The 128,781-nt window shown below is 38.8% G+C and overlaps 1 protein-coding gene across 2 annotated transcripts; it reads right to left on the minus strand.

Moving 5' to 3' along the window:
* Positions 1 to 6,790: 6,790 nt before the first annotated feature.
* On the minus strand, positions 6,791 to 96,820 carry C5 (complement C5). 2 transcript variants are annotated; one of them, XM_036107768.2, is made up of 41 exons: positions 96,684 to 96,794; positions 92,986 to 93,178; positions 90,146 to 90,308; positions 86,908 to 86,978; positions 83,967 to 84,058; positions 81,719 to 81,801; positions 79,060 to 79,150; positions 76,751 to 76,865; positions 74,770 to 74,896; positions 72,430 to 72,545; positions 70,667 to 70,852; positions 69,191 to 69,394; positions 67,099 to 67,308; positions 66,824 to 66,973; positions 65,635 to 65,764; positions 57,330 to 57,392; positions 56,064 to 56,261; positions 54,361 to 54,451; positions 52,843 to 52,916; positions 51,984 to 52,123; positions 48,591 to 48,818; positions 47,042 to 47,102; positions 41,375 to 41,464; positions 39,956 to 40,168; positions 39,409 to 39,484; positions 35,993 to 36,152; positions 34,156 to 34,251; positions 32,646 to 32,817; positions 30,191 to 30,396; positions 28,723 to 28,875; positions 26,155 to 26,217; positions 24,974 to 25,055; positions 22,269 to 22,326; positions 17,706 to 17,808; positions 16,997 to 17,071; positions 16,781 to 16,886; positions 15,779 to 15,862; positions 14,796 to 14,885; positions 12,244 to 12,327; positions 7,829 to 7,967; positions 6,791 to 7,210 (listed from the first exon to the last, which is right to left on the minus strand). In XM_036107768.2, exons 1-41 carry the CDS (start codon positions 96,746 to 96,748, stop codon positions 7,072 to 7,074), a joined length of 5,040 nt encoding a protein of 1,679 aa, XP_035963661.1. In that variant the 5' UTR covers positions 96,749 to 96,794; the 3' UTR covers positions 6,791 to 7,071. The 2 variants fall into 2 exon arrangements, with proteins under 2 accessions (XP_035963661.1, XP_077917826.1); XM_078061700.1 differs by lacking the exons at positions 6,791 to 7,210; positions 7,829 to 7,967; positions 12,244 to 12,327; ... (16 more) ...; positions 47,042 to 47,102; positions 48,591 to 48,818 and adding an exon at positions 50,461 to 51,016 and having other exon boundaries at positions 96,684 to 96,820.
* Between the last annotated feature and the right edge of the window lie 31,961 nt (positions 96,821 to 128,781).

Raw genomic sequence — 128,781 nt, forward strand, 5'->3', positions numbered from 1 at the left:
CTTTTTAAGATAGTGGACCCCTTGCCAGGCTTTTAAAAGCGTATCGGGCAGTCTCTGCCTGTGGTATCTTAGCACAAAAATGCTTTCGGTTATTAATGCTATTTTCCATATTTGTCCAAAATTCTACAGCTTAAAAGTTCTTTCACGTGTTTGATCTTATTTCATCCTGCAACAACCCTGTAAATTGAGCTGGGAGAATCTCACCTCATTTCCAAAACAGAGAACTGAGGCACAGAGAGCTCCGAGAGGTAGAAATCCCACAGCCAGGGGCGCCTGGGTGGCTCAGTCTTTAAAGCGTCTGCCTTCGGCTCAGGTCACGATCCCAGGGTCCTGGGATGGAGCCCCACATCGGGCTCCCTGCTCAGCGGGAAGCCTGCTTCTCCCTCTCCCTCCCCCTGCTTGGGTTCCCTCTTTTGCTGTCTCTCTGTCAAATAAATAAATAAAATCTTTTAAAAAAAAAAAAAAGAAAGAAATCCCACAGCCAGCTGGCTGCCGTTGGCCCCCACAGACTGTGCCCCCTGGGCTGGCACTTGGGTACTATTTCTAATCCTTGCCACCCTCCAAGGCTGATAATGCTACTCTGTCTTCATAGAGGGGCAAACTGAGAGACTTGCTGAGGTTCAAGAACATTCCCAAGGTCACAAGCAATGGCAGTTCTTACTTCTTCACCATATCACTTCCCCGTAGTAACAAGTCCTGTCTCTGTCTCTTACACACACACACACACACACACACACACAGCAGCCAAACCAAAGGGTTATTTTTCATTTCCACACTCAGCATTTAATTAATGAGCAGGCCACACGCTGGCCTTTTGCCTTTAGCAGTGAAGGAGATGGCAGGAGGAGGGTTGGATGCTGACTAACCCTGCCCCAAGGCCCCGGCAGACCCAGGAACCCTCCTTTCTACTTTCTCCTCCTACTCTGGGCATATCTCCTTTCTCCTTCTCTGTTCTCAGAGAATTCGAGTTCAGTCCTGGCTCTAATTTCTGAAAGATTCTCTGTTTGGAAAAAAATTTATGAAGCTAAGTAATTCTTTCCTCAGTCCTGATTTCTCTTGCCTTAGTCAGCTTCAGCCACCACCCCCTTTCCATCTACCCTCCAAAACACCAACACAAAACACATAAAACACACACACACACACCCAACCACCCAAGCTTCAGCCAAACAGAAAACCCTCTTTCTAGGATAGTTCTGACTTCTTCTATCTCATCTGTTGAAAATGTTAGCCTTGGACCCCACCTGGGGCTCTGGTCTCTGCTTGCCTGTTAGGTCTCACTGGTAGGAGGAGACGCCAGGTGCTAATATGAGGTTCTGGCCCTGATTCCCCTGTGGGAGACCTGATGAGCCCCTGCTCCTTCCTGGCCTGTTTCCTCATCAATGAAATGGGGAGAGGTTGATTGGATGATCTCTAGGAAATCAGATCAAGACTGAGCCGAGCCACCTTGATGCCCCTCCAGGAGACCTTTAAACTTCCATATGTTATGATTCTACATAGGAGGTTCACAAGGGAGGAAACATCAACTCTATTGGCAAATTCAAGTCCTTTGAGGGGACGTAGGGAGACCTGTCCACTGAGAGTTCTTCAAATTGTGTTGTATCCATGTGGAAAATGACCTCAGGTAACATTTTGCAGAGTTGATCTCTGGGGCTGCCTCCCTTCATTTTTGTACACCCTGTGTTCCCACTGCCCCCGTGCCCTGTACCCAGAGCTCTCGTCGGCCACACTCTGCCCCACCTGTGCCCTGAGATAATACTGCCCCTCCGGTATGTGAGAAGGCCATCCAGCTCAGAGGCTAGGAGCCTGGGCCCCTGGGTCTAGAAGATGCCCTACCACTTATGAAGGTGTGTGACCTAGGGCAAGTTAATCTCCCAGATCCTCAGCTGTTTTCTTCCTAAAAGTAAGAATGATGACAATCATCACGGGGTTGTGAAATGTCGATAGATGCTCCACGTAATGCAATCTGCATGATGCCAGGCAAGAAATGTGTTAAATTCATCATCCATCTTGTGCCAGGGTTGTATTATTAACCACCCCAAGTTACATTTGCCGTGCCAGGCACTGTGCCCATCACTTTATATGCATGGTCTGTATTATCTCACTTAAGTCTCACAGAAATCCTCTAAAGTGGGAATTATTAGTACTCCCCATTTTTCAAATGTGAAAATGGAGGCTTTAGGAAGTAAAGCGGACGTTTTTGTTTCTCTCTCTTTTTTTTTTTTTTTTCGTTTTTGTTTCTCTTAATGACCTCTCAGAGCTGAAGGCACATTGGACGTTATCGGGGCAAACCTCCCACACTGAATGTCTCCCGTACCACTCCTGGAAGGGGCTAGTGATCGGGCACTTGGTCCCTCCCAGAGAGCCTCCTCTGTCTTGGAACAGCTCTGGCTGTAAGAAAATGCTTCTTTGGAGGGAGCCAAAAACGATTTCTTTGTAACCTCCTCTCATTTACGCGGTGGAAAGAACGCCGGGCTAAGAGTCAGATGCCTCAGGCTTGTGTCCCAAACCTCCCACTTAACAGGGTTCTGACCACCAGCTAGCTGCTCCTCTGGGTCAGTTTTCCCAGGTGAAAATGAAGGAATTGGATGAGAGGAGCTCTAGGTCCTTCTTGGTTTGGACATTTCAGGATCATATAATTCGTGACTGTGTGTGTAATGCACACATATCTGATTATAATGATGGAAACAGTGAAGGAGCAGACCCTGTGTTCCAAGGAACAGATCTGCCTCTGCCAACATGTCTGTCAGGGTGGGGACCCTGCCAGCTGAGAAGAATCCAGAAGGTTCTGAGAAATGGAGTTCTCATCTTGTCTTAAAACAAACCCCTCCCTCCCTCCTTCCCTTCCCTCTCCTCTTCTCCTCTACTTTCTCTCCTCCATTCCTTTCTTCCTCCTCAATTCCTTTCTGATTCAGAACCATAAAGGAATATTTCAACCTCCCAATCAAAGTGAAAGATCATGTCATGTCCCTGGCGACACGTTTCTTACATCGCACTGAGTATGCAGAATCAGTTTGTTTTCAGGAGTAGGGAGACCTATGGAAACATGATGCAGAGCTGCCTTGTGTCTGTGGGAGTCTCTCCGATCTGGCTGCTGGAGTCCCAGCTCCTGAGGCGGTCCTCAGGCCCATGCGCTGGACTTTCACAGGGGCTTCTGAAATTGGATGCAAATCTGTGCGTCGTTTGTGTTTGTGCATTTTCTAGGAAAAAAGGGCCTGTGAGAGAGAAGACAGGGGGTGCTAGACTGGGAGCTGGGCTTGGTGACCCTAGGAGTTGACCTTGTTGGTATTCAGAGTCAGGCTGTGCTGACATCACAGAACACAAAGACATCACATCAGACAAAATGGATCAAGATGAGGAGGGAAAAAAAGAGACTTTTCCATAATCATCTTTGAGTAGAAAATAAGACAAGAACATTATCCAAACCACAAAAATGACCAAACATCCCCCCTTTGCTGGCCAATGTGAGTGACTGCTACTTCTTTTCCTTCTAGTTAGATAAGAATTCAGATACTCAATCATAGGATTACTTCTGCTTCCTGACAGCGTCCAATCCAGAGCAAAGCCCTGCTTCCTTAAACCCTCCCTAAAATAAACAATCCATCACAAGCCCAAATCCTGTAAGAAATCCTAACATCCTTTTCTGAGAAGCTCCATGGTTCCCATGGTGTGCATTCTCTTTCACTGCAGAGGCTTTTCGAAAAGCTCTGCTTTGTTCACTTGCCCCATCTCTCGCCTGATATACTGCAATAACCTCCTACTGTCACCCCTCTGCTCAAAACCTTGCTGTGGCTCCCCTTTCCCTCTGTACAGCTACTGCCCTTCCATGACCTGCGTGATCTGGTCCCTGTGCCCTCGCTGGCCTCCTCTCCACCACCCTCCCAAGTGGCTCACTCTACATCTGTTACACCAGCCTCCTGCCTCTTCTTGTAAGACACTGGGCACGCTCCTGCTTCAGGTGCGGGAACTTGGAGCTCCCTCTGCCTGGAACACTCGTCCCATAGGTGGTCACCATGGCTCCCTCTTTCGCCACCTCCAAGTCTCTGCTCAGGTCTCACTTGGAAGCCTACTCTGACCAGATCCTTCTATTTAAAACTGCAACCACACCCTCGACCACTCCCCAGCTCCCTTACTCTGCTCTCCTCTTCTTTTCCCCATAGCTCTATCCCCTTCAAACAGTCAGGGTCAGACGCCTAACTACTGTCTTTATTGTTCATGTTGTGTCTCCCCAGCTGGAATCTAAGTCCCACAAGGGTGGGGATCTAGGTACCAAGTGCCTAGAATTGGGCTTGGCCTACAATTACTAATCAAGACATATTTGTTGGATGTTGCTGAATAAACTAGCATCACGGAGGCTGGAAAGTAAGACTGAACATGACTTTGGCTCAGCATCCCTCACTGAGAAATATGGAGTGAGGCTGCCTGCCTTAAGCTTGGCTCATTGTCAATTTCACGTATTTTCTTAAGACAGAGTTTCCTAAACGTCAATCTTGTACATGCCAACCTCCTGATTTTTGTCCTAAGAACAACCTATGCTTTTGTTTACTTAAAACTTTTCCTTAAATAGACTTACTTTTTGACAAATACATTTATTTTCAAAGAAAATTGTATATCACAGCTTTGAGGTACTAGTTGTATTTTTTCTAATACATGTTAAAATAAACATATAGCTGAATCACTATATCATATACCTGAAACTAATATAACACTGTATGTTAACTAACTGGAATTAAAATAAGAACTTAAAAAAATTAAACATATGGCTATTAAATGAATAGTGTTCATTTGTAGCACTTAAATCTTATTACCCCAGTGGAAACCTGCCTCTGCTTTTCCCTTCAACCGCAAAGATCCTTCTGCCGCCCTCTACCTACGCAAATCCTATGTGCCCTTCTTCAGGCCTCAGGAAACCCCCCCAGCTCTCGCACTCACTCACTTCGCTGAGCTCCCCCCATACTCACAGAAAAAAAATACATGTCATGCTTACACACCATGTGGTTCTGTTTTGTTTCACAACATAAGATTATAAAATATCTTCTTAGAGCTATAGAAAGGCATTTGAGTATTCAACTCCCTTTTTTTTCAGGCCACCAAAGAGATGAAGAGGCTTGCCCCAAGTCCCTGTGGGGGCAAAGTCAAGACTAGAACTTGGACCTTCTGATGCCCCATCCTCAGTGGGAATCCGCAAGCAATGAGTCCCTTTAATGTGTTCAGCATTGTGCCCAGCACAGGAGATAGTGGTGGGAACAGAACAGATCCAGACTTGACCACACAGAGCTTCCAGTGGTGCTAGGAAGCTATACACTAAATAAACGATTATACGTGCTTAGATAAGTAGTTGCAAGTGCCTTGGAAGAGAAGTGCAGGGTTCAGTAGGGACCCCATCCTATTTGGAGGATTGTGAAAGCCTCACTAAAGTAGTATGTTTAAATGCATAAGAGTCAGCTGAAGAGGAGCTGGTGGATTTCTAAATGGTACCAGGCTAACTCAGAAAGGTTTGATTTGATGTTTGAAACCTGCAGTGCTTCAGGGTTAATTAGACCACTGTGGCCCAATCTACTTGCCACGGGGTCACGGAGAGGGCCACCCAGCAGCTCAGAGGCTCTGGTGCCTCTGAGCACTGCATTCAGCAAGAAGGTGACAGGAGATGCTTCAGGTCTACTCTGGGAGCCGGGGGGTGGTGGGCCTCACTCCTTGCTGGCAGAGTTTGGGCATATTGGACACATGGGTTGTTTTTGCCAAGGGAGTGCCTACAACGTGAGCTTTGACATTAACAAAAATAAATTCTTAGCTTCTGGAAGTGGAAAATCTTAGTATTACTTACGAGGCACACTGTAAACCTTATGTCGTTTCACCTAAGTGGTAAAATGCAGATTTTTCAAGAAGGGAATGCATTTCAGTCACTGTCACTATTATATCCAGAGTTTATCTTTATGTTTCCTTGTGAGATTTCAGTGGAGCTGGTTAAACTCTACCTAAGAAACTCCAGCCGCATCCTACATTGGTCTTAGAAAATTAAACCTGACAAGCAATGTGATGGTGTAATGATGTGGAAGAGGGACATGTGTGGACTGAGAGCAAGTGGGCTTTGGTCTCCAACTCCGCCTTTTACTAGGCTGGAAAAATGACTTAACTCTTCTGAGCTTCAATGTCCTCAACCATAAAGTGGGGTTAATAAAAATCCCTGCACCTCGTGAGGTTCTTGAGACAGTAAATGGGAATCTAGGTGAAAATTCTTTCATGAGATCTAAAGTGCTTACAAAATGTCACTTAAAAATGAACGTCCTATTACAAATCCTCTTCTAAAGTTCAAACAGGCTCAGAGACCAGAGCAAAGGTCTCCTGATTCCCACTCGGTTTCTCTTCCCCAGGTTGCTGCACTGCGGCTTCCCTTCCCAGGCTAGAAAGTCTTGGCAAGAGCAAGTCTCTGGGGGAAATGACTAGGTGCAGCGAGGGAGGGGCAGGGAGGAGTGGGATCCCCACGAGGGTGAGGAGAGGGCTCTGGGAGGGGAGGGGCCAGGGCAGACGCTCCTACCTCCTCAGTTTGCAGAAGGCTCTGCCATTAGGCCTTGTCAGGTCTCTGTTGCTGCCTCTGTCCACCTTTCAATTCGCCCGTCTGTGTGGTTGAAGAGGCCCTAGCATAAAATAACAGGCTTTTTTGCTTTTTCGAAAAATTTGAAAGCAAAGTCAGGTTTTAATGATCAGTATTCTGTTCCTTGGTATTTTCTTTCAAGCAAAGGCCATGTTATTGTAAGATACTACATTTCAATGGAGCTATTCTTTCGTCCCCAGCAAACATTCCTGAGTGGCAGGTTTTAGGAGACGTTCCAATTTTTATTGCTTCTGGTGTCCGATAACCTTGGAATGAGTATCTGTCTCCATGCCCCCAAGGCCATGTTATTTCAGAAAGTTACAGCTCTTAAAATTGTTCTTTAATAAAAGCAAGTGCCACTAATTCTAAGTAAAGTGAGCTTTCCAAATAAGACCAACTGAGAATGTTTAAAAAAAAAAAAGAAAAGGAAGACACTTCAACAACAGGAGTCCACAGTGAAAACTGTGCATAGTTGAACTACTTCAGGGGTTTTCACAGCCATTTAAAAAGATGTCATCAGCAAACTCATTCAAATTTGCCAAGAATGCTGAGCATGATGGGCACGTTGTATCTGTAGGCCAATATTCAATCCAGGTCGAGGAATCTAAAGGATAGATGTACCTGCCAAGAAAAAAGGATGATGAAACTGTTGTGGTGATGGCCACAGATAGAGAAGAGCTGAATTCCACGGAGCTCAGGCTGCTCAGCCTGCTTAATCCCCGTGAGGCCACACTGTCAGCCAGGCTCTGCCTCACTGGCCTCCCCCTGGGAAGGACTACAAACCCCCAAATCTCAGGAAACTGCTTGGGGCTCCCATGATTAAAGGCAGGAACAGTATCTCTTTCAAGATCTATTTTTTAAAAAGAGACAATAAGATGCATATTTAAACATTTCTCTCTTTACAAACAGAACAGTCCAAGAACTTATTGAGGGGGGCAGATGTGGTATAGAGGGGGATGGATGAGCGCCTTCAGAAGCATCCTCAGACCCAGGTCCTCAGTTGGTTTATCCATCAGTGAGTGCTCAGCCGCCCTCATGGTTTTAAGTGGTTCTTCGTTTTAAATTCATATTGTTTCATTGCTTCTTGGCCTTATGGCTAAGATCAAGTGTAAATTCACATTATTGCATTTATGCTCCTAATGGTTTGTTGGTTAACAGCAGGACACATAAGAAACATGTAATTAAGGATAAATGACACCTAGTTTTGAAGGAAAGATCAGAGACTCCAAAATGACTTACTTGAAACTGAAATTGTATTTTATCTGGAGGGCTTCTTTACCCATAATTAAATACTGTCTTCCTTTTTCCAGGTCAGCGTTAGCACACGTGGCCTTTTTAATGAAGGTGATTTCAGAGTCTTTCTCGACAACAGCTTCGCCTGAGAGGCACACAAGTAAGATTATCACATTCATGTTACGATATTACAAGTATAAACTCTTAACAATTCCAGTTCCTCATGGCTAGTTATTAATGAGTATAAACTTATATTGAGTGGCTATTGGAGAGTGACAATGTCCATATGGTTAAGACTGCCATTTGTTGGCTGTGTGGCCCTGGACAAATGAGGTTCAGACCCATCATCTGGAAAGTTGGGAATGACAATAAAACCCATTTGTAGAACTGTTGTGAATATATGAGAAGTGCTTACAACACAGCAAGCACTATATAAGTGCTTCTTATCCTTACTCCTGTAGAACCAGGAATTAAAAGAACTTCTCTAAATTTGAACATTAATCCCAAATGTTATACAGCAAAATAAAAAAGTATTCGGTAGCTGGCAATGGATGACTTTGTAGAGAAGTGCAGGATATGTGAAAGACTCGGGAGGATTTGAAAGAGGATAACTTTAGGATTCCCAAAGAACTCAGGAGTCGTCAAGAAGCTGGCTCCGTTACCTAGAATGCATTCTTCCTCTGTTGTCCTGTTGCATTTCTACCCATCTTGAAACACATCTTCAATTCTCGAGGTATCCAGTAAACACTCCTGGATGTTCTTTGTCATAAATATCTCTGTCTCCCCCTTACTCCCATTATACTTGAATTTCTATCACAATGTTTCATTCCATATATCTGTCTTCAGCTAGGCTGGAAACTTCTTGAGGCAGGGACTGGGTCTGACTCATTGCTATAGATTTGGGACTGATGATCAGTTATTTAACTCTGACAGAGTCATCCTAATTGTTAAATCCTGAAAAACTTCTGAACGTATACTTAATAGTAACTGCATATATGGTAAACTTTAATTAGTAATATTTAACAAGGGTGCACACATCAGTTTGAGCTGATTTTCTTATACTCTCCCGATGACCATTAAGACATGACTGCCCCGGGCAGCAATATCTAAGAGCATCCCCAGCACTGTTTACCAATTCAGCCCCTGTCACGGTAAACAGTGTGGCTGCTGGAGCCTTATCATTATTTTTAAAAGCCTTTTGTTATAGAAAATCTCAAGCATATTCAGAAGAGGGACTAGTTAATTAACCTCAGCTTCCACAATCACTGATCTTTTTTCCATTTATATCTTCACTCCAAGCACCCTATGTTTTAGGGGAAACACCAATTATCATTATCCTTAAACTGCGTGGTTGTCCTCTGTTCTAAATAGTTTAGTTTTTAGTTTGGCTTATTGTTTGTGTGCAGCAATTCTTGGGGTAAGTGGTAAATGTGTGATGTTCTGATATTTATATAAATTCCAAATTTGTATATATTAAAAAATGGACACCCAGAATGAAGAGATAATAAAATATGCAAACATTTCTTAACATTTCCTTTTAAATATCATAAATATGAATCTTCTGAATGGACAGGAGAACAAAGAAGAGATGATATTGATGAAGAACTACAGCTTGGGAATCATCTGATACTGCACAACATTCAGAGCAGCCTGGGATGTCTTCTGATACTATGCAAGAATTGGTACAATATAAGACAAATAATTTGTATTTCTGGAATGAAAAGCACTTGATTATTTCAGTAAAAATAGGAATGGTTTATTCTTTCTTCCTTACAATGTGAAAGATGGATGCAAATGGTGCTCAAAAGTTAGACTGTGAAAAGATCAGAGTGCTAAACACCTATTTTGGTCAGAATAACAATCATGATTCAGATAAAGAAAATTTGTGATCATCAATGAGAAAAAAATAGAATAACATCACAAATCAATTTCATACAGTAAAACATTTGAAATAATAAAAACCAGAAAAACATTTTTATCAGAGTATCCATCAAGCAAATAAAGATTTAGAAAGTATTATTAGAATCTAACTCTAGTCTATGGCTAAAAATGATGAAGAATTTTCATACTTGAAACACCTGATAGAATTTCAAAAGAGAAGAAAATCAGTATAAACATAAAGTTGCAATTTAGATTTACGGTCCTACTTATTGCAAAATTTAAACCTACTGAAATGAGAACACAACTTTTTGGAAAATATAAATAAGGTGATAACATTTCAATCATTGAGAAAATCAACTTAAAAAAAGATCTTTAAAATAACGTAAAATAAAAAATTGGGGACTTTGAAGACCACTTAATGGGTTTTGTTGATTTCAAGGTACTGGAAGGAACAACTGAACAACATATCAAACTGTTTGTGAGAGAAAGGAGTCAATGAGGAATATTTATGCGAACACCTTATTGGTACAAATAGATTGCCAGGGAAGAGTCAGGCTTCAGCAAGAATTCTGAAGTTCCCAGCTGTTCAATTTGGTGTTGACTGAATTACCTGTCAAGCAGGTGTCAAGTGTCTCTGGGCACTACAAAGATAGGAGCCAAGCAAAATCTCACTTTAAATATTGTCTTCATAAATTCAGTGTTTACTACTGCATATCTAGGCAGAAGTAAGTAATAATAGGAAAAGCTTTAAAAATTGCAATAATGAAAAAAAATTATGATAATGAAAACAGGAAAAATATTGGGATTTTGACAGGCAGCTGGTAGTGCGAGGATCACAAAGGCAGTTTGGAAATCATATCAAGCCTGCTTGGTTCACTTTGATAGATGCTGTGGTATAAGAGCAAATATTTAGAAAGTGGATAGATTTTAGATATGCTTTTTGGTGATTTGCTCATGATAGTCTAGCAATTATGTCAATACTATCTTCAGATGTTCAAGAAAATATATTTCAACTTTAATAAGTTCACAGATTAGGGAATGAATAATGAAATTGTATAAAAATAAAGGAAACTATGAAAGCGGAGCAAGAGCTTTTGACAAAATCAAGAATGATTACAAATTTGATATAAAACAAAATAAAATCAATTTAAGGGAAAAGATAATTATATGAAAATGTTTTTGTTTTAATGGCAAAAGTAAAAAATTTGATGAACTTTCAAGTTTTTAAAAAAAATTCTGAATCCTAAAACTTTGTCTATGGTGTTTGTAAAACTCTCAAGGGGAATAAAAGTTAAGAAAATTAGGAAAACTAAATATTCAATAAATTTTCAAATTTCAAAAAATTCAATAAATTGTTGTCATGATTCAGCTGATAATAGAGATACACTGAATACATAAAAATGTCAGACAGTGTCCAAAGGACTAGAAACATTTTGAATGTAATTACTACCAATTTAGCAGAAGCTGATAGAGACTTCAGGACCATGAACGATACTGTTGCTATTAGGAGAAATTACTTATTGAGATTATAGGTTGTGTAAAGACTATAAATTCAATAAAGATGTAATCGGAAAAGTTTGATGTGGTTCCTTATTGTCAAATCCAAGCTCAGACAGGGGCAATCCTGTAGTGAGTCAAGCAAAATAAGACTGACAATTTCTAAAAATAAAAAACTTATTTGGAATTATTATAATGATCTAATGAATCTTTTGTGTGACAATTTACATAATTTGACAAGCAGTTTTATAATATTTACAGCTTAGTTTAATTAGAGAATACAAGGGAACATATTTTAAAATGTTTTATATGTTATTTTACATGTGAATTCATTTTATTATGTTGGTTAGTTAATAAAAGTCTCATTTATCCTCACATGGCATCCAACCTACAGCTTTGTACTTCATGGACGCTCTTAACTGGTTTCCCTGTTTCTACTCCTGATCCCCCCCACAAAAGAAACCAGAATGATCTTTTAAAACCATAAATCAGATCATGTTGTTTGCGTACCTCAAACCTTTTATTACCTTCCCTTTGGAATTTGGAATAAAATCCAAATTTCTTGCCATGCCTTATAAATCCCTGTATGACCCAGCTCCTGCCTACCTCTCGGCTTCATCTCATACTAGGTTCTTCAGCTCCCTGGTGGTGCCAGGTTACTTGCCATCTCAGGGCCTTTGCATATTCAGTTCCCTCTCTACTCCACCCCTTTAAGAATGGCTAACTCCTGATACCACCCCCAAAACACGCCATCTGTTATCACAGTGAAGGAGTTTCCCACATTAATTACGTGTCTCAAATATAGTACTTGTTATGATTTGTAATTGTTTAATTTGTTTGTTCATTTCCTTTCTTCTTTTTTTAAAATGTATCTCCTCAAACAGAATATAGACGTTATGAAGGCAAGAACTCTGGCTGTGTTATTCAAGTTGTATTCTCTGTGACTAACATAATGCCTACTCCACCAACATAATGTCTCATTAATGGCACATAGTAAGTACTAAATATTTGTTGAGTGAAAGAATGAATGAATGAATCCTCACCAGCTTTGTAGATATCCAGGAGGGTTGCAGTGTACTTAATAAAGACATTTTCTTCAGTGATAGATGTGATATGAACCTTATAAGCTGGTAGAAGAAACAACATAAGAATTCATGTTTAATATCGCTAATGCCATGTCCAGCAGAAGTCAGAGTTTGTCAAACAAATGAGAAATGAAGCATACCAAGCTCTTACGGGCACGCTGAGGTAAATCTCATTTCTTCCAAAAAGCCTTCCTAAACACTCTCAATCTGACTCTACTGATCATGACTAATGATTCATTCTAGGAATCATTAGTCCTAGCCACTGTTATAGAACAGGCTGATCAGGATAACAGCAGCATTAAATTAAAAGACAGAAGCACACTAAACAAACAAAATATGCCTTTGTTAGACGTAAAGTTCAGATTCTGATCCTTTAAATTAGTGGGGTCATGCCCATCAGGAACGTGGAAGAGCCCCTTCCTTTTCCACTTGCCCACAGAGGGGCCTCTATCTATCATGCAGGCCTGCCCTGTGGGCCTCCTGTTCCCTTGCCTTCATTCCTTGGACACCTCCAATGGCTCTGATCTTTGGATTTTGATAGGATTTGGTCTTCTGACGCATCTTTGCTGGGATTGGCAGCTATCTGACACGAGACATTCTCTATCCTGTTTTCTCTTCATTCAGGCATCGATTTTTAATCCATGGTATTTGATCTCAGTTTTGGGATGAGCAGCTTGAAGGGACCTATCCCTTCTATGTAACCTAAGAAAAGATTCTCTTATTTTTGTTTTTGATGGGGTTGAAGTGAATGACCTAAAAGGTTTGTCCATTTTTGAGATTCCAGCTAGCTAGATGAATGAATAAACTCACTGTGCCAGAACCAAAGGTCAAGTGAATTAGTAGCCTAAAACAGATTTTATCATGTCCTGAATAGGGGCGCCTGGGTGGCCCAGTTAGTTAAGTGTCTGCCTTTGGCTCAGGGCACGATCTCAGGGTCCTGAGATTGAGCCCCACATCAGGCTTCCTGCTCAGCAGAGGAGTCGGCTTCTCCCTCTCCCTCTGCCTCTCCCACAACCGCCCCCTACCCTCACCCATGCTCTCTCTTCTGCTCACTCTCTCTCTCAAATGAATAAGTAAAATCTTAAAAAAAAAAAATCAAGATGAATTCTATGGAAAGACTATAAACCACACCCAATTTATTCTGATGGCTATATTTCCAGTAAGTGAGATCGGTGTAATATAATGGAAATAATATTGGAGACCAGGATGCATCCTAGTTTTACTACTTAATTCCTGCATGACTTTGAACAAATTATTTAATCTCCCTGAGCCTCAGTTTCTTCACTGGCAAAATACAGATAATCTTCTGTTACCTCAAAGAGGTCTTATGAGACCCCAATGAGAAACCATATATAAAAGCAGTCAGTAAACAGAAAGTGCTGAATTAACTGTACTTACCTTTCATTTATACATAATACCCTACTTTCACATACACACACACAAAAGGTTCGAGATCATGTACAATATACTCTCTTTCTCTCTCTCTCTCTTAAAAAAAAAAAGAAGCCAGAAATAAACATTAGAAACCAATTATGATATGGTTTCACTCTTATGTAGAATATAAGAAACAGGGCAGAGGACTGCAGGGGAAGGGAGGGAAAACAGAATGGGAAGTCATCAGAGAGGGAGAAAAACTGTGGGAGACTCTTAACTATAGGAAACAAACTGAGGGTTGCTGGAGGAAAGGTGGGTGGGAGGGATGGGGTAATTGGGTGATGGACATTAAGGAGGGCACCTGATGTGATGAGCACTGGGTGTTATATACAAAACTGATAAATTATTGAACACTACATCTGAAACTAATGATGTACTATAAGTTGGCTAATTGAATTTAAATTAAAAAAAGAAAGACAAAAAAAGGTTAATATCCAAAATATATAAGGAACTTACACACACACACACACACACACACACACACACACACAAGAAAAAAAGAAAACAAAGGAGCTAATTCTCTGAATTTAAGACAAGACTACAACTGTACTTGGGCATCTGATACAGCTCTGAACCCTGGACAACCAGAAGGAGATGCTCCTTTTGAAGTGGAAGATTGCAATCCTGCATATATTTAAAATGAGTTAGTATTGATATTTTTACCTTGTCTTTGAAGGGAGTTTGAAAAATTCTAAGCCCCCAAAACCACCTTTGTCTCTGCCTCTGCTCAACTGACTGGAAGAATAGTGAAATCTTACACCTTCTTGGTTTCTCATAAGTTCTCTTTGAATATATTTTAGTTCAGTATGTTTAATTCGATGGGCTCTGTTGGAGCAAAGTGTCTCAGCTGGGTGTGTACATCACTCCTGTCGTTTTAAATGAAAGTCACATTTCTTTGCTGAAGGATAAATAATTTTGCCTGTGAATGTTAAAAATCGATGGCATTTTCCTTCAAGGGAACACATGGCATGTAGTATCCAAATAGTCACTATGAAAAGTTGTTGATCTCTCTAACAGATCATGTTTTCATAAAATTTTATGTTTAATGGAACTCTATATAGAAACTTTGAACTTACCATAGGCAATGTCTGGTTTACATGCTGTTTCTTTTCTAGTACCTGCAGAGATTGTCAGATCCAGTTCTGTCTGCATTTGTCCGCAGTCAGCTGGATTTTGTGAAAAATGGCAAAAGTTAGGTTAACATAAAGAGGCAGACACTCCCTTTGGCAGTAAACACAGTTTTCATAAGCCCTGACAATCCAGTATAATCTTACAAATACCATTTTCTCCTCTTCCATAAAGTGAAACATTATATAAAGCAAAAACAAAACAAAATAAACAAAAACAAAATCTTGGACATGAAGTTTAGAATGGGTTGTCACTCCACATTCAGTTCTTTAGAAATGTATGTGCTTTCATTAAAGAAGGGAGGAAAATTTCCCATTTTGAGTATAATTAAAAGTCCCTTGAAGGAACCGAAATGATAACTGGACTGATTTATAGCTATAAAATGGTACAATAAGTACCTAAGAAATGTATAGATATTAAGGTTTTTCAAAAACAAAATAAACCTCAAACCAACCCAGACCCTCATGGAGTCAGTTGTTAATGATTGTTGAGTTCTGGGTCTTTTCCTTGACCAAGAACCCTGCCTTGGATTTACAGAAGACTGAAGGGAACTGGGCAATAAACAGAGATGTCACTAAGTGTTAAGGAAAAGGAAAAAGAATGGGGCTAGTGGCTCAGTCCTGAGCCTCTGTTCTCTTAAGCTGTGGTCCTATTACATTAAAAAGACCAGGTGAAAAGTAAGAATTTCACATCCTGTTATCCCTCTGATATCCAACAATCATCTAGCTGGGGTTTCTCCGTCTTTGTACAGTAGAACCTATCAGGGTTGTCGAGAAGTAGCTTTGCAGTATTCAAGGAATCAGCTTTCAGTCAGCTGAGATGTCTACTTCTGAGGAACGAGTTTGTCAAACAGCTTCTGCCAGATTAGCCCTGGATTACGAGTGGCTGCTTTAAACAAGCATGCAGCCTGAACATGTTACATGAAGTTTACCTTCTACGCATTTGCATGTTACTCCTTCACAGACTTTCTGAAGTTTGGCATCGGATGGGCTATAAAACATGGTGCATCGTTTATCTGTGGCAATGAAAGCATAGTTAGGAGAGGTGGCTTGCTTAACACACAATACATTTATGGATCAGTGAGTCTCTCCCATGGGGCCTTGGAGATGACTTCTTCCAAAATTTCTTTTTGTTACTTAGATGCAGGGAGGTTAAACTGTGAATTGTCTCTCCCAGCATGGGTCCCTCTACCCTCCTTCAAAATGATTTCCCCTTCTGTGCTTGGAATTTTACTGTTCAGTATTTCTTTTTTTTTTTTTTTTTTTTTTTTAAATTTTTTTTTATTGTTATGTTAATCCCCATACATTACATTCTGTTCAGTATTTCTTAGAATTAAAATATTTGATGCTTCCATGAATGAGAGGAAATAAATTATGTTACATGAGAGTCTACTGAAAGAGCTGTAATTGTTCAGGCTGGAGAAGAACAGGGGAAGGGGGTGCCAAATATGTTCCATGTGATTTTGGAAGATAAAACTAGAATGAATGGCTGTAGAGTTTGGTTCATTTTAAGAATTTTTTTAAAAAAGTAGAACTGCCTAAAGTGGAGTTGTCTGTCTTGTGAACCAAAGAGCTCTCCAATCACTTAGTATTCCCAGAAAAAGCTGAGTGATCAAATGTGGGGTCATTGATTCAACATTTATCTATACAGTATTGAACATTGTGTTAGATACTAGGGGACAAGGATGAAAACATTCTGTCTGGGTTTGGTGAGAAAGATATGCAAACAAATAACTACAATGCAATGTGACAACTGCTACAATGGAGCTCTCTGCAAAATGTGATGAGAATAGAGATAAGAAGTTGATTCTGGGAGGATTAAAGAAACTATGGGGGGGGGGGTATGTGAGCTTCTCCAAAAAGGAGAGATGCAATGAATACTGTAATGAAGGCAAAGTAGTCCTCTGAAGAAATTTTAGAGTAGGGTTGATTACCTGGTCTGTGGTATTCATACACCATGAAAGTGGCAGGACTCAGAAACCCAACTTGAAAAAGTTCAAATATCCGGAATCGAACACAAAGGAACTCATCGGAAGGAATCTGACAAATGCAAGGTTTGAGGAAATTGTGGGAGAGAAGAGACTCAGCATTTCAGCCTGTAAATTTTGAACAGTGATTAGAAATGGGGACTGGTGGAAGGTGGAACTTACCGAATTCAGTTGCAGAATAATATGTCCATCTTTGATTTGGTAATCAGTTAGTAGCTGATCTACCCCTTCCACAAGCTAAGAGAGGAAAGAGAAAGCTTGGATTTAATTTCATGATCTTTTTTTTTTTTAAGTTGATCTTTTTGTTTAAATGTATTCACCCGATATTGGGATGTTAGACATGGGGATGTAATCCACTATTCAAAAAAGTTGAAGAGCCAGCTCCTCCTCTTGAAAAAGTCTGAACATGTAATCATATGCATTCACATTTTGTTCAGACCATGCGAGTCTATGCCGCCACTTTACTTTGAAAAATTAAAACTTAGGTAGGGGCGCCTGGGTGGCTCAGATGGTTGAGCGTCTGCCTTCGGCTCAGGTCGTGGTCCTGGGGTCCTGGGATCGAGCCCCACATTGGGTTCCTGGCTCGGCGGGGAGCCTGCTTCTCCCTCTCTGTCTGCCTCTCCCCCTGCTCATGCTCTCTCTTTCTGTCTGTATCTCTGTGTCTCAAACGAATAAATAAAATCTGTAAAAGAAAATATGTCTGGAGACATTTAAAAAAAAAAAAACTTAGGTAGATTGTTGGTTTGGAAAGAATATTCTAGGTGATTCTGTGAAGGTGATATATTAAAATGAAAGGAAATAGCTTTATCCGTAAAAGAATGCAGTAAAGAAAACCAAGCATCCATAACAATATGTAAAAGAGAACATTTACAACTCTTAAATCTTCTGGGTTTGCACTGATTCCGGTGGGCAAAGAGATATCCATCACTGCATGGGAAGACCCAGATGATGATTCTTCTTTGCTGGGCTTGTAGCTAAAATAAATGAGAGATAGGAAATTGGAATAAATAAGTAGACAAGATTCTTTAAGAAAAAGCCTTATTTCTTAGTAGGCTTTAATTTCTAATTTGGGTCTCCACTTACTTGCCTCTCTATAATACATGCATTGCAATTTCTAAATGTTAGTGTTGCAAGAGATCTTTGAGTCATCGATTCTAACTCTTCGCTCACTTGACCAACACTTTATTGAGAGAGCAAGCATGAGTGGGAGGGGCAGAGGGAGAGGCAGTGAGAGAACCCCAAGCAGACTCTGCGCTGAGTGTGGAGCCCAACGAGGGGCTCTATCTTACGACCCTAAGGTCATGATCCTGAGATCACGACCCGAGCGGAAACTAAGAGTCAGATGCTTAACCGACTGCGCCACCCAGGCGCCCCTTGACCGATACTTTAAATGGACATGTAGAGGTCACTCAGTCCAAGCTCTTAATTAACTAGTCGAGGAAACTGAGGATGAGAGTAAGGTACTCATTCAAGGTCACATGACTAGTTCACCCCAAAGCTACATAAGTCTCTTGATTCTCATTCTAGTTCTTTTTCTGATGGAGCATACTCGAAAAAGAAAATGTGTTCTATATTTGAAAGAGACTCAATAAGCATGTTCAGGAAAAGGCTTGAAGGAAATACCCTAAAATGTTAGCAGCTACTCTCTCTGGGTGGTGAAGTTATAAGTGATTATCTCTTTTCTTTTCCATGCTTTTTCTATATTTTCTATATTTTCCACAATACTTTATTTTTTAAAAAATGTTTTAAGGACCATCCTCCGTCTAGGAATTGTGTTTGGGATGAAGCTAAGGAAAAAGGCAAAGGGGGTAAGGTGGGAGATTTGGTGTTTTTTTGTTTTTGTTTTTGTTTTTTTCTGTTAAGAGAGAGAGAGAGAGAGAGAGAGAAACCCACTGAACTGGGGAATCAGGAAACTTGGGTTTTACCCCAGTTCTGCTGAGAGATTTTTACAAATCGTTTTCCCTTTCTGGAGCTCATTTTCGTATTTGTAAAATAAACAGTGAGGGAGTATAAACTTGTGTTTCAAGTTTACCTTTATAATTCCAAGGCCTCGTTTTGAGTGGCAGAGGTTGGTGCTACCATTAAGCAGAATTAGAAGATTTAAAGGGGGCAAGTTGGCAGGCCAGGGACTGAAGACCAGGGACGGGGGCAGAGTGAGGGTGGCTCTGCAAAGTTTGAGTTTCAGTTCCAGCTTCAGCTCAAGATGCTTGAGAGGTAGCTGGACATTTGAGAGTGGAGCCTGGAAGATCAGTCGGAATTAAAGGAAGAAACTGGAGAGACGGCTTCATAGGGGGAAGATAAATTGATCTCACCTGAAGGAATGAGTATTAGTGAAATGGAAGGTTTTATGTGAGTTAGTGAGGTGGCAAGGGATCTCTTTTCCCCAATCACACCTTATGAGGGCAGACCCTATTAGATGTTTTGGATGTAATATTTACTGTAACAATTAAAGATATTATGAAATCTCTGGTTTACAAAAATTTAACCCCATTCTTCACCAAATTAACAGTTAACAACAGACTATAAGACAACATGGAACTGTAAAATGACATCTGGACATCTCCCTAAATGGATGGGTGAGTATCACCAGAAGCAGAGAACTCTTGCTCACAGATGCAAATACTCTGTCAACAGAATGGAAAAGGGCCTCCTGAGTGGAGAATGCCTATGAAAAGTTGCTGGAGCCTGATGACTGGTTGTCATGGTGACTGTTCCAACCGTGGAACAGAAACCTTCCTTTCAAGAAGCCCTTTGCCTGCTGCCAAAGACAGCAATCTCCCCCAAAGGCATTTTGTTCAGAGAGAAGGAGAGAAATGAAATCCTTTTTTCTTTTCTTATGGATACAACAGGGAGGTTGTAAAAAGCTAAATACAGGAAAGAGACCCCCTGAATACAGAAACTGTATGCTGGCATTTTTTTAATCAGGAGAGAGAATATTTGAAGGCAAAGATTTTTTCACCTGAATAAGTACTACACAGTTACTTTTGGACTTTATCCAACATAACTTCAGCTTCACAGAGCCAAACCATATTCCACCTGGCTTTTTTTGACATTCTGTTCCCCATTTGTAAAAGCCCCCCCAAAATAGAAAATTCAATATTACATCTCCATTTGCTTTCTTTTGAATATTGACAATCTGGAATGAGGCCTCCTGTCAATGAATTTAAATGAATGAGTTTTTGATAAGAACCTTTTTATGTATAGCAGAGTTGTGGGACATAAGAACTGGAAGACACTTGGATATCAGATAGTTTCGTATCCCTGCATTACAGAAGAGGCCCAGAGAAGCAAGCTGATTTGCCACAGATCACTTGAGTACTTCATGGCAGAGGTTACCCCACAGGTGTCCCACTGCCCCATCAGAGCCCTCCTTTGTGCCCACGGTAGGGTCCCATGCAGCGATTCTGGCTCTGCCCTCAACAAGTCTGCTCACACTTCTCTGTGACCAGTGTTAGAAATTTAAACACAACTGTGATCACGCCTCCTCCCCCAGAAGAGAGGTACCCAAGAGCAGAAATGGCAGTTAGGAGGATGGGAAAGGGGAACTTTAGCAGGAAGACATGAGGGAACAAGGAAGGGTGTTTGAGAGGGAACAGAGGGCAGAGACTGACCAAGGACCAAAGGAGGTATTTTGAGCAGGCTGCCCAGTGCGGGAATCCTGAAAAGAGAGAGACTGGACAAGGATGGGAAATGGCTGGGAAGGAGACGGTGAGAAGCAGCATGCTGTTCCTCGAGGTCACTGGTCTCGGTTTATACTGACTGAAGGAGGTAGTTTAGATCCTGGACTGAGTATCAGGGTCTGGGGCTTGAGGCCCTGGCTCTGCCACCAAGTCTGTGAGAACTCAGCAGGTCACCTCACCTATTTGTGTGTCAGCTTCTGGGATCACTATATCATCCCCCAAATCCTTTTCCGCTCGAATCTATTATACAACTCTATGGAATTTCTAAGTGTTTTGACATCATGTGTGATAATAAGTAAAGTCAGCAGAATACCCACCACAGGAATCAGTTGTTGAGAATATGAAGAGTGAAGGAAACAGCACAATAGGAGGTGCTGAGGGCTGATGAAGGGAAGAGGTGAGGAGCCTGTGCTCTGACCACGGCTCCACCGCTCTGGGTGATCACTAAGGGATGTGTACATAATTTCAAAAACCTATGCTTTTTCTTAAAAAAAGATTTTATTTATTTATTTATTTGAGAGAGAGAGGGAGAGCAGGAGCAGAGGAGGGGGAGTGGGTAGAAGGGGAGGGCAGGGGGAGGAGAGGGGAGTGGGGAGAGGGGCAGAGGGAGAAGCAGACTCCTCACTGAGCAGGGAGCCTGATGCGGGGCTTGATCCCAGGACCCTGGGATCCTGACCTGAGCCGAAGGCAGATGCTTAACTGACTGAGCCACCCAGGCGCCCCCCAAAAACCTACACTTTTATAAGCATTTTAGGATGGTGGCTGTGGTAAGCAGAATAATGGCCCCCAAAGATGTCCATGTCCTAATCCCCTGTACCTTGAATAAGGGACTTGCAGATGTGATTAAATTAAGGATCTTGCAATAAAGAGATTATTCTGGATTATCTAGGTGGGCTCAATATAGTCATTAGGGTCTTTATAAGGGAAAGAAGCAGGAAAGCCAGAGGAGATGTGATGATAGAAACAGGGGTCAGAGTCAGAGAGAGATGGGAAGATGCTGTGCTGTGTGCTCTGCAGATGGAGGAAGGGGCCACAAGCCAAGGAATGCCTGCAGCCTATAGCATCTGGAAAAGGCAAGGAAGTGGGTTCTCCCCTAGAGCCTCTAGGAGGAAAGCAGCCCGTTGATTTTAGGACTTCTGGCCTCCAGAATTGTAAGAGAATCAATTTGGGTTTTTTCACCATTAAGTTTCTGATAAATTGTTACCTAGCAGCAATAGGAAATTGCCACAGTGGCCAATTTAGGCCTCTGGAGTTACTCTGCAGAGGGTTCAGCACCAGTGGTTCTCAAGGCTGGCTACCATCAGAATAACCTCTAGGGGTGAGGCCAGAGTTTTGGGTAGTTCTAAAAGTGCTCCAGCTGACTTCCATGTGCAGCCTGAGTTGAGAACTACTGGCTGATAAGGGCTAGGGATTTTGCTGGGTGAATGTGATTTTTCTAAGTAGGAGAGTAGGAGCTGCTTATAAGAAAATCTTTTTCTTTTTCTTTTCCTAATACTTCTCTCTCCCCTCTACCTTTCTGGAAGATAGAAAAAAAAAATAGTGTTTGAATTAGAAGAAGGTCAAAAGTGGGAGGGAAAACTATGAGCAAAAACAAAGTGGTTCTATAGAGTAGCTATCTAAGAACACCCATTATGTCCTGCATTTTAAAAAATGCACAATTTTGCATCTTCCAGCCATCTTAAAATTCAAAAAGATGTAAAGAGATAGACCTCAGACCTTGAAGTCTGCACTCCCCTTTGTGGAAACAGGCTCACCTGGCACAAGCTATGATGCGCTTGTAATCCGAGTCGCCATAGCCTCTGTAGATGGATGCTAGCACACACGACAAACAAGCAAACAGAAATGACAGTAAAGCATTTTTAGCTGTTTTGCACCTGTTAGAACAGAATAATTAATGAAAAGGTCTCTGAACACACTTAAAAATAATTTATGATTTGGAAGTTGACACTTCTAGTGATTTTAATGGAAATTCACGGCTACTGACAATACCAATAATTATAACAGTTCTCTGCTCTTAAAGAACTTATAATTTTTTTATTATGTTGTGTTAATCACCATACATTACATCATTAGTTTTTGATGTAGTGTTCCATGATTCATTGTTTGCGTATAACACCCAGTGCTCCAAGCAGAATGTACCCTCTTTAATACCCACCACCAGGCTAACCCATCCCCCCATCCCTCTCCCCTCTAGAACCCTCAGTTTGTTTCTCAGAGTCCATCGTCTCTCATGGTTCATCTCCCCTTCTGATTTCCCCCCCCTTCATTCTTCCCCTCCTGCTATCTTCTTCTTCTTCTTTTTTTTTTTTTAACATATAATGTATTATTTGTTTCAGAGGTACAGATCTGTGATTTGACAGTCTTGTGCAATTCACAGCGCTCACCATAGCACATACCCTCCCCAATGTCTATCACCCAGCCACCCCATCCCTCCCACCACCCACCACTCCAGCAACCCTCAGTTTGTTTCCTGAGATTAAGAATTCCTCATATCAGTGAGGTCATATGATACATGTCTTTCTCTGATTGACTTATTTCACTCAGCATAATACCCTCTAGTTCCATCCACGTCGTTGCAAATGGCAAGATTTCATTCCTTTTGATGGCTGCATAATATTCCATTGTATATATATACCACCTCTTCTTTATCCATTCATCTGTCAATGGACATCTTGGCTCTTTCCACAGTTTGGCTATTGTGGACATTGCTGCTATAAACATCGGGGTGCATGTACCCTTTCGGATCCCTACTTTTGTATCTTTGGGGTAAATACCCAGTAGTGCAATTGCTGGGTCGTATGGTAGCTCTATTTTCAACTTTTTGAGGAACCTCCATACTGTTTTCCAGAGTGGCCGCACCAGCTTGCATTCCCACCAACAGTGTAGGAGGGTTCCCCTTTCTCCGCATCCCCGCCAACATCTGTTGTTTCCTGACTCATTAATTTTAGCCATTCTGACTGGTATGAGGTGGTATCTCATTGTGGTTTTGATTTGGATTTCCCTGCTGCCGAGCGATGTGGAGCGCTTTTTCATGTGTCTGTTGGCCATTTGGATGTCTTGTTTGGAAAAATGTCTGTTCATGTCTTCTGCCCATTTCTTGATTGGATCCTTTGTTCTTTGGGTGTTGAGTTTAAGAAGTTCTTTATAGATTTTGGATACTAGCCCTTTATCTGATATGTCATTTGCAAATATCTTCTCCCATTCTGTCGGTTGTCTTTTGGTTTTGTTGACTGTTTCTTTTGCTGTGCAAAAGCTTTTTATCTTGATGAAGTCCCAATAGTTCATTTTTGCCCTTGCTTCCCTTGCCTTTGGCAATGTTTCTAGGAAGAAGTTGCTGTGGCTGAGGTCGAAGAGGTTGCTGTCTGTGTTCTCCTTTAGGATTTTGATGGACTCCTGTCTCACATTGAGGTCTTTCAACCACTTTGAGTCTATATTTGTGTGTGGTGTAAGGAAATGGTCCAGTTTCATTCTTCTGCATGTGGCTGTCCAATTTTCCCAACACCATTTGTTGAAGAGACTGTCTTTTTTCCATTGGACATTCTTTCCTGCTTTGTCGAAGATTAGTTGACCATAGAGTTGAGGGTCCATTTCTGGGCTCTCTACTCTGTTCCATTGATCTATGTGTCTGTTTTTGTGCCAGTACCATACTGTCTTGATGATGACAGCTTTGTAATAGAGCTTGAAGTCCGGGATTGTGATGCCGCCAGCTTTGCTTTTCTTTTTCAACATTCCTCTGGCTATTCGGGGTCTTTTCTGGTTCCATACAAATTTTAGGATTATTTGTTCCATTTCTTTGAAAAAAGTGGATGGTATTTTGATGGGGGTTGCATTGAATGTGTAGATTGCTCTAGGTAGCATTGACATCGTCACAGTATTTGTTCTTCCAATCCATGAGCATGGAACGTTTTTCCATTTCTTTGTGTCTTCCTCAATTTCTTTCCTGAGTATTTTATAGTTTTCTGAGTACAGATTCTTTGCCTCTTTGGTTAGATTTATTCCTAGGTATCTTATGGTTTTGGGTACAGTTGTAAATGGGATCGACTCCTTGATTTCTCTTTCTTCTGTCTTGTTATTGGTGTATAGGAATGTCACTGATTTCTGTGCATTGATTTTATATCCTGCCACTTTACTGAATTCCTGTATGAGCTTATAATTTAAGGAAGGAGTTATTTAAGGTAACATGTTTGGGGAAGGTTGCAGGGAGAAAGAGCTGATGCCTGGATTCACTGGTAGCTAGAAAGTTGCCTGTAGGGATAGGTCTTTGAGCCACACATGGAAGCTCCCAGGGCAGAAGAGAGCATATGCCCTGACCCCAGGGCCATGGTTAGAGGAGGACTACAGTATGCAACGGGACTTGCTTTTGAAGTGGAGGGGAGAACCAACCCACCAGAACAGGGAGGTGAAGTCCCCAGGTAAAAAAAGAAGGTACAAAATTACAGTGTAAATCATGCTGTTTTACCTTCTACGTCTTGGGTTTCAATTTTCAAATGAAAGCTGCAAATTTCCTCAGAGGTGCTGGTTTTTTGAACCACAGTTGTTACCTACATTGAGATGAGTGAACAAAAATATTCTGTTTAAAACAGGACAGTGGGAAAGGCATTATGGCAGTACTGTTGCTGCAAATGGGATGCTTGAAGTATCATTTCCATAATCCAGTGCAAATTGGGTGAAATGAAGACTCATTTCACAATAGCTGGACTTTCAGCAAACCCCACAATTTGAAACATAGCTGAGAAGCCCAAGTAGGGGAAAAAAATGACATCTAGCCAGGCAGAATCTTGCCAAATCCCATGCAGTTAAATCTGAGCACCTCACTGTAGGAAAGTTCCTAAGCCTCTCACCCTTGAACCTGTACACTCTAATTTTATGCATAACACTACAAGGCTAGGATATATGGTTTTCTCCTAGCTCCCACACCACCGTGGTAAACAACAAACTATAGGTGTGCATGGAAGGGCAGGGGTGCTACCAGAGGTAGGTATATTGAGAGCAACTAGAAGTGACAGATAAGTGGACAATCCATCTCCCCACCAACCCAACCATGCAATATTATGAAGTCTTTGAAGGAATAAATGTGCTAAAGATAAGAGCATAATTAAAATCATCAGTAGAATGTTAAATTATGTTTAGAATATATAATTTGTCTTATGTTAGCCATTTGGCAGTCGCAAGTTTTTCTAAGCTGTCTACGTATGTGCATGCAGTCTATGGCTAAAATAAAAGAAATTTAAGCCCATATGTTTATACATCAATCTGCAATGATGCTGGATAAACGAGGTGTGACTATGTTATGAACCACAGAAAACATGGATATATAAGTGTGTGTATCCACACACATGCATCATATGTATATATACATATAGAACCATAAAATTATGTATCTATAAGTATAATTATATGTCTAATTTCCACAAATACAAAGACTATATGCATACAAGGATTAACATAACCATTTGCAAAAAGCAATTGTGAGGACAGCTACCAAGATAGCTAAAAAGAATTAAATAAATGAATCCTACTTTAGTCATGGTTACCCAAGCCCAGTTTTCTGTAACTTTGTGGCAAAGTCCCTAACTTTCTTTTATGTTCCTTAGTACAAGCAGACACATCATTGAAATTGGCTTTCAGTGAAATACTTACATGCACTGTGGCCAAGCCATTGCTGTATCCAGTACTGACCACGAGGTCATCGTTGAGAGGCACCTGGAAAGGGGATAAGAAACCATGCTTTCTTTTCTTATTCAATAGGGAGGGAGGACAGAACAATGAAAAGGGTGGGCAGATACCTGCCAGCTTCCTCTCTCAGAGCTTTCGTGAGATTAAATGTGTAAGACAGTGAAAATCCTGTGCACACAGACACGAAAAGTGCTGGAAATTCCACTTTCCTTTCTACATGTAAATAAGATGTCTGAGATCTCCTGAGTAAGCCAGAGAAACCAACATATCAGAAGTCATTTTTGGTTACATCTTCATTTATACATGGTTATGATAAAACTGGATCTTCATCTCCTTTTGCCAACTGAGTAAATTGCTTTCAGTGCCTCATGATGGCTTGTCTCCTCCACATCCCACTGGTCTCTGTTTACCAAAACCCTTGGCACCCCACCCAAACCCCTAGCACCTCACTTAAGCCTGCCAAATCCTTAGGTGCTGATGGTCTTTTCCCCATCCTTCTAAGAGGAGAGTGAAGGTATGAACTGGGTTAAGGAATTCTCCTCTCCAGAAGAACTCTATTATACAAATGTCCCCTGATTTGTGGAAAGCATGGGAGAGATCATTTTGTGCAAGAGGCCGGAAGAGTTGGTTCTTTGCTCTCTCCAAGTCTGCAGCCTGCCCTTCCCTTACTTAGCACACTAGAGCAAAAGGCGTTTGGTGTGCATGAAAAGTCATCAGCCCTTCCTCTAAATTTTAGTAAATGTACGTAAAAAGGCCAACTTTCTTGTTCTCCCTGATGGAATATAGCAGCATTGATTGAAAAGCCAGTGCATCAAGATGCTGCATGAGGAATGGGTTCTGTGAACACAAGTGACCTGTAAGTTTGGGAAATGAACACTGTTGCCATGTCCCCATGCCCCTCCAGTGCCCATTCTTCCCCAGAATCACCACACTTAGTCACATACGTATTAAAAGATGGGCTATCCTCTATGAAAGAACTTGTTTAACTTCATTTAAACTACAGTTTCCCACACTTACTTGACCACCAAACCTTTTCTATGTAACACATTTCAGGAAACGCTGACATAGAGAATTCCAAACTCGATACTACTAGCCTGGGTTTTATACAAAGACAGTATCATGGGCTGAGGTTTAAGTTATTTAGAAATGGCAAGGGGCCCCTTACAGCGCTACCCCTGCAGAGAAGAAGTAACTCCAGCTATCTCCAGTGGGCCTACCGTGCTGTTCAGGTCAGGAGCTCCTCATGAGAGCTTAGACCATGGGCGCAGAATGTGAATCTCTAGTGAAGTCTACAGGCTCCCCGAGAAAGGAGACACATTACCAACCCAGGGGCCACAAGTACACGTGCCTGCAGAAGCCTAAGCACAACGTACGGACCAAGTGCTCACATGCGTGTCACGTGACTGTGGGAATTGGGACAGACTGAAGAATGCTTGCTGCTGCCAGATCCTATGGTTTTTCAAAGGAGTCTGGAAACAGATTTCTATTTGAAGTCCGTGGATTTTTAAGTGTTGGAATATGTCTATATCTCTATCTATATATCCATACCTGTTTTTTTTTTTTTTTTTTTACTATGGGCCAATAGTTTGTGATTTTTTGCATTACGTTTTATTTCTCACGCCTATTTACTTTTCCCAAACATGAATTTGTAGAGGATGCAAGACAGTTAAAAACTATTTCCAGTTATTTGTATATTTAAATATGACCTAAAAGCATCTAAAAATGTGGTAATTAGAAAAATGTGTCTTAGCAGCTGTTTACTGGCAGCTACTCTAATTGACACAGAAACTAGTTTTTCTAACGTTTCTTTTCTGTTTCTTTTCTTTGGGAAATTTTCATAGGCCATCAAGGTTTTCATTAAAAAAAAAAAAAAAATCCAGGGGAGACTGGGTGGCTCAGTTGGCTAAGCGTCCGACTTTTGATCTCAGCTCAGGTTTTGATCTCAGGGTCATGAGTTCAAACCCCACATTGGGCTCCACACTGGGCATGGACCCCACTTAAAAAAAAAAAAATCCAGCAGGGTACACGGGGTAAGCTGTTCAGGACCTAAAAGCCAATTCCAGCTAGGCCACAGTTTGTATGTATGACAGGACCAGGCGGAACCATTGGTGGATGCCCAAATGTGTTTTCTCTCACTCTACCACTGCACTTTTGTGCATACTGTTCTCTCTCTCTGGAATGTTCTTCCCTTTTCTTCACCTGGCTAGGTCATTCTGATTCTTCCAGATTCAACCTGCACACCTGGATGCATTTGACAAATTCCTACCTCTCTCCTTGGGTCAGGAGGCCCTGCTCTGTCCTTTCATGTCCCTGTCAAGGCTCTTATTTTTCACTGTCTGTTAAAACAACTGTCTCCCCGAACACACAGTTTCTTCATATACTTTGCTTTTGAATCCCCAGTGTCCAGGACATAGCAGGTACTCTTAGTGTATTTTTTAGTAGTAAATAGATACATTTGTAAAATAAGAGTGAAACACATGATTTCAAAGGTCCCATCCAGTTATAAAATATTATCAAAAGTCCTTCATTTACCTCTATTGGCCTCCCAAGGAAATTCTTCTCTGTCATCTTATAATGGTAGAAGTCACCTTTATGCTTATAAGAAACATTGATATCCATGTTCAAGTGGAGTTGTTTAATCATGAGTGAATATTCTGTCAGGCCCTCGATGGCATTAATTGTATCCTATCAACAATCAGCAAGGCACAAAAATAGGTTTAGCTCATTTATATATTCCCTGTGTTTACAAATACCCTTTTTATGAGAGGATGGGGATGCAGGCTGAAACTCCAGCTGAGTGAGGGAAATTGGTGAAGGGCCCCCAGGTGGAGATGAGAGGAAGGTCTCTTCCTCCCCAGCAAGGATGCTGATGTTGGCAGGAAGAGGAAGGAAGTGTGGCCTCAGGGCCAGGTGCTCCACGCATCCCGAGTGCGTGACCGCAGGCAGGTCACTCTACAGAATGCCTCCAACTCCTCGCATGACTCTCTCCTTTTTATCCTAAGTCTCACTTCAAATAACTCCACAGTGAGGCCATCAATAAGCTCTCCCTCCCCATAATTCTGTTTTAATTTTCTCCTTCTGCCCACTGTAATGTAAGATTTCTGGAGGCAAGTCTTTCTTGGCATCCATTACATTTTGTAGGTACACATGGTAGCTGTTGAACAAGTATTTGTTGAAGGAATAAATTGATGAACTTTATTTTTCTAGGAATAAATGGATGAACTTTATTTTTCTAGGTCTCATCTTCCTCATCTATAAAATTGGGAAGTATGACTAGCTCAGAGATGTCAAATATGTGGCTACCCCGTCTGCCTGTGTCCATGGTGTGCTCATCAATGGGACACTCTTCCTTGCTAAGCCTACACCCGTCTCCAAGATGAAACCCATTTGCCTCCCCAGATTAGATAATCTCTGAAGTAATCTTGAAGGACCCCTCTAACTCTAAATTTTGTCATCATCCAAACATCCAAGGAACAGAGAAGATGCCAATATTTGAGCTAAACTTTGAATGCAGATGTATATTCTTCAACTAAAATAGTTCTAACATAGAATGAGTTTACATTGGTAGCTAGATAAACTATAACAATCAGTATTTCTCTCACTTTTTATTTATTTTGGGGGGAGGGAATATCAGTACTTTTGTCCACATGGTTATTACGTAGGATGTCATGGAATTGCTGATAGCCTTGCTAGCCCTTCATGATCATTAAGAATCATAAAGGAAGTATTGGATTTAGAGTTAGGAGATGTGAGTTTTGATTTTGGCTCTGCCACTAACTCCATGAATGAACCTCCCGGGACTGACTTCCTTCTTTAAGAAGGCTATCAATGCAGATAACCTCTAAGGGTCCTTTGATTCTAGTCATTGATTCATATCTATGGTATGCTCATTTGGTGGACAAAAGCATGGAGGTCAGAAGGAGTGTGGACCGTGTAGTGGCGGGGGGCGGCGGGGAGAGGACAAATTTCATGAGGATAAAACAAGACAAAGAAATGTTACCTGGGTTGAATAAAAGCCACCTCCATACCTCTGCTCTTCAGATAGCCATTTGATGACTGGGTTAACATAATTTACGTCTTTCAAGCTCAGACTGGTGAGCAAAGCATAGGCAGTGGTTTCTACCATATGTGCTGTACCAGAATTAGGTGCAGATCTGTCTTGCTGTTGAAGATTGTCTTTCCAAAAACGATAAATGACTGGGTCACCTGAACATCAACAAATCACATTCATTAATATAATTAAAAATGTGAATCTGACATAATTCTAGCAGGTTTCTAGAAGTTTCTTCTGGTAGTGGCCTTTTGAGGTCTAGAAGTTTCTTACTCATTTGTAAGAAGAACTTCCTCAAGGGGACCAATACAAAATAAGATCCCTTAATACAGTGCTGTTTGTCTTGACTTGAAAGGGTCATCTCGGAGAGTCCATGTGTACTTGGGAAGAGCATATAGCAGAGTGAGAAGTGCAGTAAACTGGTAACTAGTACACCCAGGTTCTGCTCTCTACTCCACTAGGAACTGACCATGTCAATCATAAATTCTTTCAGTCCTGTGGGCCTAATTTTCTAAAACCTAAAGTGTATGTAGTACTTTTTTCCTTGCAGTGAAACTCAGATGAGATACTAAATGTAACTTTTAATCCACCAGAAAGCACCATACACATTATTATCAACACTATGAGATAAATTGGAGAACTTTTCTCCCTAACAGAAAAAAAAATCTATGTCCTAGAAATTATGAGATCATGCCCAAAGCCTTAGTTCAGTCTTTTATGATCTCTTCTCAATGTAAAGCACTAAAGATAATTTCATATATGCAATACTTTTCATAAACTAGGTTCTAAATTATATTTGTTATTGCTCTAGTAATTTAAACTTGTCACTTTACATCCTTTTTTAAATAGAGTATCTTTAAAAAAACAGTAAGGTGTATTTGGAAATCATTTTGGAAGATAAGTCAAGATTTTAATGTATCTGTTTACAATTCATAATTATGTTATTTGCATGACTTTGGACAATGTTTCCCCTCCCTCTCAGAAACTCAGATTTGCTATATTTAGAATGAAAAATTTGGTTTTTGAAGATACTTGCAGCTCAAACATTATCTGAATCATTAAGACCTCTTCTTAAATTCTATGATTTTATGATCCCTATCTTCTAAGACCCAAGACACTTCTTTTGCGTTATTTTAAAAGCACTGTACAAGTGGTTTTGAGGTTGTCATTTTTATTTTATTTTTTTTAAGATTCAGTCATTTTTAAATGATGACAGAAATCAAATCTTGTGGATAGTGGTACACCTCATGTTACATTTATTAAGCTTTTAGAAAACCTCAGCCAGGAGAGGGCTCGGAAGTGTCCAACCATGCCCGTGCTGGTTTAGGAACACATGGTAATTAACATAACATAAAAAAAAAAAAAAGGAACACTGGCCAGTGATCACTGCTATCCTCTTTCTATTTCTTTACTTCTGACCCATAGGAAGTGGTATCTTTATTTTTCAAAATGAAATACCCATATAGCCAACCCAATACAGGATAAGCCAGAGGGTAAAGTGCAATAAACTGGCAATGAGTACACCTCTCTCTGCTAAAAATCCTCCAATACCTTCCCTTTTCACTTGAAGTGGAAGTTAAAGGTTTAGGCTTCCCCTGGCCCCCACAGCACCTGGATGTGAATGAGACACAGGCACCTCTTGGTCTGGGCGGAGGCAGACCCAATCCAGGTGCCTGGCTGGGGGAAATCACAGGCTGGATTTCAGCCTCAGTTCACTGGCCGGGGTGGGAGCTGTGCACATTGGACAACTGTATACAGGAGTCTTGCGGAGCTCCTGTGATGACCTCCAAGGCTGTATATGACCCTCCCTCCCTCCTCACCCTCTCCTTCCCTGGCCTCCCCATCATCTCACTCCTCTCCAGCCACACTGGCCTCCTTGCCATTCTTGGAGCTCCAGGCACCCTCCTGCCTCAGGCACATGCACACACTGCTTCTCCACCAGGAACATCCTTCAGATAGCCACAGCTTGCTTCCTCACCTTCTTCAGGTCTTGATTCAAGTACTAGCTTCTCAGGGAGGCTTATATTACAACCTCCTCCTTCTCCCTGTCTCCCTCCCCTGCTTCATTTTTCTTCGTATCAGTCATCGCCAACCTAGTCACTATATGCAATATTTTACTTACCATGTTTGTCTCTCCATAACTGGAATGTAAGTTCTACGAGGACCTGGATTTTTTTTTTTCTTTTGGTGTGTTGCTTTATCTCTAGAACCCATAGCAGTGTCTGGTATGTAGGAGGTACTCAGTGAATAACAGCACTTATTATATTGTATTATGATGATTTGTTCCTTTAGGGCAGGGATTGTGTCTTACTCAACTTTGCATGCCCTAACCTCCTTCCCAGAATTAGCAGACTTTATATGCTTAGTAAACACTTGCCGAATAAATGTACGAAACAAGTCATACCTTTAACCAAAGCCTTTTTCTTCAGGGCTGAGACAATTGAATGAAACTGTGGGTGACTTTTATCTCCCAGGGAAAGAGCATAAGCAGAAATGGCCAGTGTAAAGGTGCTCTGGGCTGAGAGGGCATTTTCAAGCAGAAAGGTGTCAGCTTTAGCGAGAGCCATGCTGATTTTCTGGAAACAAGAGCAAAAGATATCTAGGTTTGTCAAGCCTCAACCTATCAACCGATGAGAACTACCCCCGGGTGGCACCATCCTGGGGCAGCCAAGATGAAGCGTAGAGAGAAATGACCTAATGGAAGTGGATGGGGTCTCCCTGAAGCAAATCCCTCTGGGAGAAGGAGCAGAGTACAATCTCAGAAGGGAAAATGTGCTTGTCCAACCTGGGTCAAGCTTTTTGCCCCTCAGTTCTCATCTGTTGAGGTTTTCCCCTTTAGTTTCTGTTTCCCATATGAGATGTAGTCTCTGGGAAGAAGAAGCATAGACACAGCTTTCATCACGTCCCCCCCTCGGCATAGCTGGGACAGACTCACATTTTCAAAATGAATTTTACTAAATAAAACCGTAAATAGCAGGAAAAGAACCAAGCTGCCAGAGTGCTTTTTGATCCTAAGAATTCCTGGGAAAATTGTCTCGGTTACTTTGTCCGGAGACAACTGAAGTACTTATTTTGGATGAGTGCATGAAGACAACGTCTGGTGCCCTGTTGCAGTCACCTCATCCAGCTCCTTCTCTCCCGGCTCCACTGTCTCTTGCTCACGTACCACTAGGTGTCGTCTGGTCCTCTAGGGTCCTGGGAACTTGTCCCTTGTTGATTATTTTGTCTTGTTAAGTATAAATAACAATTCTCTTGAAACAAACTAAAAACAGTATTTTGTTTTGTGGTTGAAGTCCTGCAAACCCCCGTGGGTTTTTCCATGTCTCTTCTGTAGGCTGGTTTGAAGGACATGTCTAATTGACTTCTGATTTGTAGGCAGGCGTGTTTGACCTCAATGCGGGGAAGTGTCTCTTCCCAGATCAGGGGAGCATCCCTGCTACCCCTTGGAGTCTACCACGTTGACTCACTCAGGTGAATCTTCTCCTTACTCCCCTCAGCTTCCAAGCAAGTGAAACGGCACAGCCCAAAGAAGCAAACATGCTATCGTGTTCTTAGTAGTTCCATGATATAAAATGCCTCCACTGTAGGCTAACAGTCACATACACATCGTAACATCACCAGAGACACTGGAAGGAAGCTAGGGACGCCACGTCATTTTCTCCTCAGTCACAACTTACTGGTTCTGTCAGCTCCATAGTTTAGTAGCCTGTGACACTGGACAATTAAACCTGCCTTACCCACGGGTCTCAGTTTTTGCAACTGTCAACAAGTAGGTTGGACCAGAGCAAATCTAATATCTATCATAATTCCGAAATCTTTTGATTTGGGAGCTACATTTATTTTCAAGGCGGCCCCTCCCACTAAATGGTACAGAAACAGATGAGCGGTGTTAGAGGAAGGAAACTCTTACTTACCACTGTAGGGCATATATCAAAAGCCTTTCTAATTCCAATCACTGTAAAGGCTGTAAGATATAAGACATTCTCTTGGGCTTCAATAGGCAAGGTACCCTAAAAATAAGCAATGTTTTAAAGTGAGGGTGAAACGGTGTCCTTAAAGTGAAATGACCTGTTTCTTATCTCCTACTCTCCCTTCATGCATTCCAGTTGGACTGCTTGCCATTTCTCAGTAAGATCTGGGTCTTCCTCACTTGCATACCTTCCATGCCTTTCTCTCCCTCACCTCCCCACCCTGAAGTTCCACTTCATACCCCTTCACCACAGATTCTCGCCCTCCTTCAAGACCCTGTTAAAATACCACCTCCTCTCTGAAGCACTATTCAGACTCTGTTCTCCCGTATTATTTCTTCTTAGGGCAGTCACATTCCAATGCAATGCTTATATGATCTTCCTAAGTGTCCTCTATTTACCTCTCCAGCTTTATTTCATGCCACTCACCCCCTAGCTCTCTTGGCCCCAGTTATTTGCATGAACCACTCTCTCTCTCCACTTCAAAAGGCCAGGCACGCTCTTTGCCGTCACTTGGAACACTCTTCCTGCCTTCCTCTTACCTAACTCCCAGAATCCTGGACAACTCATTTTTTTCAACTCCCCCATACTAGGTTAGATCCCCCACTTTTGATGAAATTATATTTCCCTTTTCTTAACATGTATCACACATTTGAAGTTACTTACTGACATCTGACTTCTCTGCTAGATCATAAGCTCTATGGCCTCAGTGACCACACTTGTTTTGTTCACTCTTGTGTCTCTACCATGTAGCACTTAGTACACATTCAGTAAGTATTTCTTGTATACGTAAATGAACACATACAATTATATGTAGATTAGAGTTGGTAGTATGTATAGCCCACTTTCCCTACCAGTGTGTGAGCTTTGTGGTAGTCCATCCTTCTCACACTTCCTCCCTGATTGTGCTCAAAATAGACCCTTGCATGTATTAGGTGCTCAGTGAATGGTTGTTGAATAAATACAGACAGATGGATGGATGGATGGATATGTGGGCATCTTAAGAAAAAAAAATGTTGTAGTATTTTATTCTTCAAATAGCACCTGGATAATGTCAGTTGCCCTCTGTTTCTTGTGGGAGCCCTAATCTGCTATTGGTGCAGCAGAGGACCATATGAGTTCCCTGTTACCCAGGGAGCCATTTATGCCTGGTATCATGCCAGAAAGGGATTGGATTAGGGCAGGCAAAAAACCAAAACAAACAAACAAAGAAACAAAAAACACTGTTGCATTTTAAAGAAACATTCTAAGGAGTAGAAGGGAGTAGGAGATACTGTAATGGTATCTTGGAGAGATACTATAATCCCTTTGTAATTCAAGTTTATAAATAGATTCTAATCTCAAGCAACACTTTGTTGTACAGTTTAATAAAACTGACCCCAATCTCTTTTACTGACAGGATATAAATAGGGTCCCATCTTTCATGACAACACCTTGCAGCCTTGACCTGTAAGAAAGCTCTGAATTTCAGGTATGGCATCTATACCAAGGGTATGTGGACAGATGATACATTTTACCTGTTCTGAGATCTCTAGCACTTACAGCCTGTGGCCCACCGGTGCCTGTTACACAAGAGATGTCAAAGGCATCACTCGTCTGACCTATACTGAATTGTGTGAAGAGCAGTGCAAGAAGAACTTTCATATTCTTTGCCTGTATACAACAGGACTTTCTTAAAGGGATACATATATTTTCTTTTCTTCAAACTTCTAAAATAGGATGAGAACAAAACTCAGACTTGTAAATAAAACTGTTGCTAATCTATATATTTGGTTTTCCTTACCTGTAATTTTATTGGTTGATAATGGGAGTTTTCCTTGAAAGATCCATTTTCTAGTTGACTATTCTCCACCAGCCACAATAAAGCATTACAAATTGAATTTTGGTTCTGATTTATGTATTTATTTACTTGTCCAAGTACTCTTAAAACAAAAGCTGTTAACCTTTAAGACAAAATCAAATAATTAATATTTAGATGTTCAATCCCTTTGGCTTTCAATTTATGTGTGTTTTAGTTAATATGATATTTATTCTTTAAAAGAAAATAATATTTTAAATCACACAATTCAAAGTATGTTGTCACCATTTTACAAAGGGAGAGAAGATTTTAGGAAGATCTCCAAAAACGTTTAGTCAACAAATGTGAACAACACATATTTTGTGATTGCAGGATTGCTAACAAGCACACAAACTAAAAACTGATGCCTGATGATTAAAAACAAAATTACTCTAAAGTTAAAGACAATAGTGGTGAAGCAAATAGTTTTGAGTCGGGGCACAGATATATGAACACGAGACCTGGAAGAGTAAAATCTTAAAATTCTAGATTGTAAAATGTGCACAAGCTGTCTAATCTAAAGTCTTGTCTGAGGCCTGAATTTCCTTCCCCGACATTCACCAGAGTGTTTACCTCACTTCCTCTTGGGCCAGGCCACTGATGCAGAACTCACTACCTCACAAGGAAGCTTCAACTATCATGATTATGGAGGCTTTCTTGTTTTTGTTTTTTGCTTTTTGAAGCAATTTCAGTCTCTACTAATATCTCTCAAAGAATATCCAAGAGTATCTAATTCATAACCCCACAATGCCTCTTATCCCCCCCACCCCCACACTCCTCTGGTCCCATTCCCGCACTCTCTGAGTACCCAGAGCTACCCACTCTTCAGCCCCTCATTTCTGAGAGTAAGACCACTTGACTCTCCCTCTCACTTAAAATATTTTATTTTCATTTTTCTTTCTAAAATGAACGATATGTTGGGGCACCTGGGTGGCTCAGTCATTAAGTGTCTGCCTTCGGCTCAGGTCATGATCCCAGGGTCCTGGGATTGAGACCCGCATCAGGCTCCCAGCTCAGTGGAGAGCCTGCTTCTCCCTTTCTTTCTGCCCCTCCCCCCGCTTGTGCTTGCTCGCGTGCTCTTTCTCAAATAAATAAATAAAATCTTTAAAAATAAAATAAATGATATATTATTTTTTGTACTTTTTCTTTGTACCTTCCTTGTATTTCTCAAAAAAAATATTTCGAAAGTATTCAGGTACTGGCCATTTTCTTCTGTGTATGTTTCTCTCAAGGAACTTGTGGAGTTGGGTTCCAGGACAGTATCCAAATATTTCTGTATTTCTGGCTGAACACCATCCACTCAGTCTTGCCCAGAATTCTCGAGAGGCCCTAGGTGTTTACTGAGAGGCTACTGCATCTTCTTGGGGAGAGGGGGCATTTCGTCCTCTAAGCATTTAGTCCCCAGCCGTTGCCGCGCTGGTTTCTAACCCCTACCCCTCGCATCCTGGTTGGTATCCTCCGGTAGGCATGCTCCAGGGCTCTACATGTCTTTTATTTATTTTTTTTTAATTTTTTTATTGTTATGTTAATCCCCATACATTACATCATTAGTTTTAGATATAGTGTTCCATGATTCATTGTTTGTGCATAACACCCAGTGCTCCATGCAGAACGTGCCCTCCTCAATACCCATCACCAGGCTAACCCATCCTCCCACCACCCTCCCCTCTAGAACCCTCAGTTTGTTTTTCAGAGTCCATCGTCTCTCATGGTTCTTCTCCCCCTCCGATTTCCCCCCCTTCATTCTTCCCCTCCTGCTACATTCTTCTTCTTCTTTTTTTCTTTCTTAACATATATTGCATTATTTGTTTCAGAGGTACAGATCTGAGATTCAACAGTCTTGCACAATTCACAGCGCTTACCAGAGCACATACCCTCCCCAACTACAGGTCTTTTAAAATGTGCCGCCCACACATGGTTAGACCCACTTCTAAGGTACAATCTCTGGACTTGATAAGTGATTGGATATAGAGCCAAAAGGAAAGGGATGATTCAAACTTGTACAGAGTATTGCTGCCTACAGACTAAGAAAACCCAAACAAAACAAAACAAAAGACTGAATTTGTTTGAAGGGCCTTTGGCTCCCAGATCCCTAGAAATGTGGATTTGGAGCTTAGGAAAGAAGTTAGGCCTTGAGACATCAATTAGGGAATCATCTGTGTAGAAATTATGGAAATCATGGGCAAAGATGAGATTGCACAAGGAGAGACTACAGAAAATAAGAGGGTCAAAGATGAAATCCTGGGGACTCTCAATAGTTACAGGGCATAATCTAAAAGTCAATTATTCCAGAATGTAAAATCCTTAAAAGTGTTTCATATAGTAAAATTTATAAAGCACTTGGAACACTATGTTTTCATTGAGTATTTTGTCAGTGCATGATAGTATTTTTTTTGAAAACAGATTGCCATGTGGACTTTCAGTTAATTCAGACAGTCTTGCCCTCAAAGCATCAAAAATAAGGAAGTTATTATGCTTCACTGAGTAAGTACTGACTGAGCACCTGCCGTGTGTCAGGTACGTACCAGACACTAGGAGTACTTGGGAGTGCCCACGGGGAGCTCACATTCTAGCGGCAAGACAGATAATAAGTGAGACAAGTAAGAATGTTAATGATAAATTTTAAGGAGAAAGGGAAAGTTGGGGAGCAGGATATGAAATGTTGGGATGGGAACGGGATGCAATTTTAGATAGAATGATTAGTAGAGGCCTCATTTAGAAGGTGACTTTTGGTAAAGACCTGAGGGAGGTAAGGGAACTAGCCACTGATACCTGAAGAGCATTTTGGACAGAGGGAACATGAGTGCAAAGGCCCTCAACTGGAAGCATGCCTGGTATGTTCAAGGAACATTGAAGAGGTCAGTAGGGCTTGAGTGGAAGGAAAGAGAATAGTAGGGGATGCAGTTGAGGTGAGATGAAGCCAGACCATGAAGGGCCTTGTAGTTCACAATAAGTTTGGTTTTTACCCTGGGTAAGATGGGAAGCTCCCAAATGGTTCTGAGTGACGTGACCTAACTTATGTTTTAACAGGGTCACTTCAGCTGCTATGTTCAGTATAGACAAAGAGGGGGAAGGGCTGAAGATGAAAGAGCAGAGGAGGCTAGTACAATAATCCAGATAAGACATGGGAGTGGATTGGGCCAGGGTGGCATGGTGGGGTTGGTAAGAAGTAGTCAAGTTTAGGACACATTTTGAAGGTACAGCCAGAAGTATTTGCTAGGTCTGATGTGACTTGTAAGAGAAAGAGGGCAATGAAGGATAACTAGACTTTTATCCTGAGCAACTGGATGAATGGAATTTCCATTAAGATTCCTTAATTAATCAACTATTTTATGAAAATGCAAATCAAACCTTCTACTTACCAGGTGCTAGCACTTCCACCCTTCCACATGCTGTAAGAATAGTCAACATTTCTGTAGGACATGATGCTCACCAACCCTAAGAGGCACCAGAAAAAGAACACAGTGCTTCACTGACCTTCATTTCTACACAAAGAGTGCTTTATTAGCTCCTGGGAATGGTAAACTTCCTTTGGTGTTGGGCAGCAAGCATGTGCTCTGTGGCCAACGTTACACTTCTCAAAAGAAGTATATGAATCATGAATCACTTGAGTTGGGAATTATCAAGTAGAACATTCTGAGCTCATTCAAGAGGTAAGGAAGTGCTCTGTAGGGGTTGGAATGCAGGTGTCTTGTCTCTCATCCAGGCATTTTGGTAAGTTAAGCCAAAATGCTACAGAAAATAGTATTTATTTAGTTGTGTCTATCTCACAATTTTCTTTTTGCAGAAATGCTTTTACAATTACGCTTTTGTATAATTTATAAGAACTTAAATATTAGTTTAACTGCACCATTAGTTTAAAAATCACAACACTTTTAGGTACAATATGTAAAATAGATTTTCTTTTACCTTCTTTTAGTTTTTTCTTCAGGTTCTGTTTTTCAGTTAATGAATTAGTAGGAAAAATGTCCCAATTATTTCCTGCTTCCAGGTAGTGAAAAACATAGAATACTGGGACAATGCTCATCAGTTCTGCCTCTGCATTCCCCTTGGGGAGGTGGGTAAGAATATCAATGCCTTTCTGACTCAGAACTGCAGACATGACCTCACCTATAAGCAGTCCTGTAACAAACAAACAAAAAAATCAGGTAGACACAATCAATTTCTATCAACTTCTGAGTAATAGTATATTTTAAATAGAGAGAAGAGCAACTGTCCCTGTTCTTTCCTCTTTTTTTTTTCGAGAGAGAAAGCGAGAGCGAGCATAGGGGCAGTGAGGAGAAGGGGCAGAGGGAGAGTAAGAAAGAGAATCTTAACAGGTTCCACACCCAGTGCAGAGCCTGACTCAGGGCTCGATCTCACGACCCCGAGATCATGACCTGAGCCGAAATCAAGAGTTGGACACTTAACCAACTGAGCCACCCAGGCACCCCCTTGTTCTTTTCTTGTTATCTAGGCAGTTGAATTACTTCTTAGCTGGGGAGAGACAAAAAAGATCTAGTTAGGAATATGGATTTAAAAGAAACACCAAGAACAGGCTTAAAAATGCCACTGGAATATTGTGGTAAGATGGTATAATGTAGCAGGCAGATTAATGCATAGAGGACATGGCAAATTCGTTGTCGTTTAATCTGACAGCTTTAGACATCATAAACCCTATTAATCAATCGCTCCCACAAAGCAAAGCAAAAAGCCTGGGCTGTGAGTGTTCTGGGAGTGCTGTGAGGGCTCTGTCTAAAACTCACCATGCGATATTGGGCAAACCAATTTTCACATACCCAACACCAGGATTGCACATGATTAAAAAAGTTTCTCCCAGTACTAACATTCTGTGAGTCCAGGGCTTTAACTGAGACAAAATGTAGTCAGGACATTCTATTGTTTTGATGATTTATTACTGAATTATAAAGGCTGGAGACCAGAGGAAACCCACAAAGCTGCCACTTCTGCAAATGTACCAGAGGGGAGAGAACCCCTCTGGGACTGATATTTCAGCAGAGCAGTGCAACTCTGGTGGGTAATAAAGCCTCTGGAGCAAGAGTGGTCACTAAGATCATGGAAAGTTTTAGAGAAGTCTTTGCGTCAATGATAGCCCCCATCCTTCATCAAGGGAGAATGAATCTCCATTTAAATCAGGCCAACGGAAGAAAACAGTGAGAAAAGCGGTTGGGGATTTGAAGGTGGAAGAAGGAGCAGGGTTCTCCCAGAGGTGGATTTGTATATGCTACTGAGTAGAGAAGAGGAAAAACAGAATAATCATGAGGATATTTGATTGCTGTTTGAAGCATAAAGTGAAATGAAAAATAAAAATGGCATTTGTCACCTTACCTTTTACACTCACAATCCTTTTGACTTTTGTTTTGGGGACCAAATCTAATGGTACCCTGTATGGGAACTCCTTTCGTCTACTAATGACACCTAAAATTTAAAAAAATTATTAGATTTACACAGAATTCTTTTTTTAAATTTAAATTCTATTAATTAACATATATTGTATTATTAGTTTCAGAGGTAGAGGTCAGTGATTCATCAGTCTTATATAAAACCCAGTGCTCATTATATCCCGCGCCCTCCTTAATGTCCATTACCCTGTTACCCCATCACCCCACTCCTTCCCCTCCAGCAACACTCAGTTTGTTTCCTATGATTAAGAGTCTCTTATGGTTTGTCTCCCTCTCTGATTTCATCTTTTTTATTTTTCTATCCCTTTCCCTATGCTCCTCTGTTTTGTTTCTTAAATTCCACATATGAGTGAGATCTTATAATTATCTTTCTCTGATTGACTTATTTCGCTTAGCATAATACCCTCTAGTTCCATCCACGCTGCAAATGGCAAGATTTCATTTTCTTGATGGCTGAGTGATATTCCATTGTATATATATATATATATATATATATACCACATCTTCTTTATCCACTCATCTGTCAATGGACATCTGGGCTCTTTCCATAGTTTGGCTATTGTGGACATGGCTACTATAAACATTGGGGTGCAGGTACCCCTTCGGATCACTACATTTGTATCTTTGGAGTAAATCCCTAGTAGTGCAATTGCTGGGTCATAGAGTAGCTCTATTTTCAACTTCTTGAGGAGCCTCCATACTGTTTTCCAGAGTGGCTGCACCAGCTTGCATTCCCACCAACAGTGTAAGAGGGTTCCCCTTTCTCTGCATCCTCGCCACCATCTGTCGTTTCCTGTCTTGTTAATTTTAGCCATTCTGACCAGTGTGAGGTAGTATCTTACAGATTTACACAGAATTCTTGAAGGAACACCAGTTGCAGGTTATTTATAATATACTAGCTTCCAAAGAATTGTTTTAAAATAAAAGGCCCTTTATAATAACTATATTAAAATTTAAAAAGGAAGTTAAAAATAATTAAGGATTTTTATCAAACCCTAGGCTTATATAATCTCTTTAGAGCATTAAATTTAACTGTAAGCTTCCTGGTCATTACAAGATAGGAAATAAATAGGTTATATAAATTTTATCTACCAGAAAAAGGGAGCATGTCGTTTTGTCCAAAGAGAGAAAATTATTCTCGGAACTGAAAGCTAAAAATAACTAACGTAATTCCTTAGTCAAGGATATGTGAAGATTAGCTCCACTGCGAAGCATGCCCTGAAATTCTTTCCACTTTCTCTCAGTCTAACTTAGACCTGTTTTCTCTATGTGCAATAACAGAATTTTAGTGTACTTGTATCAGAGCATTTTTCTACTTTAATCATTGGTTTATTTCATAAAAATGTTATTTATCATTCTATTGATAGAACACTAAGCACTCTGCTAAGCTTTTAAATGCATTGTTATACTGGATCTTACAACAACTCTGTTTGCTAGGTCTATTGTTATTATTTTTATTCTGTAGATGAGAAAACTGAGGTTTAGAGAGCAAGCTGCTCCCGGTCACAGAGCGGGCGCAGATGAAGCTTGGATCTGAGCTCCGAAGTTTTACTGCAGACCCACAGCAGTCACCACACAGAGACCCCACCGCCCATTGTCCTGCCAGGAAAGCTCTGAGGGCAGGAACCATTTCTTATTGGAAGCTGTAGTCCCAGCATTTAGCATGGTCCTTGGCATAGGGCAGATGCTGAAAGAAAATAGTGACGTTTTGCCATTTAATGGGCAAGCCACATGGCTTTGCAGAAAAGACAGAATGTTCCTCAGGTGACTTCTTTCTTCATTAACTTTTAATAAATGCTGAGGATATAATATTAAAATAAAATTCAGTGAAGACATATAAGAGGTTTGTGGTGTGGGTGAAAGCATGGAGTTCAGAAGGAGCTCACTCTGTATGTGACACTGGGTATGACACTTCACCTTTCTATGCCTTGATGTGCTCGTCAGATCAATAGAGGTAATAATATTTTCCTCAAAGGATTTTTATAAGGGTGAAAATAATATAGACAAAGAGCCTGGAAACAGTTCATGCTCAGTACATTGTACTTAATAATAGTCAGTTGTCTGAAATTATCTAAATTTGATCCTCCACTAGTTTTTCCATTGATACCTGCCCTTCACTATTTCAATTCTTATTAGCAACTCTGCTACCAGATTGAAAAGGTACAGAAGAGAAAACTAAAACTAAGAGAAGTCAATATTACTCCTTGTCAGAAATCATGACAAAAGATACATCAAGGAACGCTTGGGTGGCTCAGTCAGTTAAGCATCTGCCTTCGGCTCAGGTCATGATCCCAGGGTCCTGGGATCGAGTCCCTCATCAGACTCCCTGCTCAGCGGGGAGCCTGCTTCTCCTGCTGCCTGCCGCTCCCCGTTTGTGCTCACTCTCTCTCTGACAAATAAATAAATAAAATCTTAAAAAAATAAAAAATAAAAAGACTCATCAAGACATCACATATAGAGGTAGACACCAGAGAGATTAAATCATTTAGAAGTCAAATCTGTAAAACCAATAGGATAAAATATACAATATCTCTGTAAACTAAGAGCAGGGAAAGACTTCTTAAAGATTACCCCCAAAATATATAATAGCTATAAAGTAAAGTTATAATGAATTTGACTATATCAGAATAAAGGACTCCTGTTCAAAACCCACTAGGGTTCATTATCGCTCAAAAAAAGTACACCAGAGGGGCGCCTCAGTGGCTCAGTCAGTTAAGTGTCTGACTCTTGATTTCTGCTCAGGTCATGATCTCAGGGTCATGAGATTGAGCCCTGCTGCCGCCGGACTCTGTGCTCAGCAGGGAGTCTGCTGGACATTCTCTCCCTCTCCCGCTGCCCCTTTTTCCTCTCATTCGTGTGCGCTCTCTCATTCTCAAATAAATAAATATGTTTTTAAGTGAGTACACCAGAGACAAAAATCAATAAGAAATAGACAAGAAAACCCAAACGGAAAAATAGAACAAAGTGCAAAAGATAGGAATAGGCAATTCACAGATGAGAAGCCCAAATGGCCAATAAGCATATGGAGAATTTTTTTTAAGGTTTTATTTATTTATTTGACAGAGAGAGAGATAGCACGAGCAGGAACACAAGCAGGGGGAGTGGGAGAGGGAGAAGCAGGCCTCCCGTCAAGCGGAAAGCTCATATGGAGAAATGTTTAAAATCATTTGTAATCAGAAGGATCCAAATTAAAACAATGAGATGGCATCCTATGCCTCTCATAAATGGCACATTTTAGAGAGGCCAGTAATAATACCAAGTGTTGGTGAGGATGTCGAGAGATGACAACCCTCACACAGTGCTGGTGGATGTGTAACTAGCACAGCCATTCTGAAGACCAGTGTGATGGCGGTAAATAATATTCAATCTACGTATGCCCTTTGCCACCGCGGTCCCACTCCCGGATATACAGTCCAGATACATGCTGCACAGGTTTGTAAAGGGAGACGTATAAGGATGTTCACTGCAGCATTGCTCACGGTGGTGGGGAATCTATCACTAGAGGATGGATAAGTAAAATTGTGGTGGAATATACTCTGAAACACTATGTGAGAAGCAGTGAGTGTATCTTTAAAACAGAATGTTGAGTTTAAAAACTGAAGAAAGAGAAGAGTATGTAGAGTAGGATCTGAGTGGGTGCATTTGAAGGAAGGGAAACAGGAGCAGGGTTCAGGAATGAAGGGAGGGAAGAAAACACGAGGGGCCTGCCCAGACCATTCGGTGTGCCAGGAAGTGGGTGGGGGGGGGTGAGGAGCTGAACTCCCTGCAGCCCAGAGAAGAAAAGATTTGGAGATAAAGGGTTTGTGGGGGAGAGAAAGCAGGAACCAAGGATGAGGGCTCTTTGGATTGAGTTTCCACATTTAGTCCTCATTTTAAGCTGATTCCACACAATTTTAATTCCTATTATTTTACAATTTGCTCTGATACCTCCTTCTCCCTCACTGCTATTTTTTTTCAAATTTCCAGTGAGGTTATTGTCCATTTACTTTTCCAAATATATTTTGGCCTTTAAAAAAAAAAAAAAAAGGAATTCTAGGGGTGCCTGGGTGGCTCAGTCGTTAAGCGTCCACCTTTGGCTCAGGTCATGATCCCCGGGGTCCTGGGATCAAGCCCCGCATCGGGCTCCCTGCTCAGCGGGAAGCCTGCTTCTCCCTCTCCTGCTCCCCCTGCTTGTGTTCCCTCTCTTACTGTCTCTCTCTGTCAGATAAATAAAATCTTTTTTTAAAAAAAATGGAATTCTATAAAGTATTGTATTGGTATAGCAATTCCGACATATAAATATTGGAAGTATTTAATAAACTCTCCAAACTCACTGGACAGAATTAATTGTCATCTTTACCCTATTTAGCCCTCTAGAAAGTAACAAAGCTGCCTAAATCTAAGTTGTCTAAAACGATAAGGGGAAAAGTCACAAGGCAAGATTGGAAAGAGGCATAGATTTTAATATTACTATTTTTTTTACCAAGATTTTTGATTGAGAGACTTATTCCCAGACAAAAGATCATTCCCATCTTGTGGCCCTGATGTCTACCGCTGGGATGTACAAGACAGGGCCACTTTGGAAATCAGTTTGAAGTAATGTCAGTATAGGGGGCACAAGGGTAAATGGGAAGAAAAAAAGGACACAGTGGCTCTGAGGCTTGATGTAACTGTATGAGGCCCCAAACCTCAGAATTTGTAATATCTCTACCCACAGATCCTTCACAACAGACAGGCTGGAAGAAGATCTGTGTGAAGATAAAATTTTTAAAAAAGGGAGCATCTGGATATATGCATCTAGGATGGATTTTTCTTTCTGTTACTCTGTTGAAGTCATCCTTAGCTTAGGATACTCAGCTGATTTAAAGGTAAAGGTCTGAATTCTTTGCTTGCCCAGAGGAAATGGCTCTTTGAGTATAATGGTCTTGATTTATAAGTAAACTTTTTTCCTCATTGCTATATCACTGAAAACAAAGAAAAATTATTCAATGCAATAATAAGGTAAATTTTAACCATTTAATAAGAACTATGGCAGGCTATCTTTTTTTTTGTTGAAAAGAATTGTTAGTTGAACACATTCTAAATTTCGCATATATATATATGTATGGGCCTTGATTAAATGCTTGGATATTCGCAAAATTCTAACTGTGAGAAGATTCAGAATATCTTTATTGAAGGATAAAAGCAGGGAAGCAGGAACAATGAGGAATGGGTTAGTTAAGTGACTAATCAGCATTATTGTGTTTTCAAATACTGCGTGTTAAAGAAGTATGGAAATGACTTTTTCTTAGGTGTTCTTTGGGATTGATGGTTCTATAAGAAAATATTATAAATTATTATTGTGATGGATAGAAAATGACTACTATTGAAGAGAAGTCATGCAATTATTACTATTTCAATGCTTTGCACTTAAAATTAATGGAATTCTTTTTCTTTGTTCTAAACCCATCCAGGTTACAATACAACACATGCTATTAAGAACGTCAATGAACTAAGAAGTGGATATTTCTTATTCCAGACAATTGACATTTTGACAAACAGTGTTTCAGGTTACCTAGACACTCTAATTTCTAGAGCAAAAGAAGACGTACAAATACAAAATCATTTTGCCTACCATAAATACCCCTTGGGTCCAGAGTAACACCAGCATAACTTTCCTTTTTGACACCTTCTGGCTAAAAAGGGAGAAAACATTGTCAAGAATATAATTAAATTTAACTCCCTCAGTGGAGCCTTAATTTGTTCACTGGATTTCAGCTGCCTATTCAAATGATGCAAGAATATAATTAAATTTATGTGACCTGAATTCTTGGATCAACTTGAAGACTTTCTAATTGAAAAATTCTTTTTTTTAAAGGCAAAATATGTGTAAATATTTATATCCATACATGCAAGAATAAGATTCTCTGGCTACTTGCATAATAACCAGAGCAAATACTTAAATAGAAGTTATTATAAGCCAGGTAATTGATCTAAGTGCTTTGTATGTATTAGCTCGTTTAGCCTAAAAAAATACTCTATGAAGTAGAAACTATTATTACTCCCATTTGATAGATGAGGAAAAGAACACATAGAGAAATTAAGAAACTTATCCAATGTCACACTGCTAGGAAGTGGTGGAGCCAGGATTCAAACCCAGACAGCCTGTCTCCAGAGTCTGTGCATGGAACCACCATGCAAGGATGCATAGGACATGCCTTACACAAAATAAGTCAGTACATGTCTACTGAAGTGATTTCATGGCTGAAAACAGAGGTCAGAGAATGAAGACCTAAGAAGGCCCAGTTCTGTCATTAATTAGCCATGTGCCTCTTGGCAAGAATCTTAACCTTAGTAAGATAACAAGAAAACACTCAATGGCCTATGTGGGTAAATAGTACTTAATAAATGATAGTTTTCTTCCTTTTTTAGTCTGTTTACTCATTTGTAAATGGGACATTTTTTAGACTATAAATTCTAAACTGTAAATGCATGGGCTGTATCTTATCTATTGTTGGAAATCCAGTACCTGCCTAATGTCTGGCACATCGATTTCAAGACACACCTTTTGAATGTGTTAGGGGGAAAAACTTGGAAGGCTATATATATACCAAATTGTCACAGTTGGATATCTTTGGGTGTGGGAGTTATCAGTGATTTTAATTTTCTTCTCTGTGGTTTTCCATTATTCCATATACAATATACATATACAATAAACAAGTACCATTGTTTTATTTAAATTTTTAAAACATAATGTCAGACTTAAAGAAAAGTTATAAGAATAGTACAAAAAAAAAAAAAAGAATGGTACAAAAAAAAATCTGAGATAACCTCTACCCAGTTTCCTTCAAATGTTAGCATTTTGTTACATTTACATTTATATTATTTTTCTCTGTGTTCTTTTTCTGATCTACTTAATGATAAGCTGCTGACAACTTGTTTTTCAGAATGAAAAAAGTGTTTGTTATTGTTCTTTCTCTTTCTTTCCTTTTTAAAATTTTAATTCCATTATAATCAATACACAGTGTTATATTAGTTTCAGGTGTACCATACAGTGACTTGACACTTCCATACACTACTCAGACACTTCCATACACTACTTACCATGCTAAGTATACTCTTCACCTTCACCTATGAAAAAGGTGTTTTTAAAAAGAATCAGAAAAAAAGCGTATTTTTCTTACCACCACTCGTAATGTTTTTACTAAGATTTCTTTTCCAACTGAAGTCTCCAGTGAAAAGTTGATGTTGTGGAGGCCAATTTCCAGGGGAAGCACAGTGAAGGTCACCAGATGACTGGAGGAACCTTCTACTCTCTGGGACAGACATTTGGAGGGACTGCTGCCCTGGTGGTCAATGGCTGGGCTTCCTGATGTACAGATTGCCTCCACAGCAGACATTTTAACACAGAACTGAAATATTACCAGTGAACAGTTATATTAAAACACTTTATGGTAAGGAAAGTATGCCCTGACCTTGTTCGTCTGGATACAAACTCTCCCTGAGATTTTTACAGTGATAAAGAATTCCTTAGATTATAAGGCAGAGGATAAAGCTCATTTCAGATTTTCGAACATACACACACAAGTTGCTGTAGAGTTTAGCAACGTGAAGGGATGTCTGGCAAGTTCAGCCCCGGCTCTGAAATGTCTTACCTTCCTTAGATTATAACCTTCTAAATCAGGTGGGAAGCTGCTCAGGTTCTTTGTTCACGTTGTCATGATACCATTTGTTGCATGGTCTCTTTACATGCTTGTACCTTAGGCAGTGGAAACCCCAGGCTGAGGCACTTTACGTGTCTTACTCCCCTTTGTATCTTTTAGCTCAGCCTTTGGTGTTCAACACATGATGATTTTAGGAAAGACTGAGAACGCCATCTCTTGGCATTCAAGGCCCTGCCCAATATGTCCCCACCCTATTTTTCTAATCTTGTCGCTTATTAATTCCCCACTTGGACCCATTTTACAACCAAACATGGGCTCCAGAAAGATCTAGGTTCTAATCTTGGCTCTGCCCCCTACTGTAGGACAATATCAGGTCACATGACTTCTTTAACTGTTCATTTCCTCATCTTTGTAATGGGGATAATAATAATAGTACCTACCTACTTCTGGTTGAAACAGTGAATATTTTTCATCTTCACTCCAAACTCTAGTGAACTGATAGAATTAAGAACTATATCCCAAAGCATAAAATTGTAAGATACAGAATAAATCAAGCAGGTAAACAAGAAAGAATGCCAACATTCAACAACTAATCTGAAGAATTTCTCAAAAATGGAATGTTCTTTTTCCCTCTTAATTATCTTTCTGGGAAAAACAACAACCTGCATGGGTGGGGCAGGAGTTAAAGAAGCCTACTGGGTTGCCCAAGGCCAATGATTCATTCCCCCAGGATAGCAGGGGTAGGATGGGGAAGGAGAAGAGTGGTTTGACAGAATTCCACATAAATTCATTATAAAAATTCTTAGTAAGTTGGGAATAGAAAAGAATGTTTAAAACTGAATATCTTCAGTTTTCAGACATAGAATATCAATTTAAAAAGCCTACAGCAGGAGTTCTGCTTTTAGTGACGGCCGAGTAGATCCTGTTGGACAACCATTCTGCAAACACAACTATAAACTCTCGACTACACACACACATACACACACACACACACACACACACACACACACACACAACCTAAAGGCACTAGAGAGTGGAAGAGAAGGCAGCAGCTGGAAGGAAAGAATGATACTGGGTGAGATTCCTGTTGATTACAGCTTTCACCTGAGGGAAGGCCCCAGTAGTGCCTTGATGAGTGGCTAAACCCCTGGCAGAACCTGTCATCTTATTGGCTTGAAGAACCAGGGGACAGAATACGAAACAGCCACCAGAGCTGAAATGTGAAGGTGTTCCAAGTTCAGTGTATAAACTTTGCTTAAACCTGGCCAACCCTTGAACAACACACAGCACAGATTCCACGCATCCAGACCAAGGCTAATAGAACAGAACTGAGATTTCAGAGTTTTGGGATTGAACTCAGCCAACTGCCTGCTAAAACACACAAACCAAAATGGAAGATCTTCAGAGGAACTTGATCGACCCCAGAGTCACTGTAACATTTCATTAATAAGGTCCAAGGTCCAATCCAAAATTACTAGATAAGAAGAAATAAGAAAATGTGACCTATACTTGAGGAAAGAATTAATAGGGACTAACCCTGAGATACCACAGATGTTCTTGTTTCTTATTTTGATACAATGAAAATGCACTGATAATTTAAAAATTAAACAAAATATGGCAGTGCAGTGAGACGCATGTCACGTAAAAGCCTGTGGAGTTACAACTGTGTCATTGCAACCGGCAGCACTCTGAGCAATGAAAGCATCACTTTAGTGGTTTGTGTAACAACTCCTCAACTTTGCCACGGATGATACCTACACAGGTAAGTGTGGCAGTACACTTTATTTGTGGACACTGGAATTTGAATTTCATATAATTTTCATGCACCATGAAAATTTCTTCTTTCCTTCAATCTTTAAAAAAAAAATGTAAAAACCATTCTTAGAGTAGAGGCCACAAGACGCAGCAGGTCAGTTTGGGCCCATGGGCAATAGCTGGCCACTGACCTAATGAATAAAGCAAAAGGACAAAGAGATGTAAAAGATTCAGCATTGTAGGCAGGTCGGTTTCCCTTACATTAATTTATAACTTGAGGACAGTATGTATCAAAATGCTTACATAATTTTAACTAAATCCACAAGCAATTACTTGACACTGAGAGTCTTATAGAATTCAAAAACATTTCAATTTCAATATATCTACATATTTTTGTTGAATCAAAGTATGAGGGTGTTCAATAGAAAACATTCAAGCATAAAATATATAACATTAGGAGAGTGAAATGGGAATATGTGTTCACAGAGAAAAAGGAATTGATATCTAATCTGTTGTTAATAACAGTTTATTTGGGTATTTTTAAATGGAATGTCATGGTGTTTAGATTCTGCTGTATACATTTAAAGTTTGTTATAACCATTTCATTGAAAAAATATTAATATTTAAATATTCCCAAAGTTATAGTTATGATGAAAAATTCTAGATGCTAATTAAAAATGTGCCAATGGGGTACATAGTTTCCCCCCCAAAATTTAGAAAGTATGTAAGCAAAATTTTTGGAAACCACTGAAATACTCATCTCTAAGAATGAAATTAGAGCTTTTCAAAAAATATAGTTAGATTTTTGGACCACATTGAGTTCCCATATAAAGTTTTGTGACTATTATTTTCAAGTGAAATCCGTCACCCTATTGTATAATTCTCTTTAGTCATGTGCTGACAAAAAGAAGGCAAGTTGTCAAGCCATGGTTGGAGTTTTGATGCTTAACTAACTGAGCCACCCAGGTGCCCCTTGTATTCTTCTTTAAATTGGAGTTATAAGAAAATTTGTCCTAAGTCTTCCTCCTTTTTCATCCCTTCATTGAGTTGAATTTTTGTTTTTTGTGTATGTGATAATTCCATTAATAGAATTCTTATAAAATCAGAGAATTCTTCCTTTTTTCCATTTATTTGAACATATAATAAATACCTACTTACCCGTATATCAAATGTCCTATAGTTGTAAACAGTTCCTTTCAATTGGATCTGTTCCCCTCGTACAACAGAATATGGTATATTCATTTCCAGGAAGACATCTTTGAACACCTGTGCCTTGAGAGTATCAGCAACACATATACCTTCAGTCCAAAGTGAAAGCAAAGTAGAGGCATATTAGGGAATTCTACAATGCCTTATTAGTACTACTGTGTCTCAGATTTGCTTTGCTTCAAGGAAAAAGGAATATTATATCATGTTCTTCTCTGCACCGTCATGTCCTTGAATTTTCTACTCATTGATCTGTATTTCCATAATAATTGGTATTAATAGAAAGCTTCATTTGTCTAACAGAGATTTAATTCTACCTAAGGCATGAGAATGTTTATCACCTTAAGTACCAAATCTCTTTTTAGATATTCATTATTGACTCTATTTAATGGGTATAAAATTTTGATTGTGGAAACCAAGATTTTAAATAAAAATTAGCAAACAAACAAAACCAACTCTGATGTTACTAATAAAGTATCTGTACTAAATCGCCACAAAAGGGCATTCGCCCAGGAGAGAAGTCATACATTTGTTTCTAACTCTACTCAAGCTCCCAGTCACTGAGAAAAATAAAGGAAAATGGGGACTTGACATCAGCATTGATAAAATGATGGCTAATAGAAGAGCAGAAGAACAAATTAATATGGTCAAAGATATGGGCATATCCAAGTCTTTTTGTAATACATTAAGAAGGATATTTAACAAATGACACCACTTAAGTGCTGGGTGAACTATATAGATTATGACAAAAAAACTACATTTTGCTAATCAAATCACTCCTGAAATGAGTATATAACTTAAGTTTGCTTACCACTATCTGAAATGCCAACACCTTGAATTTCCCAGGTAGTTAGAGAATCAGGTAGCACAAATTGCAATTGGCTTCTGAAAGTTAAAATGTTAATATTCAAATACAGTGATTAGCCCAACTTGCCAGCATTCACTAACAGAATTTTTGCTTCATACTACTTTAGAAGAAAGAAAAAAATCACAACAAAACAAAAATACATCAGGTATTAAGGAAAAATCAAGCAAGAAAAATATATTCATTAACTCTCCTACGTGTTGCATGTTTTTAAATATTTCACTTGTATGAAGAGAATTCAAATTCAGAGAGATGCCTTTGAAACACCACAAATTCAAAACATACAAAAAGATATTTATTGTGCGGTATGTTCTAAAATAGGGCAGCAAAGTCATGCATCTTAACATTGCTCATAACAAAGTCAACATAACTAAAAATTTCTGATTAAGATTAAGCTTATCTATCTATTTATTTCCTTCAACAAACAGCTACTGTCCACCACCTTTGTGTCAGGCACAGCACTAACACTGAGTACACAGCACTTACAAGATATAGTGCTGTTCTCAAGTAGTTCATAGTCTAGTAGAAGCAGTTAAAGAAATAAATTGCAATTCACTATAATAGCTGTACCAATAAAGCATTTAAAAAAGTTCAGAGGCAGTGTGCATTGATTCAACACATTTATTTGAGTGCCTCTACAAGCTGGACTCTATGCCAGGTCCTGAATATAAAGCAGTAATCTGAATTTAGTCTTTGTCCTGGAAGTATCATTTTAATGTGGAAGACAGGCAGGTAAACAGGCCATTATAAAGGTGTATGTTACATGCGACAGGGCTAGTTGGGAGGGCTGATTAATCCAGTCACTGGTAGGGTTGGGGAGAGCGGTGGGAAGGCTAACCAGAGGAAGTGCTAGCCAAGGGGCAATGCCAGCTGAAACGGACAACACTGTGGAGGAAGGACTAGAGGGGACAAGAGTGGAGACGAGGAGACCCATTTTAAGACTGATGGTGGGCTTGGGCCTCAGGGCTTACACTGCGCCTCGAAGTCAATGTTTTGAGTCCCCAGGGAAGGGTGATGCTCAGGGACTCAGCACTGTTCATCACTGTTTTCAGTGCCTGGGACAGAGTAGGCATTCCATAAAAATGTGTTGAATAACAAGAAAAGAACCTTTCTTCTTATTAATCAATATTTATTTTACAGTATAGCTATTTCAGGATGAAAATGGCTGCTTACTATAGCATATAGCACACATTTGTGTTCAGTATAGACTTACTGAGGTAGGATGAAATTAAATGCAATAGCACCCTTCCTCACCAAGAGTTAGTTAATCTTACCCTAGAACTAGTTACTAGAGCAAGCACACATTAAAAAAAAAAGTGAAGCAAATAAAACAAAATTTGATCAAATGGTAATACCGTCTTAACTCTTAAATAAACTATTGGGAAATGGGTAGTTTCCAGATTTTTGGCTATAATATTTGCATTTTCCCACATTTTTCAGAGGAATGTTGAGTAAGTATAATACCTTCTGGAGACATGATGAACTTCCCATAACCAGCTTTCTGGAAAATAGCTCCTTATTTCTGGCTTGGTTACTGGTAACAGGGTCTTTATATCTGCGGGCGGGGGGCAGGGGAGTATGTGTGATTATGAAAACACAACACAGATTATACTTAGAGCCAAATTTTAAAGCATGGACATTAATCTATAACTTGAGTAGTTTCTAAAAGGTCAATGAAACATTTTGTTTAGTGATTTCAAAATAGAACTTTCAAGGCCTTGGTACTGACAAAGCAAATAAAGCATAAAATATCTTTAATGACTTGTTTCTTAAATTGCTAAATGCTTAGTGTTCCTGAGATTATAAAAGATTCTGATCAATCTATAAAGTTATTTGCATTCTTATGATTACAGTAATTGCATTTATGTTATAAAATAAGGGAGGTTTACCTAAAGGAAATTTATTTATAATTCCCTTAATAAAAATGGACAGAATTTCTGCTTCTGTCCAAGAGGCACTGATAGGGGTTACTCTTCTGTCTTAAACACACACACACACACACACACACACACACACACTAAAAACAAACAAAAATTAAAAAAAAAACAAACTTAAAAAACAGTTGCATTATATAAAACAACAGTTTTCAGACATTACAGCATAAGTGACCCAGGGCTATGATTCCTGAGAGAACGGAGACAGGTTAGGTGAACCCTGGAATCGTCCAGGTTTACTGTCTGGAGGCAGTTTGCAGGCTGCAGGGCAGGGAGAGAAACCCGTGCAGACCCCTGCAGAGTTGCAACGCCTATGGGAGTTTTGGGAGGCCAGGCTTTCTAGAACGAGGGGCAGAGTAGAGTACCAGAGAGGAGGGAGGGAGTAGCAGAGACTCAGTTCCATGTAGTGGAAGCCAAATCAGATGAAAAATAGGACAATGAAAAATATACGTACTAGAATGTTTGTGAAAGTGCTTCTTGTAATAAGCAAAAAACTGAAAACAACCTAAATATATATAATAACACAGTTTGGATAAATGGCCACAAAAATTTATGTTTACAGAAATATATCCACTTAGATGGACGATATTTAAAGACATGCTGTTAAGACAAACGATCAGATTCTGAAACAGGAGCCGTCATTCTGCTTTTGTTCATTTTGTTTTGACTATACATAAATGAATGAAAGTCCTAAAAATTCTGAAAACCTATTAATGAGAGGTCTATAAATTCTGAAAACATATTTTATGGTTGCAACGGAAATAAGATTTCATCTTCTATGTAAGTACACTTAACCTTGTGCTAAGTTTAGAAATCTTTGGCTATATTTGATCAGTATAGGCATAAACAAAATTTTTAATGATTGTAATATCACAGAACCATAGAATTCTAGAACTCAAAGGCATACTGGAGATCATGTAGCCCAAGCTTCTTGCTTGAAAAATGAGGAGACTGAGGCTCAGAGAGGATATATAGTCATTCAAGTTTATAGAATGAGCTGGCTTTAAACTTGCCCTGGGGTCTTGACTACGGGCTCCTGTGCTCTGCTCTATACTATATGTACCTCTTTTGATTGCCAAAATGATAACTGATTTCCTTCTGATGGGCATTTACAAGTCATCTTTTCTAATTTCAACTGTAAATAAAGCATGAAAACTGCCCTTTCTTAGCAGCGCAGAATTACACAAGATTCCCCAAACGGGGCAGAATTCTGATAGAAAATGTCAAACTTACTCAGCCTTCCCAACTGGATGGGTTTAAGACCCTCTTTAGAACGGAGCTGGCTGGCGATGTTACAACAGTCCTTGAAAATCTTGACGCATCTGGGTCCTACCTTAATCCGGGCAGCGCGCTGCTCACAGGTCTCATCGTAGTTAAGAAAGGCTCCATCATAGCAACATTTCTTCAATATGGCATGTTTGTATTTAGCCACTGAAATGGTAATGATGCAAGTGTCCCTGATTATGCAGAGTCATGACACCTCTGCCTCAGGAGGGACCTCAAGGGGTACCTGGTTTCTACTGCCCCACAACAGCCACTGCTAGGTGAATGACCAGCCGCTCTAGGCATGGGGAGAATGTGGCCTCACCAGGTAGATCATTCTCATTCACACTAAATGGTTAAAGGGCTTCTCGCGACTAAGCTAAATACTAACTTCTGAAATGGGCACCTTGGGTTCAGCACCCTTTGAGTAAAATAAGTTAACTGAGAAGCCTTCAAATATTTGAAGATAGGTATCACCACTATACAAGTGTTTCCTTCTTGAAGCTACAGATCCTGTTTTTAAAAACTTTTCTTATGTGACGTGGTTTGTAGACCATCACTAGTGGCATCATCCTTCATGAGAAGTGCTCAAATTACTCAGTGTCTTCCTTTTTCATATCATTAGAACTTAGAACAAAGGTTAAAATTAAAATAACTCATATATGGATGGGGGAAGGAATTATTATTACTTGAAGCGTGATTATTAGTTGAACTCAGGTGACTGACTTCCATTTCAATGTTCTTCCTATTTTAACATTGTCAATGATCATATTTCTATTTAAATAATTGTTTAAAAATAATTTCTATTAGATTGATTTCCTAAAGAACAATCCAAAATACTATTCGCTGTTAAATATATAAAATAGAAGAAATAGGTTTCCAGGTACATTTCAAAGTTAATCAAATCACAGATTTTGTAAGCATAAAATGGAAGAATATAATTTTAGTTGCCAAATGAAGTCTGTAGAGAGGAAGTATTTGTAACAAATAAAAGTTAATCTTTTAGATTTTAGAGATAGAAATAATACTTATTTTCTTCAGATTGAGGTTATAGCAAATGAAGTATTGGATTTATTTGGATTAATCTTTCTGAAAGAGGTGAGCTAGACATCTGTACATATCTTTCTTTTCATCCATTCTATTTGGATTAGGGGAAATTAGACAATGATTAGTTCTCTCCAGCTTTTGAATAATAGGATCATAACCTTTTCACAACCACATGAAATTTTAGAGTACCTTCCTCTTCTATTTTCTTTTGCAGCATTCGTTTTGGCCTGAGAATTTCTTTACAAGGCTCATCTGTTAAAAAACAAAACAAAGAAGGGAAAAAGGAGATAAAATATCAAGAAGGAAAATTCCATGAAATTATTCAAGTATTTAAAACATTTACAAGTCATTCATTTTATTCAACAAATCCTGAGATCCTGTTTTCAATTAGGCATGGTGCACCACACATCTTAATATGACTTGTTTTGGCTTAGAGGAGCTCACGATCTAGTGTCATCTATACAGTTTGACTTGTTTGATTTGAGTTCGGTTCTAAATCCTACAATGCTTTTGATCCACTGTACAGAGAAATATCTAAGCATGTAAAGTAAGCAAAGTTTGGGGGAGGAGCAAGATGGCGGAGGAGTAGGAGACCTAAATTTCGTCTGGTCCCAGGAATTCAGCTAGATAGGGATCAAACCATTCTGAACACCTACAAACTCAACAGGAGATTGAAGAAAAGAATAGCAGCAACTCTCTGAACAGAAAAGCGACCACTTTCTGGAAGGTAGGACGTGTGAAGAAGTGAATCTGAGGGGATATTTGGGAAGATAGATGGCGGGGGGAGGGAGCCTCTGTTAGCCGCTACTGGCAAGTGATAGGGCAGCAGAGCACAAAATCGGAACTTTTAGAAGTCGGCTCTGCTGAGAGACATCACTCCAGTGGCTAAGTGGGGGGTGGAACCCTCCCTGGGACAGTGTGGTCTCAGGACCCTCGGGGTCACAGAAAGACCGGGGGTGCCTGAGTGTGGCAGAGCTCCCAGGTATCGGAGTGGGTAGCTGGCTGAAAAGACAGAGCCAAGGAGCAGGCTCTCAGCTCGGGGTTGCCATAAACCGTGATCCACAGCAGTCGGGCCACTGCTCTTCCAGCAGGGACCCAACAAGAGGCAGATCCGGGGAGACTCCCCTTCCTCCCCCAGGAGGAGCAGCACAGGAGTGCACCGCAGGGATCTGCTGGGTTTGGAGACTCCACACTGAGTCGGGTGCCAGAGATAGAAACGCTTGGTCACAGGCCAGGTGAGCACGGAGTGCGGCCGGAGACTTGGGAGACGGGAGTGATTGACTGCTTTTCTCTGGGGGAGTACTGAGGAGTGGGGCCCCAAGTTTTCGGCTCCTGCGGGGCGGAGATTGGGAGGCCGCCATTTTCACTCTCGTCCTCCAAAGCCGTACAAAAGCTTGCAGGAAACAAAAGCTCCCAGACCAAAACCAAGCAGATTACTTAGCCTGGCCCCTGGAAGGGCAGGGAATTCTGCCTTAGGCAAAGACATTTGAGACCCATGGCAACAGGCCCCTCCCCCAGAAGATCAGCAAGAACAGCCCGCCAAGACCAAGTTTACTGATCAATGAGAACGGCAGAACTCCAGCGCTAGGGGCATACAGCACATAGAATCCATGGCTTTTTTGCCATGATTCTTTAGTCTTTCAAAGTTAATTTTTTAAATTTTCTTTGTTTTCTTTTTCTTTTTTGAATTGTTCTTTTTCCCTTTTTCAACCAACATCTTATCAATCCCTTTTTTAAAAATCTTTTTTATTTTTCATTTTTAGAGTCATATTCTATTCCTTCATAGTAGTTAACCTTATTTTTGGTATATATATATAAGTTGTTCTCTCTTTAAAATTTTGGGATACAGTTTCTCCTAACAGACCAAAATATACCCTAAATCTCTAGTGTATGGCTTTTCTAGTCTCCTGCCTGATCACATTCTCTATCGCCCCCTTTTTAATTCCTCTTCTTTCTTTTTTCAACCAACTTCTTTTCTTATTAATACCTTTTTAAAATTCTTTTATAATTTTCATCTTTATAGTCATATTCCATCCCTTCATCATATTTACCCTTTTTCATTAAAACTTGGGGAGGCACTTTCTTCTAACAGACCAAAACACGCCCAAAATCTAGTGTGTGGCACTGATCTATGCACCAGCCTGATCATATTTAATCATATTCTTTTTTTTTTAATCTTTTATCTTTTTCTTTTTTTTCTTTTTTCTTTCTTTCCCTTTCTTTTCGCCCGGTTTCAGGTCTCTTCCGATTTGTTTAGTGTATATTTTTCTGGGGTCGTTGTTACCCTGTTAGCATTTTGTTCTCTCATTCATCTATTGTCCTCTAGACAAAATGACAAGATGGAAAAAAATCACCTCAAAAAAAAGAACAAGAGGCAGTACTGACTGCCAGGGACCTAATCAATACAGACATTAGTAAGATGTCGGAACTAGAGTTCAGAATGACAATTTTAAAGATACTAGCTGGGCTTGAAAAAAGCATGGAAGATATTAGAGAAATCCTTTCTGGAGAAATAAAAGAACTAAAATCTAACCAAATCAAAATCAAAAATGCTATTAATGAGGTGCAATCAAAAATGGAGGCTCTAACTGCTAGGATAAATGAGGCAGAAGAGAGAATCACTGATATAGAAGACCAAATGATGGAAAATAAAGAAGCTGAGAAAAAGAGAGATAAACAACTACTGGATCATGAGGGCAGAATTCGAGAGATAAGTGATACCATAAGATGAAACAATATTAGAATAATTGGGATCCCAGGAGAAGAAGAGAGAGAGAGAGGGGCAGAAGGTATACTGGAGCAAATTATAGCAGAGAACTTCCCTAATTTGGGGAAGGAAACAGGCACCAAAATCCAGGAGGCAGGGGCGCCTGGGTGGCTCAGTCGTTAAGTGTCTGCTTTCGGCTCAGGTCAGGATCCCAGGGTCCTGGGATGGAGCCCCACATCGGGCTCCCTGCTCTGCAGGAAGCCTGCTTCTCCCTCTCCCACTCCCCCTGCTTGTGTTCCCTCTCTCGCTGTGTCTCTCTCTGTCAAATAAATAAATAAAATCTTAAAAAAAAAAAAATCCAGGAGGCACAGAGAACCCCCCTCAAAATCATAAAAATAGGTCACACCCCGACATCTAATAGTAAAACTTACGAGTCTCAGAGACAAAGAGAAAATCCTGAAAGCAGCTCAGGACAAGAGATCTGTAACCTACAATGGTAGAAACATTAGACTGGCAACAGACCTATCCACAGAGACCTGGCAGGCCAGAAAGGACTGGCATGATATATTCAGAGCAATAAATGAGAAAAATATGCAGCCAAGAATACTATATCCAGCTAGGCTGTCACTGAAAATAGAAGGAGAGATAAAAAGCTTCCAGGACAAACAAAAACTAAAGGAATTTGCAAACACGAAACCAGCCCTACAAGAAAGATTGAAAGGGGTCCTCTAAGCAAAGAGAGAGCCTAAAAGTAACATAGACCAGAAAGGAACACAGACAATATACAGTAACAGTCACCTTACAGGCAATACAATGGCACTAAATTCCTATCTTTCAATAGTTACCCTGAATGTAAATGGGCTAAATGCCCCAATCAAAAGACACAGAGTATGAGATTGGATAAAAAAAACAAGACCCATCAATATGCTGTCTGCAAGTGACTTATTTTAGACCCAAAGACACCTCCAGATTGAACATGAGGGGGTGGAAAACCATTTACCATGCTAATGGACACCAAAAGAAAGCTGGGGTGGCAATCCTTATATCAGACAAATTAGATTTTAAACCAAAGACTATAATAAGAGATGAGGAAGGACACTATATCCTACTTAAAGGGTCTATCCAACAAGAAGATCTAACAACTGTAAATATCTATGCCCCTAACATGGGAGCAGCCAATTATATAAGGCAATTAATAACAAAAGCAAAGAAACACATCGACAACAATACAATAATAGTAGGGGACTTTAACAACCCCCTCACTGAAATGGAAAGATCATCTAAGCAAAAGATCAATGAGGAAATAAAGACTTTAAATGACACACTGGACCAGATGGACTTCACAGATAGATTCAGAACATTCCATCCCAAAGCAACAGAATACACATTCTTCTCTAGTGCCCATGGAACATTCTCCAGAATAGATCACATCCTAGGTCACAAATCAGGTCTCAACTGGTACCAAAAGATTGGGATCATTCCCTACATATTTTCAGACCACAATGCTTTGAAACGAGAACTCAGTCACAAGAGGAAAGTCGGAAAGAACTCAAATACATGGAGGCTAAAGAGCATCCTACTAAAGAATGAATGGGTCAACCAGGAAATTAAAGAAGAATTTAAAAAATTCATGGAAACAAATGAAAATGAAAACACAACTGTTCAAAATCTTTGGGATGCAGCAAAGGCAGTCCTAAGAGGAAAGTATATAGCAATACAAGCCTTTCTCAAGAAACAAGAAAGGTCTCAAATACAAAACCTAACCCTACACCTAAAGGAGCTGGAGAAAGAACAGCAAATAAAGCCTAAACCCAGCAGGAGAAGAGAAATAATAAAGATCAGAGCAGAAATCAATGAAACAGAAACCAAAAGAACAGTAGAACAGATCAACGAAACTAGGAGCTGGTTCTTTGAAAGAATTAACAAGATTGATAAACCCCTGGCCAGACTTATCAAAAAGAAAAGAGAAAGGACCCAAATAAATAAAATCATGAATGAAAGAGGAGAGATCACAACCAACACCAAAGAAATACAAACAATCATAAGAACATATTATAAGCAACTATATGTCAACAAATTAGACAATCTGGAAGAAATGGATGCATTCCTAGAGATGTATCAACTACCAAAACTGAACCAGGAAAAAATAGAAAACCTGAACAGACCTATAACCACTAAGGAAATTGAAGCAGTCATCAAAAATCTCCCAAAACACAAAAGCCCAGGGCCAGATGGCTTCCCAGGGGAATTCTACCAAACATTTAAAGAATTAATACCTATCCTTCCGAAACTGTTCCAAAAAATAGAAATGGAAGGAAAACTTCCAAACTCATTTTATGAGGCCAGCATTACCTTGATCCCCAAACCAGACAAAGACCCCACCAAAAAGGACAATTACAGACCAATATCCTTGATGAACATAGATGCAAAAATTCTCACCAAAATACTAGCCAATAGGATCCAACAGTACATTAAAAGGATTATTCACCACGACCAAGTGGGATTTATCCCTGGGCTACAAGTTTGGTTCAACATCTGCAAATCAATCAATGTGATACAATACATTAATAAAAGAAAGAACAAGAACCATATGATCCTCTCAATAGATGCAGAAAAAGCATTTAACAAAGTACAGCATCCTTTCTTGATCAAAACTCTTCAGAGTATAGGGATAGAGGGTACATACCTCAATATCATAAAAGCCATCTATGAAAAACCCACAGCGAATATCATTCTCAATGGGGAAAAACTCTCAGTTTTTCCCCCAAGTCAGGAACATGGCAGGGATGTCCACTATCACCACTCCTATTCAACATAGTATTAGAAGTCCTAGCCACAGCAATCAGACAACAAAAAGTAATAAAAGGCATCCAAAACAGTAAAGAAGAAGTCAAACTCTCACTGTTTGCAGATGATATGATACTTTGTGTGGAAAACCCAAAAGACTCCACCCCAAAACTGCTAGAACTCATACAGGAATTCAGTCAAGTGGCAGGATATAAAATCAAAGCACAGAAATCAGTGGCATTCCTATATACCAACAACAAGACAGAAGAAAGAGAAATTAAGGAGTCGATCCCATTTACAATTGCACCCAAAACCATAAGATACCCAGGGATAAATCTAACCAAAGAGGCAAAGGATCTGTACTCAGAAAACTATAAAATACTCAGGAAAGAAATTGAGGAAGACACAAAGAAATGGAAAAACGTTCCATGCTCATGGATTGGAAGAACAAATACTGTGACGATGTCAATGCTACCTAGAGCAATCTACACATTCAATGCAACCCCCATCAAAATACCATCCACTTTTTTCAAAGAAATGGAACAAATAATCCTAAAATTTGTATGGAACCAGAAAAGACCCCGCATAGCCAGAGGAATGTTGAAAAAGAAAAGCAAAGCTGGCGGCATCACAATCCCGGACTTCAAGCTCTATTACGAAGCTGTTATCATCAAGACAGTATGGTACTGGCACAAAAACAGACACACAGATCAATGGAACCGAATAGAGAGCCCAGAAATGGACCCTCAACTCTATGGTCAACTAATCTTCGACAAAGCAGGAAAGAATGTCCAATGGAAAAAAGACAGTCTCTTCAACAAATGGTGTTGGGAAAATTGGACAGCCACATGCAGAAGAATGAAACTGGACCATTTCCTTATACCACACACAAATATAGACTCAAAGTGGTTGAAAGACCTCAATGTGAGACAGGAGTCCATCAAAATCCTAAAGGAGAACATAGGCAGCAACCTCTTCGACCTCAGCCACAGCAACTTCTTCCTAGAAACATCGCCAAAGGCAAGGGAAGCAAGGGCAAAAATGAACTATTGGGACTTCATCAAGATAAAAGCTTTTGCACAGAAAAAGAAACAGTCAACAAAACCAAAAGACAACTGACAGAATGGGAGAAGATATTTGCAAATGACATATCAGATAAAGGGCTAGTATCCAAAATCTATAAAGAACTTATCAAACTCAACACCCAAAAACAAAGGATCCAATCAAGAAATGGGCAGAAGACATGAACAGACATTTTTCCAAAGAAGACATCCAAATGGCCAACAGACACATGAAAAAGTGCTCCACATCGCTCGGCATCAGGGAAATCCAAATCAAAACCTCAATGAGATACCACCTCACACCAGTCAGAATGGCTAAAATTAACAAGTCAGGAAACGACAGATGTTGGCGGGGATGCGGAGAAAGGGGAACCCTCCTACACTGTTGGTGGGAATGCAAGCTGGTGCAGCCACTCTGGAAAACAGTATGGGGGTTCCTCAGAAAGTTGAAAATAGAGCTACCCTACAACCCAGCAATTGCACTACTGGGTATTTACCCCAAAGATACAAATGTAGGGATCCAAAGGGGTACGTGCACCCCGATGTTTATAGCAGCAATGTCCACAATAGCCAAACTGTGGAAAGAGCCAAGATGTCCATCGACAGATGAATAGATAAAGAAGATGTGGTACTTATATACAATGGAATATTATGCAGCCATCAAAAAGAATGAAATCTTGCCATTTACATCAACGTGGATGGAACTGGAGGGTATTATGCTGAGCGAAATAAGTCAATCAGAGAAAGACATGTATCATATGATCTCACTGATACGAGGAATTCTTAATCTCAGGAAACAAACTGAGGGTTGCTGGAGTGGTGGGGGTGGGAGGGATGGGGTGGCTGGGTGATGGTCACTGGGGAGAGTATGTGCTATGAGGAGTGCTGTGAATTGTATAGGACTGTTGAATCACAGACCTGTACCTCTGAAATAAATCATACATTATATGTTAAAAAAGGAGGAAGATAGTAGGAAGGGAAAAATGAATGGGGGGAAATCAGAGGGGGAGACGAACCATGAGAGACTACGGACTCTGAGAAACAAACTGAAAGTTCTAGAGGGGAGGGGGTTGGGAGGATGGGTTAGCCTGGTGATGGGTATTAAAGAGGGCACGTTCTGCATGGAGCACTGGGTTTTAGATGCTGACAATGAATCATGGAACACTACATCAAAAACTAATGATGTAATATATGGTGATTAACATAATAAAATAAAAAAGAAAGTAAGCAAAGATTTTGTTGGGTATGCTACTTTTATTATTTGTTCTTTTTGCTATATTATTATGAATAATAGGTCAAATATAATTATGAACAATTTTAAAGCCACAGAAAGAATGTAATTAAGATGTGGTCCTTGTCCTTAAAGAGCTCGCAGTGCAGTGGCTGAGACAAGATACATAACTAAATGCAAGAACGTGCCGTGATGCACTGCTGCTGTGTTGCTTATAAACAGCTAGTTCCTACAGTATCCTCCCTATGAAAGGAGGAGGTTAGGGTTCTATATGGGGAAGAGGCCTGATAGAGGAGGTGATTCTTTCACCAGCTTCTTCAGGCTAATATAAGGGAAAGCAGTCCTGATGGGGAAAGGCCTAAAGGTGTACAATAGTACAGTGCCACCCAAATGGCCACCAAGCACAGTGCCACTACCCTTGGTTCCGTACAGCGTAAACATAAGGTAAGGTAGAGCAAGACAAAAGATAGTTGGAGAGAGATGGGGAGAAGATCATGGAGGACTCTGAGGACTACACTAAAAACTGTACTTTATCTTGATGGCCAGTAAAACATTTTGTACTGGGGAGTTATGTAGCCATGTCTCTCTAAGATCAGTGTAGAGAATACTTTGGAAGAGAATTACGAAAAGGATGTCCAAGAGGAAAATGATCAATGTAAATTTCAGTAATCAATTTGAAGAATAAGCAAAAAATGCTTAACATTTTACCATTTTCTTGGGTGTCATCTGCATTTGCATTGGTGAGGAAGGTGAGTCCAGCCAAATGGAATACATCTGCATTGTCGCGGCCACCACCTGCCCCACAGCCCAGGTCGCTCGTCTCTAAGACTTGAAACACCTGTCCAAAGGTAATTAGCTAATTAAATAATTCTTGGGAGTTAACTAAAGGCAACATGTTGAGTCTATTTAGATGTATAAATCATTCCTCTGAAGAACTAAAGGTACAAGTTGTCACATGGTTATAACAAATGAGATCACTCATTTGTCAAAGGGTCAAAAACCAAATTTCCCAACTTCATTTTTTTAGTTTGACCTTTTATATTTACAAACACATACGTATTGAAAATTAAAACAAGAACTAAGCTTTAAGTTTGGTGAGAAGATTCTCAGGAACCAACCCATGCTGTTTTGTACATAGAACGCACGCTGTGATCAATATAACATATAAATAATAAATAAATAAACACACGAATTAGTGAATTACCAGACAAATTAATTTTTAAGTTGCTAAAGAAAAAAAAAGGAGCACAACCTCTTGTGTTTTGGGTAAGAAGACTCTAGGTTCTAAGTGGGTGAGAATTTGTTTGGGGAAGCTTATTCCAGTTTTAATTTTGATCCCCAATTTTTTTTTCTTTTCTGAATGTTTTTAACTGTATAGTTTTTTTTTTCTTTCTTGTTCAAAGAAATTCAAGCCTAGATAATATTAGCAGGGCGTAGGGGTGATAAATGGGAATTTAGGGGAATTGAATAATTTTCACATTCTTTTGTGCCACAGATTTTAAAGAGAGTGAAAAAAGAAAACAAAACCAAAAACCTTCCAGAGGCTGCCTTCCAGGCTTCTATTGCGCTGCTACTATAAAGCCCCCAACTCTTCAATATCAAACCCCCCCCACAATTGATGGCAATTTTGCCCCATGAGTATAATTGCCATGGTGGTCATATGTTTTTAAAGTGCTTAATTCTACACTTGGAAAAACAAAAAAGGATAAATCTATGCTTTAGGGACTAACGTGGGGTTGCCTTGCCTTCCTAAGAACCATTGTTTTGAGTATATTACAGAAAACCAGGCCTGGTCATCCCCTAATTCTTCCCCACAACCTATCCTAGGGCCATACTTCGTGAAGCATTGCACAGAGTCACCCCATGCAGCAGCAACCAAGGCCATGCACTACTTAACTCTTTCCACAGGCTTCTTGGCTCTCCTTTGGACTCCATATATAGCACTGTCCACTGCTGATAGACCCACCCAGGAACTTGACTCAGTTGCCATATCAAGAGCTACATGTTGGCCTGGAGAATATGCAACTGCTCTTGGAGACAGATGGACCTAAAAGATATTTGAAAGAGAAAAGAAAAGGTCATTTGTGTGAGACAAACCTTCACAAGTAGTGACATTTACAGTCTCCTTTACTCAGAAGAAAATTTGGTTGTGACTCATAATTTGTGGCTCACCTGGAGTTGGTTGCCACACTTTTCTTCGATACTCAACCAGACTGAGTCAGACACCAACTCTGCTGTCTGCTCTCCTGTGACGATGTAATAGACCAGGAGACGGGCTGAAGGAACCATGTTTTGTGTCACTGGAATGTTTATGCTTTGGTAAGATGAATCTGGAAGTTTCTCCCTTGTGCCAAAGTGAACAATTTTGCCCTTGGATAAAATCTAAAAAATAAACAGCAGTAGTAGCCATTAAAAACAAAATCTTTTGTAGTGAAAAGAAGGGCCATATACACCCCAATGTTTATAGTGGCAATGTCCGCAATAGCCAAACTGTGGAAAGAGCCGAGATGCCCTTCAACAGACGAATGGATAAAGAAGATGTGGTCCATATATACAATGGAATATTACTCAGCCAGCAGAAAGGATGAATACCCAACTTTTGCATCAACATGGATGGGACTGGAGGAGATTATGCTAAGTGAAATAAGTCAAGCAGAGAAAGTCAATTATCATATGGTTTCACTTATTTGTGGAACATAAGGAATAGCATGGAGGACATTAGGAGAAGGAAGGGAAAAATGAAAGGGGGAAATCGGAGGGGGAGATGAACCAGGAGAGACTATGGACTCCGAGAAAGAAACTGAGGGTTTAGAGGGGAGGGGGGTGGAGGGATGGGTTAGCCTGGTGATGGGTATTAAGGAGGGCACGTACTGCATGGAGCACTGGGTGTTATATGAAAACAATGAATCGTGGATCACTACATCAAAAACTAATGATATACTGTATGGTGACTAACATAACATAAAAAAAATAAAAATAAAAATAAAATGCAAAAAAAAAATAACCAACAAACTCTTTGCTTCAGGATGGAGCTTAGAGCTGGAGTAGAAATTATATGAAAGATAAAGAAAGTTAACAAGCATGGGCCCACTTTATGTCAGAAACTTTTATGTTCACTTAATTCCTTTCTTTCTCACAAGAACCAGGATAGGAATATTACCACCATTGTGCAGATAGATAAAGGGACTGGGGCTCAGGAATTAACTAAATGTCATACTGATTTTAGCTCAAAATCACATAACTAGGAAATCAGAGAGCTAAGATTTCACCCCAAATCTGCTTAAGTCATCACACTGTCACTAAAATCTCTTTCATTTTATTGATTAAAAAAAAAATAGATGAGTAAGTGGAGTGCATCTTATTTGGGAATTAAGTTTTAAAGCCAGAGATTAGGTTCTAAACTGGAGGCACATGGTTAAAAAAGAAAAAAAAAAAAAGCTTACAAATCATATGAAGCCAAAATGTCTTCAAAGATCCCTTAAATTGTCCTTGGAGAGCAGGACTGCATACGTGGTTTTGGTACACAGTCCCTACACAGGTCCCATAATTCTTCATCAGTCACTATGATCTGTGTTCCTCATTTCTTTTTTAATTTCTTTCTCAAAAATGTTGAAAAAGCCATCACCACCTGTTTGGCCTGGCCATCGGAATAACACGTCCCATTTCTTTGAAAATTGTCAGGGTTTTTCCCACCTTCTGTCCTAAGGTTCTACCCACAGGCTTGATTGGCCACCTTTGTTTAACGTAAGTGACATAATAGGAATGCTGCTAAACTATAGAATTGGAGTAGGTATCGTATGACTCAACTCTTAAGAGCAGGATTTGGGGCCCCCTTTTATGCCAATGAAATGCACATATTTGAAATAGGTCTAGGCATGTATCTTTGGCCATGAACTAGGGTAGAGGTAATGTGAGAACTTAATCAGGCTCTCTCTCTGGAATAATCAGGCACTCTTTGGTGAAAGGCGTATCAGACAAGGAGTCAGAGGTTCCCGTTCAAATAGAAATCTTCCTCTTCCAAGCTAAGTGACCACGGCAAACCTCTTAACCTCCCTGTTCCTCAGTTTCATCATCTAGGAAATGGTCATGAAAATCATGGCCCATCTCAAAGGTTTTTGAAAAACTGATTACCAAATTCGATTATGTTCTTGAAAGTGCTTTGTAAAAACAAATGTAAGGGATCATTCTCATGTTCCTCTGTTAATAAAGAGAGATGTCCAGGTAGGGGAATAGACAGATGTAAATTTACCATTACTGTACTTACCAAGTAATTATAGTGAGTTATTTTCTCAATATATGGACTTCTGGGGGTAACAATAATATTCAGATATTCTCCCACAAGCAAAGGTTTATAGTTTTCAATCCAGTCAATATAAAGGTAACTTTGGCTGAGAGATGAATATGCTATTGCTTGGTAATCTTTGCTGGCCTGATTTTCTTCTGGAAGATCTGGGTCATCAGTCCTGACCTGAAAAGAAAAATTTCAAAAGAGACATGTGGACTGTGATGAAATATTTTCTGTGAAAAAATATGTTTTAAATTTCTTTCTTTGCTTTATAAATTTCTAAATTTCACAACACCAAATGCTAAAGGAAAAAAAGACTCCATTACTCCAATGTTTGTACAGCTGTGGTATCAAGTAACAAAGACTATGGGCAATAATTGGAATAATATGGAATTATGAGCTATGGTGGGAAAGTCTGGTGAAGTGAAGAGGGAAAGATGCTCCTGGAACAAATATTAGTACTCTTCCTGAAATGTCATGGCAATCTGGGGACTCTTCTTCCTATGGGTTGGCAGGGTAAGAGAAGGGTATCAGTGGGAAGGTCTTGAGGACTGGGGACAAGAGTTGTAAACGAACATCACACAGACTCTCTGGTCCAGTTTCAGTGTGAAGTGATGGCACAAGAGATGCACCTATAAATACGGAATGGGGCAGAGATGATATCATGGCAGCAATATCCACTTTTGACAGCAAAGGGGCTATTAGCTCATGCTCTGGAGTGAGATAGGCATTGGTTTGCATCCCAGGGCTGCCGTTTATTAACTCTGGATAAGTTATTTAATCACAAGAGAGGTTAGAAGCCCCCCTTTCCTCAGCTGCAAAATGGCAAAGAGAATATTCTCTAACTCATGGAGCTGACTAACTGGGTATTAAATGTGTTCTACATAAAGCTCTTAGCATTTCGTAAGTGCTCAGTAGATGACAGTGAATGCGTACATGCTGCAGTCATTGATGTGCATTATTAATTTATTCATTTTTTATTTGGGATTGGGAACTTAAGCATTATTTGCTAGGAGAGAAGCCTATTAACTGAGCTCGAAGGTGAAGTGGTTTATGCAGCTAGGAAAAAGGGAAGCTTCCATGTTTGACCTTTTTGCGTCCCTGAAAAAAGATAAAAGGTGGGAGTGAAGGAGAGAATATTTCTACCACTGACTTTCACTACTGAAAGAAGCTATTCTGAAGCTTCTAGATTCTAATATAGTCTTACTAATATAAAAGAAAATAATTAATTCCCAAATAAAAAATGATAGACTTATCTTCCTCAAGGACCATTCAATGGATTAGCATATTGCCTCTGGTTCTTATGGGGGGGTTTTCCCCCTTTGGATGTGAAATTGTGGATCTGTTCTCTGGACTCATGTTTAAAATCTGCCGCATCTGTTCTGCACACTAGCCAAAACACACAGTCAAAAGCACACACTGTCCTAGAAAATTCAACAGGAGAATTCAGCTCACGTTAAACTCCAGCACCGTTGCTCCAGATGGAAGATTAATCACAAATGAAGCTACTCCATCACTGGAACGTGTTACACTTTTCTTTGACTCCAAGTCAGACATCTCTTGGTTTACATCAACCGTGTGTGCACTCAGGGTCACCGGGACCCCTCCTACCAATTGATCCAGCGAATCCTTAACCTGCACCTGTTTGTCAGAATAGTCCAAAGTAGCTCGTCACTACTTTTTAAAAGCAGAACAATTCTGAAATAATTTTTCTTCCTCCCCACAAAAATATAAATTATTCATGTTTACTTCAGTAAAGAGAAGCATGTTCTTAGATTATAGGAAGGTTTGGTTCTATTTAGTTAAGTCATTTTCGAATGCATTCCCTGTACATCAAGCAGACTCAGGACATAAATATCATTCTACTAAGTCCATTAAGTAGATGTGATAAGGTCTTCTGCTACCTAACTTCTGTGATTCTTCAGTGCATTTAGAACTGGATAAAGGAGAAAACGAGGCAATCACTTCTGGGAGTAATTCTCTTAGACATGACAAATAATACATTCATATTTTTTTCTCTTAACCTTTACCTCTCACTGCCATGCATGTGGCCATACATAATTTCCACAAAGATATGCTTTATGTTATTTTATTTTTATATGTGATAGAAAATATACAAAAGATTTTAAAATAATATAGATATATTCAATATAATAGTATTATATTTATGGTATTTTTTATATATTATTATATATTATCTATAATATACCATAAATTATCATACATATCCTATAATAACATATATTATAATATACTTATATGTATGAAAGAAGCTACAAGCATGTCCAAAGGTTACTTTAGCTTGGCAAATCTTTTTCTCTTAAAAGCCAGTGATCACTTAAGCCACTCTCTTAAGACAGTGAGTATTAAGTACATTTTAACTATACCAAATTTGATTTTTAAAAGCAACTCATTTTAAGAATAAAAAAATAAAACCCTATGTTCTAGCTTTCTAAGTTAAAGACAGGGAACAAAAATTTCCATCTTAAAAATATAATATGTATTACATATAATGAAATATATAACACTAAATAAAATAGAATTAGAAAGTCAAATGAACGTATTAACACTGTATTATCAGCATTTTAAAAAGGAAAAGTGGAAGGAGGAGAGAAAATATTAAAAGGGAAGGAAGAAGAAAAAAAAAAACCCAAAAAACAGAGAACAGAGAGAATAGAGAGGCAAGGACCAAAAGAGCCAAAATGGAAAGAATGGAGAATGGTACAGAGAGAGAACATGAGACAGAGTTACGGCAAGGACCACAGGGGCAGACTGAAAAGCACAGAAATGCAAACAGAGATGACACAGGAAGTAAAAAATAGTGAGAGAATGGGGTTTTACTTTCAAGGAATGATATTCCTATTTTAAGGATTTTGGAGAACATGCCACCAAAGAATTTTAAATGTTAGCATTTTTTTAAACTACAGGCTTACGGTGTTTTATTTACATATAATTAAATGCAATGCTTTTTAAGGGAATGCCTAACACAGTCTACCTTCCTAAATACTGACACTCGTTCTGAGGGTTGAAATCGCTCCCGAGGCTGAAGCTGACCTGCAGTCTCCTACCCCCCTCCTCATCTCTAGGAGGGGCAGGTTTTGCAGATGAGTTTTCTCTGTGATTCCCTTCTCCAGCATCCCTCCCCTGTTTGCCACCCTCATGCTTTCTGTAAACAGAAAAAGACAACCATATTTATCAATTTTCTCTCTTTCATCTACCTTGACAGAATATGGAATCCCAGGCTTCAAGAAAAGAGGAGTAGCAACCAAATTCAGTTTGTAGGGAGAGAGGACATATCTGATGCCAGGAATTTCCGCCTCTTCAGAAAATCCACCTAAAGAAATGACATGCATCACATTGAGGGCTATACCGCTCGGTATGGGGATCTAGCTTACCTGAGTACGTCTCCACAGACTCATTCACTCACTGGCTCCATTCCTGCATTCATTCATCAGGAGTAAGTTGGGCATGGGTCTTGATTCCAAGGGACAGTGCAGAGAAAAGTTTACACCTCAGGTGTTTCCAAAGCCTTGCATCCAAGGCTTGTGTGTAGAGTTGCCCCTTGTAGAAGGAGACTATAGGGTTGGACTGAGGAGGAGTGTGAGGAAGGGACACCACTTTTTGTCAGTGACCTGAATTTCAGTTGAATATGTACAAGGGATTATGGAAAGAAGGAAAGGACTAGACACTAAGTTTATAGGGGTTCACAGGGATATGGAGAGAAATGGAGAAGACATAGAAAGAGTGCTTGAGGTAAAAGGAGCCCTGAGAGTCCACCGGTAGGAGCCCAATAACATACAAAGCTCCAGTATCCCTAAACTCCTTTCCAGTATTCATCCCTAACACACCTATACATATCCTATACTTCAGCCAACTGGATAATCAACTGGGTAATCTCAAAGATCAAGTCTTGCCTTCCACCCTTGGTACATCCCCTCTATAGAGGGTGTCCCATTTCACCCCCATCTACCATCCCTGCCTCAAAACCCTACTTATCCTTCAAGATTGATCATCTTCAGGATATTGTCTGTGGTTGCTCAATAGTCACCTAGGAGCTTACCTTCCTCTGGAGATCAGTAGCATTAAATACTTTGCTTATTGAGCACAAATAGAATTCCTGCTTATAACAAAATTCTTCATTTCCCTGTCTTACAGCTGATGCTAGTTTGTAAGCCACTTGAGTGTTGGGATTATACATCATTCGTATTTGCAAGCCTGTATGTTTAGCAACACTCTTTGAAAATCTCATAAATATTGCTTAAGTGGTATTTATTTGAAATAAATTGAGAAAAAGTAAAAGTAAAAAAGAAACATTAAAGTCATGTCAAAAATAATACCCTGGGCAAGGAGTATCATTCTCTAATATCTATTGATCATCTGATATATACAAGGAACTCAACAACTGAATAATTATCTCAATACTTCATTCTACTACTCTTGAAGGACAAATTTAAGGAGGTGGAAGGGGCATTAGGGATCATCTGGTCTAATTCCCATTTTATTAAAAAAAAAAAGGACTAGTGTGGTTAAATTATTTGTTCAAGTTAGTTTAAGGATTCAATATAAACCTGGAAATATAAAGAACATCAGTAATCAAGATACCAGAAGTAAGACAAATTGACCTAATTTGGAGTAATAATTAATGACTATTAAATACCACTGGAATGGGTTGAGAGCATTAGATAAGATTTTAAGGATGCTAAGAAAGCAGTAGGTAGGTAGGTAGGAGGAGGAGGAGGAGAAGGGGGAGGAAGAAGAAGAAGAAGAAGGAGGAGGAGGAGGAGGAGAAGGAAGAGGAGGAGAAGGGGAAGGGGAAGAGGAGGAAGAAGAGGAGGAAGAAGGGGAAGAAAGGGGGGAGGAGGAGGATGAAGAAGATGAGGAAGAAGGGGAGGAGGAAGGAGGGGGGAAGGAAGAAAGAGGAGGAGGAGGGAGGATAGGAAGAAGAAGAAAGAGAAAAGGAGGTAGAGGAGAAGGGGGAGGAGGGGGGCTAACACTTATATGGTTCTCACTATGTGACATGTACTGTTTTAAGTACTTTGCATATGTTGACTCTCCAATCCTCACCACAGCCCTATGAGGTATATGCTATTATTGTACCCATTTTAGAAACATTACCTCCAATTTTATAGAATTCCTGAATATTACAGCTGAAAGGGGCTTTAGGAGGTATTTAGTTCAACTCCATCATTGTACAGATAAGGAGACTAAATGCAGTATCTTTCATTTGCATAGTACTTTATCAAACATTTTTACATATATAATCTCATTTTGATTTTTGTTCTTACCAGGTAAGAACACTGGGGTGCTAGATGTTCAAGCCAGATATCAGGATATCAATATCAATTAGGCAGATGCTATCCCATTTTTGCACTTGGGGTGATAAGAGAACAAATGACTAGAGTGTGGGAGAGCTCTATTCTAATCTGTTTTTAATGATATGAAAAGTAAAATTTAACTAAGAAAGAAAATAAAATACAAAAGAATTACAGAAATTATTTAAACTTTTAATATGCTGTCTAAATATTATTCAAGAGAAAGTTAAAAAAAAACAAACTTACCTGTAGACTCTATGACTGTTACACCAATGTAAAGGTACTTGTTGTTTAAATCTTCCAGACTGTCATAGGACAGTTCTTTAATTGCCTTTTCAGAGTTAAATGTGATTTGAGCAATTCCGTTTATCAACTTTTAAAAGCAGAAAATGAAAGAAGTATTTCAGAGAAGAACTTAACAGAGAAAAATTAACAAAATCTGCCTTTACTAGCTTCTGAATAGAAGGCAACTATTAGAGGAATGGTTTATTGTCATCAGTAGGGTGAATGATTAAGTCTACAAATAAGCCCAGAATGTTATTTTCTACCTTATGGATATAGATGTATAGGAAGAGTCGTAAACATTATGTGGTTCAACAGGACTTTTTTGCACTAGCTGACAAAGATTCCTTCTCCCGATCTTTGAGTCATCGTCCATCTTCTGGGCCTGCTTTCCAGCTTACTTTTGCTCCAGAGAGTTTGTTGGGTTTTATGCTATTTAATTTGTACCTCACTGCTTACATATTGAAACACCAATTTTTTTTTTTAATTTTTTTTAAAGATTTTATTTATTTATTTGACAGAGAGAGACATAGTGAGAGAGGGAGCACAAGCAGGGGAAGTGGGAGAAGGAGAAGCAGGCTTCCCGTGGAGCAGAGAGCCCGATGTGGGGCTCGATCCCAGGACCCTGGGATCATGACCTGAGCCGAAGGCAGACGCTTAACGACTGAGCCAGCCAGGTGCCCCTGAAACACCAATTTAAAAACACACAATGGATAGAGGGAGATGGAGTTAAGTCATATTATTTAATTATTAACCACAATAGTAAAATAGATTTTTGCCTTATTTTTTCTTCTAAAATTGAGCAGCTTGAGGCCAGAGATTTTTGTCTTGTTTACCTTCAAATCTCAGTGTCTAGCATAGAATCTTACATTAAAAAGAGGTGTCTGCTTTATATTTTGAATAAATAAAACTCTTTGGAAAAGCATAGGCTAATTAACTGATGATACAAACCACACGGATATGCAAGAGTGAGCAGAATGACAGGAGTCCTTATCATCTGAGGTATAATGTCAAGAACACTGAACAAGGAAAAGGGGATCAGGGCTCAAATTTGAGCTCCGGCAACCACTAGCCCTTAACTGTGGACAAATAACTTCCCAATGAATTCATTCACTCACAGATATTTATAGAGAACCTACTCTTTGCCAGGACTCAGGTTGGCTCTGGGCATATAACAGGAACAATTCAGACCCACAGAGAGTTTGGTGTAGAGAATGATAAATAAATAAACCACAGCAATAAAGAAGGGTTTCTCAATGTCAGCACCATTGACATTTTGGACAGGGGAATTTTTTGCTGCTGGGAGCTGCTCAGTGCATTGCAGGAGTTTGGCAGCATCCTGGCCTCTATTTACTAAATGCCAGTGGCACCCTCCTTCCCTGTTGTGACAACCACAAATGTTCCTGGACATTGCTAAATGTCCCCTTGGTTGTAAACAATGTCTCTGGTTGAGAACCACTGTAATAAAGTATGAAACATACTCCACTAAGGGAGGCTCAAGGCCTAAGGGAGTACCTGGCAGGGGCAGCCAACCTAGTTTACAGGAGTCAGGGAGACTTCCCAGAGAAAGGGAGTTAACACTGAGACATTAAGAAGGAATTAGCCAGGCAACAAAGAAGCAGAAGGGACAAAGGGAAAGAACATTCCCAGGTAGACGGGGAGGCATTGCAAACACCTGGAGGCAAGAGAGACTAGTGTAAGTTCCAGGAACTGGAGTGACCAGCACCAGGGAGAGGAAATGGGGTGCAAGATAGGCTGGCGAGGGAAGCTGATGTCACGGACAGTGGACTTTATCCTGAGGACCAGGAGAAGCCAAGAGAGCATTTTAGCTTTGATTCCCACACCTGTGTAAAATGAGGGGTTGGACTAAATGATTTGGAAGTGACTTTTCTCCAGCCTTCCTGATGTGTCATTAGGTACAAGTGAACCCATCTTAACATCTTACCATTTTGTTTTGCAATGCTTTTTGCATCATTTCTTTTTGATCATCTTTTAAGTCGTCTCTTATTCCAAAAGTGATATAAACTTCAGCCTCGGTGACGACTTTATTATAAAAATATCTGCCAAACAATAATACCATAAAATTGTTTTGCTAACATGGTTACAATAAAATTCAGATCCAATGTAACAATTTAAAATTACGTAAAGCACTTGATACACTTTCATGTGTCTTCCATCCACTATTACATTTCATCCTCATAAAGCTATAAAAATAAAACCAAAGTGCAGATTTTTATTACTCTGTGCGAGATGAAAAAACGGATCTTGAGGAGATCAAAAGGTCTCAGGTCCAGGACCAGGATATACTGCTTCCTTGATGATTTTGATATCAGTGGGGCTCAGTTCCCTATTTTCTTTTACATCTTTAAAAGCAGCATGCCCAATCTTATTGTAATATAAGTTCTTTTTTAACATTCTAACTGCATATTTCCTTTTTAGTTTGGAATTAAAATGAGGCTAAAGGAAATTTGCTGCATAGCAAATAACACTATAGCAAGAGCTAACCTTCCTTATCCATAGTCTGAACAAACAAAGTGTCTCCATTAAAAGAAGTCAGTTTCTAGAATTCTCTGTCAAATGAGCCTTTGTGTTGGTTTAGGCTATGTAACACTCCATCTTACGAATAAATGCTAATAAGAAAGGCAGGATAGGGTAGTACTGAGGGCTTGAATTCTGAAACCAGACAGGCCATGCAACTTACTAGCTGTGTGATCTTGGGCAAATAACTTAATGTTTATATACCTCTGTTTTTGTATTTGTCATATGGAGATAGAAATAGTATCTGCCTCACAGAGATTTCATAAAGATTAAGTGAGCTAATATATACAGAGTACTTAGAGAAATGCCCAACACATACAGTTATATAAATTGGTTATTGTTACTAATTACTACATTGTATTGTCATTTTTATTTTTTTAAGATTTTATTTATTTATTCGAGAGAAAGAGAGTGAGAGAGAGAGAGAGCACGAGAGGGGGGAGGGTCAGAGGGAGAAGCAGACTCCCCACTGAGCAGGGAGCCCGATGCGGGGACTCAATCCTGGGATTCCAGGATCATGACCTGAGCTGAAGGCAGTCACTTAACTGATTGAGCCACCCAGGCACCCTATATTGTCATTTTTAAATGACCTGAGTTTTCTTGCAAAACTAACGGCAATTCTCCACCGCCCCGTAAATCCACCACTTTTGTAGCTCCTTGCAGATGAAAGGTATGAAGGGAATCTATTTCCTTTGGGCTTGTCTTATAACTTGCTTTGGACAAAAGAATGTGGTAGAAGTCCTGGTGAACCAGTCCTACGCTCAGGTCTCAGGAGGACTTCCATTCGTCCACGTTCTTTCTGTGGGCATTGCTGCTGCTACAGGCAAATCTGCTGGATGATGAGAGAGACACCAAGTCCAACAGTCTTTGTCGCTTTAGTCAACTGCCAGACATGTGAGTAAGACCTCCCTAGACCAGTCAGCCCCCAGGTGACCTGCCACCTGATTACAGGCACACAGGTGAGCTCAGCTGACATTCAGCGAAATTGCCCAGCTGTCTTGTAAATGGTTGTGGTTTTAAAGCATTGGGTCTTGAAGTAGTCATGTAGCATTAGCTGGTTGATTAAGCCATTAAAAAATGACAAGAAGTGGGGTGCCTGGGTGGCTCAGTCGGTTGAGCATCTGCCTTCGGCTCAGGTCGTGGTCCCAGGGTCCTGGGATCAAGACCCGCATCGGGCTCCCTGCTCCACACGGAGCCTGCTTCTCCCTCTGCCACTCCCCCTGCTTGTGTTCCCTCTCTCCCTTTGTCTCTCTGTCAAATAAATAAATAAAAAATATTTTTAAAAAAATGACAAGAAGTAAAGGCTTCATATCTCAGTCCCCCAATATCCTAAGTCATGCTGGTTCCTAAACATACACATTGAACTTAAAACTTTAGGATATTTTTGCTGTTGAGTAACCAAAAAAGCTAAAATCAGAATCAGTGAAAATTGGAATGAGTAAATAAACTATAGGCCTGATGTCTCCTCAATCAGTCAATCCCAAAGTCATAGAAAACACTTCCATTAAATCACAGATCACAACAATATATGTGTGTATTAGGTCAACACATTGTACACTTTAAACTTGCACAATGTTACATGTCAATGATATCTCAATAAAGTGGGGGAAAATCACACTTCTCACTTGAGCAACTATCACCAACAAGACTTGGCACTTGATTTAGCTGGATAATCTGAAAAAAAGAAAAGAAAAGAAAAGAAAAGAAACTTTTTACCTTGCTTTTATAGTAATTTCAAAATCATTGAAGTCCTTATAGCCAATGAAATTCTTTTCTGGTTCTATTGAGACTGAAAAATGTGGCATCACTGAAAATAAAAACAAAGAGGTGATTTTACCATTTAAGTTAGAGTAGCCTTCTTTCTGGTATAGTTGGACAAGCTGTAACATCAACACAACATCCACCTTTTCATCGTCAAGATCATCATCATCATTGTCAACAATATCCGTGGGGCACCTCTCACTCTACCTTTCAGTGGTCTCTCCAGCTTTATGTACCAGAAGCACTTTGCTTCTACTTCGACTATAGCACTTATTATAGGCAATTGGTTATTTCCTTCACTGGAGTATGGGCTCCTTGAAAACAGAAAAGACTATACTCTATGTATCTTTGTATCTCTCCCCCTCCCACCCTTTTCATGAGTCTTAAACATAGTATACACTCAATGAAGGTTTATTAAATTGAAAATAGAAAATGAAAACTCTTGCTCATTTAAGAGTTCCCTCTTATTTCTCGTAGATAAAACCCATCTGGTCTCCAAATTCCAACATAAAACTCTGACTTTAGTCAAGAAGAGAAAGCTTACAATTAGCTAAAAGAAAGACCACCTATGCAAAATTTAAAATTAGGGCAGAAAGGAAGGCGTTCTCCCTCTCTCTCATTGATTGCCCAAGAGAAAATCATTTCACCTGTCAAAATGGCACTGCCTTCTCTTTAGACTAACTAAGACCATGTACCAGGGCTTATGAACTCTAATTCTATTAACCAGCACAACCATTAATAGAAAATTGGGTAACAAGTGGCCCTGATATTCTGGATAAAGATTGACACATAAGTATAAGTGAGATAGTTGGCTTCAGATATGGCTCATATTTTCTAGATAGAGAAGTCTAAAAGAGGAACGCACTTTGTTGCTCTAGGCTGCATTCCTGTGTTACCAAAGATGAAGGCAGGTGTGTTCTCTCTATGGTATGAGGTGGAGGAAAACATTTCATCCTTTCGTCTAGTACCTACTTGCTAGACAGCAGGCACACTCCTATTAATGGGGATATCCCAGTGAACAGAAAGGCACAAATCCTGTCCTTACTGAACTCACAGTCAAGCAGTGAAGACAGTGATAAGCAAATAATTACCCAGATAAACACCTACACCACAGTTATGAAAACCAATATATAAGTATAGGGAATACTTCTCAGGAAAGAGAAGTTAAGAAAAGATTTGCTGAATAAATGGCTTTTCAGCTGAGACTTGAAAGATGAGTAGGAGCTGGCTAGGTAATCAGGGAGGGAAAAGTATTCTAGGCAGATGGAACATCATATCCAAAGTCACCACTGCTGGAGGGAAGGGGATGAATGGTATAAAATGAGGCTCGAGAGGAGGAAGGTGGGGGCCAGCTCAAAATTAGGATTTTGATTTTCATTAGCAAAGGAAGGAGGAACTATTGGGGACTTTTCAAAAGTGAAATAACATGATGAGATTTGCATTTCAAGATTTTGGCCAATACCAAGTGAAAATAGCTTGGAAGAAGAGATAGCAATTAGGAGGCTTTTGCAGTAGTCCAGGAGGGAGCCTGGTGATGAATTGATGAGGGTGGCCACAGATAGTAAGAGGTGGATGAATTCTAGATATACACAGGAAGCAGTAAAAATACTTGGAGGAAGGAAGATCAGTTAGGATTATAGGTTATTGAGAGCCCATAATCTTTAAAGTTGTTTCAATGTAACAAATTTTTTTGGTCACTGTTTTGTTTGCTAATCGTTAAAATTTATGTACTTATTCTCCATATTATAAGTCTCCTGGAGGAATAAAAAATGACTTCAAGCAAAAGAAATCTAAATTTGGTATCAGAACACCTAAGTGCTCTAGTAAACAACTATAAGAGATGGAAAGATAGGGGCGCCTGAGTGGCTCAGTCAGTTGGGTGTCTGCCTTTGGCTCAGGTCATGATCCCAGGGTCCTGGGATTGAGACCTGCATTGGGCTCCTTACTCAGGGCAGAGCCTGCTTCTTCCTCTCCCTCCCTCTGCCTGCCACTCCCCTTCTTGTGCTCTCTCTCTCTCTCTGTCAAATGAATAAATAAAATCTTTAAAAAGAAAAAGAAACGGAAAGATAAGCTATTTATATGTTAATTATTAGTCCATTAATATGATTGATTTCAAAATAAGAATATCTTACATTTTCAGATAAATATATTAGGGATTTGTGAGCCAGAAGGCAAATAGTACTGAACGGGGGATGGAAATCCAGTTGTTCTTGTACTGTCACTAATTGGTTGTAATGACTTGAGCAAATCATTAGTCTTACTGGGTTCTGCTCATCTCATCTCTGCCTATTTAAGTTTCTTCTAAAATCATAATTTTTGACCTTAACTCATCAAGCTCCATGGGGCAGTAGGTCTCTTCTGGCTCTATGATGAGGAACACAAGTCCAGAGAGCTTGATGAGCTTGTTCAAGGGTAACAAGGGCATGCTGGAACTAGAGTCTAGGCATTCCAACAACGACCACTCCCCCAACCTCCTCAACCAGTACTTCTAACCATCCCAGCCAGGCTGCCTCATCTTCATCTGGGAGTGACTTGGCATTAAGTTCACTAATGAAAAGTGTAACTACAAAAACACTAACTTTTTACAGGTAAACTTTTAATTGTCACAAATTACCATATTCTTTAATTTCAAAATATGTGGTTCCAGTTGTTGAAAAGTCCTCTTTATATTTAGCTCGGATTGTCCACACACCATATCTGAGGAGAAAAAATATTCAAATTTATAGAAGTCATCAAATGTTTTCAATTTGCCCAGAGGAAATCTAATCGATTGCTGTTTTAAAGAGGAAAAAGAAAGTAGAGATGTATTTAGCCATTTTGTGTAGAACTTTAAGTAATAAACAGAAATAATAAAAACTGTTCATTAATGTCTTTCATATATTGTGTTATTTTTTCAGGTATTTTGTCTTAATATAGTCAATAGCTTTGATTTGAAGAGTTTATGAAACTTGAGGATTAACTTAATCCTGGACCATAATTATACTAACATAATACTAAAATCCACACTATAGTAGGACATCCATACTAACGTCTCTAGAAACATACAACAGGTCAAGCTGATCCAGATGATAAAACTCACACCTCACATAAAAGAAGTTATGGTTAGAGACAAAGTATGGTTCGTTTAAAGAGGAAAATGACCAGAATTTAATTAACAATCTTCATTTAAAAATATTTACTGAGCACTGGAGTAAGAACAGGAGATAAAAATGAACAAAATAGAAGAATTTCTGCCTTCATAGAGCTAACAGTCCATGGGATTTCCAATTCCCGCTTCTCCATTTACTGGCAGATTGGATTTGGGCAAGTTGCTTAACCTCATTTGTGCAATGAAAAAAATAATATTTATCTTGCACGTTGGTTATGCAATCAATACACTTAATATTATGACTATCATCATCATCATTAATTCAATGAATATGTATCAAGTGCCTGTTATGTTAAAGTGCTGAAGATACAACAGTGAACAACACAGACAAAACAAAAAGGCAAATAAACAAACAAATAAATAAGTGTAACATTGAGATAAGTGCCATGAAGTAAATAAATAAGAGAGTTAGAAAAAGAGAGGGACTACAATAAACTATGCATCCAGGAATAGCCTCTTTGAAAAGGGAGCAGTTACTCTGTGTCCTAAAGAATGAGAAGGCAGCCTTGTGAAGAGCAAGCTGAAGCACATTCTAAGGAGAAGGAACAACATGTGCAAAGGTACTGGGATAGAAAAGTAGTGATCATGAGAGACCACCATGTCTGACACGTAATCGGTCAAGGGGAAATGGCACAAGATAAAGTTGGATAATAGTTGGATAAATGATAATAATTATAAAGTAATAAGATCAATTCTGTATTATAGAGCATGTAGTATTTTCAAGGAAGTATACAATTTAAAAATTAAATCCCCAATTTCACTCACATTTCTAGAAAATATTCAGTGAATTAACTACAAACAACAAATTAATTGTGAACTCCCTTCCAGAGGGCAGAAAAATGACCACAAGGAGATTCTGCTTTAAAGTTATATTTAACCATTTATAAGTACACTTATTTTCCTACTCTATTATAAGTTCCTTGAAGGCAGGGACTGTGAATTATTCATTTCTATTTTGTATATCTCACTCCCTATGTGCTTTGCACATACCAGGAATGTGTTCACCAAATATTTATTATATTGCATTCTGTTAAAATGTGTTCTTAAATCCTTTAATATGAGGTCAAAAAAGAAAATGGCTCTGAGAACATTCTGCCTCTTGAAATCTGCCTTCTGGTAATCTATGCAGACAAAGACTATGGAGGATCAATATTTTTATAACTCTCAGAGCAAGGCATGGGACCACTCCAGCCTTTTAGACTGATAGTCTATTAGATTCCTTGAAGGGTAGAAGGTTGATGGTTTTAATGAAAAAAAGCCCACGGACTATTTTTGCCTCTTCTAAATTTTTATTTCTATATATAAAGAGGATTGGTGGGAAGTATTGGGAGGTTTTTGTTTGCCAGAAACTGAGCCTCACTTCTCATTAGACTTAAATTTTCTTTTTAATGTTCAAACTTACATTATGTCCTTTTCATTTTTTATTTAAAAAATTTTAGGGTCTTTCTACTTTTTATCTGTTTTATTTCATCTTAATTCCAGTGAGTTAACATACAGTGTTATATTAGTTTCAGCATACGATATAGTGATGCAACAATTCTGTACACCACCCCGTGCGCATCCCAAGTACACTCCTTTGCACACCCTCATTTCTTCCACGCTTATGCCCTTTGTTAACACCAGGTAGCTCCATTTGACTGGTTATCTGCCTCACAACCCAAAGATCCAGATGTGCTTTCTAGAGAAAACTTTATTAACAAATGCTTTAAAATACTTAGGATTCGATGGAATCTTGAAGTCAGGGAAAGAGATGATTCCAGTATAATCATTTTCTTCTACAATGTCCACTTCTGATCCTTCGGGATCCTTTGAATAAAAACAAACATCCTCAAAGCACTTAAGCCACATTTAAAAAATCAGCTGATTATAATATCTTTGACCTACAGAAGTATTTACTAACAAATATCTACGTCTTCAAATTAAATATGAAGGAGGAAGATCACTTAAATGTTGTGGAAGGCAAATAGGGTTCATTTAAGCTACTTCCCTTCTTTTTGAAACTCTCCTCCACCTCCTGCTACACACACACACACACACACACACAGAGAGAGAGAGAGAGAGAGAGAGAGAGAGAGGAAGGGAGGGAAAGAAGGTTTATATTGGTATCCGGGATATCCTAGCCTCAATTATCCAGAAGAGACTCAACTTTCTATTGCATAACTAAAAAAAGAAATGTAACAATAATTGATGTTACAACTAACCAAATGTGAACTTACAGGCTTTATAGATACCAGAATCTAAATTTCGTATCTGTTCATTTGAAGTTTTCCAAAGCAAATATACTATAAAATGCTTTAACTAGCTAGACATTTTATAACTGTGTACTATGGACATTTTGAACTTGATAAAACACTCAAAATGGTTAAACAAACTTGAAAGTTTTCATAAAGCTTCCCCATAAACTCCGCTTTGTGTGTGGGTTTGAAAATTATCAAAATATGGACTACATGTAGAGGTTGCTTTTGACCTTAACACAGAAATTTACCACCATGTGTCATGACTGTGGAATTCATGGCCAGGATTTTAAGGTATTTTTCCCTGGACTTAAAAAGATCTATTCTGAACAAGGGTAAGGATCGCAGCTAAATATCATCTGGGCTGCTCTTTATCCCTGCAATTGATCATGCACAGTGCTTCTAAGATGATCTCTCTTGAGCACTATTTTCAGGACACTTCTTGTATACTGATTCTCTGCCGCTCTGGGATCAGATTCCTCAATCCTCTCTTCCTGGGGCAGCTCCTACATGAGACAACTGGCATCCACTCTTCCTTGTGTGGTGCCAGGATTTTTCATCACTCAAGCTCAACCAGGAGAAATAAAATAAAAAGCATCTGTCCACATCCTCTAGTATTTTCTGATAGAAAAAGTGCATTTGAGCTGGACACTCTCCTTCATTCCCTTCCAGACTCCCTATACCACTCGGCCAGTTTATTTGCTATCTCACTTCTTAGTCCTTCCTGCTGCCATTGGAAAACTCGTGCTATTTCTTAATAGGAAGTTCTTCACTATTTTGTAAAACTCTGTGTCTATTCCTTTAATTGAAACCTATTCTATTCCAGAAAAGGATCACTGTCAGCCGTGACTCTTACCTCCATTTGGTCTGCCTTCTGAGCCCATGTGTCATTTGCCCCACTGTATCGTTTGTTTGGTTTGTACTCTAAGTGTGGTTTTGTCCTGTAGTATCTACCCAGTGTGTACGTGTGTTCCGACACTCACATCTTGGGTTCCAGAGGAAAAGACGCACAGCTTTAGGACAAGTCAGCTTCCCATCCACTTCCCTGCGGCATTCCATGTGACTCTCCCCACCCTGATTCAGGCTGTCTGGGAGGCCATTCTCTGCATTTCTCCTGCTGCTGACAGCATGCTTCTCTCTCCCTGCATCAGGGCTTCAGCCGCAGCCCAGCCCAGGGTTCCCTCACTGCATACTCCTTCACTTCCACCGCAGTGGAGTTCACGGTTACACATTTCCCTTCCATCCTTAGTCCTGTCCCTTCAGTAAATCTGCAGGGACTCCCTACCACCTGCCGTGTGAAGTCTTCACTTCCAGGTCTGGTGATCCAAGTCTATGGCCCTAGCCTAACTTTCAAATCTTACTTACCTCTCTGGTCCCAGGGATGCCTCTGCCCTGGAATCAGGTTGCTTTCTTCATGTCCGATCCCTTTCACCTCGGACTGCTGTCTGTTGCTCCTTTCCAGCAACCCGCCCATGTCTTCTCCACTGCTCTCAATTCTACTCATTGTTCCAGGCCCAGTTCAAATCTCACCTCTACCTTGACGGGTCCCTTAGCCTCCCTGATCTCTTTTCTGGACTACGGGAGTTTACGGTCTATATCAATAGTCATCAACCACAGTCTTGGCACACTCTGATGTTTCACAAGTAATCCACTATAAAATAGTCAGACGTTAAAGTCTGTGAAAGGTTTATGATTTGTGTAGGCTATAAAGCATTCAAAGTTATCCGTATACATTCCTCTTTTTTACATGTGTTCTGGTAAGGGTTTTTATCTTCTAGGGTTTGTTAGTAGGAAAACAGGTGCTGCAGCCTACAGGGAAGGGCCATGGGTAATATACCTACTGTTAATAGGTGGGCAGTTATTTCCCCACAATAATTTTGTAGGGTTGTGACACAAACTGGGTAAGACCATGGGAGCTTGTTGCACGTAGGCATGTCATCTGTTACACATGTCATCATGTCATCACTGGTAAAGTGTTGATAACTGCTGATCCTTATCTCATGGTTTAACACTATTTTTCACATGTGCTAGTATGTTACTAACCTCAGTTTCTTAAGTGTAAGTGCCCAGATTGTAATTCTTTATCTTGAATTGTACAAATCAAAAATCTCATATGTAATATTCAATTAATATTCAATCAATTCATAGTGATTGATTGATGCTCTCTAAGAAAGAAACCATGAAGTATATATTTCAAGGATTTAGTTCAAAATCATAACTTGCTGAAAGTGAATTTTCATGAGCATTTTACATATATCTATTGCAGACATATAGATTTACAATGTTATACTTACAGAAGATGTTCAGTAACCATTTACCCAACATTGAATGAGTTAGTGTGGTGTTAGGGCAGGGTTATGGAACAATGTATCTTATCCTAAAGATGAATTAAATTATTACATAAATAAATAACATACTTACTATGTAAATTAAGACAGTTTCTCTTTTGGCTGGCTTCAAGTTGTCATTCAGTGAGTAAACTCTAACCTTTACTGTAAGAACAATTGATATCATCAAAACCTCTGCTAAACACAGGGTATTTTGATTTTTTACAATAATCATCCTTAAAGGAGATGAGTATAATTTTTAAAAAATCATATCACAAAAATTCGTACTTAAAGGAAAGAAAAAGTTAGTTTACAGACATATATATTACTAAAGATTATTTTCCTTTAAAGAGAACCCTCTTGGATTCCTTTAAAGAGCTACTTTTCCAGGTGAATTTAAAGTACAGTCCACTTTATTAAAATATATTTCCATACAACTTTTTGGGAACATACATTAGACCATTGTTTATTGAGAATTTCATAGTAGCAAAATAGTGATCTCTCCCATATGGTTATATGGGAGCATACTATATTGTCTCATATTAGAGTTGTAGTTTTTTTTTTTTTAAGATTTTATTTATTTGACAGAGAGAGACACAGTGAGAGAGGGAACACAAGCAGGGGGAGTGGGAGAGGGAGAAGCAGGCTCCCCACAGAGCAGGGAGCCGGATGTGGGGCTCAATTCCAGGACCCTGGGATCATGACCCGAGCCGAAGGCAGACGCCCAACGACTGAGCCACACAGGTGCCCCTAGAGTTGTAGATTTTAATGGAAAATTAGATAGTTTGATTTTGACATTATACACTCTTGCACATATAAAAACCAAAAAGTCCCCAAAGTATCCCTTATTGTAGCTAAAGGCAGCTTTGAATTGTATGGTTTTGTTAGATTCATTGAGCCAGATCCTATAATTGTTCCATCATTGTTAAATGAGTAATGGCAAGAGCTCAAGAAAAATTAGTTCTTTTCATTTGTTTCTGCCCATTAAGAGATCCCTGCCTTTTAAACAATTGCATCTGCTAGAATTGAACTCTTAGCTGCTTGAGACATGCTGTTCTAGTTCCTTCCAATATGACATATTGTAATTTCTCTGATGTTCATTTACTGAGGCTCAAATCATTTCATGGCCAAAACTTTACTCACAAAATAAAACTGAACTGGAGCCATAAGCCCTTTAAAGGGTCAGTACTATGTAAAGCTCTACATGAGAAGTCACATTAAACTCTCCAAAATTGGTTTCACTAAGACCATAAGGTCAAAGCAAAATGTTCAGTAAATCCCTCCCACACACATACACACTCTGCTGTCCCCCCTTCTCCCACCTTGCGTCCTCCCTCCTATATTCTTCTCCCACCTTGCGTCCTCCCTCTTATATTCTCCCACCTTGCGTCCTCCCTCCTATATTCTTCTCCCACCTTCCGTCCTCCCTCCTATATTCTTCTCCCACCTTGTGTGCTCCCTCCTATATTATGGACATACCCAGTTCATCCCTGAGCATCACTGGGAGGCTGCCAGAGGCAGTATGTCACAAAAAAGTAAGAGCTCATGCCCTGGAGTTCAAAACTTTGGTTTCACTCCCACGACTACCACTTCCTAGTGGCCCTGGAATGGGATACTAAATCCCTCTAAATCTTAGTTCTCTCATCTTAAAACAGAAACGCTAGTATCTGCTTTATAGTGTTATGAGAACTAAATGAAACAAAGCTTTTATATAGCCTGGCACATAATAACTACTCAATAAATGCTTATTATTTTTATTTTAGTATTATTATTTCTATGCCTACTACTTATCTAATTTCTAACCCAGTTTGTGTTTAGACTAGAATTAATCTTGTCTTCATAGCAACAGTGTATCAGAGGCAAGATCAATCTAATTCTTTAGTACCAAAGATATGGCTTATTAGGTTTTAAAAAACTTATTAATGTCTTCTATGTACAGGCACTTTGCTGCACTTGGAGATGTGGCGGTGAGACAGATCAGGCATGGAAGTCTTCCAATGGAGCGGAGGAGAGAGTGAACACATGATCACACAAGTGTATGTACAATTCCAGGGTGGGGAGCATTACAAAGAGCACTGCCCGGCTTCCTGAGAGCAAAAAAGAGGGAGATTGGAAGCCATCAGAGAGGTCAGAGAAGGCTGCCCTCTAGGGATGACATGTTAGGGTTGCGTAGGTATTAATAAGGCAAAGTGGAGGGGTGGGGGGGCGGGGAATGAATGTACCTGGCAGAGATATACAGGTCTTCATATGGGGGTGGGGGGTGGGGGGAAGAGTGTGAGAAAGCAAATAGAAAGAGGTCATTTGGTCTGGTTTCCACAGATGAGGGGGAGCATGGTGACTGAGAAAGCTGGAGGGGAAGGCAGGACACAGGCTGCATGGCATTGAAGGATTTTGGTCAATATGCTAAATTCCTTACCCTACAAAGCCTTGAAGATTTAAACCTTTATCCTAAAGATGCTTATACTAAAAATCCCTCAAGGATCTGCAGATTAAGTGTGTGGATTAGGATATTAGAGCTATAAATAGCAAGATTTAATCAATTTCTAAGAGAACTACTTTTAAGTAATTTTTTTTTCTTCTGTGTAAATAAGGCTTTGTGCTATTCCACAGATTAAACAGTAATGGAAAACACTTTCCTAGTGCTTACTCTGTTCTGGGCACTGTTTTAAATGCTTTACCCATATGAATTCACCTACCTCTCACAACAATTCGGTGAGGTAAATTCTATTATCTCTATCCTGCCCTTTTTCCCACTAACAGAGGAACCATGACTATGAAGCCATGTTCTATTAGAAATTTTCTTAGGTAGATTCCCCTTAGAAAATTAATATCTATATATTTCTGTGATCTAGTTTATTCTTTGCTGAAATATCTGATCCCCTAGGGTTGGATTTATTTTCTGAACTTGAAGAATAGCTCCAAAGTCAAAGGAATTTTTTTTATGAACATGGCTCTATAATAAATTATTTTCCCACTGTCAAAACTATATTTGCAATTACATCTTACACTTGTTTAATAAATAAGATATAACACAACATTTCACAATTTTTAAAAAGCTTTTTTCTTCATAGAAATAACTAATGGGGCAGATAATATAATTGTTGATTTTGCAGTTTCCATATGAACTTAAAATTTATATTTAAGTTATGTATTTAGTGATTTCCATATAAATTTTAAATTAAAATGATATTTATAAATGTAAAAGTCATTAGGAGTTGAGACTCTTTAAGCAAGTTGGAAACTTGTCTGCACTTAATTTCAAGTGTTAAAAAATCTCTACAATATGGCAATCACCCCCTCTCCACCAGAGGAAGCAGCGTCTTATACCATACCTGACTGTTGTGGAGTGTAAACAGGTTTGTCTGTATGAATGAAGAGAAATCCATTGTCATAGGTTATTGGCACTTTTTTTGATCTTGAAAAATGCCTCGATACAACTTCCAAATATACATGTGAAACTGGGTTTTGTCCTCCAGACAATTGTTTGGGTTGTATCTGTTAAAAAAAAAAAAATGACAGAATAGAGTATAACTTAGGTTATAAAACATGTTGATTATCTAAATACCACTGTCACCTCACTAGAACAAGCAAAAAAAGAGCATATGTATTTAACCATTTAAAAAGTAGTAGAGACAGAATAGTGAATACATTTTACCCAGAGCCTGTCAGTGTCAAATATCATAGTAAAAATTTAGCTTTAAGCAATTAAGTCTTTTGGTTTCCATGTTTCCTAAATTTTATATGTATTTAGTAAAATTACTACCACAGAAGCTTCTTAACAAACTTTCACTTGGTCAGCACTTGATTAGCATGCTGTCCACTCCCTCAGTTCAACATCCTGACTGATGTTCAGGACACATTGTACTACATCTCTATCCCTCTGCTCTCACCCATTGAGCTGCATGCTTTCTCATTTGGTGTATGTAATTGTAATTATCCACTTTACATTGCATGATATGCAAATATAATACATAAAGAGTAAATAAAAGAAAGAAGAGTGTTTCTATGAAAACTCAGGCTTTGGACACATGGGATAAAAGTAAATCACTAAAACCAACTGCTGTGGAATCAAACGTGAGAGCACTGTCAAAGTTTGGAAGACAGACAGTAACAGCCTATAAAGATTCTGCACTCAGACTGCCTTGCAAGTGTCTTTAAGCTCCGTCTCCACTATAAAGGAACAGAAACTGTAAGCAAAGATGATTTGTTAAAGGTATGACATGTAATAAATAAGATTTGACACTCCAACCGGGGGACCCATGCTTAAAGACCTTGGCATGACATCAAACAATTGGCAAACAAAGATACATTATAATGTTAAGATAAAATTAAATGCTGAAGATATGCATGCAGTTTTATGATTCTCTACTTAATCTTTCAATTAACTGAGTCTGCACGAGTCACGAGAACTTTCTATGATGATGAAAACATTCTATATCTATGTTGTCAACATGGTACTTGCCAGTCACATGTGGCTATTTGAGCACTTGGAATGGGACTATTGTGACTCATGAACTGAATTTTTTATTATAGTTAAATTTGATTGATCTAAATTTAAAGGTAACAGCCACACTAAACATCTTAGTGACATCAGATAAGAGTGTCCACTGAAATTAATTGGGAAATTAATTTTAATTCTTAATAAATCTAGTAAGTGGAAGTATTTAAGAAATTCAAGCATTTACAATCAAGAACATTAATGAAAAAATTCTTACACTTGGTTAGAACGTATTTAGATCAGTGTTTCTCAAACTTGAGTAATACACAGACCTCTTTTAAAGGATAAAATGTTCTGGAGGACTCTCAGTGCTGACTTCTTATTATTTATAATATAATAAAAATTTATTTTTATTACAATGGTACTTAAATATGTACAAACCTAAGACTGGGTGTAATCTTCTTATGCTTATGAGTTTTACATAATTATAAAATCAAAACAAATATACAAAATAAATTCAAAATACTAAATATCAATATAATTCTAATCTTAAGCTGTTTTAAAATTTAAAATTTAAATTTCTTTTTAAAGAGCTCACTTTATTTTTTTTTATTTTTTTTTTTTTTTTAAAGATTTTATTTATTTATTTGAGAGAGAGAGAATGAGAGAGAGCACATGAGAGGGGGTACGGTCAGAGGGAGAAGCAGACTCCCTGCCGAGCAGGGAGCCCGATGTGGGACTCGATCCAGGGACTCCAGGATCATGACCTGAGCCGAAGGCAGTCGCTTAACCAACTGAGCCACCCAGGCGCCCTAAAGAGCTCACTTTAAAGAAACACTGGTCTAGGGGTGCCTGGGTGGCTCAGTCAGTTAAGCAGCTGCCTTCGGCTCATGTCATGATCCCAGGGTCCTGAGATCAAGCCCCGCATTGGGCTTCCTGCTCAGCAGAGAGCCTGCTTCTCCCTCTCCCTCTACCTGGTGCTCTGCCTACTTGTGCTCTCTCCTACCTCTCTGTCAAATAAATAAATAAAATCTTTAAAAATAAAAATAATCACTTGTCTAAATGAACCTCAGAGCCCCTTCCAATTCTAGTAGTCTTTGATTTTCTCATTTTTTATTTTTGAATTTTTATCAGACTTTAAAACAATATTTTGAGTATGAAAGTAATTTTTAGTTAGAATTTTAAATAAGAAATGAGTTGCAAGTGCTTCTCTAACCAAGGTACACTACGATATCTAAATAGAAGGAAAAGTTATTTGATCCATATTATTCTTTGTATTAACTACAGGTTTTCAATGAGAGCTATTCAGTTTAGTAATCAATAATTTTATTAGCTTTGGAAGCTATAATGGATGAATATCAGAGTTTAATTGGGTTTTTGTAGGCAATGCATTACAGATCAAGATGCATATTCATATTTTTCTATTTTATGTAATGATAATTTTCACAGTAAACAAGTATTTTCAATTCATTTCCAAATATGTACATTAGTACAATTTTATTTTCCAATACAAACATCATAATTTACATGCATTGCACAAAAAGCAGATACAACTCTCCAATTTAGAATTTTCTGTTTCATCCATATGATCATTGGTGACTGACAGCACTTAGTAATCACACAGTGGTGAGTGATACAAATGGCCAAATCTCTACGTTATCAACATTCAAACTTGGTACACATTTTATTGAGAATATCCTGTATGTATAAAGAAAATGAAGAATAAATACATACTGTTAAGACTGCAGAGTTTTGGAATTTATTTTCTGAGGATAAAGTAACATGGCCTGAAGAGTAACTAAATTTTTTATCAGGATAACTTTTAATAGAGATTGTGGCATCAAATTCTTCGGTATATCCATAAACTTGAATTACAATATTTTCAGATGCTCCAACACGGAATACTTTTGGTGCTGAAATGACATATCTGTTGAAACAGGAAAAGAGTAGGACCAATATCTTGAGGTGATGTATTTCGTTACATTCTTAATTTTTTCATCTCACTTGAGAGACTCAAATAGGCACATTTTCTCAACTTAAAAATGATTATTTTTAAATCAAAATTTATAAGTGATCTGTGATAATTTCAGCATAGTTTCCAAAAAGAAGTAGCTTAGAATTAAGACTTGAGAAACAGAACTGGAGATTTAGTTAACATTTAGAAATAATAACACTTTCCCTGAGCTACTGCAGCAGAGAAAGACTTTTAAAAAGCTGTTGACTGGAACATGTAAATAGGGTCAATATTTTTGCTCAATGAAGAAAAAGGCAACAAAGACACCAGTGCTTGAATTGCAACTCTGTCATCTACTGGCTGAGTGACCATGGTAAAGTCACTAACACTTTTTAAGACCAAAATAATTGACTTGTGAAAATATCACCTTCCTGACCAGCTTGCAGTGAGGAGGAAATGAGAATGTGTATATGAAAACACCTAGCATGCTTTGTACTCAATAAATGTTAAGATTCATTAATTTCACTAAATTAGTTAAAAAGAAGTAATCTTAGAAGTATTGTGTTATACCATGAGTGGATAAAGAAAAGGATACGATAAGAGTGAGCTGGGGGAATGCATTTAGAAATGGAAGGAGGGATGGAGGTCTTTGAAGAATAGTAACAATCATACAATAATGATGATATTAAGTGAATAGTTACCATAGGAGAGGCTGCATTGACACTCTATATACAACTCTTTTAATTTTTACAACAGGCCAATGGTGTAGATACTGATATTATTCCTATTTTGCAAGTGAAAAGAGGATAATTTGACCACGGTCACATGGCTTGTACGTGAATGAGGCAGAACTTTATATTCACATCTTTCTCTCAGTCGTTAACGTGTATAATTAAGGTCAAGATTATAAGCTATGTTCACAACCATAGGCTATTATTTCCAGTTTTATTTTTCATGTGGTTTATACAAGAATGGAAGTGAATTTATATAAGTTTCTGAAGTAACATTTTTAAAATGTGTGTATTTTCAATGTTTTATGAAAAGAAAACTTAAAATATAAACTAGGTTATTAATTAAATATCATGAAAGTATCTAATTTGAACAGTGAGAGCTACATGTGCTCTCACAGAGGAAGAGAGAAGTGTGCTTCAACACAAAAGGTCATAGTGACTAATTCAAGTGGCCGAACAGGCCTGGAGGCCACCTGCCACCGCACCTGGCAGAATTCTTACAGGCCCCTGTCAACATTACGACATTTAAAGAGTCAACAAGTCTTTAGTAACCATAAAATTAATTTGGAAGCAATTACATCCTTTTAAAACATCTGTCAGTCTCCTACATGGTAACTAACTTGGAATCACTTATAGACAAATTATAAAAGAGGGAAAAGAATCTCCAGACTTCCAACCATCATCTGAATTCCTCAAATGCTTACCCAGGAACAGTAGAAAATGAGAAAAGTTAAGCTCTGCTGATAATAAGGCACATTTCCTGAAATCTTACCCTGTGCGAGGCACTGTTTTAAGGGCTATATATATATAAACTCACTGTGTGGCTACAACCACTCTGTGAGAAAGGTCTTGTTATTACTCCCATTTCACAGATGAAGAAACTGATAATGAACTTGCCCAAGGTCACACAGTTAAGTTATAGAATTGGGAACTGAACCCAAGCAGCCTGTTTCCTGAATTAACAATTTCAATTGCTATACTAAACTGAATTTAGCAAGAGTTTTGCAATCTGAAAAATCTAGGGGAAAAAAAGCTATTTTAGTTTTGGCATTCTTGCAAATTTTATCTTTTTCAGTTTCGTATTGTTTTAATTTTGAATTGTCTATGTGGTGGTGGCAGTGATAAAACATAAAATATTCAGTATTTAGAAGTCTCTAAAAGGTGGCTTTGGAATCACCCTTCATACAGATTTTGGTCCTTACTGGTTTATCAGGACCACAATCTATTCATATAAAAAAATCATATCTAAAAAATATATCACACTTTTCTTATTTTCTTTCAATAGTTTAAGAGGATCAGGCCACTGAGCTTGCAGAGAGGCAACAATATTATTTTGCCCTCTACCTGGAATGTTATTTCCCCAGATATTTGCATAGTTTGCTTCCGCCTCACGTCCTTCAAATTCTGTTTGAGCATCACCTCCTTAAAGAACCTTTCCTCTCTACACTTTTGGGTAATGACCCCATCATTTCCTTATCCTCTGATTCTCCTTTATTTTTTTCCTCCTTGCATAATAACCACTCGACCTTATTTATTCCTTCATTCATTGGTTCATTCACCCATCCATGATTTGCTTCTCCCACCAGAATGCAAGCTTTATACCATCTACTGTATCCCTAGGGACTATCACATGGTAGGCGCTCAATAAATTTTTGTTGAATCAATCAGTCAATCAAGTTAATTAAATTGGTTGCCATGCTGTAAATGGTACACTCTCGCTTTTTTTTCAGAGAAAGAGAGGAGATGCTTATTAAGGGCCAGTACAGTGTCGTGGAAAGAATTCAGAATCAGGGGACCCGGGTGCTAGTCCTAGTTCTACCAGTGATTTGAACTCGCTAATCTCAATCTCTCTTGAACTTCTGCCACTTGTCTTTTAAAAAGGGTTATACAAGAACTACTTGGGGAATGGGGTGATTGTGGCCATGTGAGAAAATCAGATTAGGGGTGGGAGAGTGTTATAAATTTATGATATCCTGAGTATATATTTATATTTTACATATTTGTATATATATATACAAATGAAAAATGAAATTTTTCAAATGAAATGACAAATGAAAAAAATGACAAATGAAAAAATGAATTGAAGTGGTAAAAAAGAGTCCTTAATAAAAGCCCTGCTTTTGTCTCCCTCCAGTAGCATGATCTTTGGCAAGTCACTTTCCCCTCTGTCTGGACTTATTCTTATTTGTGAAATGAGTAGATTCAATTAGATACTCTCCAGTTCCTTCTCATTACTAAAATGTTATCTCTGGATACAAAATCAGTATTTTTAAGACATACCTTAAAATGCACAATATTCCAATAATAACACTGAAATTTGTGAAGAATTCATAAATTTAGAAATAATCACAATCGCTTTTTCAAATCACAGTATTAGAACTGACCCCAAAGTAACACTTGCTTTACTATGTGCAGTACCTGGAACATACAAAGAAAAAACTATGTACCAAATACAAATAAGCAATCAATGGCAAGAAAGTTTATCATTTTGAGTTTATTTTGCGCTTTTTGGAAGAGGAATTCAAACACTTATGTAAACTTTCATAAATAATAATCCCATAAAGCTGCCATATTGTTAGCCACTCATCACACCAAGATGCTTCCATGACTTTCTCATTCAGAGATGAGACTATTCACTTGGTGTTCTAGGAAGTAGAAAGTTATTTTCAAATTAACACGGTCTGTTAAATTTTTCACTCCTCTCACCTAAGATACATTGAAAAATGAAGATGGGTTCTTTTACTTACGTTTGTTCCTGTCCCCAACTTGTACCCAGGAAGATTAAAAAACAGAGTATGCCCCAAAGGCCCATGGCTGGAGTTCGCAGTAAACCATGGGTATAACCTTCTTGAAGATTACTCTCCTTTTATGTAAACGGAGATTGAAGAATTTGGGTAAGTTAGTTTACTGGTTAATGATTAATGTCAGAAAGAGGGACTACTAAGGAGGAAAACTAAAATCAGAACTGAAACACCCTTTAATGTCCAGATGTAAAGGTAGGAGATATTTTATAGGGATTTACATCTAGAGGTTTATTTTGATTAATACAAATAAGGATATTCTAACATGGGAATTTGGCGCTGCAGTGAATGGCTCAAAGCTAGGAGCAAGTCAATCTCATTGCCTTTGGCCTTTCCCCTCTTATCAGGACAATCATTCTGATGTATCATCTGTGAGCACACCTCTGGTAGATGCACTCTGATACTGACAGAGACCTACTTGGATTCAGTTTCAAAATGAGGTGATTTTAGGACAGGTCTGGTTTAGACAGGGCTCGTGAGGTAGTCTTTCTAGAAAAATCCTGAGCAGGAGTGTCCGTGGCACTGGAAATGGCCTAAGGATGAGATGGATCTGCAAAGAAGCTCTGTAGAATGGTGCCTTCGTCACCCCAGTCTAGAGAAGAAGCTGAACATTAGGTAGAGGAAAGGTTGCGAGAGGCAATGAAAATGCCATGCTGAGGACCTGGCAGCATTCTCTAGGAGATAACCAAGCAAATACTTTCATATTTAGTAGGGAGTGGATATCCTCCAATATCTATTAATTCATATGACACAAATTCAAAATTTACATTCATTCTGATGGAGTATATCTTTTTAAAAAAATAAACTCACGTTTATACCTTTCAATGAAGATTTTAATAATTTTAATATGAGAACCAAAGAAAAACAAAGCTTCCTATAATAAATCTAGTAACTACAGGATGAAATAAAATTTTGTCTTTGAGATTTTTATGTTTTATGTTCACTGGAAAAATTTTTACATACGACCTTCCTTTTATTTGTACTCATTTCTATCTTACTATATAATAGGTACTCTATTTTATTTTATTATTATTATTTTTAAAGATTTTATTTATTTATTTGACAGAGAGAGACACAGCGAGAGAGGGAACATAAGCAGGGGGAGTGGGAGAGGGAGAAGCAGGCTTCCCGCGGAGCAGGGGGCCCGAAGTAGGGCTCGATCCCAGGACTCTGACATCATGACCTGAGCTGAAGGCAGACACTTAACAACTGAGCCCCCCAGCCGCCCCTATTTTATTATTTTTAAAGATTTATTTATTTTTTTGAGAGTGAGCAAGAGGGAGAGAGAGAATCTCAAGCAGACTCTGAACTGAGAACAGAGCCTGACTCGGGGCTCAATCCCAGGACCCTGAGATCATGATTAGGCACTCTATTTTAAAGTAACAAAACAGATTTCTCTAAACATTTTTCTATAATTCAGATGTTTTATGGTCACATGGCATTCCTTGCTTTGAATTAATAAGGTTTTACTTTACCAACACTTTAGTATTAAACTCATTAGAAAAAAGTCACACAAAGGAAAATTTGATACACAAATTTCACTAATGATATTTCTTGCAAATGTTATTGAAATGATAAAAATCTGCCACAATTGTCTGACAATCTAGCCCATGTGTTTCAAAAGGGAATCTGTAAAATGATTAAACTGGGTTGCGAAAGATGGATCAAGTCAAAACAAACAAAGTCCTTTTGCCATCATTTTCGGGAAAGGATACTTTGGAGAAAGCAAGAATACTCAAATCATCATGGATAATATTTGTATTTTAAGTGCAAGGAAGTTTGCTTGTATTATAGAGTCAATATTGATAAATGATATTTGCAAACCACTGGCATGTTTTCCTGGTAGAAAACATATTTTAAAATAATGGATCTTGGGGCACCTGGGTGGCTCAGTTGGTTAAGCATCCAACTCTTGACTTCGGCTCAGGTCATGACCTCAGGGTCGTGGGGTGGACCCCCGCGTCGGGCTCTGCGCTGAGCGTGGTGCCTGCTTCTCTCCCTCCCTCTCACTCTGCTTCTCTGTCCACCCCCCACCATGTGCTCTGTCTCTTAAAATAAAATAAATAAAATAAAATAAAATAAAATAAAAAATGGATCTCAAAGGTCCTCAATAAAACCAAAATTCAATTCATGTTCAAGTGTTTAAACTTTTTATCTGCCTTTTAAACATGACTCAGAGGTGGATTCTTCTTCACATTTTAAAATGTTGTCTTTTGAGGGAGCCTTTGGCTTTTATACAAATATGAATCTCTAAAGGAAGAGAATCCAGGTCTGGCAGAAACTTTGGTGGTCACCTGATCTTCCTGCTAATGCCACATCAATTCTGCCCTCAGGACAGAGCCCAAATGACTCCACTTAGTTCATGAGGCCCTTCCTGATCTGGGTCCTACTTGATTCTCCAGCCAAGTAGCTTAATTACTTATTATTCCCCGAAGTTACCATGGCATGAAGGTGTTCCTGCCAGGGGAATAAACAGTCAAATACTATCATTATTATTCTTAACCTATTTATACCCTCAATTTGGTACGTCAGGAGAATTATGGGCTATATATGGCTTACTGCTACCAGTACTGCAGAATGCAGCCTACTCCATCTATTTAAGTGCTCGACCGTAACACCACTGTGAGACGGAATATTGGGGTACAAACTACATCTAATTGGGAACCTCCTAAATAAATATCTCTCATTAGTCACTTGTCTTCCTATATATTTAAATGGATTTCAAAAACATTCAGCTACAATAGTTTACTGAAACAAAGTCTTACCAAAAATTCCAATGTGTAAAATAGAGTAGAGGTACTCCATCCAGGTGAAGCAGAAAGGGGTGACCCTGCTGTCTGCCTGTCTCCCCCACGTTCACCCCCAGGTAGCCCTCCAGGAGGCTCAATGGGAACTCTGGGGTCCCTGGACACGTGGCTTAAAAACTATTGACTTAAAGCACCAAACAACCTCTTCCAAGTGTTCTTGTTTCACTTGGTCCATTCCTGTTACTTCCACCAACATCTCCAAGTCCAGCTTGAAATTGGTTTTTCAGCTAATCAAGCTAAAGGATTAGTTTTTTAGTTGATCAAGCCAAAGGAGAAGCCAATCTCTTTTCTCCTTATGCCCAAGAGCCACTGCTTTAGCTGCAAATTCAAGCCCTCTCCCAAGTGACTTGGGCTGTCAACACCAAATCCTCTATAAGTCCCTTGTTCCTTCACAATCCCTTACTTGTATCCAGCATCCCAGACCCTGGTATCCCAACGTTGCTCAGAAATTCACCACAGACTGCAAGAGGCCTGGGAGAGGATAATGGAAAAGAAAACTCTAGGTGTTTACCCCAGAAAACTTTCACACATTTGCCCAAAGAGACCAGTACAGGAATGGTCTTTGTAGCATGATTTGTAATAGCAAAATTTGGCAGCAACCTAGAACAAGAGAGAATAAATTACTGCATTTTCATGCAATGGAAAACAATGTTGGCTGATAAAACCAACCCACAAAATGACACAAAAAGCATAGTAACGCTTATATAAGTTTTAAAAACGCAAAGCAATGCTATTGTCTCTAGACATTTACATCAGTAGTAATAACATAAACACATGATTGTGAAAGAGAAATACTACATCAGGATAACAGCTATATCTGGAAAGAGAAGGAGAATTGGGGAAGGGGTAGGAAAAGGGTATATAGAGTGTTTCTACTGTATCCATTATCTTTTGTTTTAAAGGAAGATCTAAAGTCAGCATGGCAATATTTTACGAATAATTCAGTGAAGTTTAGTGGCAGTTATACTGGCATTTGATAGATGAGTTGCTGTACTTTCCTAAAAGTTTGAAATATTTCATTGGAAAAAAAAAAAAAAAGGACGGTTTGAAGTGAGGGAGGCTTGAATTCAAATCCTGACTCAACCTAACTAGGTATGTGACTTTGGGCAAATTAATGAACCCTTAGAGCCTCACTTTCATTGTCTATAAGATCAAATGATAATGCCTCATAGAGCCTAAGGGAGAATGAAATGAAATATGTATATAGTTCTTGACACATAGCATGAAAATGGTTGTCCGAGGGCGCCTGGGTGGCTCAGTTGTTAAGTGTCTGCCTTCAGCTTGGGTCGTGATCCCAGGGTCCTGGGATCGAGCCCCGCGTTGGGCTCCCTGCTCGGCGGGAGGCCTGCTTCTCCCTCTCCCACTCCCCCTGCTTGTGTTCCCTCTCTCACTGTGTCTCTCTCTGTCAAATAAATAAATAAAATCTTAAAAAAAAAAAAAAAGAAAAGAAAATGGTTGTCCGAAAATGGACCATCTGAAAATTATTATCTGAAAATTATTATTATTGGTTAAGACAGATTTATGACCTTCCATTCTTTTTTGGAAATACGTGCACAGCACTGTAGCAATCTGTATTTGATATAGTTTTATTTTCCTGGCTGCTTCCAGGCAGAACACCACACCAATGGTAGCATGAATCTCAGGATGAAAGAATATTTATCATTGAACACCCAGCAGAATTTTGCCCCTACTTCTTTTGTTTGTTTACTGTCAATTAAAGGTCTGGGATTAGATGACTGACCTCTTAAGAGTCCATCTAATTGCTACATCCTGGGAGTCTGATATTCTAACTTAGTGAGCAAAGGAGCACAAAAAGGTTCCCACAGACCAGAAACTTTTCAGAAGGTATTTAAATAAATTTTTCTCTTGTTTATGACATTGATTTCCATTAGCAGATTATGTGCACCCTACCACTTTACCTCATCAGCTAGCTGTAAGAGGTCTTTCCTCAAAAAGAACATCCTCACTCTGACCCTAATGAAAGATACTGTTTGAAACATTTTCTTACTTCCCAGGAGTAGGTCTAGGAATTAAGAAGGCAGGCCAGAAATGTTAATTCACCATCTCAACAAGACCTATTCAACTCCAGTGCATTTTGACAGGTGCTTTATCAGAGTCGGGCACAGAGGACAGGTTCCCAACTTTTAAAGAGTATCCAAATAATGACAACACAATAGCTACCAATTACTAGCTCCTAACATGTATCAATTATTGTAATGATGAACTTACATAAATTGTCCCTAATATGAGCAACCACTCTAAAGAGTGCTATAACCCTCAGGTTACCAATGAAGAAACTGAGGCTTCAGGGAACACATCTAACAACTTGCAGAGATGGGGATTTGATTGTGTTGGGGCCAGTAGGAAAAAGAAAAGAGACATACCGAACCAGGCTGAAGTCTTATCTTCTCTTTGACACCTTCTCCAGCTATTTGTAATTGATTCTCCATTTTATAAACTCTATAATACTTTATAGAGCCCAATCTATACATTTTGATTCTTATTTAGATGCCATGGTATATTCTAGGCAAAGGCTCAAAAGTACAACATGGGAATAAGTATGACATTAAGTGAAGGACTAGTCTGACTTATGTCCAGCTCTCCCTTCCTCATGGGGTACCTGAGGTAAGGCTAGCTAATGAGACTACCAGGCAGATGGTAGATTGGGAAGATTACCTGACAAGGCTACAGGTGGCAAGAGCCAGAGAATAACTCCCACATCCTAGGGAATATGGTGATTCAAATCCAACAGTGGATGATCTTGTATTTAGGTCCTTGAGAGAACCCAAGCCAAAAATGACACCGCTAAGCCATTCCTGAATCCCCCGCCCATAAAAACTGAAGACAGTTAATGTTTGTTGTTATATTAAGCGACGTAGTTTGGAGGTAAATTATTACCTAGCAATACTAAATTTGTACACTAGAATAGCTGTTTTTCTAAAGATGCAACGCTGGTGAAAGCTCCTTGCACTCAGTACCACCGCTAATGGGCACTTGCCTACCAATCGCCAATACTTTAATTTTACAAGTGTACTTTAAATTCTTAAGAACTACAGGCTCAGGGAGCCTGGGTGGCTCAGATGGTTAAGCGTCTGCCTTCGGCTCAGGTCATGATCCCAGGGTCCTGGGATTGAGTCCCGCATCGCGCTCCCTGCTCAGCGGGGAGCCTGCTCCCTCTGCCCCTCTCTCTCTCTCTCTCTCTCTCTCTCTCTCTGTCTCTTATGAATAAATAAAATCTTTAAAAAAAAAAAAAGAACAACAGGCTCAGAGGCCTACCCGAAAGCGCCGCCTGCTGGTAGTAACTTAAAGGCATCCCAAAGCCGGCTGGAATAATTTGGATTGACAGCCAGTGCTAACACATAATGCCTTTCCAGGGTAGACTCTGGCTTCTAATTTCATGTCTCTTCTGAGAACTAGCTTCTTCAGTTCTTGGAGAGAGAAATGCCTACCTTGCCTTCTTATAAGAATGCTGAAATGTGAAATCTCTGAGCATTGAAAATCATATAAACATGTAAGGAGTTCCTACGATTATTTTTTAAGCCTCTTATGTCTCCTGCTTTATCAATTCCTTCTTTCTGCCTGCAAACATGCAAAAGTCTCCATTAATTGGGGGGAAAAAGCCAAGTATCACAGACCCCCCCTTCAATGGATTTTTCTAAAAATCACAGCTAACCCTCTTAAAGGCTTAGTCTGCCCCCCCCTTTTATATAATTTTCTTTTCCTCCATTTATCCATAAATTCCCCCTCACCAGAATGCCCCATAGATATCTTCCTGGAAGTTAGATAGAAAAAAAATAGGAAATGAATAAAATGATTGCCCAGCAGCAGAGACCACTTGATGTAGTTTGGCATGATTTGGCATCATTCCCACTCTACAGACAAAGAAACTGATGATCAGAAAGGGCTTAAAGGAAGGAAGGAAGCCCAGAATCACATAGAAAGAGGTAGTCAAGACCACCTGTACAATGTGAGGGTCCCACTGCAAGATGAAAATGTAGACCTGCTTGTTCAAAAAGTAAGAAAAAGTGCTGTTAAAAGTATTAAAACATAAAAAGCCTTTTCCTTTCTTCTGTGGTCTCTCCCTCAACTTGCCATGGCATTTTTTTATTTGCTATTTAATTTCATTCTAAGTCAAGGAAAATTAGAGGTTTAAATTAATGGCATGAATTTTACCATTCATATTTATTTTGTGCAATGGCTGTTTAAAATGCACTAATTCGTATGTAGAATCACCAAAATTAGACAGTTTGTTTTTCATAGCTCATACGTGCATATATCCTTTGCTCTTACCACAACATTGGAAATGTAGCACAAAACAAACTCAACTGTTATTTTATTTTTTTATATGTGTGTATTCTACCAACACTCTCTACCTTTGCTTATTGAAGAATAGGGAAGGCCTGAAAGGAAAAGGAGCTATGGGTTACACTGTCCTTCTCCTTCCTTCTGTGTCATCTATTTAGGGTAAGTTGTTGGCTATTAACATGAACAAGAAAGAATACGATGAGGTTCCCATCATTTGTGTTTCTTAGAATGCCACTGCTTTTTTTCTGCATTCAAACCAAGTTCTGGTCCCAAAGGAATGTGTGGCCTCCAGGGGCTATCAGCACCCCTGCTTGCTCAGTCATAGACATGACAGGCATATTTTGTACTCACTTTGAGTCTCACTAAACTTCTGCACACTGTGGGTCCACTGGAATTCTGTGTTCGTGGGGTATCGTGAATGCCCTGTGTGAATGGGGCAGCAAGGAATGCTGGGCACATGTATCATACCTATCTCCTCTGTTCACACGCCTGCTCCATTTCCCTGTCAGACGTACAGACATGAGTTCAAAGATAAAGTTATTAATAATTTCAAAAGCAGGGGCACCTGGGTGGCTCAGATGGTTAAGTGTCTGCCTTCGGCTCGGGTCATGATCCCAGGGTCCTTGGATCGAGCCCCACATCGGGCTCCTGGCTCAGAGGGGAGCCTGCTTCTCCCTCTCCCTCTGCCTCTCTCCCTATTCATGCTCTCTCTCTCTGTATCTCTGTGTCTCAAATGAATAAATAAAATCTTTAAAAAATAATAATAATTTCAAAAGCAAGTGGGGCCCTTCTGAGTGCTGGGCCCCCTGTGACTGCACAAGTTGCATGCCCCCGAAGCCAGCTCTGGAGTAGCTAAGCCAGGAGTGGACTCACATCTCTCTCCAAAGATAAGTCTCTTAACACATCTCATGGAGTCTCTTCAAATAACTCAGTGCAAGACATTGGCAGAGTGATCAAAGAATGTCAAGGAGATGAGAAACTTGTAAGAGACTATAACAGACAACATCAAACTGCTGGCTTTGGCTCTAGGATACTTCCAGAAGTTACTGAAGCTATAGAAGGACTGAAGACTAGGAAAATGAGAAGTGGCAAAGGGATTGCAGTCTGGGAGGCGAATGACAAGGAGGTTGAAGTGCTTGGGAAGGAGATGGTTGTCAGAAGGATACAACAGCCCGGTTACTTTCAGCAGACTTACAGACTGGCATGAATTAGGAGTTATGACCTAAAAGTAAGCCAGTTCCCAACGGTGGGACAGACTGTGTCTTAGCCTGTAGATGCTTAGAGAGCATTCATTTTGGCAACCAGCAACTATAGGGCACTTTCAAAATGGGACAAGATCAAAGAGACAGCCAGTATCGTGGTCCAGCAAAGGGATGTCATAACAAGTAGGTCATCCTGGTGTATTCCTCAAGAGGCCAGGCGGAAAATCACATTAAGGAAGATTGTTGGCAAATAGGTAATACCTACCTAACCATATGGCTGAGGCCAGGGGATGGCCAAGATGGAGGCAGGGTCCCTGATCAAGAAACAGACCAGGAGGAGCAGTCATCATTTAATGGGTACAGAGTTTTTGTTGCAAATGATGAAAAGGTTTTGGCTATAAATGATGTTGATGGTTACATGACATTGTGAATGTATTTAATGCCACTGAGTTGTATACTTATGAATGGTTAAAATAATAAACATTACGTTACATATATCTTACTATAATTTTTTTAAAGCTGTAAAGAAAAAAAGAAAGAAAGAAATAGACTAGGTATTAGGTTTGCTGGACTAGGGAGGAGGCAGAGATTCAAAGATTAGAAGTAAGGCATATATATTAGGAAGGAGAAGTAGATGCTAAATCCCATACCACATGTACCCAGCATCTTAATAACATACTGCCTCTAGACCACATAGAATTACTTCTGCGAGTTCTGCATTTTTCTCTTAGGAAAATAAAATCTTGGGGGATGATGGATTCGATCTGGCTGGGCTGAGGGTGGGGCCTCTTAAAGGCTTTTCTCCTCCTCTGTCAGGGGAGCGAACAAAGCAGCTCCATGTGGACATCCCTGGCAGCCTTTCACTTGCATGGGCAGGTTTCCTCATCTGAGCAGCTACTGTACCAGGTCTTGGGGACAGAGCCTGGGCCTGAGACCACAGGGATTTGGGAAAGGGGGAGCGCTAATTCTGTCACATAAGGGGGGGAGGCTTGCACCAAGCCCTGGCCCAGGCCATGGCTAAGGGACACCTTGAGAACTGTTAAGACCATGGTTTAGGTTTGGAATTGCCTCTCAGAATTCCTTCAGAGTCCTTGGAACCCCAGGCCCAGGTGCCACATGGGATCCAGCTTCAAGTGAACTTGGAGAGAAGGCCCATATTAGCATCCTAGCTCTCCCTTTTAAGACTCAGGTCCTTGACCCTTGTGAAATTGGTGGTGTGCATCCCAGGCATCCCTGACTTGGGAATGAAGGATGTGCTGGAGAGAGCTGGGAATGGTGGGGGAGGGGGTGTGATAGAGAGATGGCGGGGTTGTCATTAGCGATGGAGAGACGTGAAGGATGGCAATCAGATGGAGAAGTTTGACAGTTGGGATAATATATAAAGGATAGAGAAGAGGAAAAGAGGAGAGAGAATTGAGATTTCGGTGTGCCTGCAGTCATTCATTCAACAAATGTTTACTGGGCATCTAAAATGTGCCAGACACTGAGCTAGTGGCTGGGGCAGCAACAGGGAACTAGACAGGATGCTCAAGGAGCTTGGGGTCTAGTGTTGAAAACAGACCACCAAACAAACAGTTAAACCAAACTGTGATGAGCATTATGATGGGGGAACTACATAGGGCCAGGCAAACAAAATGAGTTTACAATAATTAGACGTATGTTCTGGCTGCATATAGCAGACAACCAAAATCACTGTTGGCTAAATGAGATAAATGTTTATTTCTTTCTCACATAAAAGAAGTCCAAGGCTGTGATGGCATTTTTAAATGTCATGAGAGGCAAGGGCCATTATCTTTTTGTTCCACCATGCTATCATCCAGCTTTCATCTTTAGTGTTACCTTATGGTCCGAGATGGCTGCTGGAGCTCCAACCATTGTTTCTGAGTTGAGGGCTACCAAAAGAAGGCAGAAAAGAGACCCCTCCCTATTTAATCAACTTTCTTTGAGCAGCCTTCCTCGAAGTCCCATAAATACATTTCATCAGGAGACTTGGGAATAGTCTGTACCCAACTTCAAGGGAAATTGAGCAGCAATGTGGCCAGCTAAAATTCAGGTTTTGATAATAAAGAGGAAAGAAAGAACTAATTCTGGGTTAGTTAGCAGTGTCTGACACAAGTGTTTCATCTTTTGCGTTCCATATTCATGAATACTGAAACATGATGTTGAATTCTAGTAGAAATACCAAAGATTATTGTTTTTGGCAATACAGAGTATTCTCTTGTAATAGAAAGCAGAATTCATAAGGAAATATATTTAAATATTTCATTTTAAGAACTTGATCTTAGAGGGGGAAAGGTGAATTTTTCTGCCACCATGTGTTCAACTAAGGAGACCTTCTCTCCGGCCATCAGTAGCCAGGACTGAACAGACCACCATGAAGGTAGTCAAGAAAAGAGCAAGGACCAGGGGCCAGCCAACACAAATCAGGGCATCAGACAAACTTTGGTCAAGAGATCTTGCTATTATAAAATGATCCCAGTTGTAGCAAAAAGGAAATTTATATATTGATAACAATGCTAAAGGGTGTTTGGGAATTCTTCTGTAGCTTTTATGCCTCAGGAGTCACTTCTGAATATCCCCATCTCAGTGCCTGTCACCTGAGTCGATGCTGATAAATGTGGGTAGAGTGAACATTCCCATTGAACTTGTCTCTCAAAGATTTCCTCTTTTTACTTGCTTTTAGTATAGAATGACTTGGAATCCATAACTTCAAGTTGCTATAGTATTTCAGAGGAGTCAAGGAGCTGATTAAAAACCTGAAGGTTTGGCTACGGTGGCAGAATTTGGAGCTGATGCCTAGGATTGGACCTCACTTCTAATGAAAGCACGTGGGCACCAGAAGTAAGAGCAATTCACTGTTTCTGATTATCTGTTTCATAAACTCTTTCTTTTTTTAGGTAACCATTTATTTAATGCGTTTATAATTAGGACAGCCAATCAAAAGTGAGTGACCCCACTACTGTTTTTAAAATGGAAATCAATTCCCAAGTAATGTTAAGTGTGCTTCTATTCTACTTGAGGTCTTAATTAAAAGCATAAATAATATACATAAATCTTGTGAAAGCTGCACCCTGAAGGAAATGAAATAGAGCATATTCTAAAAGATTAAGGAAGAATTTAAGATCTATGTGAAGCCTCTGTCTAAAAGCAACTAGCTATCCTCACTGGCAAGTTCTTCAAGCCAGTGAGAATGGTTACCAAATAATATGCCCCACTGAGGCAAATAATGCCGTGAAAAAAGACCTCTAACTGTCTTAACCTTCCTTAAAATGCTTTTTGATCAAAACTGAATCCAAATCCATGATTCTCTCATATAATTAAAGTACTTAGAAGAATACAATTTATGAAGCATCCTTACTGTGTCATCCCTTACATGTATATTTATTTAAGCATTCATGTTTGTCCAAGTGGTTTTCACCTCCATGATCTCATTTGGGTTTTACAACTCTAAGCATGGTGGTGAGGGTAAATGTTGAATTCAGAGAGGTCAAGTAACTTGCTCAGGGCTGCACAGCCAAGTATGAGCCATTCCTGAGCTGGCATTCACACGGTGCATTTATTTCACAGTTATTTAGTGTGCACACACTCTTGGCAGATGAGTACTGAGGACACAAACAGAGACAGTCGCTGCTCAGGGAGCTTCAGTGTGTGGACTCGTGAATCAGACTGCTGGGCTTAGGTCCTGCCTCTGCTCCTCACTGTTGGACGTTGTGCATATTACTTAATCGCTCTGTACCTCAGTTTCCCTATTTGTAAAGGGAGAACAAGTAAAATACATACTTCAGTAGGGCTGTGGTGAGAATTAGGCACATTAATTCTTGTAAAAAGCTTAGGACAGAATCTGACCTTGAGTAAGTCCTCAGTAAATGTTAGATATTTTTAGTAGGAGAGACAGACATTAACTACATAAGCATGCTTATGAGTGTGTAACGATAGACTTGAGGTAAATAATAGAAAGGAAAGTAACAGTTCTATCAGAGCTTGGGCTTGGGGCTAATGGAAGTTCCTCAAGAAAATTGCTCTAACCGGAACTCTGAAAGATAAAATGGTATTAGCTATCTGGGCACTCCATACTGGGATTTGGGGTTTTAATTCCTGGATTACATACTCATTTTTAATGGACTGCAACTCTTAGCACAATTTACTTAAGACCAATTTTATTGATCTGAAACACATGGAACCAGTTTTTTCTAGAATGAAAAGAACACAGGCCTAAAAATCAAAAGGCCAAGGTCCCAGTTGTAGGTCCGCCATCCACTTACTACAGTGGGAAGGGTCTGCTTCTGGCCAGGTCTGTTTCCTCTGTGCCCATCTCTCCTGCACTCCCTGGAATATTTTGACGCAAATCCCAGCATCTTTATTTTATCTGTAAACATTTCAGTATGTATCTCCCAAAGACAGTAACTTCTTTTTTTTAAACCTCACCCTCAAAAACAATAATTTCTTAACACCATCAACTATCCAGTCAGTGTTCACATCACCGCCAGCAATTCATGAACTTCAACCACCACCACCACCACCACAAAACATCAATAACTTCCATTAGCCCTGGAATAATTTCATTTAGGGCACTGGGTAAAAGTATTAAGGACATACACACAACTTTTTTTTAGCTATATTCTGTTCTGCTACAGTTATAGGCCTGCATGTTACTTAGCTCATAATAACTGTGAAGTAAGGGAACGATAGCAATGCATCCCATTGATTCATATACACTTCTTTTTCCCCAAGCACTTTAATATTTTTTGCCACCATGTAATAAGAGCTGAACACAAAGTACATTACTCAGCTGAATGCAGCCAGCAAATGAGAAACAGAGTACTATGACATAATGTCCATTCACCCCACTTACTTACATCTTGGCTCCATGTGGCCATTAGCCTCCCCAGATGTCTACACATTTCACTGTCTCCATAACTCAGCTGCCACAGCCCTCCCTCACACAACTTTCTGCCAAAGTTGTTATTTTTAAGATAAAGTATTATATGTACTATGATGGTTTTTGTTAGAACTTACTCTCTTTGCAGCTTCGTCAGATTGTTGTTCTTTCATTGCTGTTGTTAGTGCTCTGGTTACAACGTTGCATAGATTTTTTTTAGCAGTCTGTCTCCCTCTTATTTTTCAGTATAGCCGAAAGGTCATTAATTAATTATGGAAACCACTTAATGGATGAAATATTGAGATGCAAAAAATAAAATAGTCTTAAAAATAATTTACAAACGGTACTGATTTGCACTGTTACCCATAATTTGAGGGAGAACTCAGTAAGGAATCCTGTTTTTATCCCCCACTTCAACCTCCGAGCAAATCAGAAAGGCTTTAGGAAAGTAGGAACATGAAATTGTTGCTCGCAAAATGATCGCTTATAAAAACATTAAGTGAACAAAATATGTTCAAAGATATAGATGTTTCTTTTTTTATACTAGGTTACAATTAGAGTCTAAAATACGCTATTGCCAAAGTTCTGGGTAAACTGTCAATAAAATGATAAACATATTACAATGAACAAACTGTTCCCTAATTCAGTGTATCATACTAGCTGTTTACCTTTATTTGAAATGCCAACACCTTGAATTTCCCAGGTAGTTACTCAGTTAGCATCAACTCCAGCTGATGTCTGGAAAATAAAATAAAATATTTCATAGCTATCACACACAGGTGAGCCTTAAATAACCTGGAACCAATTTAACACTTCTGATCTATTAATCAGAAGTGTTTATGGTTTTCCCTATAGGCTCTTGAAGCAAATTGCAAGAAAACAAAATTAAATCAGTGGCCTTGGGTGGGGAGAAGGTTAAGAAAAGAGCAAAGGATAACAAGGGACTCCTACATTCTCAGAACAATTGGCTAAACATTGATAAAGTTGAACAATATGAAATAGCTGTTTGTGTAGGTGAAGAATATTTGGATATAGGCATATCCATATGGTTTGCTATAGATTGAATGTTTGTGTCCCCCCCCCCCACAATTCATACATTGAAATCTAATCCCCAATGCGATGGCATTTAGAGGCGAGATCTTTGGAGGTGCTTAGGTCATGAGGGTGAAGCCTTCATGAATGGAATTAGTGTCCTTACCAAAGAGGCCCCAGGGAATTCCCTCATCCCTTCTGCCATGGGGGATTACAGTAAAAGAGCTATCTGTGAACCAGAAAATGAGCTCTCACCAAACACTAAATCTGCTAGTGCCTTGATCTTGGACTTCTCAGCCTCCAGAACTGTGGGGAATAAATGTCTGTTGTTTATGAGCCACCCAGTCTGTGGTATTCGGTTTTAGCAGCCTGAACAGACTAGGACATGGTTCAACCTTATATACACTCCCATGTTTTGTTTTCATTGCTCTACTTTCATAAACTGAAAGGGCTGTTATAAGTTGTCAAACAAAAATTAAATTATGCTCAGGGCGCCTGGGTGGCTCAGTTGGTTGAGCGACTGCCTTTGGCTCAGGTCATGATCCTGGAGTCCCAGGATCGAGTCCCACATCGGGCTCCCTGCTTAGCAGAGAGTCTGCTTCTCCCTCTGACCCTCCCGCTTCTTGGGCTCTCTCTCTCTCTCTCATTCTCTCTCTCAAATAAATAAATAAAATCTTAAAAAAAAAAGTCTTAAAAAAAATTAAATTATGCTCAGTGAACTCTACTATGTAATCAAAAACAGTTCAAACAAAAGGAATTTTCAGAATACTAAAGACCATTAATCCAAACAGTCTATTTCCTAAGTGTGCATGGCACAGTCCTAGAATAAAGATGGGGATAAATAACAAATTGTCTGCCTTCAAAGAATTCATTCTAGAAGAGGAAAGAAATATGTAAACAAATACATGATCACAGAAAGTAATAAGTGCTTCAATAAAAGCATGTACAAACTACAGTAAGAATGCAAAGAAGTAAGTATTTAATTCTTTGGAGACCACTTTTTGGAGAACCCAGTGTTCGAGTTGGGTTGCCAAATGTGAAATACCTTTCGTCAGGAGTGGGGAGTTAAGAAGGGGTGATGAGCATTAAGGAAGGCACTTGATGTAGTGAGCACCGAGTGTTGTATGCAACTGATGAATCATTAAATTCTACCTCTGAAACTAATAATACAGTATATGTCGACTAAATTGAATTTAAATAAAAAGTTTAAAAAAAAGAACATTTCCAGGAAAAGGTAAGAAAACTGCAAAGAGCAGGTAGTGCTGGAGCCGAGGGGGCACAATAAAGGGTGGTGGCGAGGGCTGCTGGGAGATGAGCTGGAGCTGTTAGCGAGAGCAGTGGATGAGAGTGTCTTTTTTTTTTTCTTTTTTTTAAGATTTTATTTATTTATTTGACAGAGAGAGACACAGCGAGAGAGGGAACACAAGCAGGGGGAGTGGGAGAGGGAGAAGCAGGCTTCCCACCGAGCAGGGAGCCCGATGCGGGGCTCGATCCCAGGACTCCGGGATCATGACCTGAGCCGAAGGCAGATGCCCAACGACTGAGCCACCCAGGTGCCCCGGATGAGAGTGTCTTAATCTACAAAGATTTTGCCTGATAGGTCATGGAGAAGTGGTTTTAGGTGGTGAAGCAGCATGATCAGATTTGGATTTTAACATCATCACATGAGTAGCTGAGCTTGGAGAGTGAATTAGAGAAGTGGATAAGGCTGGAGTCAGGGAGAATAAAGGAGGCTGTTGGGCATCAGGCAAGTCATGATAATGGAACAAAAACTGACCATTTCTCAAACCTTATGGATAATCAGTTATTCGCAGTGTGTGTTTATTATATGAAGAAAATATTGCCTTCTTTTATTTGTTATATAGATAAATAGCTTTGGAAATACATATGTAAATGGATGATATACATCATTGGTGTGTTTGTTACAAAGCAGTTATTTAGAAAGACTGAAATAATTATATAGAAGCATAAAGCCCAGATATCACCCCAAACTACATGCTCAGTATAAGTCCAAGGTAAGTGAAATGGCATTCTTCTACAAAGATCATCAGTGCTGCAGTTAATCCTGCTACTGAGGGAAAAACCAACCCAACAACCAAAAAATTAACCTTGATCAAATGTCAGTGCTATCTTTAATTATCAAAGAAACATTGGAAGAGTGACAGACCACTTATTTATCATATCTGGATATTCTTAAAAATTCCTAGAAAAGAAAAATAAAATTTTAGAATACCTTTTAGGAACATAATATAATTTCCATAACCATAAATGCTTCTTACAACTTCTATTGTGTTCATGTTCAATACACCTACATTAAAAATATAAAAACACAGGGTAAACGTAGCATACATACAATAGAGTTACATGTTAAAGCATGATGGTTAACCTTTAAATATTTTAAGGAATTTGATCAAACATTTAATTTTTGTGATATCAAAATAGGAAAATAAAATCCTTGATTTACGGTGTCTAATATGTATTATATGCAAAAAGTAAAGTACAGAATAGTAATATCCCACAGGTATAAAACAAAATATATAGAGATATAGATACAGATGTAGATATAAATGTTTATATAGGCAGAGAAAACTTCTGGAAGGATATAAAGAATTGTAAACAATGGCAATGTCTTGGAAAGCAGGTAGATAGTGGGGTCAGGAATTTTTTTTTTTATTAATGTCTTGTCCACATTTTATTTTTTTAAATTATTTCTTGGGTGGCTCAGTCATTAAGCATCTGCCTTCGGCTCAGGTCATGATCCCAGGGTCCTGGGATCAAGCCCCGCATCAGGCTCCCTGCTCAGGGGGAAGCCTGCTTCTCCCTCTCCCACTCCCTCTGCTTGTGTTCCCTCTCTCCCTGTGTCTCTCCTTGTTATTATGTTCAATTAGCCAGGATATAGTACATAATTAGTTTTTGATGTAGTGTTCAAAGATTCATTAGTTGTGCATAACACCCAGTGCTCATCACCACACGTGCCCTCCTTTACCTTGTACTTCACACTCTTCCATACAGTATTATTTTTATTATGAAAACTAGTGTGAATCTTTAATAAAAGGGTAAAGAAGGATGTACCAAAGCAAATCAACAAAAGGCAAGAAAGGATATAAAGAAACAATAAGAAAGCATATTCAATAGAAAATATAAGAGAACATGAGTAAGTATAAACTCAATAAACTTGAATGGGTTTAAAATATCTCATTAAAAGTTAGACATTCTCAAAACAGGTAAAGAACCAAAAAAACTTATCTAGAGATGGATTTAAAAGCTATACACCAGCACTGAGATAGAAAAGTTGAAAATAAAGGAATGGAAACCATATACCAGTCAAATACTGACAAAAGATAAGCTAGTAGTTAAATAATAACTTCTAATAAAATAGAATTCAAAACATTTAAATGGGGTAAAAGGAATACTTTATGTGAATAACATTTACAAAAAGAAGAAAGTCATAAACCTTTACGTATTTAAGAACATAGCTTTGAAATATAGTAAAACTGTAAGAAATACAAGGAGACATCTTAATAATTTATATTGAAAAGAAATGTAATTAACTTTAAAAAGTTAGAAAAAGAACAATAAAACAAAGAAAGTTAAAGGAGGAGATTAATGGACTATATAGGGAGAAAGCAATAAAACAAAACAATTATAGATGTAACCAACAAAACTAAAAGTCGTTTCTTTTAAAACACCAATATAATAGAGTAAGCTCTGGCAAATCTGATCAAGAAGAAAAGAGGACATGAATTAACAACATGGAAGGTCTTATGCTAAGTAAAATAAGTTAGGCTGAGAAAGAAAATTCCATATGATACCACTCAAATGGAATCTTAAAAAAAAAAAAAAAAAGAATAAACAAACAAAAAGCAGAATCAGACCTATAAATGGAGAGAACAGATGGTTGCCAGAGGGATGAGGGTAGGGAGTTGGGGAAAATGGGTGAAGGGGAGAGACAGGTATGGGCCTGCAGATATGGAATTAATAAGTCACAGGAATAAAAAGCAGAGCATAAGGAATACAGTCAATGATATTATAATAGCGATGTAACAGGACAGATGGTAGCTACATTTGTGATGAACATATCAGAATATACAAACTTGTCAAATCAATAAGTTGTACACTGGAAACTGATGTAACATTGTGTGTTAACTATACTCAAATTGAAACAAAAAGAATGATTCTGCCCTCAATGTATACACTATATATAGTGAGAAAATTAATTTTTTCCACCATAATTAAAATATCAATAATAATATCTATTATTAGAAATACTTATATATTTACTTATGCTATATTATAGGCAATTAATAATGTTTTAAAGAGAAAAAATATATATAGAGAGAAATACTTCTGTAACCCTTGGAGTGAGGAAAGCTTTTCTAATCAAAACACCAACCCAGAAACTCTAGGCAGTTTTGACCTCCTCAATATTAAATACTCCTGATGCCACAAACAAAGGTTACAAGACCAATGGATTAGGGGAAAATATCTGCAGCATATTTATCATATTTTATGTGTGTATGTGTGTTTATATATATATATATATATATATATATATATATATATATATATATATTTTGCAACTTACATGTAATAGACAAGGATTGGTTTCTATGATGTATAACAATGTCTATAAAATGATAAGCAAAGGACAGAAGCCAAAGCAAAAATTGACAAAGGTATAAAAGGTTAATCATAGGAAGAATTATCACTGGCCAACAAACATATGTAAGCACATGTAATAACTGTTACTTTACATGGAATCAACTTGCTAAATAAAATAACACTTCCAACTCATCAGATTGGCAAAAATTATAGATGGATAATAACCCATCTTGGCAAAGGGGTTGAACAGTAGGCTTTAACACAGTTGGTGGGAGTGCAAATCAGTACCATCTTTTCAGAAGGCAATTTTTAAATAGATGTCAAATTGTAGATATGCCTATTCTTTGATTCAGCAATCCTGTCTATAACAATGACATCTATCTTACAGGAAAAAAATATGCATATGCACAAAGAGAGATGCAAAATGATGTTTTCCTTTGCATAGCTGTTTCTAAGACTGAAAATCCAAGAACAATTTAGATACCCTTTGTAATTGGTCAAATAGGGGCCCCAAAAAGATATGCCCATGCAACCATAGCTCTTGGTACCTGTAAATATGACCTTATTTTGGGAACTGGATCTTTGCAGATGTAATTAAGGATCAAGAAATGAGATCATCCTAGATTAGGGTGAGCCCTAAATCCCTATAATGTGTCCTCATTACATGTAAGGTATAGGGTGTCCCTACAAGCAAAAGAGAAGTAGAAGACACAGAAGCACAGGAGAGGGGTACCTGGGTGGCTCAGTCGGTTAAGAGTCTGCCTCTAGCTCGGGTCATGATCTCAGCGTCCTGGGATCCAGCCCCGCATACGGCTCCCTGCTCAGCGGAGAGCCTGTTTCTTTCTCTCCCTCTGCTTCTCCCCCGCTTGGGCTTGTGCTATCACTCTTTCTCTCTCTCTCACTCTCTCAAATAAATAAATAAATAAATAAATAAATAAATAAATAAATAAATAATATCTTAAAAAAAAAAGGCACAGGAGAGACAGCTATGTGAAGACAGAGGCAGAGATTGGAGTGATTCACCTATAATAAGCTAAGGAACGCCAAGGAACACCAGGTGCTGAGAGAAGTTCAAAGAAGCAAGGAAGTATTCTTCCCTAAAGCCTTTGGAGGGATCATGGCCTGCTGACACCTTGATTCGGGAATTCTGACCTCCAGAACTGTGAGAGAATAAATTTTTGTTGTTTTAAGCCACCAAGTTTGTGGCAATTTGTTACAAGCAGCCCTAAGAAACTAATATACTCATTAATGTGTGAGTACTTAAATAAATTAAGGCATATCAGTATTATCAGATACTGGATAATCACTAAAAAGAATGAGGCAGAAAAAAAAGAATGAGTCAGCTTTCTCTGTACTGATGTGGAAATAAGATTATGATATTTTGCTAACATTTTTAAAAAGCATGTAGAAATATGTGTTCCATTTATGTAGCATGATCCTATTTATACAGAAATCTGTTCATAGTAGTTAACACTGAAGGGCCAGGGAAGTGTAAGAAAACTAACAGAGGTTTTTAAATGGTTATTCTTAAATTTTTTATTGATTTTCCTCTAAATTTTATTCTTTGGCTTTTTTTAAGCCTGTAGGTTATATTATTTTCATATTTTTTTAAATAATGAAAATATATACATCATATGCATTCATAAGTTTAGGAGGATTTACCAACTATATCACTATTATTGAAGATTTAAGGTTAAGTTTTATATTTTAAAATATTTTTCAGAGCTTGTTTGTACACTTTTATAGGTTCATGGAAAGGCACAAGGAAGTTATTAAATCCTTTTTTAAAAAAGGTATTTAACAAGGAAAAAAACTGTAACTATGAGAGGTAATAGATGTTAACTAAACTTATTGTGGTAATCATTTCACAATATATACATAATTCAAATTATTATGTTGTACACCTTAAACTTACACAATGTTATATGCCCATAAGTCTTAATAAAACTGGAAAAAAACTAAAAATAAAAGACTTTTAAAAAAGATTTTATTCATTCATTTGAGAGAGAGAGAGAGCATGAGCAGAGGGTGGGGGGAGGGGGAGAAGCAGACTCCCTGCAGGGCTCCATCCCAGGACCCAGAGATCATGACCTGAGCCCAAGGCAGATGCTTAACCATCTGAGCCACCCAGGTGCCCCAAGACTTTTTTAAACAATAAAATTTAAAAGTTACTGACTTTTTAAAGTACCAGATTAAACTAACATTGCAATATTTTTCTTAATTATTCTCTGCCTTAACTTGCATATCTCCACAATAATGTAGTTAAGTAGAATTCAGATGAAACCAAGGAAACTAGGTTGAAAAGTAGGTCAGTAAAATTAAACAAAATTTTAATAAATTGTACTCATCAGTATTTTCCATGAAACCATGTGAAACTGAACTAAAGGAAATTCTTTTCTGTATGAGCTTATTGGGATTCCTTCTACTTCCAGTATTTCTTGTTGACTATGCTTTGTGGCAGAATCAAAAATGATATTTTGATTCTTCAAAGTATACTATTGTCTTTATGCAAGATCTTAAGTATCATGTGTGGTCAATGACGTATGCACAAAATGAATATCATAGAATCATTTAGTCAAATATTTTCATTTCACAAACTAGCTCCTGGAGGGTAAATAATGACCTGCAGGTGCGACACAGTGATTTAGTGAGAAAGCTACTTAGTGGGACTAGTGGTATCCAAGTTAGTTTAGCGCCACTGCCCACTCTGTTTTCTTCAAGTCAAATTGCAGGAGTTTATACTTTATCTTTTCTACATTGAAAGGTCACTTCTCCAAAGCCAGCTTGGGAGTGGGATAATTAGGCAGTGATAAAGAAAAAGAGAATTAATATCTACTGGGCATCTGCTATGCATTAGGCATATATGGATGAACGTATTCAATCCTTACAATTGTATATTGTGGTTTTAAGTCCATTTAGTTGTAGAAATTGAAGCTTATAGATGTACACTGTACCATTAGCTTAAAAGGTTCTGCTCTCAGAATTGATAAAGTTATTGCTTATTCCAACAAAGGCTTAATAAACAAGATGATGTTATCAGCTGAAAGGAAGATTGGAATTGTTAGCATCCAAAGGTTTGTTTTGAACATGGATTTATCCAGGAAGTGAACCCTGATCTTCCTGACTCAAAGCCCACGTCTTTTCTAATATATCATGCTGCCATCCTTGCTAGTTTGTATTTTAAACAGCAATGAACAATGCCTGGAATCATTGTATCTATTCTTGAGCACAGGACTTAAATTCTTCCCTTTTTAAATTAGGCATCAGCTTAAGAAATGTTAGCAAGGACTAGCAGTCTAAAACATGGTAGTGCTCTGATTGGCCAAGAAATGTTGCTGAGGTCACTGACCAGTCTGGGAACTGAATGAAGGCTCTGACCAAACACTTGCCATCATGCTGTGGAAAGAATATCAGTGTAAGATTCAGAATACCTTAAACAAAATAATAAACCTACCACTAACTATTTGTGAACATGGCAGGTTATTCAACCTCTCTAACTGGTTCCATTGTCTGTGGAGCTCAAAGAGGTGTTGTGAGGCTCTCTTATGAGGATGTTTGTGAATGTACTTTACAGATTATAAAGTGCTTTGTAAATTCATCCATTCATTCACTAAATATCAATTGAGCACCACTTGGTGTCACATAAGGAATAATTTAAAGGATTATTTGCATAAGTAAAGAAAATGTTGCAAGCAGGGGCTAGATGCAAGTAAGATATTATTGAGCTTACCAAGTAATTGTAGGGTGTAATCTTGTCAATGTATGGACTTTTAGGAGTAACAGTTATGCTTAGATGTTCTCCCACAAGCAAACTCTTGTAACTGCCTGCCCAGCTAAGGGAATGGAAACTTTGGCTATAAAGAAGATGTGGTCCATATATAGGCCACCACTCCTGGCCTGATATTCTTTTGGAAGGTCTGAGTCATCAGTTCTGACCTAGAAAAGATAGTGTCAAAAAATGTAAAACACTGATGCTTAACCCTGCAGCAATGATGATGATGATGGTGATGCTGGTAAATGTTAACACTTTTCTAGTACCCACTTAGTGCCAGGTCTGGCCTTTAGTGTTTGACATGTGTGAATGTATCCATTTACCTTATACATCTCTCAAGCTTCACAACATCTTATGAAAAGGCAAATTAGTATTCTACTGCCTTAACATCATGATAAGCCATATTATCAAGTGACTACAGAAAGCCTATTAGTTTAAAAAATAATAAAGTTAACTATAAAAATCTAGGCTACTATAGAAGAGTCCAGTGAAGTCAAAGAAAAGAAAAGATCTTGGATCAAATGTTGGCTTTCTTTCTTAAATGACATGCCAACTTATTGATTCATTTCCTTCTGCTACAGGTTGGCAGGAACTAGGAATTTGGGGAGAGGAAAAATGTGGGGAGGGATGTGGCAATAATTCTTAAAAGCTAATAGAGATATTGGTTGTGAATGGATATGGTGGTGAATAATTTCACTTCCTAAGAGAGAGACAGGGAAAAGAACTTAGGAGAGTAAACAAGATCTCTTCTCAAGGGTAAAATGCAGGGTCAATATGCAGCCAAGAATACTTTATCCAGCTAGGCTGTCATTGAAAATAGAAGGAGTGATAAAAAGCTTCCAGAACAAACAGAAACTAAAAGAATTTGCAATCACCAAATCAGCCCTACAAAAAATATTGAAAGGGGTCCTCTAAGCAAAGAGAGAGCCTAAAAGTAACATAGACCAGAAAGGAATAGAGATAATATACAGTAACAGTCACCTTACAGGCAATACAATGGCACTAAATTCCTATCTTTCAGTAGTTACCCTGAATGTAAACGGCCTAAATGCCCCAATCAAAAGACACAGGGTATCAGATTGGATAAAAAAACAAGACCTGGAAAAAAAAAAAAAGACCTGTTGATATGCTGTCTGCAAGAGACACATTTTAGACCCAAAAACACATCCAGATTTAAAGTGAGGGGGTGGAAAACCATTTATCATGCTAATGGACATCAAAAGAAACCTGTGGTGGCAATCCTTATATCAGACAAATTAGATTTTAAACCAAAAACCATAATAAGAGATGAGGAAGGACACTATATCATACTTAAAGGGTCTATCCAACAAGAAGATCTAACAATTGTAAATATCTATGACCCTAACCTGGGAGCAGCCAATTATATAAGCCAATTAATAACAAAATCAAAGAAACACATCAACAATAATACAATAATAGTAGGGGACTTTAACAACACCCTCACTGAAATGGACAGATCATCTAAGCAAAAGATCAACAAGGAAATAAGGGCTTTAAATGACACACAGGACCAGATGGACTTCACAGATATATTCAGAACATTCCATACCAAAGCTACACATTCCTCTCTAGTGCACATGGAACATTCTCCAGAATAGATCACATCCTGGGTCACAAATCAGGTCTTAGCTGTTACCAAAAGATCAAGATTATTCCCTGCATATTTTCAGATCACAATTGCTTTGAAACTCAAACTCAATCACAAGAGGAAAGTTGGAAAGAACTCAAATACATGGAAGCTAAAGAACACCCTACTAAAGAGTGAATAGAATAAAGAAGATGTGGTCCATATATACAATGGAATATTACTCAGCCAGCAGAAAGGATGAATACCCAACTTTTACATCAACATGGATGGGACTGGAGGAGATTATGCTAAGTGAAATAAGTCAAGCAGAGAAAGTCAATTATCATATGGTTTCACTTTTTGTGGAACATAAGGAATAGCATGGAGGACATTAGGAGAAGGAAGGGAAAAATGAAGAGGGGGAAATCAGAGGGAGAGATGAACCATGAGAGACTATGGACTCTGAGAAATAAACTGAGGGTTTTAGAGGGGAGGGGGGTGGGGGGATGGGTTAGCCCAGTGATGGGTATTAAGGAGGGCATGTACTGCATAGAGCACTGGGTGTTATACGAAAACAATGAATCGTGGATCACTACATCAAAAACTAATGATGTATTGTATGGTGACTAACATAACATAATAAAATTAAATTAAATTTTTAAAAAAGAATGAATGGGTCAACCAGGAAATTAAAGAAGAATTAAAAAAAATTCATGGAAACAAATGAAAATGAAAACACAACTGTTCAAAATCTTTGGGATACAGAAAAGAGGGTCCTAAGAGGGAAGTATATAGCAATACAAGCCTTTCTCAAGAAACAAGAAGTCATAAATACACAACCTAACCCTACACTAAAGGAGCTGGAGAAAGAACAGCAAATAAAGCCTAAACCCAGCAGGAGAAGAGAAATAATAAAGATCAGAGCAGAAATCAATGAAATAGAAACCAAAAGAACAGTAGAACAGATCAACGAAACTAGGAGCTGGTTCTTTGAAAGAATTAATAAGATTGATAAACCCCTGTCCAGACTTATCAAAAAGAAAAGAGAAAGGACCCAAATAAATAAAATCATGAATGAAAGAGGAGAGATCACAACCAACACCAAAGAAATACAAACAATTATAAGAACATATTATGAGCAACTATATGCCAACAAATTAGACAATCTGGAAGAAATGGTTGCATTGCTAGAGATGTATCAACTACCAAAACTGAACCAGGAAGAAGTAGAAAATCTGAACAGACCCATTACCAGTAAGGAAATTGAAGCAGTAATCAAAAATCTCCCAACAAACAAAAGCCCAGGGCCAGATGGCTTCCCAGGGGAATTCTACCAAACATTTCAAGAAGAATTAATACCTATTCTTCTGAAACTGTTCCAAAAAATAGAAATGGAAGGAAAACTTCCAAACTCATTTTATGAGGCCAGCATTACCTTGATCCCAAATCAGACAAAGACCCCACCAAAAAGGACAATTACAGACCAATATCCCAGATGAACATGGATGCAAAAATTCTCACCAAAATACTAGCCAATAGGATCCAACAGTACATTAAAAGGATTATTCACCACGACCAAGTGGGATTTATTCCTGGGCTGCAAGATTGCTTCAACATCCGCAAATCAATCAATGTGATACAATACATTAATAAAAGAAAGAACAAGAACCATATGATCCTCTCAATAGATGCAGAAAAAGCATTTGACAAAGTACAGCATCCTTTCTTGATCAAAACTCTTCAGAGTATAGGGATAGAGGGTACATACCTCAATATCATAAAAGCCATCTATGAAAAACCCACAGTGAATATCATTCTCAATGGGGAAAAAGTGAGAGCTTTTTCCCCTAAGATCAGGAACACGGCAGGGATGTCCACTATCACCACTGCTGTTCAACATAGTACTAGAAGTCCTAGCCTCAGCAATCAGACAATAAAAAGAAATAAAAGGCATCCGAATTGGCAAAGAAGTCAAACTCTCACTCTTTGTAGATGATATGATACTTTATGTGGAAAACCCAAAAGACTGCACCCCAAAACTGCTAGAACTCATACAGGAATTCAGTAAAGTGGCAGGATATAAAATCAATGCACAGAAATCAGTTGCATTTCTATACACCAACAACAAGACAAGAGAAAGGGAAATTAAGGAGTCAATCCCATTTACAATTGCACCCAAAACCATAAGATACCTAGGAATAAATCTAACCAAAGAGGCAAAGGATCTGTACTCAGAAAACTATAGAATAGTCATGAAAGAAATCGAGGAAGACACAAAGAAATGGAAAAACGTTCTATGCTCACAGATTGGAAGAACAAATATTGTTAAAATGCCTATGCTACCTAGAGCAATCTACACATTCAATGCAATCCCTATCAAAATACCATCAACTTTTTTCACAGAAATGGAACAAATAATCCTAAAATATGTATGGAACCAGAAAAGACCCCGAATAGCCAGAAGAATGTTGAAAAAGAAAACCAAAGCTGGTGGCATCACAATTCCAGACTTCAAGCTCTATTACAAAGCTGTCATCATCAAGACAGTATGGTACTGGCACAAAAACAGACACACAGATCAATAGAACAGAATAGAGAACTCTGAAATGGACTCTCAACTCTATGATCAACTAATCTTTGACAAAGCAGGAAAGAATATCCAATGGAAAAAAGACAGTCTCTTCAACAAATGGTGTTGGGAAAATGGGACAGCCACATGCATAAGAATGAAACTGGACCATTTCCTTATACCATACACAAAAATAGACTCAAAATGGACGAAAGACCTAAATGTGAGACAGGAATCCATCAAAATCCTTGAGGAGAACACAAGCAGCAACCTCCTCGACCTCAGCCACAGCAACTTCTTCCTAGACACTTTGCCAAAGGCAAGGGAAGCAAGGGCAAAAATGAACTATTGGGACTTCATAAAGATAAAAAGCTTTTGCACAGCAAAGGAAACAGTAAACAAAACCAAAAGACAACCGACAGAATGGGAGAAGATATTTGCAAGTGACGTATCAGATAAAGGGCTAGTATCCAAGATCTATAAAGAACTTATCAAATTCAACACCCAAGGAAATAATCCAATTAAGAAATGGGCGGAAGATATGAACAGACATTTCTGCAAAGAAGACATCCAAATGGTCAAAAGACACATGAAAATGTGCTCAACATCACTCGGCATCAGGGAAATACAAATTAAAACCAAAATGAGATACCACCTCACACCAGTCAGAATGGCTAAAATTAACAAGTCAGGAAATGACAGATGTTGGCAGGAATGTGGAGAAAGGGGAACCCTCCTACACTGTTGGTGGGAATGCAAGCTGGTGCGGCCACTCTGGAAAACAGTATGGAGGTTCCTCAAAAAGTTGAAAATAGAGCTACCCTACGACCCAGCAATTGCACTACTGGGTATTTATCCCAAAGATACAAATGTAGTAATCCGAAGGGGCACCTACATCCCAAAGTTTATAGCAGCAATATCCACAATAGCCAAACTATGGAAAGAGCCCAGATGTCTATCGACAGATGAATGGATAAAGAAGATGTGGTGTGTGTGTGTGTGTATATATATACGTACACACACACACACACACACACACACACACACACTGGAATATTATGCAGCCAACAAAAAAATGAAATCTTGCCATTTGCAACAACATGGATGGAACTAGAGGTTATTATGCTAAGCGAAATAAGTCAATCAGAGAAGGACAATTATCATATGATCTCACTGATATGTGGAATTTGAGAAACAAGGCAGAGGATCATAGGGGAAGAGAGGAAAAAATGAAACAAGACGAAACCAGAGAGCGAGACAAACCAATAAGAGACTCTTAACCTCAGGACACAAACTGAGGGTTGCTGGAGGGGAGCGAGGTGGGGGGATGGGATGGCTGGGTGATGGACATTGGGGAGGGTATGTGTTGTGGGGAGCACTGCGTGTTGTGTAAGACTGATGAATCACAGACATGTACCCCTGAAACAAATAATACATTATATGTTAATAATAAAAAAAAAATACTTACTGGGGCGCCTGGGTGGCTCAGTTGGTTAAGCGACTGCCTTCGGCTCAGGTCATGATCCTGGAGTCCCAGGATCGAGTCCCGCATCGGACTCCCTGCTCAGCCGGGAGTCTGCTTCTCCCTCTGATCCTCCCCCCTCTCATGCTCTCCCTCTCTGTCTCATTCTCTCTCCCAAATAAATAAATAAAATCTTTAAAAAAAAAAAATACTTACTGATAAAAAAATAAATGATTTATATTGATTTAAAAAAATAAAGGGTGTTCTTCAATGGAGCCATATAAAATGTATTTCAACTAACATTTAATTTACACACCCAAGTTATCAATTGGGATAAAAGAAGTATAAAATTACCAGGTTGTTCCCAAAATAAGTGCTCAATAAATGTCTGCTGTTATTTAATATTGAATAAATTAATGCCACATTTGACTTGTGCTATATTGATGAAAACTATTCATATAATGAAAATGCCAAGGTTAAATTTTGATTTAAATTAAAAGCATACTCACTATAAAAGTTAAGGTAATTTCCCTTTGTTATGGTTTTAGGTCTTCATCCAAAGAATAAATTCTAACTTTTACTATAAGAAAAAAAATTGTCATTATTAGAAATTCTGTTCAACTCTAAATGATCTGACAATATTATTAATAACCCTATAACATGAGGGTCATGAAATTTAAAATAAAAATTTAAAAGTCCAAACATAAAATCCAAGTTTAAAGGAAAAGATGAATTAGGGGCTCCTGGCTGGCTCAGTTGTTAGAGTATGTGGCTCTTGATCTCACGGTCATGATTTCAAGCCCCACATTGAATATAGTAAAGCTTACCTTTTTTTTTTTTAAAGATTTTATTTATTTACTTGATAGAGATAGAGAGAGGGAGAGCACAAGCAGGTGGAGTGGCAGGCAGAGGGAGAGGGAGAAGCAGGCTCCCTGTTGAGGAAGGAGCCCGACGTGGGGCTCGATCCCAGGACCCTGGGATCATGACCTGAGCCGAAGGCAGCCACTTAACCAACTGAGCCACCCAGGCGTCCCCTAGTAAAGCTTACTTTTAAAAAAGAAAAACAAAAAAACAAAAAAAGGAGAAGACGAATTAGAATATTGGATGTGAACTTTATATTAAAGTGAAAAAAATGTTCTTTTCACCAAAAATTTCCTGAATGGGTTCTTTTAAATATTTCCCTTTATGCATTTAAAATATGATTCAACTCATTATTTTCAGTAAACCTTTTATATTTTCAAACCACTGATAGATAAGAAAGACTGCAGCTCCCTGGTACCTGAAATTATTATAGGGTAGAGTGAGAGGAATGTAAGCAGTAAATTGTGTCAACAGACCCAGTGAAGTATTCTCTAACACATAAGATGCAGGCAAGAATCTGCATATCTCAAAATATTAAGTACTTGAGTGCATAGAAGGGTAAGAGTCTCACAGGCAGGACATCTCACCTTAGATACCTAGTGATTTTTCTGATCAGGCATCCACAAACAGTTCTGAGTGTCTAAGGAGCAGCTAATGTGTACTGGCAGGGAGTTTGTCCTGTTGCTAAAATTATGGAGGTGACCTCTATCTTTGGTCACCTGATTAGCATCATCACCATTGCCCTCATCTTTAATGGCAATTCGTAAAGTGCTGCTGCATTTGGTATACCCATTAGCCTGACCTGCCTTCCCTCCCTTGAGATAATTTGTAAGAGGAAATTTACTAGAAGACTGAAACCATTCCCAATGGAGACAAACATTGCTAGGCGAATTTTGCAATCTGGTTCACAATTTTCTGTTAATATTAAATTGAAATATTATTTGTAAAAGATGACATTGAGAATAAACATGAGATTTTTTTGTGCTCGCTTCGGCAGCACATATACTAAACATGAGATTTTTTTTTCAAAGTTAAAATTCATCTTCTTGTATTAACTTTCAGCTCACCTCACGTTTTTTTAAAGAACATTTTGAAAGGAGACTTGGCATCATTCTAAGAAAGGTCCCTCCTACCTCCAAATTATGCTCATATTTTGCTGATTCTTTGTTTTTATAATGTACAATTTAACCTTTAGTTTGTCAACTCTTTTATTTTTGTGTATGGTATAAAGTTGGGAATTAACTTCATTTTTCCCTTCAAAGATAAGCCACTGGTCTCAATACCATTAATCGGTCATCCTACTTTTTTTCCAGAAATTAAAATTCCCTTTTTATTATACTTGACTCATCTGAATTGTAAACACATCTGTCTATCTGAATGAAGAGAAATCCATTGTCATAGCATGGTGGAATTTTTGTTGCTTTTGAAAAATGATCAGATACAACTTCTAAATATACCTATGAAACTGCATTTGGTGCTCCAGATAAATCTTTTGGTTGTATCTGTTAAAAAAAAAAAAAGTTAATGGAGGAAATATTATATAATAATCTTAAAATAGCAAAAGCATTTGTCTTTTAGTTAGCTATGAAAGTGATTTGAATTGTTTATATGCAACAAATATGAAAATTTTGTAAAATAAAACAGTAAATATATCTTTCCAGGAACACCTCTGGATTTTGGTTTCTTATCAAATTTAGTTTGAAATAATTACTTAAAAAAACTGATCCAGATTTAATGTCTATTAAAAATGACAATCACTGAAAAAATTCAATTTTTAATAGAATAACCAAGTCATTAAGAAAGATCAAAAGTTTATCAGCAATGGAGGGGTGGGAGAATGGGGGGATTAAATGACTTACCACATGGTAGTATAAATGAACAAAATATCTCTTATATTTATAGTTCTATATGGACTTATACTTTGAAACCTTTCTTTTGCTAATGTTTTTCAGGTCCATTGGTCATTATATATTTAGTATGTAGCCCTCTTCAAATGTTTTGCATATGGTCAGTAAGTTTTATAGTAATTGCAGACACGTCTCTAATTTTCCTTGAATATTGTTCACAAATTCGTTTGAAGGAAACTTTGTTTGATTCAAGTCCAAAGAGAAAGTACTAAAAGCCTATCAAAGGTACATATTTTAGGAAAAAACTAATTTTTGTAGAAAACAAAGAGGTTAGAATGTTGTACATAATTTAGGAAAACAAATGTTCAAATTTTTCTCCATTTACCTCTTTGAATTTTTAAATCAACAAAGTCAAACCTATGTCTAGGGGCACCTGGGTGGCTCAGTCGTTAAGCGTCTGCCTTCAGCTCAGGTCATGATCCCAGGGTCCTGGGATCCAGCCTCGCATCAGGCTCCCTGCTCCGCGGTAAGCCTGCTTCTCCCTCTCCCACTCCCCTTGCTTGTGTTCCCTCTCTCACTGTGTCTCTCTCTGTCAAATAAATAAATAAAATCTTAAAAAAAAAACAAAAAACCTCTGTCTATGTCTTTCTCTTCCTCTATTTTTCCTCTGAATATATAAAATTTAAGTATATAAATTATCTCTTTCTAGAACAGTAGTCCCCCTTTATCCATGAGGGATACATTCCAAGACCCCCAATGGATGCCTGAAACTGTGGTTAGTACCAAACCCTATATATAAATACAGGTTTTTTTCTATACAAAATATCTATGATAAAGTTTAATTTATAAATTAGGCACAGCAAGAGATTAACAGTAACTAATAATAAAATAGAACAATTATAACAATATGCCATAATAAAAGTGGTCTATTTTTCTCTCTCAAAATATCTTACTTTACTGTATTTACTCTTCTTGTGATGATGTGAGATGGTAAAATGCCTGTGTGATGAGAGGAAGTGAGGTGAATGACACAGGCGTGTGACGTAGTGTGAGGCTATGATTGACCTTCTGATGATACATTAGGAGGGGGATCATCTGCTTCTGGACCACAGTTGACC

Source organism: Halichoerus grypus, chromosome 14 (genome assembly GCF_964656455.1).
Source record: "Halichoerus grypus chromosome 14, mHalGry1.hap1.1, whole genome shotgun sequence".
Taxonomy (NCBI): domain Eukaryota; kingdom Metazoa; phylum Chordata; class Mammalia; order Carnivora; family Phocidae; genus Halichoerus; species Halichoerus grypus.

Coding starts and splice junctions, on each gene's coding strand:
- C5 (XM_036107768.2), bottom strand. CDS start 96,748: ATGGGCCTTTGGGGCATACTCTGTTTTTTAATCTTCCTGGGTACAAGT. Junction 90,309..92,985: donor AAAACTCTGCAGTCTTAACA/GTATGTATTTAT, acceptor TTTTTTTAACAG/ATACAACCCAAACAATTGTC. Junction 7,968..12,243: donor CCTGGATATCTACAAAGCTG/GTGAGGATTCAT, acceptor TGTGCCTCTCAG/GCGAAGCTGTTGTCGAGAAA.